The 144,179-nt window shown below is 46.2% G+C and overlaps 2 protein-coding genes across 4 annotated transcripts in view; both read left to right on the forward strand.

The window, feature by feature from the left end:
• Positions 1-2,808, forward strand: part of LOC119958238 (sonic hedgehog protein A-like) — a 63,506-nt gene extending 60,698 nt beyond the window's left edge. Inside the window, exon 3 of the mRNA XM_038786653.1 lies at positions 1-2,808. This exon is cut by the window's left edge and continues 1,279 nt beyond it. The gene's annotated coding sequence lies outside the window, so the exon portion shown is untranslated.
• A 39,196-nt stretch (positions 2,809-42,004) lies between these two features.
• On the forward strand, positions 42,005-91,496 carry LOC119958252 (GTP-binding protein Rheb-like). 3 transcript variants are annotated; one of them, XR_005458989.1, is made up of 9 exons: positions 42,005-42,212; positions 46,746-46,817; positions 55,283-55,350; positions 56,770-56,852; positions 60,270-60,326; positions 64,459-64,521; positions 65,747-65,794; positions 77,379-77,523; positions 89,954-91,496. XR_005458989.1 is itself a non-coding variant. In XM_038786665.1 (9 exons), the coding sequence occupies exons 1-9, from the start codon at positions 42,161-42,163 to the stop codon at positions 90,038-90,040; spliced, it is 612 nt and encodes a 203-aa protein (XP_038642593.1). In that variant the 5' UTR covers positions 42,045-42,160; the 3' UTR covers positions 90,041-91,496. The 3 variants fall into 3 exon arrangements, 2 of the variants coding, with proteins under 2 accessions (XP_038642594.1, XP_038642593.1); XM_038786665.1 differs by having other exon boundaries at positions 42,045-42,212; positions 77,379-77,460; XM_038786666.1 differs by lacking the exon at positions 60,270-60,326 and having other exon boundaries at positions 42,043-42,212; positions 77,379-77,460.
• The last annotated feature ends 52,683 nt before the right edge of the window (positions 91,497-144,179 follow it).

Here is a 144,179-nt window from a genome sequence, read left to right on the forward strand (position 1 = left end):
ATCTATCCATATATTTGACCTTGCGCCCTCTTCCTCTTCTTCCCCCTCTTTCACTCACTTCATTTTTCATTATCTTTATATCTATATAATACTCATATTCATATTCAATATCATTCCCTCTCTATAGCTCCATTTCACTTCCTTTACATCTGTCTTACGTTCTGCATTTGTTGAGTTACTTTTTGCCAATTTCGCTTGTCTTCAGTTTTTTGCTCCCGAAATCTCTCTTACTTGTCCTGTGGAGAATTTAATTAATGTTCAATTGTTTTAATCTGAATCAACTTCAATTAACCTGTAGATTGCACTATAACCCTGCTGTGAACTGGTCCATACATACTTTACATTATTTAATGCATATGGTGTTGTAAACCTTCAAGGCAGGAGTGGAGCAGGAAATCTGGCTTTATATCAGCCTGATCAGAGCCTATTTATATTGCAGATGGTTAAAAATCAACATGAGTTGGGTGCTTTTACAAGAGTTCATGCTGAAATAAATGCGCTTCGTTTTTATTTAAAATAGCTGTAATCACAGAACAAATCTTTCCATATTGTGTGTGTCTCTCTTTGTCTCACTGTTTCTTCCTGTTTTCTCCACACCCCCCTCTTACTGTGTGCCTCTTTCTCTCTCTCCTAAGGTGTGTAGCTGTTTGCTGATGCTTTTAACTGAATTTGTACGTGCTTTACTTCGTTTTTACACTTGTGAAATCAGACTGACCTCCTGGTGCACACCTGCACCTTGACTATGCTGTTTAGATAGGGCACTGATTTTCTTGCAAAACATTAACCAACTACTTGCTGCTGGCAAACAGCATACTGGTTCTTGTGCAGAGAGCAACCAGCCACTCCCAATGCTACCAGCCGGAAAGTTACCACTTATCAATAAAATGCAATCCCTCCAGTTAATGAGTAACCCAAACCTCAGATTTCCTTCTGTTGGTCTCCTTGTATCTTTCTAATGGCTTTATTTGCACGCTGCTGTCTGTATTAAGGCCTGCCTCATCTCCAGAGAGGCTTGTTGTGCCCCCATTACATTTTATTGCATATACAAGACTGAAGCCCCATGCGATGTGCGCATTCCGTATTCCATTTCTCACCATTGCTTCGATTTAACCTTATTATGACTATTGCGCATGGACCAAATCAAGGCCAACTACACTGCTGGGACCATGGTATCATTATCTGCAGAAAGTAACTAAGCAGGTTTGTATCGTGGAGATGGAGATTATGGAATTTTGTTTGCTTACCTTTGGAGAGGAAATTCTAAATAATCTCTCACCCAGTCATCAAATACATTTAGTAGAGGGTCAAGTAGATGATTAATAGATTATACCTGGTCTGTAGCAGGTGCAGATCTTATTCCATGATTTCTTGTGTTTTCCACCCCCACCCCCCTCCTCTCTCTTTATGGCCTGCGAGTACATGTCCCGGGGGGTGGGGGGGGAGGGGGGTATTTCCAAGGATGCCTCCCATTCTCGGATAGCTTGTCGAGGTGACTACTATTCATGGTGAGTTTAGAAAGTGAATGTTGCCAGCCTATTTAAACATCGGGACAACATAGCCAAACCCAATCCTGTCCTTGCCCAACATCCATCAATGTGCACTTAACTGGTAGATAATCAGGCGGAAACCTGACTTAGAGCATAGGAATGGGAGCAGACCATTCAGCCCTTCGAACCTGTTCTGCTATTCAGTTAGATCATGGCTGATCTGTACTTTAACATCATCAACCTGCCTCGATTCCAACTTAATTTGCCACCCTCCCCAGTGTAACGATCCTGTGATCAATTGTAGCTTTTAATATAACCCTGGTGGCGAACGTTCAACTCACTACAAAGGTTGGGGCTCAGAGATGGGACTTCAAGGTCCTTAAAGCTCCATTCTCTTTCCAAAAACCACAAAAACAAAAATATAGAGATCATGACAAAGGGAGCAGTTACTTTGTAATAGTTCATCATTGAACATTAAAAACAATTCTGACCTATAATTGGATCACTTAGAATTTTTTCCTCTCTCTGTTATATTCATAAGCTTCCCTCTTGCTTCCCCATCAGTTCACTTTTCATGTGGGCAGCCATTTTACGTTTTGCCAATCTGGTGCAATCAAGTTAGTTTGCTTCATTTCCTGAGGCAAATGCCGTGGCCATTCTGCCTGACTTGTGCTTTGCTGCTGGTGGATTTGGCAATTGACCAAGCGTTTCCTGGATAGTTGTAGGGCCATCTGCTCCAATGCAAAATTGTCTCCCTCAGTATGCCTTGGCTTTACCTTCAGAAGAGCATTCCCTACTGCGATTCACCTCAATGTCTTCAAGTTTAGGGAAGCAGAAAAAAACAGGCAGGATTCTCCTGGTCATTTTCCTGCTGGAAAATATGCGTGTGGATGTCCGGATCAGGCTAAGAGCTGGATAGCTTGTCAGCATTCATTTTCGGAGCTGACACATGAATAATCACTTGGGTGAACTATGAGGGGGGCCCTTTAAAGGCGACCGCAGAAGAGATGAGAACATTGGGGAAAGATAATGGGCGGGATTCTCTGGTCCCCCATCCGTGTGTTTTGCAGTGGCGCACCGTTTGCTGAGGGTGGGATTCTATCTTCTTGCTGCTTGCCAATGGGAATTCCCATTGAAACCATCCCACGCTGCCAGGAAACCCACGGGCGGGGGGGTGTGGCGGCGGGAAAAGTGAATTGTAAGCGGCTGCGAATTCCAGTCAATGCTACTTCTGGTTTGCAAAAGCATATATAGGAGATACTATATATCAGATTGTGGAATACGATGTTCAGTCCAAGAATAAAGGAGACAATGTCACTCATTAATTGTATACGTCTCTTTCATGAGTGGAATAAACACTGCATCGTTTACTTTGTGTGCAACCTACGCTGTTGGCCTTGCTTTGCGTCGCAAACCAGCTGTCTAGCCAACTGAGCTAAACCGATCCCCAACATTGCAGTGACACTTTGTGCAAAGCAAGGATTTTATGCACTTGATCCTTTTCTCTGCATGAGACTGTGCTCAGTTGGATTACTGAGGGTGGAATCTTACCATCCCCTGCAGAGGCGGCTTTGGTGCCAGGCAGAGGGATATCTTTGAATATGAGACCATAAGAAATAGGAATAGAAGTCGGCCATTTGATTCCTCTCGCCTGCTCCGCCATTCAATAGGACCATGGCTGATCCAACATTCCTCACATCCACTTTCCTGCCCTTTCCCCGTAACCCTGGATTCCCTTACTGATCAAGAATCTATCTGTCTCAACCTTAAATATACACAGCTCTCAATGGCAAGGAGTTCCAAAGACTTCACAACAATCAGAGAGAAGAAATTCCTCCTCATCTCAGGCTTAAATTGGCACCCCTTTTTTCTGGGACTATGCCTTCTGGCCCTAAAGTTTCCCCATCCTCTTAAATATTTACCCTGTCAGGCCCCTTAAGAATCCTATGTGTTTTAATGAGATCACCGCTCATTCTTCCAAATGTGGAGTCCCAGCCTGTTTAGCCTTTGCTCACAAGACAATCCCTCCATACCGGGATCATCCTAGTGAACCTTCTCTGAACCGTCTCCAATGAAATAATGGGCGAGATTCTCCGGTCCTTCAGCCACTTGTTTCTCAGCCGGGCGCTGTTCCCTGCAGCGGGATTCTATCTTCCCGCCAATTGTCAATGGGATTTCCATTGAAATCACTAAAGACGGGAAAAGTGAATCGCAACAACCAGAGAGGTTCGGCCAATATCGTTCCTGAAATAAGGGGACCATACTGCTCACAGTGCTCCAGATATGGTCTCACCAGTACTGTGTACAGTTGCAGCAAGACTTCCCGACTCTTATACTCCAACCCCCTGAAAATAAAGGCCAACATTCCATGAGCCTTCCTGATTGCCTGCTAGACATGTGTGCCAGTTTTCTGGGTTTCGTGCACAGGTACCCTCCCAAGTCCCTTTTTTGTGTTTGCAGCTTTCTGCAGCTTTTCTCCATTTAAATAATACTCTTCTTTTGTTCTCCCTTCCAAAACGAACAACTTCATATTTTCCCACGTTATGCTCCATTTGCCAACCTTTTTGCCCACTTACTTAACCTATCAATATCTCTTTGCAAGATGGTCGTATCTCTCTCGCAACTTGCCTTTCCACCTACTTTTGTGTCATCAGCATATTTGGCTACAGTACATTTGCTTCCTTCCTCCAAATCATTAATATATATTGTGAAGAGTTGTGATCCCAGCACTGATCCCTGTGGAACCCCACTGGTCACAAGTTACCAACCTGAAAAAGAACCCCTTATCCCCACTCACTGTTTCCTGCCCATTAGCCAAATCTCTATCCATGCCAAAATTCTACCTCCAACACCGTGGGCTCTTATCTTATGACTTAACCTTTTGTGAGGTACCTTGTTGAACGCCTTCTGGAAGTCCCAATGCAACACATCTACCGTTTTCTCTCTGTCCATTCTGGTTGGAGACTTCCTGAAAAAACTCCAATAAATTAGTCAGACATGATTTCCCTTTCATGGAACCATACTGACTCTGCTTGATTAGATTATGGGGCGAAATTCTCCGACCCCCCGCAGGGTTGGAGAATCGCCCGGGACCGGCGAAAATCCCGCCCCCGCCGTGGCCGGAATTCTCCGCCACCCGGGAATTGGCGGGGGCGGGAATCACGCCCCGCCGATCGGTGTGCCCTCCACGCCAATCGGCGAGCCCCCTGCGGTGATTCTCTGGCCCGCGATGGGCCAAAGTCCCGCCGCTGAGAGGCCTCTCCCGCCGCTGTGGTTTCAACCACCTCTGGTGGTGGCAGGATCGGCGGCGCGCGGGGTGATCGGACCCCGGGGGGGGGGGGGGGGGTGCCCCCACGGTGGCCAGGCCCGCAATCGGGGCCCACCGATCGGCGGGCAGGCCAGTGCCGTGGGGGCACTCTTTTTCTTCCGCCGCTGCCACGGCCTCCACCATGGCGGAGGCGGAAGAGAGCCCCCTACCGCGCATGCGCCGGTGGTGACGCCAGCTCCAGCTGACGCACCGGCGCACGCGCGAACTGGCGAAGGCCTTTCGGCCAGCCCCGATGCCGGGGGGCGGGCGTCAAAGGCCATTGGCGCCAGTTTTGGCGCCAGTCGGCGTGGCGCCAACCGCTCCGGCGCGGGCCTAGCCCCTCAATGTGAGGTCTTAGCCCCTAAAGGTGCAGAGAATTTGGGGAGGCCCGATGCCAGAGTGGTTGGCGCCACTCCGCTACGCCGGGACCCCCCGCCCCGCCGGGTAGGGGAGAATCCCGGCAATGATTTTCCAAATGTGCTGCACTTATTTCTTTAATAATTGATTCCAACATTTTTCCAACAATAGATATTGGGCTAATCGTCCTTTAGTTATCTGTTTTTTGCCTCCCTCACTTTTTGAATAGGGGTGTCACATTAGCACTTTCCCAATCCTCCGGTACTTCTGCAGAATCCAAGGAGTTCGGGAAAATTACAACCAATGCATCCACTATCTCTGGAGCTACTTATTTTAGGATCCTGGGATGTAAGCCATCGGGACCAGGGACCTATCTGCCTTAAACCCCATTAGTTTGTCTAATACTCATTCTCTAGTGATGGTGATGGTATTTTATTCCTCTCCCATATTCTATAATAATAATACTATTAATACTATTCTTTAGCATTATGCTCTTCACAACCATCTCCCCAGATTCATTTTCTAAGGGGCCCATGTTGACTTTGGGCAGCACGGTAGCAGTGGTTAGCACAGTTACTTCACAGTCCAAAGATTACAATCTCTTGTTAGTAAGTGATACAAATTTGGATTCGGATAACCCAATAATCTACTTTGTCAGCAACTTCACAAGTTTTCTGTTCCCGAATCAGTCAAATCTCTCGGGAGCGACAGACGTGATACCTGACGTATGACCCAAACAAAATCCAAATGTGAACAACAGTTTTGCACAAATTAAAATATCTTACTGATTTACATTACAACATTTCACAGTCTCAAAAGAACAGTCCAATAAAAGGAGATTCCGTCCCCCTGCCGTGTTTATCTCGGCCGCACACCGTTCACTGGGGGCATGATTCTATCTTCCCACCACTTGTCATCCCACGCCAATGGGTAACCTGCGGGTGGGGGTACGATGCCAGTGAGAAAAGAGAATCCCAGCACCCAGAAAATTCCGGCCAACCATATTTGCATCAATTCCTATCAAAGTGTGCTGTCAGATAATCTATAACCACGTTCTCCAGCTTCCTAAGTGTGAATGTTGCCTTCCAGTGTGTGTCTCAGTCACAGGTACTCAAATCGTACCTCAGCCACTGTTCAATTATCAACTCCATTGTGTCCAGCTGATATCCAATGAGAGCATCAGGCTTCAAACAAACCGTCATTATACTCTCACATGTGTCTGTTTTATTTTTATACTTGAATGTTGAAACATCTAGTAATAGGTTAATCAGCCAGTACAATATAGTCCTTCTGGTCCTGAAACATCAATTGTTTTCCCAGTGGTTATCAATCGGAAGCTATAGGAATAGATGGTCAGCCCATTAAACGATGCTCAGGATGGCTGGTATTCATTGGAATCCATCATTGCTTATACATGCCAAGAAATCTTCAGACACATAACTGAAAGACACCAAAATAGTTTGATGAGAGTGATACAGAAATAAGGCATTTATTGTAAAGGGACAGGATTCCAAACCTGGCAACAGGATCCGAACTCCACAGGAAAAAAGCTCATTCAACCCAGACAGCCAAAGCTGAAGGACAGAGAAGATAGCAGTGGAAGGGTATTTTTCCGAATGGAGGCCTGTAACTAGTGGTATTCCCAGGGATCAGTGCTGGGACCTCTGCTCTTTGTAATATATATAAATGACTTGGAAGAAAACGTAGCGGGTCTGATTAGCAAGTTTGCAGATGATACTAAGATTGCAGGAGTTGCGGGTAGTTATGAAGATTGTCATAGAATACAACAGTATATAGATAGGCTGCAAAATTGGGCAGAGAAATGGCAGATGGAATTTAACCCGGACAAATGCGAGGTGATGCAGATAGGTGGGAGCTATAAAATAAATGGCAGAACCATCAGGAGCATCGAGACTCCGAGAGATCTGGGCGTGCAGGTCCACAGATCCTTAAAAGTGGCAGCACAGGTGGAAATGGTGGTAAAGAAAACATATGGCATGCTTGCCTTCATAGGACGGGGTGTTGAGTATAAACGCTTGAAAATTATGTTACAATTATATAGAATGTTGGTTAGGCCACATTTGGAATACTGTGTCCAATTCTGGTCACCGCACTACCAGAAGGATGTGGAGGCTTTGGAGAGAGTACAGAAAAGGTTGACCAGGATGTTGCCTGCTATGGGGGTATTGGCTATTGAGGAGAGATTGAATAAACTGGGATTGTTCTCCCTAGAGAGACGGAGGCTGAGGGGCGACCTGATAGAAGTTTATAAAATTATTAGGGGTATAGAAAGGGTGAACAGTTGGAGGCTTTTCCCCTAGGCGGAAATGACAAGTGGGCACAAGTTCAAGGTGAGGGGGGAAAAGGTTCAGTGGAGATGTGCCGGGGGAAGTTTTTTTTTACATAGAGGGTGGTGGTGGCCTGGAATGTACTGCCGAGTGAGGTGGTTGAGGCAGATATGTTCGCAACCTTTCAGACTTAGCTGGATAGGCACATGAACAGATGGGGTATAGAAGGATACAGGCGGTTGGTCTAGATAGGACATGTGATCGACGTAGGCTTGGAGGGCCGAAGGGCCTGTTGCAGAGCTGTATTGTTCTTTGTTCTAGTCTGGTGTAGTTAAAGAGCTTAAGAGGATATTTGGCAGGACCATAGAATTTGATCCTTTATTCCTAATTCTGGGTCTTCCAGATAGGAGAATTATTGACGTTAGTGAAAAAAGGCTGTATAACATCCAAACGTTTGCAGCTCGGAAAAATATCCTCTGCTCCTGAATTACTGACAAGTATCATTCAATTCAAAATTAGCCTGAAATAGTTATGGATTGCATTCCTATGGAATTCCTGACATCTGTACTGCATTCTAAGTCAGATAAATTTTGTAAAGTGTGGGATCTCTATTCGCTCTGTCTGACCTGCTCCTACAAGGTTTTTCGTGAGGCATATTGCAAGTCTTGATCAGGCGATACATAAAGGTGTGCATCTTGATATGTCAGTCCACCATCTTTGTCTGGCTTTATCTTCTTTCCCCCCACTCTCTGATTGATCCGTTGTGTAATTAGAGGCACTAGTTCATCAGGACCATAGTTCTGAAATTATCCTGTCTTTCTCTGTTCTTATGTTTGCAAAAATAATTCTGTACTGTACCAGTTTGTGTTTTGAAATTTGTTGCGTTATCTATAAGTTATAAATCTCTAATAAAAATATATAAAATATATATACTCTCATTATTATTTTTTAAAACGGAATCTGTGTCTGTCTGTAACCCACAAACAAAAGAAGCTACCCGACTATCAGAGAAACGTGCACCTCGTTATCCCCAAAGAGACACCAATGACCCACCCCCTTGGTGCTGCACAGTCCAAATTCAAAGAGAGTTACACAAAGGCCATCTGCATTTCATAACCCAGACTGGCCAACCGGAGTCTACTTGTTTTCTCACCAATCTCCATGAAGACGTACCTCATTGGACTTTGATTCTGGACTCTGGAACCCACGTGAATGAACATTCCTTTCCTCTGTGATCTCTGCACTGGAAATCTTTCTTTTTGCTATCCTTTTTTTACTCTGACTGCAAAGGAGGCAACATTGTGACCCTCCTCCTGTGATTTGAGTGTGTGAAAATAAACTAACCCTTTGAGTTCATCCTATGTCGAGTTTGCCGTGGGGTCAGTAATAGAAATCGTATCACACCAAAACTGAGGGGTTGGGAAATATGCCGCTGCTTAGAAAGGGGGAAGTAAATCAAAACACCTTTTTGTTTACAAACACGTGGTGAGAGGAGAAATTGGTGGCCTTTAAATCATCCCCCCCTCCTGTCCGTAACAGAAATTGAACACTATTCTTCATGCTGCAGTTTGCTACCCCAATGTGGTAAGGTATCATCACACAGATGGTAAACCTTCAATCTCAGCAGACTGAAGGCCACAACTAAGCCAACAACCACTTCTGTAATCAAACTACAACATGCTCATTATGCACAAATTAGTGCTCACTCTGAAAAAAAACTACATCAGATAGTTGACATACTCAGCAAACTGATGAGAATATGGGACTTGCCCTGAACATCAGGAAGTCCTGTACCAATCCAAATCAGATGCATCAAATTCAACATCTTCAATGGTGAAGTGTTGAAAAAAGACCCTCTCTTTCCATTTCTTGGAAGCGATGTGTGTTTATCCTTTTTGAATCACATTCATAAGAGGAATTTCTTCTCTCAGAGGGTCCTTTGTGTTTGGAATTCTCTCCCCCATTGAGCAATGGAGGCTGGGTCATTGAATATATTCAAGACTGCGTTCGGCTGACTTTTCATTGACAAGGGAGTCGAGGGTTATGGGGGAGAGACAGGATAGTGGAGTCAAGGCAGGGTTTTTCAAACTCAGGGTCGTGACGCGCAGGTGGGTCGCGGGCAGGGGTTCGGAGGGTCACGTAGTGGTCGGTCGCGAGCACGGTCGTGGATAGGGGCTGACAGGTCTCCGCGTGGATGCGTGATGCTAACAGTGGTGGCCCCAGCTTGGAGCTCCGCTTTGGTGCTCGCCCTCTGCGTGATGCTCGGCTCGTCCCCAGCCACAGGTTGGCAGTATGTGACCTACGGCTCCGCAGTCAAGCTGTTCAACGGATGGCACAACGTCCGCTTGACTCCCATGATGTGAAGCATTGATTGGGAAGTGGTCAGAAGTCTGTGACTGGAGTAGATGCAGCCACTGGACAGTGAGAGGGAAGTCAGGCCAGGTTTTCAGTCAGGAATACCGATCAAACAGGCCAGTCAATAGGCTGACACATGTCAACACTGGAAGAAATCTACACTGTCATCACTTTGTGTCTCCACTCTCTGGAAACCAGGAAGTCAGAGCTTTTGGTGAGAATGGGATGACTTGGATAGCGCAAAGCACTGGAACCAGTAAGAAATATTGTTTTAATTTTCAGGAGTAAAAATTCATAAACGTGGAAAAATCAGGTAGGGAAAATCAGCTATTGGAAATAAAGTTTCAAAGTTAACAAAAAGAAGAATGCCGGCCGTGACCGGCCTTTAAATAGGAACGATGGAGTCTTTCCGCCAGAGGCAGCAGCAGAGAGAAGGCCACACGACCGACACGTGCCCTGTGCTTTGGCCGCAAAATCATGGAGGAGAGATTCCTCCATTTTGTAGCTGCCCGCAAGCAACAGGACTGTGTGAAGAACTGAAGATGGGTCATTTAGTAATAATGAAGAGAGGGCCAGAGACACAAATAGGCCAGGATCTCACAATTGAATCTGTTGGAGAGAGCTTCTCAGGAGAGTCCATGGCAGGACAAAACAGCGCTGGTGTGAGCTGCACCAGAGTTTCAGAGCCTCTAGTAAATGAACAATTATTAAGAAACTGAAATCGGGAACAAAACAGTATAAAGATGATTCCTCGAGGTGTGGCTTTAATTGCGCCAAACAAACCAGGATGCAAAGCCCATGTGTGTTAGATGCAGGGTAGAACTGGCAAATGAAAGTTTAAAACCCTCGGACTGGATTCTCTGATTCTGGGGCTATGTCCCCACACTGGCGTGGGAACGGTGCCGTTTTACCAGAAAACATGGTGTAAAACGGCCCACCGATTGCCCGTTTTGCTGGGGGTAGCATGCCGGCAGCGTAGAGCACCCGGCTCTAGCTGCCGCTATGCCATGGAGAATTGCCAGGTCCATGGCCGCGCATGTGCACGGCGGAAGCCTGCAGCGGCCGCGCCGTGGTGCATGACTGAGGCCGCTCACGAACTTGGCCCGCAAAATAGCCCCCCCCCTTTGGCTGGCTCGCGCAGCCCAGACCACCCCCCCCCCCCCCACAGTGCCCCCAGCCCTTAATAAAGTCCCTCCTATCCGCGGATCGGCCCTCCCCTGACTGCGGCGCTGCTGGACTGAGTCCGCAGCCACCATGCCAAGTTCCTGACGGATCAGGCCACACGTGACCATGCCGTCGGGATCTCGGCCGGTCGGGGGCGGAGCATTGGGGGGCGGGCCTCAGGCAAATTTCTGATGAACACTGAGTTAAGTTCAGAATCAAATCAAACCTTATTGACTGGCAGAGCAGGCTAGAGGAGTGTGGTAAACACCACTAGTGGTATATTGTATGCAATACGGCACTGCCCGTACATTACAGGTATGACGGTAAATCCCAGCCTGCTGGCTCCGCCCAGCAGGCGGTGTATAAAAGTGTGTGCTCTCCCACACTGCAGCCATTCTGGTTCCAGCTACAGGAGGTACAACATCTTGTTCAATAAAGCCTCGATTGTTCCACCATTCTCATCTCGTGGTAATTGACGGTACGTCAAGGAGTTGACTGGCCTACTCCTGCTCCTAATTCGTATGTTCTTATAAAATCATAGAACCCCGACAGGAGGCCATTTGGCCCATTGCATCTGCACCGACTCTCTGAAAGAACATTCTCTGAGGCCCACTCCTCCACATTATCCCTGTAACCCTACCTAACCTGTACATCCTTGGACACTAAGGGGCAATTTAACATGGCCAATCCACCTAACCTGCACATCTTTGGGCACTAAGGGATAATTTAGCATGGCCAATCCACCTAACCTGCACATCTTTGGACACTAAGGGACAATTTAACATGGCCAATCCACCTAACCTGCACATCTTTGGGCACTAAGGGATAATTTAGCATGGCCAATCCACCTAACCTGTACATCTTTGGGCACTAAGGGATAATTTAACATGGCCAATCCACCTAACCTGCACATCTTTGGGCACTAAGGGATAATTTAGCATGGCCAATCCACCTAACCTGTACATCTATGGACTGTGGGAGGAAACCGGAGCACCCGGAGGAAACCCAAGCAGGCACAGGGAGAACATGCAAACTCCACAGAGCCGGAATCGAACCAGGTCCCTGGCGCTGTGAGGCAGCAGTGCTAACCACTGTGCCACCGTGCCGGCAAGATGTTGCTTTCCAAGATTCCTATCAGAACATAAATAATCAACTCTTTTTTCTGCCTCGGGCGGTGCAGTGGGTTAGCACTGCTGCCTCATGGCGCCGAGGTCCCAGGTTCGATCCTGGCTCTGGGTCACTGTCTGTGTGGAGTTTGCACATTCTCCCCGTGTCTGCGTGGGTTTCCTCCCCACAACCCAAAGATGTGCAGGGTAGGTGGATTGACCACGCTAAATTGCCCCTTAATTGGAACTTTTTTTTAAACTGTTTTTTCTGCCTCATGGCAAGCTGTTCTGCCCAGTATAATACAAGCAATCTGTTTTGAGGAACTAACAGTTGCAATGGATTAAGCACTGTCCTCCCATCTCTGGGTCCACAATGATGGGATGAAAAGCTTTTTTGTCTGCTGGCATGAAATGAGTATGGATAGCCTGATATGCTTATTAAAATGAAGGAATTGGAAGAACACAGTTTTGGGACACATTCATTTTTATGCACCCTTGGTATGTGCCATTGGTGAAAAAGCTGAAAACTCTTTATCTCTTCATCAGTCAAGATCCACAGAATTGTCCCAAATTAAGCCATTGGTGTGAGAAATGAAAATGTCACATTGTTCATCGCAGGTTGAGGACTAAGACACAACATTGGCACCAAATAGACGGAGGTTTATTGTGTATCTGCTTTATCTAACCTGGGAATGGAAAAAGTTCTGTTCCTCAGCACCACTATCCCTCATCTTGATAAGCACACAGTTCATTTGATTAAAATTAATCTGATTTGGACAAAATAATAGGCTTTTTGGGATAATATTATGTGGCCTTTAATGTTAAAATGATTGGAAGTCATTCCTGATAAAATGGTTTGACAAGTGTTTTTCCATCTGTTCTTTCGAACGGGTGTGCTCTTAATGTGACCATCATAAAAGAGTGATTTGTTCCTTTCCTTTAGATTGGTCTGAATTGAATTACTGCCTTATTGCAAGGCATGCTGGTCTGAGAATTGGTTTTATCAATATTACAGTCCACTCCTCTCCTGACTGTAGCTTCATCACTGGGAGCATTCTTTTGCTACATTTACTCTTCCATTCCAACGAAGCTCCAGTTTATCCTCAGGGTCCCAGGTTCGATTCCTGGCTTGGGTCACTGTCTGTGCGGAGTCTGCACGTTCTCCCCGTGTCTGGGTGGGTTTCCTCCGGGTGCTCCGGTTTCCTCCCACAAGTCCCGAAAGACGTGCTGTTAGGTGAATTGGACATTCTGAATTCTCCCTCTGTGTACCCGAACAGGGGCCGGAATGTGGCGACGAGGGGATTTTCACAGTAACTTAATTGTAGTGTTAATGTAAGCCTACTTGTGACACTAATAAAGATTATTATTATTATTATTCAATCAGAATTTTCTCCCTGGGTGTTTTCCATGGATCTGAGTGCGTGGTGTGTGGCGTCTTTTACCAAATCTTGCGATGTTTTTAAGTGCTATCTTAGTACCAGGAGAAAGTGTGGTGATCGTTTGCTCCTCCTCAGCGGAAAGTCATTTTGACACAGCTGTGTTCATGGGTCACTTTGAGCTGGGCCATGAGATGCTCCTCTATCTATTCCAGTGTAGACGTAAGGAACCCACCGCCACGTTTCTTCCAAGCTGGGCTCACTAGCCAGAAGTGACAGCCTCCTGGACATTAAAGGCCGACATTTCAATAGTATTTAGAAACTAAAAACAGAAAATTCTCAAAATGAGAGTCGTTGAGTTTGCAACAATGTTTGGCTTCTCTTGGGTGCAACGTGTTTAGTGGATGCGCTGGCAATGCCATTAGGCCATCCAAGACCAGCTAAGTGCTTTAATAAACTGCAAAGGGTTCCACTCCATTCACGTTCCAATTGTGTGATCACAACAGAAGGATCATGTAAATCTGTGCCCAATTCCCAGGCAACCTGAAAACGTCAAATGTTTTGACTGTGAAGGGCTATCTCCTTCTAGCGTGCCTGATAACATCACTTTGCTACGCCACCACACTCGGAGCAGCTCAGATATAACCAGAGCAATCGCATCACAAAAAATATCACTGAAATCACTCAAAGGCATTTGGAGCTTGAATGTCTAAATAGATCTAGTCGTTCCCTTCAATATGCTCCAGAGAAAGTCTTCTGCATCTTGTGCAATGTCGGCAGACAGAAGTGATTGCAGCTGAAGGAGCCAAATCTGGAGTAAGACACATCATCTAATTAGGATTAGGTGGGGAAAGAAACAGAAGAATGGCACTCACCACAATGCCTTGAAGGCAGAATGTAAAGGATGAATGAATAGCTCAATCCCCTCCTCTGAAAATAGAAACCCAGCTCTGCATTGACAGTCCTGTAACCTCAGTCACCACTCCCGTAACTGTGCATGATATAACACTGAAACCATTCAAGCAAATTTTATATCAATGTCTCACTGAAAAGGCAAACTAATAAGCTGCTCTACAAACACGGCGCAGACCAAAGTGCCAAGTGATCAAGGTTTTAATGTGCATCCAAACACAATCATTTGCTTCAAACCATTGAACACTCAAGTGTCAAGTCAAAGTGCTTTGTTTTAAAAGAAGGTTCGCTCATTCTGCTACTTCTACGAAATGCTGCCCTTGTGGCTTCTTGAGGGCGAGTGACAGACTGATGGGGATCGTGTTGGGATCTTTGAGGTGCTGGTGGCTGATGATTTCTGGGAGAACGAGCCCGTGAGGTGCAGACTACAGGCTCTAGCTCCTTGGCTGTTGCCAGAGCAGTCTGACCCAGCTGGCTAACAGCCACACCCACCAATCATATTGTAACTGATGTTAGCTAAAATCGACTGATTGCTAAATGCCACCCACCATTCTATCGATCCAGTTCTCTGTTAAAATTCCCTCCAATATTTTAGCACCAAACCTTAGTCACGCAGTTCTGAATTCTTTTTTCAAATAAATTTAGAAACCCAATTCTTTTTTTCCAATTAAGGGGCAATTTCTTGTGACCAATCCGCCTACCCAGGGCAGCACGGTAGCACAAGTGGATAGCACTGTGGCTTCACAGCTCCAGGGTTTGATTCCCGGCTTGTGTCACTGTCTGTGCGGAGTCTGCACGTTCTCCCCGTGTCTGCGTGGGTTTCCTCCGGGTGCTCCGGTTTCCTCCCACAGTCCAAAGATGTGCAGGTTAGGTGGATTGGCCATGCTAAATTGCCCCTTAGTGTCCTAAAATGGTTAGGAGGGGTTATTGGGTTACGGGGATAGGGTGGAAGTGAGGGCTTAAATGGGTCGGTGCAAACTCGAAGGGCCGAATGGCCTCCTTCTGCACTGTATGTTCTATGTTCTACCCTGCACATCTTTGGGTTGTGGGGGTGAGCCCACGCAGACATGGGGAGAATTTGCAAACTCCACACGGACAGTGACCCGGGGCCAGGATTGAACCTGGGACCTCGGCGCTGAGAGGCAGCAGTGCTAACCACTGCGCTACTGTGCCGCCTGCACTTCTGAATTCTAACCTTCCTTGCTGCACATCACCTACCCGCTGAAACAGCAGATGTCAGCAAACACTTAAATAAATCATGAATTACATCCAAATATGTGGGTCAGACTACATTATTTAAGAGGTCATGCTCTGATTTCTGTTGACAGGAACTGAAGTTATATATTAGTACCAAGTGATGCAAGCGGAAAGTGTGAATATGGATCTGAGATCACCATTGGCAGTAGATGTGTCGTTTTTTTCCCCTGCATTTGAGGTCTTCCGCAATTTAGGAAAAATGGTGGCAAATTTTTGTCTTGAGTGTTATTGAGCTGAATAAACTGTAGGTGCTGGTTGCCCTGCTCTACAAGGGACGGTGGTGCATCAGTAACGTAACTGGCTGAATTGCCCATCCCTAATTGCCCTTGAGAACGTGGTGGCGAGCCACTGTCTTGAACCGCTGTCGTCCATGTGGTGTAGCTACAGTGCTGTTCGGAAGGCAGCCCCAAGATTATGCGTCATAGATAAGGAAGAAATTGTCAATATATCGAACGTACAAGTTAGGAGCAGGTCATTGGGCCTCTTGAACGTGCGCCACCATTCAATGAGATCATGGCTGATCGAATTATGGCCTCAACTCCACATTCTCCACATGGGGCCTCACGGTAGCATGGTGGTTAGCATCAATGCTTCACAGCTCCAGGGTCCCAGGTTCGATTCCCGGCTGGGTCACTGTCTGTGCGGAGTCTGCACGTCCTCCCCGTGTGCGCGTGGGTTTCCTCCGGGTGCTCCGGTTTCCTCCCACAGTCCAAAGATGTGCGGGTTAGGTGGATTGGCCATGCTAAATTGCCCGTAGTGTAAGGTTAATGGGGGGTTTGTTGGGTTACGGGTATACCGGTTACGTGGGTTAAGTAGGGTGATCATTGCTCGGCACAACATCGAGGGCCGAAGGGCCTGTTCTGTGCTGTACTGTTCTATGTTCTATGTTCTGCCACCCCAATAACCTTTGACCTCCCTGTTATTCAAGAATCTATCTAGCTCGACCTTAAAAATATTCATTGACTCTGCCCTTACTGCTCTCTGGGGAAGAGAGTTCCAAAGATTCACCACCATCTGGGAGAGAAAAAATTCTTCTCATCCCTGTTTTTAACGGGAGGCCCCCATATTTTTAACCTGTCCCCTAATTTGAGTCTCTCCCACACGGGGAGCATCCACCCTGTCAAGCCCCCTCGGGATCTTATATGTATCCAAGTCAGGATGGTAACGGGAAATGAATTGGCGGTGGTGTTCCTGATGCTCATGTTGTTCTGGGTGGTAGAGGTTATTGGTTTGGGAAATGCTGTCAATGAGGCCTTGGTGAGTTGCTGCAGTACACCTTCTAGATGATGCGCACTGCTGCCACTGTGCGCCGGTGGTGGAGGGAGGGATGAAGGGGATGAACGAGCTGCTGATCCCTTTAACAATTGCTGGAAATGGCCACCTCCTGACTTGTACAGCCCATGGATGGTGAAGAGGGGTACACACTGCCTCATTTGACCCCCGATTTGGATGTTTCCACCAGAATGGAGGTTCGCTCAAAAATTGGGATGGATGGTAACTTGGCGATACATTTTTTGTAAAAATTTAGAGTGCCCAATCATTTTTCCAATTAAAGGGCAATTTAGTGTGGCCAATCCACCTAGCCTGCACATCTTTGGGTTGTGGGGGTGAGACCCACGCAGACACGGGGAGAATGTGCAAACTCCACACGGACAGTGACCCGGGACTGGGATTGAACCTGGGACCTCGGCACCGTGAGACAGCAGTGCTAACCACTGCGCCACCATGCCGCCCTAACTTGGCGATAAGTTGGCGCTCCCTTCAATCGTGTAATTCTGGTCCTTTTAGTTCAGCGAGGGGGGGAAGCATTTGCTTTTATATTTTTCATTGGTTATCTTTTGGTTATCAAAACGTAAAATGGTTTTTACTTTTGTAGCCACATATACCCAGTTGCTTTTCTCTACCAAATGTTGCAATAATACAGTATATGGGTGTTAACTAAATTTGCAGTGACTTTGTGAACTGCCTTCAGCAAAGAATTTACATTTACCACATGGTAGTAAATGTCTCTCTCTGCTGGTCTTAGATTAAACTGCTCCCGCCTCACAATTGCAGCATTTGCAGCAGTAACATCTTCAACCAATGCAAAGGCTTCCCCCTGCTGGCTGGAGTCTGAAGTTCCATGTACATTGGTGACGATTTGATTTTTGGTACCAGTTTATCCTCCGTTTTTTTCCCCATTTACAGCTCCTCGTCTCCTTGGCCCACCTCAAGATCTGTTCATTATCCAGGAACCGGTGCAATCGTACCACCATCGCCCTCGGCCGCTCATTCATCCGCGGCTTCCTCTCAAGCGCTCTATGCGCTTGTCAAGTTCCAAGGGTCAAGCAAACGCACCTTCTCCCATCAGCTTCTCAAACATACGTACCACATATGCCCCTGCGCCCGATCCCTTAATGCCCTCCGGGAGGCCGACGATGCTCAAATTCTGCCTGCGCGACCTGTTCTCCAAATCCTCCACATTCTCCTGCAGCCTTTTCTTTTTTTTTATAAATTTAGATTAGCCAATTATTTTTTCCAATTAAGGGGCAATTTAGCCTGGCCAATCCACCTACTCTGCACATTTCTTTTTGGGTTGTGGGGGCGAAACCCACGCAGACACGGGGAGAATGTGCAAACTCCACACGGACAGTGACCCAGGGCTGGGATCGAACCTGGGACCTCAGCGCCGTGAGGCGGTTGTGCTAACCACTAGGCCACCGTGCTGCCCTCTGCAGCCGTTTCTGATGGTCCCTCATCAGTCCCATCTCCGCCGCCATCGCGGTTAGCTGGTCCTCGTACTCAGCCACCGCCTCTTCCACCTTCTGGATCGCCTGTCCTTGTGCTTCCTATCTTTGCTCCACCCGATCAATCCCCATCTTAATCGGGTCCAGGTACTCCTGTCTCTGCTTGGCGAAGCTCTCCTGAAGGAATTCGACCAGCTGCTCCATTGACCACTGGGCCGGCAATCCCAGTCCCTCAGCCTCCGCCATGTTTTTCTGTGCTGCAGACTCCACTCTCTGCCCAACAATCTCTCCTTTGCAGACCACTTCTGGTCCACGACTCCATAAACTGGTGGGGGATTCCTCTCCTCTACCTGACCAGTCTCCAATTCTTCCAATCAAATCCCCCATAAGTCAGGGGGAAGGAACCAAAAGTCCACCACGAGCGGGAGTTACCAAATAAGCGACCTCTCGCTCCATGGCCGCCACCAGAAGTTGGTACCAGTTTATCAGCAATCAGGAATTTAATCAAGGGCAGAATCTCCCCTGCCCCCACCGGCAGGTTCAACAGCGGGCAAGAAGGGGGGAGAATTCGGCAGGAGGCCCAAAAATCAGTTTTACGTCAGTGTGAATTTTGCAATATCTTCTACTGGTGTCGGCATGGTGGGTCAGGAAACCCACCGGAAGTTGGCATGAAACTGATGTGCATCCCACTAATGGAGTGCAGGTAAAGTCCCGACTGGAATTTTCCACCCATGTCCGATTTTCTGCTGCAACAGTGGGAAAACACGCCAGTGCAAAACACGCCAGTGCAAAACACGCCAGTGCAAAACACGCCAGTGCAAAACACGCCAGTGCAAAACACGCCAGTGCAAAACACGCCAGTGCAAAACACGGCTGGAACGAGGCATATAGATGTCAGGACTCATCTGAACAATGCTTGGGGCTGACTCCGGAGTTTTGGATGGAAGTTGCCATTATCCCTGGACCCTCGGAACACCACAGTAGTGGGCCGGGAGAGCATCTCCAGGTGAACCTTCCAGATTTGGTGTCCTGGAGGGGGGGTCTATCTTCCAGCCTCAGAGTGTTCCTGGCTATCTAATTTCATTTTGGGGAGGTCCATCTTTTGTCTTCAATAGTGGGTCATTGATGTTAGGTACCTTTTCAATATGGTGCCTGGACATGATGGTGGACTACACGTCATCAGGCCTGCCCCACCAAAGAATATAGCACGAGACACCTGCATGCATAGTTAATGAGGCCCGAAGGTATGGGGTTGGATTCTCTGTCAGTGGGATCCTCCATGTCGCCGGCACCGCACTCACACCCGCGGATTTACCGATGGCGCAGTGGCACCCACAATGGGAAACCCCATTGGCCAACTGCTGTAACGGAGGATCCCGCGGCCAATCCATCTAACCTGCACATCTTTAGACTGTGGGACTCCTCTGTACAGTAAATTCTATGATTCTGGCTGTTCTATGTGGTTTAGTAAAGACTGGCCAGTGTGCTTGTCAGCAGAGTCAGCAGATTATTATATGCTATTCAAAGATTTCTCTTTTTTCTACATTTCTTCTGGACTTTCCAATGTAATTTGGAACCTTTTCAAAAGTTCTCATTTGCTGCTTTGTAATTATCCTGTTAATTTTCCAGCATTTAATTTTCTTCTCTACACTGAGGGCTCTTTATCATATCCTTTTATCTCCTCTATCTTTCTTCTTGTACATATTCTAATTCTGATATATTACAGGTACAGCAGTGATTAACCCAGAGAAGCAGACTGGAAACCCAGTGAGATGTGGTTATTTGAAGTGAAATTGTAATTTTAGCAGCTTTAAGATGATCTTGTGGTCAGTGGTACAGCATTGTGCCACAGACGAGTAGGTCCCAGGTTCTAGGTCTGTGTCATGCAGTTTAGTAGATCTGGCAGTACAATATCCATAATGGTGTCAGTGCCCATAGAATAGTGAGGGGGGAAATCAGCCAAGGTTTCTATTATAGAGTCTTATTATTATGCATCTTCTTATTTAAATCCATTGCTGATGTCATCAGTAAGTGCTGTGATGTCATTAGTTACCCGTTAGTTCTACTTCTATTCTGTCCCTGTTACTTTGATTTTAAACCATGATGTGGAGATGTCGGCGTTGGACTGGGGTGAGCACAGTAAGAAATTTGGGGCTTTTCACAGTAACTTCACTGAAGCCTACTTGTGACAATAAGCAATTATTATTATTAAGTCTTACAACACCAGGTTAAAGTCCAACAGGTTTGTTTCAATCACTAGCATTCGGAGCACTGCTCCTTCCTCAGGTGAATGAAGAGGTGGGTTCCAGAAACATATATATAGACAAAGTCAAAGATGCAGTACAATACTTTGAATGCGAGTCTTTGCAGGTAATTAAGTCTTTACAGGTCCAGACGGAGCAACTGGAGAGAGGGATAATCACAGGTTAAAGAGGTGTGAATTGTCTCAAGCCAGGACGTTCTCCAAGGCGGCCTTCAGGACGCGCGACAACGCAGAATCGGTGAGCAGAAACTTATAGCCAAGTTCCGCACACATGAGTCCGGCCTCAACCGGGACCTGGGATTCATGTCGCATTACATTCAGCCCCCACCATCTGGCCTGGGCTTGCTAAATCCTACCAACTGTCCTGGCTTGGCGAGGGTTTTCAATGAGGCAAGGGACAGAGGGACCCTGCCGCCGACAATGTCACAAGCCACCATATCTCTGATATTGAAGCGGGGTAAAGACCCGGAGGCGTGCGGGTCCTACAGGCCAATCTCCCTGATTAATGTAGACGCCAAGCTCCTGGCAAAGGTACTGGCGGGTAGAATGGAGGACTGTGTACCGGAGGTGATTGGGGAGGATCAAACTGGGTTCGTGAAAGGTCGGCAGCTGACGGCCAATCTGAGGAGATTGCTCAATGTGATAATGATGCCCCCGGCGGGTAGAGAGGTGGAGGTAGTGGTGGCAATGGACGCCGAGAAGGCCTTTGACCGGGTGGAGTGGGACTATCTATGGGAGGTGCTCGGACGGTTTGGGTTCGGGGAGGGATTGGTGGATTGGATCAAATTATTATATCAGGCCCCGAGGGCCAGCGTCAGGACCAACAGAGAAGTGTCGGAGTACTTTAGGTTGTACCGAGGGACCAGACAGGGCTGCCCGCTCTCCCCACTGCTGTTTGCGCTGGCGATTGCGCTGAGAGCCGCAGAGGGTTGGAAGGGGATGGTGAGGGGCGGGGTTGAACACAGGGTTTCTCTTTATGCAGACGACCTGCTCCTGTATGTGTCGGACCCAGTGGCCGGGATGGGAACTATACTGGGAATGCTGAGGGAGTTCGGCCAGTTCTCAGGATACAAATTAAATACGGTCAAGAGTGAAATGTTTGTGGTACAGGCAAGGGGCCAGGAGGACAGATTGAGAGGGCTACCATTTAGGCTGGTTGAGGAAAATTTCCGGTACTTGGGGATCCAGGTGGCGCGAGACTGGGGCAGGCTGCACAAGTTAAATTTGGCCAGGGTGGTGGAGCAAATGAAGGGAGGGTTTCGGAGATGGGATGCACTCCCGCTGTCGCTGGCAGGGAGGGTGCAGACTGTAAAGATGACAATCCTCCCTCGATTTCTGTTTATTTTTCAGTGCCTCCCGATCTTTATCCCACAGTCCTTCTTTAAAAGGGTTAACAAGGTGATCATGAGCTTTGTCTGGGCGGGAAATTCCCCGCGGGTGAAGAAGGCGATGTTGGAGAGGAACCGCAGCGAGGGAGGGCTGGCTTTGCCGAGTCTGATTAACTATTACTGAGTGGCTAATATCGCTATAATAAGGAAGTGGATGGTGGGTACGGGGTCTATCTGGGAGCGGGTGGAGGCGGCTTCGTGCAGGGGCTCCAGCTTGGCAGTCCTGGTCACGGCTCCTCTACCGCTGTCGCCGGCCAAGTACATCACCAGCTCGGTAGTGGTGGCGACCCTGCGGATATGGGGCCAGTGGAGGAGGCATGTAGGGGAGATGGGGGCGTCTGTCTGGGCGCCAATCTGCAACAACCATCGGTTTGCCCCCGGCAGTATGGATGGGGGGTTTCGAGCATGGCGGCGGGTGGGGGTGGGGAGGGAGGGCGATATGTTCCTGGAAGGGAGCTTTGCAAGTTTGAGGAGCTTGGAGGAGAAATTTGGTCTGGTAAGGGGAAATGATTTTAGGTACCTACAGTTGCGGAACTTTGTCTGTAGACAGGTCCCATCCTTCCCACGCCTCCCGCCAATGGGGATCCAGGACAGAATAGTCTCTAGGGGGGAAGGAAGGGAGGGTAGAGTCTCTGATATTTATAAGGTGCTCATGAAGGAGGAAGGGTCCAAGACGGAGGAACTGAAACTTAAATGGGAGGAGGAGCTAGGCGGGGAAATGGAGGATGGGCTGTGGGCAGAGGCCCTGAGTAGGGTAAACTCGACCGCGACATGTGCTAGGCTCGGGCTGATTCAATTTAAGGTCGTTCACCGGGCCCACATGGTGGTGGCTCGGATGAGCAAATTTTTCGGGATAGAGGACAAATGCGCTAGGTGCGCGGGAGGATCGGCGAACCATGTTCACATGTTTTGGGCATGCCCTGAGCTGAGGGGGTACTGGGAGGGATTTGCGGGGGTCATGTCCCAGGTGCTAAAAACAAGGGTGGTGATGAGTCCAGGGGTGGCAATTTTTGGGGTTTCGGAAGACCCGGGGGTCCAGGGGGAGAAAGAGGCCGATGTGCTGGCTGATAGCCCGGCGACGAATATTATTGGCGTGGAGGGACTCAAAGCCCCCGAAGACTGAGTGGTGGCTTGCGGACATGTCGAGTTTCCTGGGGATGGAAAAAATTAAGTTCGCCTTGAGGGGATCTGTGCAGGGGTTCACCCGGAGGTGGCAACCATTTATTGACTTCTTTGCGGGAGAGTGAGCATCAGCAGGGGGGTCCCCCACCAGGGGGGTGGGGGGTAGAGTAGAGTAGGAGGGAAAATATGGCGGGTAGTACCGGTGGGAGGGGAGCGGGCTTGTGCAATATGTTACGATGGAAGTATTGAAAGTACGTGGATGTTTGCACATTTTTGCCTTTTTTGCTTTCTTTCTGATGATGTCTGTAACTGTTTATGAAGCCAAAAACTACCTCAATAAAATTGTTTATTAAAAAAAAAAGCAGACAGAATTGGACTCACCTCTGATGCTTTCCATCGACAGGTAGGTCACTGACCCTCTTGCGGGTGCAGTGCTGTCACAGTAATCAGGAGGCTTTCAGGAACACAGACCACCACCTCGCCACCTAGTTTTGTTGCCACCATCAAGGAGCAATGCTGGAGCCAGGGCTGCCATATTATTCTGCTTATGCCTGAGATGGTCCATGCAGAATTCTGGTCTTTACAAAGCTGAATAGCATGTGGTTACACAGCACAAATGATAATAATAACCTTTATTGTCACAAGTAGGCTTACATTAACACTGCAATGAAGTTACTGTGACAATCCCCTAGTTGCCACATTCCGGCGCCTGTTCGGGTCACAGAGGGAGAATTCAGAATGTCCAATTCACCTGACAGCACGTCTTTCGGGGCTTGTGGGAGGAAACCGGAGCACCCGGAGGGAACCCACGCAGACACGGGGAGAGCGTGCAGACTCCACACAGACAGTGACCCAAGCCAGGAATCGAACCTGGCACCCTGGAGCTGTGAAGCAACAGTGCTAACCACCGTGCCGCCCAAATAGCAGTCATCAGTTGTGATCGAATTAGTAGTACCTTGACTCACAAGGTTGGGGGTTCAAGGCCCACTACAAACACCTCTGCACAGTGGAGTTCTGAAACATTAAACTGTGGGCCTCATCCTCCCTCTCATGTGTCTGTAAAAGAACCCTGCATAATCATTTGAAGAAGACCAGAGGAGTTCCCCCCAGTGTCCTGGCTAATATTTATCCCTCAGTTAATATCATTGAGACGGATTGTCCATTCATTATCTTCGTGGGAGCTTGCGTACAAATTGGCTGAAAATTTCCTGCACTTCAAAAATGTACTTTGGCCTATCATGAGGTCGTGAAGGTGATAAGAAAATGGAAGTTTTTCTTCTTTTAATATGCAGCTTGCAACAACAGTGTAAGGTCAAGTGAAGTGCATTTACGTCATGAACTCAAGTGCTCTGGGAGTGACCACAAATCTGACAATGGGGAAGATGTAGATGTCAGCATGTGACCCTCTTAGAGGGCCTGTGGTTTTGCCATGGTAAACGCCGATGGTAATTTGCAGCACGAGCATTGGCTTCAGCATCCCTGGGCTTGGGTTGCTCCACCCGATCGTTCTCCAGCGATCCTGTCGGACGTCGGGTGAAAAACAGTTGACATGTGGTGGTGATGAAAATGCTGCCTCTGGAGACAAGAGAGTGCCGATTGTTTCCTGGCCATTCACAGGCTCGGTATTGGTTCCCACCAGTGTGGCTCTCCCCCAGTTGCCAGGGAAGGCTGGTAAGCAGTAAATAAAGTTGAGAGCTCTAACTCTTAACAATTGTTTGCCTGTTGTTCTGGAATTTGCCCTGTAATGTAAACAGGGCAAATTCCCCAGCACTGGGACCCCCGGGGTGTATTACAGTAATATAAAAGCAGCATTAGGAACAGTGACCTTGTCCTGACCTCAACCTCACCCCATCATTTTTGATTATGGTATTACTAAAGTTGCTACTTTCATGTTTTGAGAATGATTTTCATGGAAAAGTTGTTACATTTCACAGAAATAATGCATCATTTATAAATTGTAAAAGTGAATTTTCCGATACTTTCAATGACATTGTGAAACACGTCCTGCTCCCCCATAAGCACAGAGAATGATTGCGACTTGCCTCTCTTGATTTAGTTTCCCATGAAGTCTGTCTCGTTTGATTAACATGAAAATATTCATGTTTTGATGGTTGTTGTGCTGATCACATTATTGGGAGGAACTGGTTTGCGAGAGTTACTGTACCTGAAAGTGTGATGGAGCTCAGTTCACTTATATTGAGCCACTGTGGTCCATGTGCTGTCGGTACAGTGCTGTTAGGGAGGGAGTTCCAGGATGGGGTGTAGGTACACCCACAGTGCTGTTAGGGAGGGAGTTCCAGGATTCTGACCCAGTGACAGTGAAGGAACGGCCGATATATTTCCAAGTCAGGATGGTGCGTGGCTTGGAGGAGAACTCTTAAGGTATTCCAATGTGTCTATGGCCGTGTTCTTCTGGGTAGCAGAGGTCATGGGTTTGGAAGGTGCTGTCTAAGGAGCCTTGGTGACTTGCTGCCGTGCATTTTATAGATGGTATACACAGCTGCCACTGTGTGTCGGTGGTGGAGGGAGTGAATGTTTGTGGAAGGGGAGCAATCAAGCGGGGCTGCTTTGTCCTGGATGGTGTCGAGCTTCTCGAGTGTTGTTGGAGCTGCACTCATCCAGGCAAGTGGAGAGTATTCCATCTCACTCCTGACTTGTGCCTTGTAGATGGTGGACAGGCTTTGGGGGGTCAGGAGGTGAGTTACTCACTGCAGGATTCCCAGCCTTTATAGCTCTAGCATTTGCCTGGCTAGTTCAGTGGAGTTTCCAGTCAATGGTCACCCTCAGGATGTTGGGAATTCATTCCAAGTGTGGTAGCGAGTGGGAAAAGCCAGGTGTTTCCCATGGCCGCCCGGTGAGGCCGTCACCGGTATCAAACCTAAATTAGGCCACAATGATGCCCCACAGACATCACGCTGTAAATGACGGTCCCGCCAGCTGATTCGCCGAGACCGTATCTGGCAGTTCCCCGCTAACGAGGGGGAGCAGCTCTGAAACCAATCCCGCAGAGCAAACCCCAGAGAGTAAGCAGCCATGCCACCGCACAGACCCGTTACCCGATTCGGGGATGCCGACCTGGCCAGATTGATGGATGCAGGGAGTCCAGATGGGATACCCTGTTCCCCCGAGGGGGTCAGAGGGTCAGCCACAGGGCAGCCAGTGCCGCCTAGGAGGCATAGCAGCCGTCAGCGCAGGGAGAGTGGCAAGGAGGATGGCCACACAATGCCGTAAGAAACTCAATGATCTCCAGGCATGAGTTGGCATCAACTCCTGGCACTGGTCCCGCCTGCCACCCCCAACGGACCTGTGCCTGCTGCTGCCACCTCCTCCCCCCAGTACAATGCTGTGATGTGCCCCAGCACACCCACGAGCACACCCCACCCATGCCTAGCAGTGGTGCCCACACCTATCCCCCACCATAGCCGTCTGCCCCCCGACCCCCAATGCTTGAAGTGGCAGCTCACAATGCTCCATCCATGTCCCCGCAGGAGACGTTGGCCCGCAACAGACGGGAAAGGACCCAGACGTGCAGTGGGGTGTCAGAACTCAGGATCCTCACCCTCCCCCCTCCCGAGGAACGAGCCCTGGAGAAGGGAGTATGGAGGCCAACCCAAAGCCTCCCTTCGAGGTGATGACGGCAGTCACCAGCTCTCCTGAGACAATGGCGCGTCTCAGAGTCAGCGTGCTAAACAGGGTGGCACGGTGAGGCATGTGTCACCACCAAGTCAGAAGGCCCTCCAGCCCCAAGACCCCCAGAGGACGTCTGCCAGGGGCATCAAAGGCCACAGGATGCGGTAAGCAGCAGGCTGCCCCCACCCTTGATGTGCATCCTGGGGACACGCCTAGACATAGCGGTGGAGCATGGAGGGCTAAGCAGATAGAGGATCACTGAGGGGGTATTTGGGGGGAGGGAAGGCAGTACAATCGGGGTGAGGGATGGCTGGGGTCACGACTGTACACCATTAAAAATTGTCACATAATAGTTTTTATTACTGTCCCAAGTAGGCTTACATTAACACTGCAATGAAGTTACTGTGAAAAGCCCCTAGTCGCCACATTCCGGCGCCTGTTCGGGTCACAGAGGGAGAATTCAGAATGTCCAATTCACCTAACGGCACGTCTTTCAGGACTTGTGGGAGGAAACCGGAGCACCCGGAGGAAACCCACATAGGAGATGTGAAGCCTCTGTCATGTTATTCCGCAATAAGGGCCGGCATGCATCCCCCTCCCCCAGTAGTCCTTTGCACCCTTCCCCAGCCCCTGGGCTCCCAGCTACCAACCTGCACGCCCCCTCAATCCCAAGGCATACGATGTGCAGGTGATGGGTGTGAGCGCACACTCAGCAGACAGACTGGAGTCACGCTATGGCATAGATTGGAGAGCACCAGAGCTCAACTCACAGCGGGTTATCATCACTCTTCTGCCTTGTATATTGACCCACTGACAGTGCTGACACAGACCCATCACCCTGGAGTGATGTAACACAGACTCTGGGAGGGTGGGACAGGGCGATTCAGGGAGGGGGTGGTGTGAGATGGCAGGTAATGGGTGGGTGGGGGGGGGAATGATCTGGAGGGAGAAAAGGGAAGGGGTAATGTGAGGTGTGGGGGCAGGAGTGGGAATGTTGGGTTGTAAGGGGGGAGGGGGAGAGATGACGGACAAACCAACGTCCTATGACAATCGGGCGAGGATGAGGGCCTCCCTGGTCCTATGGATGTGTCCGTCCTTGGCCTGCTGCAATGTTCCAGTGAAGCCCAGCTCAAACTGGAGGAACAGCACCTCATCTTCCAATTCGGCACGTTACAGCCTTCCGGACTTAACATTGAGTTCAACAACTTCAGACTGTGTACTCTCACCTTCACCCCATTTTTATTTCTATCCATTTATTTTCATTTCTTCCATTGATCTATTTTTTCCTCACCATTCTCCCCCCCTCCCCTCCCCCCCCCCCCCCCCCCCACTCCACTTGGACCGTCTGTCCCTAGTTGCCCTTTGACCCACTGCTCACCTTTGTTCTGCCATTCACACATTCTAATCTCTTTCTGTGCCACTATCAGCCGCTTCTCAGCCTTAATCACCTCCATTTACATCCCCTTTGTCTTTCTGTCCACATCTTTGTCAATCTTCACCTATTGCTGGCCCCCTATCCGGCTCCCCTATCCAGCCCCCCCCCCCCCCCCCCCCCCAACAACAGTATAAATCTGACCGCATTTTCAGTTCTCTCCAGGTTTTACAAAGGGTCACCCAGACTGGAAACGTCAGCTCCCTTCTCTCTCCACAGATGCTGTCAGACCTGCTGAGATTGTCCAGCATTGTCTGTGTTTGTTTCACATTCCAGCATCCACAGTAATTTGCTTTTACCAATATACCATTAGCCTTCTTTACTGCCTGCTGTACCTGCGCGCTTACTTTCAGTGACTGGTATACAAAGACACCCAGGTCTCATTGCCCATCCCCTCTCTCAGTCTATAGCCATACAGATTATAATCTGCCTTCCTGTTGTTATTATTTTTATTTTTTTTTTAAATTTAGATTACCCAATTATTTTTTCTATTAAGGGGCAATTTAGCGTGGCCAATCCACCTACTCTGCACATTTTTGGGTTGTGGGGGCGAAACCCACGCAGACACGGGGAGAATGTGCAAACTCCACACGGACAGTGACCCAGAGCCGGGATTCTGTTGTTATTATTACCAAAGTGGATAAACTGGGATCCCAGCACCGATTCCTGCAGTACCCCACCAGTTACTGCCTGCCATTTGGAAAAAGGCCAGTTTATTCTGACTCGTTTCCTGTCTTCCAAACAAGTTTTCTATCCATCTCAATACACTACCCCCAATCCCATGTGCTTTCATTTTACACGCAGGTGCAATTTGGCACTGCCAGAGTGCCCGGGTAACAATGCCAGCTGGCAGTTCCAAGGTGCCACGTTGGCACTGCCAGGGATCAGCCCGGGGTGCCCTTAGAGGTGGAGTGAGGGGGTCTCGGGGGCTCCCTAAGAGCTAAACTGTGGCATGGGGAGGGGGGGGGGGAAGGTCAGAGGCCCTGGTGGGGAGGCATTGAGAGATCAGGGCAGAACTTTAATATGGCCCCTGATCTCTTCCTGCATCAACTTCTTAGTGCAGGAAAGTGAGGTAAGTGTGGCCTTGGCGGGCAATCCTCGCAGAGGTAAAAAAAATAGAATCCCGTTTGATAGCGGGGTTGTTCTCGGTGCCAACATCCCGCTATTCGCACATGGGCGTTAAATCGCACCAAATGTCACTCTTCATCTTGATGAAGAATTCTATCATATTATGGTCGCTCATCCCCAAGAGCCCTCACACAATTAGATTCCCAATTATTCCTTTCTCATTACACAATACCCAGTCTAGGATAGTCTGCTGATTCCTCAACGTATTGGTCTAGAAAGTCATCCATGTACACTACAGGAATTCCTCCTCTAGGGTATTGTTACTAATTTGATGTGCCCAATGCATATGCAAATGAAAGTAACTTGGGTGGCACGGTAGTTCAGTGGTTAGCACTGTTGCTTCACAGCTCCAGGGTCCCAGGTTCGATTCCCCGCTTGGGTCACTGTCTGTGCAGAGTCTGCACGTTCTCCCCGTGTGTGCGTGGGTTTCCTCCGGGTGCTCCGGTTTCCTCCCACAGTCCAAAGACATGCAGGTTAGGTGGACTGACCATGATAAATTGCCCTTAGTGTCCAAAAAGGTTAGGGGGGATAGGGGAGAAGTGAGGGCTTAAGTGGGTTGGTGCAAACTCGAAGGGCTGAATGGCCTCCTTCTGCATTGTATGTTCTACGTACTCCACTGACCATGTGGAGTTTGCACATTCTTCCCGTGTCTGTGTGGGTCTCACCCTCACAACCCAAAGATGTACAGGGTGGATGGATTGGCCATGCTAAAACTGCCCCTTAATAATTGGGTACGTCAAATTTTTTTTTAATCATGAAGGAATGGGATAATGTAGAAGGAATAGACTGTTTCTACTAGTTGACATGATGTGGAGATGCCGGTGATGGACTGGGGTGAGCACAGTAAGAAGCCTTACAACACCAGGTTAAAGTCCAACAGATTTGTTTCAAACACGAGCTTTCGGAGCACTGCTCCTTCCTCACCTGAGGAGCTGTGTTCTGAAAGCTAGTGATTCAAATCAAACCTGTTGGACTTTAACCTGGTGTAAGACTTCTTACTGTGGTTGAGACATAGATATAATATTAAATGTAGAATTAAATTAACAGATTTAGAGCAGAAGAAATATTTTACGTGGAAGGTTGACAGGCTGCAGGATGTAGTACCAGAATTTAGTTCGGTGGTTGATGGAAAGGGGAATAAAGGGGAGTAGGGTGATTAAGACTATTGCTTGCGCAGAGGATGAACACCAACATAGATTTGGTTAAAGCAATTAGAGGCTTAATAGCACAGTGGGTTAAACAGCTGGCTTGTAATGCAGAACAAGGCCAGCAACGTGGGTTCAATTCCTGTATCAGCCTCGCTGAACAGGTGCCAGAATGTGGCAACTAGGGGCTTTTCACAGTAACTTCATTGAAACCTACTTGTCACAATAAGCTATTATTAATACATTGAAGCAAGGCGTGTTATACGTTTGAGAATTGTCCTTGGGATCTCAGTAAATATTTTTAAAATCCTGGTTTCAATACGCACTGAGTTGTACTCCACTTCTCTGGTTTTACACTGACTGGCCTGCATACTCCACCAAAAAATAAGACTGAAATTGTCTGTGTGTCAACAGTAACTTTAGAGCAGTCATTTTCAAACCCGGGTGTCGGGAGGGTCGCGGGCACGAGTGGCGGCGTTCCCCCTCATGGGGCCATGCGCCACGGCATTCCCGATTGCAGAAAGTAGTGCCCAACCGCACGACCGGCTTTTAAAAATGCCGGCAAGAATCGGCTCTCAGTATTCCGGCTATCCCGCGTATGCGTACCCCCTCAGCAGTGCGCTGGCCCGGAGCCCAGCTGGGCAAAACGCCTCCTCCTGACGTCAGCACACTGACCCAGGAGCAGATTTATTTCTAAATCGCTGGAGTCTTCCTGCCTGGAGCGGCAGCAGAGAGCAGGTCACATGCCCCATACGCTGACACCACGTGTTCTGGGCGCGAGAGAGAGATTCCTCCATTTTGTAGCTGCTGGAGCGGCAGCAGACAGCAGGTCACATGTCCCATACGCTGACACCACGTGTTCTGGGCGAGAGAGATTCCTCCATTTTGTAGCTGCTGGAGCGGCAGCAGACAGCAGGTCACATGCCCCATACGCTGACACCACGTGTTCTGGGCGCCAGAGAGATTCCTCCATTTTGTAGCTGCTGGAGTGGCAGCAGACAGCAGGTCACATGTCCCATACGCTGACACCACGTGTTCTGGGCACGCGAGAGAGAGATTCCTCCATTTTGTAGCTGCTGGAGCGGCAGCAGACAGCAGGTCACATGCCCCATACGCTGACACCACGTGTTCTGGGCACGAGAGACATTCCTCCATTTTGTAGCTGCTGGAGCGGCAGACAGCAGGTCACATGTCCCATACGCTGACACCACGTGTTCTGGGCACGCGAGAGAGATTCCTCCATTTTGTAGCTGCTGGAGTGGCAGACAGCAGGTCACATGCCCCATACGCTGACACCACGTGTTCTGGGCGTGAGAGAGATTCCTCCATTTTGTAGCTGCTGGAGCGGCAGAGAGCAGGTCACATGCCCCATACGCTGACACCACGTGTTCTGGGCGCGAGAGAGATTCCTCCATTTTGTAGCTGCTGGAGCGGCAGCAGACAGCAGGTCACATGTCCCATACGCTGACACCACGTGTTCTGGGCACGCAAGAGAGATTCCTCCATTTTGTAGCTGCTGGAGCGGCAGACAGCAGGTCACATGCCCCATACGCTGACACCACGTGTTCTGGGCACGCGAGAGAGAGATTCCTCCATTTTGTAGCTGCTGGAGCGGCGACAGACAGCAGGTCACATGTCCCATACGCTGACACCACGTGTTCTGGGCGCGAGAGAGAGATTCCTCCATTTTGTAGCTGCTGGAGCGGCAGCAGAGAGCAGGTCACATGCCCCATACGCTGACACCACGTGTTCTGGGCGCAAGAGAGAGATTCCTCCATTTTGTAGCTGCTGGAGCTGCAGCAGACAGCAGGTCACATGCCCCATACGCTGACACCACGTGTTCTGGGCACGAGAGAGATTCCTCCATTTTGTAGCTGCTGGAGCGGCAGCAGAGAGCAGGTCACATGTCCCATACGCTGACACCACGTGTTCTGGGCGCGAGAGAGAGATTCCTCCATTTTGTAGCTGCTGGAGCGGCAGACAGCTGGTCACATGCCCCATACGCTGACACCACGTGTTCTGGGCACGCGAGAGAGATTCCTCCATTTTGTAGCTGCTGGAGCGGCAGACAGCTGGTCACATGCCCCATACGCTGACACCACGTGTTCTGGGTACTCGAGAGAGATTCCTCCATTTTGTAGCTGCTGGAGTGGCAGCAGACAGCAGGTCACATGTCCCATACGCTGACACCACGTGTTCTGGGCGAGAGAGATTCCTCCATTTTGTAGCTGCTGGAGCAGCAGCAGAGAGCAGGTCACATGCCCCATACGCTGACACCACGTGTTCTGGGCGTGAGAGAGAGATTCCTCCATTTTGTAGCTGCTGGAGCGGCAGCAGAGAGCAGGTCACATGCCCCATACGCTGACACCACGTGTTCTGGGTGAGAGAGAGAGATTCCTCCATTTTGTAGCTGCTGGAGCGGCAGACAGCTGGTCACATGCCCCATACGCTGACACCACGTGTTCTGGGCGCGAGAGAGATTCCTCCATTTTGTAGCTGCTGGAGCGGCAGCAGAGAGCAGGTCACATGCCCCATACGCTGACACCACGTGTTCTGGGCGCGAGAGAGATTCCTCCATTTTGTAGCTGCTGCAGCGGCAGCAGAGAGCAGGTCACATGCCCCATACGCTGACGCCACGTGTTCTGGGCGCCAGAGAGAGATTCCTCCATTTTGTAGCTGCTGGAGCGGCAGACAGCTGGTCACATGCCCCATACGCTGACACCACGTGTTCTGGGCGCGAGAGAGATTCCTCCATTTTGTAGCTGCTGGAGCGGCAGCAGACAGCAGGTCACATGCCCCATACGCTGACACCACGTGTTCTGGGCACGCGAGAGAGAGATTCCTCCATTTTGTAGCTGCTGGAGCGGCAGAGAGCAGGTCACATGCCCCATACACTGACACCACGTGTTCTGGGCACGCGAGAGAGATTCCTCCATTTTGTAGCTGCTGGAGCGGCAGCAGACAGCAGGTCACATGCCCCATACGCTGACACCACGTGTTCTGGGCACGCAAGAGAGATTCCTCCATTTTGTAGCTGCTGGAGCGGCAGCAGACAGCCGGTCACATGCCCCATACGCTGACACCACGTGTTCTGGGCGAGAGAGAGATTCCTCCATTTTGTAGCTGCTGGAGCGGCAGACAGCAGGTCACATGCCCCATACGCTGACACCACGTGCTATGGGCACGCGAGAGAGATTCCTCCATTTTGTAGCTGCTGGAGCGGCAGACAGCAGGTCACATGCCCCATACGCTGACACCACGTGTTCTGGGCGCGAGAGAGATTCCTCCATTTTGTAGCTGCTGGAGCGGCAGACAGCAGGTCACATGCCCCATACGCTGACACCACGTGTTCTGGGCACGCGAGAGAGATTCCTCCATTTTGTAGCTGCTGGAGTGGCAGCAGAGAGCTGGTCACATGCCCCATACGCTGACACCACGTGTTCTGGGCGCGAGAGAGAGATTCCTCCATTTTGTAGCTGCTGGAGCGGCAGAGAGCAGGTCACATGCCCCATACGCTGACACCACGTGTTCTGGGCACGAGAGAGATTCCTCCATTTTGTAGCTGCTGGAGCGGCAGACAGCAGGTCACATGCCCCATACGCTGACACCACGTGTTCTGGGCGAGAGAGAGATTCCTCCATTTGTAGCTGCTGGAGCGGCAGACAGCAGGTCACATGTCCCATACGCTGACACCACGTGTTCTGGGCGAGAGAGAGATTCCTCCATTTTGTAGCTGCTGGAGCGGCAGCAGACAGCAGGTCACATGCCCCATACGCTGACACCACGTGTTCTGGGCACGCGAGAGAGATTCCTCCATTTTGTAGCTGCTGGAGCGGCAGCAGACAGCAGGTCACATGTCCCATACACTGACACCACGTGTTCTGGGCGCGAGAGAGATTCCTCCATTTTGTAGCTGCTGGAGCGGCAGCAGACAGCAGGTCACATGCCCCATACGCTGACACCACGTGTTCTGGGCGCGAGAGAGAGAGATTCCTCCATTTTGTAGCTGCTGGAGCGGCAGACAGCTGGTCACATGTCCCATACGCTGACACCACGTGTTCTGGGCACGCGAGAGAGAGATTCCTCCATTTTGTAGCTGCTGGAGCGGCAGAGAGCAGGTCACATGCCCCATACGCTGACACCACGTGTTCTGGGCGCGAGAGAGATTCCTCCATTTTGTAGCTGCTGGAGCGGCAGAGAAGCAGGTCCATGCCCCATACCTTGTTCTGGCGCGAAGAGATCTCCATTTTGGCCCTCAGACGCTGGCACATACGCTGACACAGTGTTCTGGGCACGAGAGAGAATTCCTCCATTTTGTAGCTGCTGGAGCGGCAGAGAGCAGGTCACATGCCCCATACGCTGACACCACTGTTTGGCGCGAGAGAGAGATCCTCCATTTGTACTGCTGGAGCGGCGCAGAGCGGTCCATGTCCCTACGCTGACACCACGTGTTCTGGGCGAGAGAGAGATTCCTCCATTTTGTAGCTGCTGGGCGGCAGCAGACAGCAGGTCACATGTCCCATACGCTGACACCACGTGTTCTGGGCGCGAGAGAGATTCCTCCATTTTGTAGCTGCTGGAGCGGCAGACAGCAGGTCACGTGCCCCATACGCTGACACCACGTGTTCTGGGCACGAGAGAGATTCCTCCATTTTGTAGCTGCTGGAGCGGCAGACAGCTGGTCACATGCCCCATACGCTAACACCACGTGTTCTGGGCGAGAGAGATTCCTCCATTTTGTAGCTGCTGGAGCGGCAGCAGACAGCAGGTCACATGCCCCATACGCTGACACCACGTGTTCTGGGCGCGAGAGAGATTCCTCCATTTTGTAGCTGCTGGAGCGGCGGCAGACAGCAGGTCACATGCCCCATACGCTGACACCACGTGTTCTGGGCACGCGAGAGATTCCTCCATTTTGTAGCTGCTTGAGCGGCAGCAGAGAGCAGGTCACATGCCCCATACGCTGACACCACGTGTTCTGGGCGCGAGAGAGAGATTCCTCCATTTTGTAGCTGCTGGAGCGGCAGGCAGCAGGTCACATGCCCCATACGCTGACACCACGTGTTCTGGGCACGAGAAAGATTCCTCCATTTTTTAGCTGCTGGAGCAGCAGACAGCAGGTCACATGCCCCATACGCTGACACCACGTGTTCTGGGCGCGAGAGAGATTCCTCCATTTTGTAGCTGCTGGAGCGGCAGCAGACAGCAGGTCACATGCCCCATACGCTGACACCACGTGTTCTGGGCGCGAGAGAGATTCCTCCATTTTGTAGCTGCTGGAGCGGCGGCAGAGAGCTGGTCACATGCCCCATACGCTGACACCACGTGTTCTGGGCGTGAGAGAGATTCCTCCATTTTATAGCTGCTGGAGCGGCAGACAGCAGGTCACATGTCCCATACGCTGACACCACGTGTTCTGGGCACGCGAGAGATTCCTCCATTTTGTAGCTGCTGGAGCGGCAGCAGAGAGCAGGTCACATGCCCCATACGCTGACACCACGTGTTCTGGGCGTGAGAGAGAGATTCCTCCATTTTGTAGCTGCTGGAGCGGCAGCAGACAGCAGGTCACATGTCCCATACGCTGACACCACGTGTTCTGGGCGCGAGAGAGATTCCTCCATTTTGTAGCTGCTGGAGCGGCAGCAGAGAGCAGGTCACATGCCCCATACGCTGACACCACGTGTTCTGGGCGCGAGAGAGATTCCTCCATTTTGTAGCTGCTGGAGTGGCAGCAGAGAGCTGGTCACATGCCCCATACGTTGACACCACGTGTTCTGGGCACGCGAGAGAGATTCCTCCATTTTGTAGCTGCTGGAGTGGCAGCAGACAGCAGGTCACATGCCCCATACGCTGACACCACGTGTTCTGGGCGCGAGAGAGAGATTCCTCCATTTTGTAGCTGCTGGAGCGGCGGCAGACAGCAGGTCACATGCCCCATACGCTAACACCACGTGTTCTGGGTGCGAGAGAGATTCCTCCATTTTGTAGCTGCTGGAGCGGCAGCAGAGAGCAGGTCACATGCCCCATACGCTGACACCACGTGTTCTGGGCGCGAGAGAGATTCCTCCATTTTGTAGCTGCTGGAGCGGCAGACAGCAGGTCACATGCCCCATACGCTGACACCACGTGTTCTGGGCGCGAGAGAGATTCCTCCATTTTGTAGCTGCTGGAGCGGCAGACAGCAGGTCACATGCCCCATACGCTAACACCACGTGTTCTGGGCGCGAGAGAGATTCCTCCATTTTGTAGCTGCTGGAGCGGCAGCAGAGAGCAGGTCACATGCCCCATACGCTGACACCACGTGTTCTGGGCGCGAGAGAGAGATTCCTCCATTTTGTAGCTGCCAGCAATGCTGGTGTGAGCTCCTCTGGGTGAACAACCCATGGAGAAGATGCTGAAAACAGGAACAAAGCAGCATAAAGATGATTATGTGAGGTGTGGGTTATTAATTGTGCCAATGCAAATCAGGATTCAAAGTTCATGTGTGTTATATACAGGGAAGTACTGGCAAGTGAAAGATTAAAACCCTCAAATCTTCAAAGACATTCATGGCGAGATCGAGGACAAACCTCTATTTCAATGGATGCAGTGAGATCTTAAATCAGCTGAAATCATTATCAGAAATGTAACATTGAATAACAAAGTAAGTGAGATCGTGGGGACAAAGCAGGCTCACCTATCACATTAAAGGTAAGAGAAAATGGTGGGTCGCGAAGGTTGGCCGGCGTGGGTCACAAAGGTTGGCCAACATGGTTCACGAAGATCGGTCGGTGTGGATCACAAAGGTCGGCCAACATGGTTCACGAAGATTGGCCGTCGTGGATCACGAAGGTCGGCCAACATGGTTCACGAAGATTGGCCGTCGTGGATCACGAAGATCGGCCGGTGTGGATCACGAAGGTCGGCCGGTGTGGATCACGAAGGTCGGCCGGTGTGGATCACGAAGATCGGCCAACATGGTTCACGAAGATCGGCCAACATGGTTCACGATGGTCGGCCGGTGTGGATCACGAAGGACGGCCGGTGTAGATCACGATGGTCAGTCGGTGTGGATCACGAAGGTCGGCCAACATGGTTCACGAAGATCGGTCGGTGTGGATCACGAAGATCGGCCAACATGGTTCACGAAGATCGGCCAACATGGTTCACGATGGTCGGCCGGTGTGGATCACGAAGGACGGCCGGTGTAGATCACGATGGTCGGTCGGTGTGGATCACGATGGTCGGCCGGTGTGGATCACGAAGGTCGGCCGTCGTGGATCACGAAGGTCGGCCAACATGGTTCACGAAGATCGGTCGGTGTGGATCACGAAGGTCGGCCAACATGGTTCACGAAGATCGGTCGGTGTGGATCACGAAGATCGGCCAACATGGTTCACGAAGGTCGGCCGGTGTGGATCACGAAGTTCGGCCGGTGTGGATCACGAAGGTCGGCCAACATGGTTCACGAAGATCGGTCGGTGTGGATCACGAAGATCGGTCGGTGTGGATCACGAAGGTCGGCCAACATGGTTCACGAAGGTCGGCCAACATGGTTCACGATGGTCGGCCAACATGGTTCACGAAGGTCGGCCAACATGGTTCACGATGGTCGGCCAACATGGTTCACGAAGGTCGGCCGGTGTGGATCACGAAGGACGGCCGGTGTAGATCACGATGGTCGGTCGGTGTGGATCACGATGGTCGGCCGGTGTGGATCACGATGGTCGGCCGGTGTGGATCACGAAGGTCGGCCGTCGTGGATCACGAAGGTCGGCCAACATGGTTCACGAAGATCGGTCGGTGTGGATCACGAAGGTCGGCCAACATGGTTCACGAAGATCGGTCGGTGTGGATCACGAAGATCGGCCAACATGGTTCACGAAGGTCGGCCGGTGTGGATCACGAAGTTCGGCCGGTGTGGATCACGAAGGTCGGCCAACATGGTTCACGAAGATCGGTCGGTGTGGATCACGAAGATCGGTCGGTGTGGATCACGAAGGTCGGCCAACATGGTTCACGAAGGTCGGCCAACATGGTTCACGATGGTCGGCCAACATGGTTCACGAAGGTCGGCCAACATGGTTCACAATGGTCGGCCAACATGGTTCACGAACGTCGGCCAACATGGTTCACGATGGTCGGCCAACATGGTTCACGAAGATCGGTCGGTGTGGATCACGATGGTCGGCCAACATGGTTCACGAAGATCGGTCGGTGTGGATCACGATGGTCGGCCAACATGGTTCACGAAGATCGGTCGGTGTGGATCACGAAGATCGGTTGGTGTGGATCACGAAGATCGGCCAACATGGTTCACGATGGTCGGCCGGTGTGGATCACGAAGGTCGGCCAACATGGTTCACGATGGTCGGCCAACATGGTTCACGAAGATCGGTCGGTGTGGATCACGATGGTCGGCCAACATGGTTCACGAAGGTCGGCCGGTGTGGATCACGATGGTCGGTCGGTGTGGATCACGAAGATCGGTCCGTGTGGATCACGATGGTCGGCCAACATGGTTCACGAAGGTCGGCCAACATGGTTCACGAAGGTCGGCCGGTGTGGATCACGATGGTCGGTCGGTGTGGATCACGAAGGTCGGCCAACATGGTTCACGAAGGTCGGTCGGTGTGGATCACGAAGGTCGGCCAACAAGGTTCACGAAGGTCGGCCGGTGTGGATCACGAAGGTCGGCCAACATGGTTCACGAAGGTCGGCCAACATGGTTCACGAAGGTCGGCCGGTGTGGATCACGAAGGTCGGCCAACATGGTTCACGAAGGTCGGCCAACATGGTTCACGATGGTCGGCCGGTGTGGATCACGAAGGTCGGCCAACATGGTTCACGAAGATCGGTCGGTGTGGATCACGAAGGTCGGCCAACATGGTTCACGATGGTCGGCCAACATGGTTCACGAAGATCGGTCGGTGTGGATCATGAAGGTCGGCCAACATGGTTCACGAAGATCGGCCGGTGTGGATCACGAAGGTCGGCCAACATGGTTCACGATGGTCGGCCAACATGGTTCACGAAGATCGGCCGGTGTGGATCACGAAGATCGGTCGGTGTGGATCACGAAGATCGGTCGGTGTGGATCACGATGGTCGGCCAACATGGTTCACGAAGGTCGGCCGGTGTGGTTCACGAAGGTCGGCCGGTGTGGATCACGAAGGTCGGCCAACATGGTTCACAAAGGTCGGCCGGTGTGGTTCACGAAGGTCGGCGAACATGGTTCACGATGGTCGGCCAACATGGTTCACGATGGTCGGCGAACATGGTTCACGATGGTCGGCCAACATGGTTCACGATGGTCGGCCAACATGGTTCACGATGGTCGGCCAACATGGTTCACGATGGTCGGCCGGTGTGGATCACGAAGATCAGCCGTCGTGGATCACGAAGATCGGCCGGTGTGGATCACGAAGATCGGCCGTCGTGGATCACGAAGATCGGCAGGTGTGGGTCACGAAGGATGGCCGATGTGGGTCACGAAGATCGGCCGGTGTGGGTCACGAAGGATGGCCGGTGTGGGTCACAAAGGATGGCTGGTGTGGGTCACGAAGATCGGCAGGTGTGGGTCACGATGATCGGCCGGTGTGGGTCACGAAGGATGGCAGGTGTGGGTCACGAAGATCGGCCGGTGTGGGTCACGAAGGATGGCAGGTGTGGGTCACGAAGATCGGCCGGTGTGGGTCACGAAGGATGGCCGGTGTGGGTTACAAAGATCGGCCGGTGTGGATTATGAAGGATAGCCGGTGTGGGTTACAAAGATCGGCCGTCGTGGATCACGAAGATCGGCAGGTGTGGGTCACAAAGGATGGCCGATGTGGGTCACGAAGATCAGCCGGTGTGGGTCACGAAGGATGGCCGGTGTGGGTCACAAAGGATGGCTGGTGTGGGTCAAGAAGATCGGCAGGTGTGGGTCACGAAGATCGGCCGGTGTGGGTCACGAAGGATGGCAGGTGTGGGTCACGAAGATCGGCCGGTGTGGGTCACGAAGGATGGCCGGTGTGGGTTACAAAGATCGGCCGGTGTGGATTATGAAGGATAGCCGGTGTGGGTTACAAAGATCGGCCGGTGTGGGTCACGAAGGATGGCCGGTGTGGGTTACAAAGATCGGCCGGTGTGGATTATGAAGGATAGCCGGTGTGGGTTACAAAGATCGGCCGGTGTGGGTTACAAAGATCGGCCGGTGTGGATTATGAATGATAGCCGATGTGGGTTACAAAGATCGGCCGGTGTGGGTCACGAAGGATGGCCGGTGTGGGTTACAAAGATCGGCCGGTGTGGGTCACGAAGGATGGCCGGTGTGGGTTACAAAGATCGGCCAGTGTGGATTATGAAGGATGGCCGGTGTGGGTCACGAAGGATGGCTGGTGTGGGTTACAAAGATCGGCCGGTGTGGGTTATGAAGGATGGCAGGTGTGGGTTACAAAGATCGGCCGGTGTGGGTTATGAAGGATGGCAGGTGTGGGTTACGAAGATCGGCTGGTGTGGATTATGAAGGATGGCTGGTGTGGGTCATGACGGATGGTCGGTGTGAGCTATGAAGGATGGCCGGTGTGGGTCACGAAGGATGGCTGGCGTGGATCATGACGGATGGTCGGTGTGAGCTATGAAGGATGGCCGGTGTGGGTCACGAAGGATGGCCGGTGTGGGTCACGAAGGATGGCTGGTGTGGGTCATGACGGATGGCCGGTGTGGGTCACGAAGGATGGCTGGTGTGGGTCATGACGGAAGGTCGGTGTGAGCTATGAAGGATGGCTGGTGTGGGTTACAAAGGATGGCTGGCGTGGATCATGAACATTGGCTGGTGTGGGTTGCGAAGATCGGTAGGTGTGGGTCACCCGTCGTGGATCCGGCATGTTGTCCGGTGTGGGTCACGAAGGCTGGCCGGATGGTAAAAATGGGTCCCAGGCAAAAAAAAGTTTAAAAGACATTGTTTTAGAGCAGTGCTTCTCAAAGTGTGGTACAGTCATCGTTTGCCGGTACTTGGAGTGTTTCCAGAAAAGAAAGAGACAGTAATCTTGGATTGGCTTGTTTCGCTTACCGGTCCCTGGCACATTGGAAAAAAAACCTGCCGGTACACCACATCAGATAGTTTGAGATGCATTGCTTTAGAGCATGGTGAGAAGACTTTCAATAAAGACAAGAGGGTTCTTCACACTTGCCAAGCACATGTCCAAAGATGTGCGGGTTAGGTGGATTGGCCATGCTAAATTGCCCGTAGTGTCCTAAAAAGTAAGGTTAGGGGGGATTGTTGGGTTACGGGTATAGGGTGGTTACGTGGGTTTAAGTAGGGTGATCATGGCTCGGCACAACATTGAGGGCCGAAGGGCCTGTTCTGTGCTGTACTGTTCTATGTTCTATGCCTGCTGTGCGAGATCTCCCCAGGAGGTGGCGCACTAAGAGGGAGGTGGCTCGGGGGAAGACGACACATAGTTTACGACAGTACCGTAAAGTGTATGACGGGGTTGCATTGGGGAGATTTCTATTTTTTTTTAAAAAGAGAGGTTGCTGTGAGTGAAATAGTGGGTTAGTTATCGCAAAGCGGGGAGGGAAGCGTTCAGAATCGTGCGGAAAGCTGATTAAAATCACCTGAGAGGGTGTGTGACGCGCTGTCCCGAGGAGGGGGCGGGGCGGAGGGTGGGCACGTGACTGACGCAAGCCCGGGTAATTCAAAGCAAACAAAAAAAGAGAGAATAAAAAATATAAATCCAAGTAATCCTCGATAAATGGCCCCTTTGAAGTTTCGGAAGATTGCAGTGTTGGGGTATAGATCAGTCGGTGAGTAGTTTTGATTTTTCTATGAGGGGGGGTCTCGAGGGGATTCGACGTCCCCATGGAGACGCCGCGCGGTTCCACAACTATTATTTTATTCTAAATATTATTTATTTTAAATGCTGCCGACTATAAATGAGCACTTTCCAGTCGTGTTATTTTTAAAATCCCATCATTTACCACGGGTGTTTTGATGTGATTAAATCCATTGGCTTTTAATATTGTGTAAAATATATCTAATTTCTGGCAGAGGACGAAATGTATTTCTTTTTATTTTTTGCAAATGGAGAAGTTTGGTGGTCTTCCCCCTTTGCCTTGTCTCCAAGTTGCACTCCACCCTTCCCCATTGCTAAAACTCAGTGCCACTGCATTACCCCCTCCAAAAAGGAGCTTCTTCTCTGACCCCAATGCAAAGTTAGCCTGGGGGGGGGGAGAGAATTCCAGCCCCATTACTGGTTTGAAATGATGTGGAGATGCCGGTGTTGGACTGGGGTGGTCACAGTAAGAAGTCTTACAACACCAGGTTAAAGTCCAACAGGTTTGTTTCAAACACGAGCTTTCGGAGCACTGCTCCTTCCTCAGGTGAATTGTTTGAAATGGTTCAGAGGTGCATGAGAACATGTCCTTTCCTGCCCGCTCCCTGAATCCCATCCCGTCCCCATGTTGCCCAGTTCCAGTTTTGGGTGAATTGTAATGAGTCCCATTTACTAGGCGACTGTTTATCTCCCCACCAATCCATCTCTTTTTAGCCGCAGTGATTTTTTTAAAGGGAGTCCATTTTAATCTATTGTGCTGGAAGTCGTTAGATACATAGAATTCCCTTGACCAGTGAAAGGGAAAAGCACTCCTTCGCTTTATTGGGTGGGGGTGTAGGAAGATGGGGTTTTTGGGGGGGGTGCAGGAAGATGCGGTTTTTTGGGGGGGGGGTGAATGTGGTGAATGTAACTCCGTAATTCACACTGTATTGTATATACATGAGACCATGCATTTGTAAGCGCAGTTGCGTTGCCCGACTACTAGGAGTAGCGCTGGGAATGCGTAGGAATTTGTACAGGGCTCCATCCTTGGCTCCGCCCATGACTCCTCCCCTGGACTGCTGTATAAATACCAATGCTCAGAGCCAGTCGTTCAGTTCATCGAGAGTTCAACGCGGAACAGGCTGGCTCTGTTGTAAGTAGATTAAAACCACTGTTCATATCTTAAAGCACGTGTCTAGTGAATTGATGGTTCCATCAGGGTGTAGGAAGATGGGGGTTTTTGCGGGGGTGTACGAAGATGGGGGTTTTTGGGGGCGTGCAGGAAGATGGGTTTTTTGGGGGGGTGCAGGAAGATGGGGTTTTTGGGGGGTGCAGGAAGATGGGGTTTTTTTGGGGGTGTAGGAAGATGGGGTTTTTGGGGAGTGTAGGAAGATGGGGTTTTTGGGGAGTGTAGGAAGATTGGGTTTTTTTTTGGGATGTAGGAAGATGGGGTTTTGGGGGGAGTGTAGGAAGATGGGGTTTTGGGGGTGTAGGAAGATGGGGTTTTTGGGGGGGTGTAGGAAGATGGGGTTTTGGGGGGAGTGTAGGAAGATGGGGTTTTGGGGGGTGTAGGAAGATGGGGTTTTGGGGGGTGTAGGAAGATGGGGTTTTGGGGGGTGTAGGAAGATGGGGTTTTGGGGGGGTGTAGGAAGATGGGGTTTTGGGGGGGTGTAGGAAGATGGGGTTTTTTGGGGGGGATGTAGGAAGATGGGGTTTTGGGGGGGTGTAGGAAGATGGGGTTTTGGGGGTGTGTAGGAAGATGGGGTTTTGGGGGTGTGTAGGAAGATGGGGTTTTGGGGGTGTGTAGGAAGATGGGGTTTTGGGGGGGTGTAGGAAGATGGGGTTTTGGGGGGGTGTAGGAAGATGGGGTTTTGGGGGGGTGTAGGAAGATGGGGTTTTGGGGGTGTGTAGGAAGATGGGGTTTTGGGGGTGTGTAGGAAGATGGGGTTTTGGGGGGTGTAGGAAGATGGGGTTTTAGGGGGTGTAGGAAGATGGGGTTTTGGGGGGTGTAGGAAGATGGGGTTTTGGGGGGGATGTAGGAAGATGGGGTTTTGGGGGGTGTAGGAAGATGGGGTTTTGGGGGGTGTAGGAAGATGGGGTTTTGGGGGGGTGTAGGAAGATGGGGTTTTGGGGGGGGTGTAGGAAGATGGGATTTTGGGGGTGTGTAGGAAGATGGGGTTTTGGGGGAGTGTAGGAAGATGGGGTTTTGGGGGGGGTGTAGGAAGATGGGGTTTTGGGGGGTGTAGGAAGATGGGGTTTTGGGGGAGTGTAGGAAGATGGGGTTTTGGGGGGTGTAGGAAGATGGGGTTTTGGGGGGTGTAGGAAGATGGGGTTTTGGGGGGTGTAGGAAGATGGGGTTTTGGGGGTGTAGGAAGATGGGGTTTTGGGGGGGTGTAGGAAGATGGGGTTTTGGGGGGGTGCAGGAAGATGGGGTTTTGGGGGGTGTAGGAAGATGGGGTTTTGGGGGGGTGTAGGAAGATGGGGTTTTGGGGGAGTGTAGGAAGATGGGGTTTTGGGGGTGTAGGAAGATGGGGTTTTGGGGGGAGTGTAGGAAGATGGGGTTTTGGGGGGTGTAGGAAGATGGGGTTTTGGGGGTGTAGGAAGATGGGGTTTTGGGGGGGTGTAGGAAGATGGGGTTTTGGGGGGGTGCAGGAAGATGGGGTTTTGGGGGGTGTAGGAAGATGGGGTTTTGGGGGAGTGTAGGAAGATGGGGTTTTGGGCGAGTGTAGGAAGATGGGGTTTTGGGGGAGTGTAGGAAGATGGGGTTTTGGGGGAGTGTAGGAAGATGGGGTTTTGGGGGAGTGTAGGAAGATGGGGTTTTGGGGGAGTGTAGGAAGATGGGGTTTTGGGGGGTGCAGGAAGATGGGGTTTTGGGGGGTGTAGGAAGATGGGGTTTTGGGGGGGGTGTAGGAAGATGGGGTTTTGGGGGAGTGTAGGAAGATGGGGTTTTGGGGGGTGTAGGACGATGGGGTTTTTGGGGGGGATGTAGGAAGATGTGATTTTGGGGGGGGGGCAGGAAGAGTTTTGAGAGGTGTAGGATGAAAGTTTTTTGGGGGGGGGGATTGTCATAGTGGTTCATGATGAGGACAAAAATTGTTGACCTGACTTAACATAGTTTTAAGATGATTGGCACACGCCCGGTTGCCTTTTAAATGAAAACTTTGACTTCATGGTGATTCGTCAGAAATGACTCCGAGCAGGGGAAGCATGCTGGTGCAGTGGTTAGCATTTCTACCTCACGGCGCCGAGGTCCCAGGTTCGATCCCGGCTCTGGGTCACTGTCCGTGTGGAGTTTGCACATTCTCCCTGTGTTTGTGTGGGTTTCGCCCCCACAACACAAAGATGTGCAGGGTCGGTGGATTGGCCACGCTAATTGGAAATAAATAATTGGGTACTCTAAATTATTTTTAAAAATAAATGACTCCGAGTTTTGCAAATTCTCCCTGTGTCTGCGTGGATTTTGTCCCCTCAACCCAAAGATGTGCAGGTGGATTGGCCATGCTAAATTGCCCCTTAATTGGGGGAAAAAAATGATTGGATTAAAAAAAAAGAAATGACTTGGAGTTGCTTTGTAATGTTGTGCTTGTTATGTAGGTAAGCACTGTAGCCAATTTGCACATCTGAGATCTCACAGATAGAAATGAGATGAATTCCCACTGTTTGGTCAGGAGGGAAATGTTGGTCAGAACTCTGGGGGAAGCTCCTCCACGTCTCCTTACAATCATGCAATGTCTAACACCTTTCTGAAGCGGTGGAAGAGTCAGATATTTGGAACCTTGGATCTGATTTGAAGGACGGTGCCTTCCAACAGTGTAGTGCTTCTACAGTACCGCAGCATCAGTCTGGTGATATGCCTCCATTCTGGAAAAAGGCATGAATGCACAACCGTCTGACCCAGCGATGAGAATGCTACCAAGCGGGTACTCACTTTTTACCACGCGTATACCATTGAAAAGGTAATTCTGGCTTGCTCAACATGGGAACTTGGTGTAAAATTGAGTTTAAATTGATCCTGCCCTTCAGTTCATTTTGGTTAGTGGTTTTCAGCCTATTCTGTTTGGGGGCTGTCTGCTAATACTCACGTGCTCTGCTTGATCTCCTATTTCAGTAAGTTAACAAATAAGAGAATTGTTGAGCCCCCCCCCCCCCCGTTTTTAAAAACTTGTGGTTAATGTGCCAGATGACCAGTTATCCTTTTTTTTAAAAAAATAAATAAATTGCACTATCCATTAAATTCTGAATGTATAAAAGCTACACATTTTAGTTTCTCAAACCTTATTTAAATGTGAGTGATTCAAAATATTGCTCCTCTAAATGTGATGGTTAGGGGAACTTGAAACACACTCCCCTTGTATAGTAATCGTTCTGGATTTACATCTATTTAGATTTGAACTGAAATGTTTGTGGTATTCTGACTTCAATGTTCTGGCAGAAAAGAAGTACAGTTAGCTTGTGCTTTAATGTTACCCTTTGTAACAAATGTCATTCTAAAATGTGTTACTTTGTAAACTCCTTGTTGTAGGAAAGTCATCGCTGACAATCCAATTTGTAGAAGGACAATTCATCGATTGCTATGACCCTACAATTGAGAATAGTAAGTATGGTCTTGGTCAGGGTGTTGCAAAGGTCACTGAACATAGAGACAATGACTGAGCAAGCCTGGAGATAGCTTTGATTTGGAGTTTCTTGGGTGTAGCATTGGTTCTGGCCTCTCTCTGGTATGTTGTCCATGTGATCCTCATTCGTATGTGGACCTAGACTGTGAGTATTGGCAGGCAATTTGACGATGGGGATGTCCATGCCAAGCCAAGCCAGAACCTATCCTGCATCAGTGTTCCTGCAAACACATACCTGTGTCACAGGGATTTTCTTTTCTTCCCCTTCTCTGTGGGAACAGATTGTCACGGACTGGTCTCGGTAATACCGATTCTGCAACCTTTGTGACTCGAAGGATGTTTGTGGGATTTAACTGCTTTTGTAGGATTGATTGAACTGCTTCCGTAAATGTAAAAAACTCAGTGCCCTTTAGGCAAGAGGATACAGAAGTAATGAAACAATGATTTTGCCAGGAAGCAGACGTAGTTTTAAGTGATCTATGTTGTATTGTTGGATATAAATCAGGTATAGATTTGTGAATTTAATTTAGTGTTTCTGTGTAAGAAAGGGTTAAAACTCTAGATCAATGATAAACTAGTTAGATTCATGTTAAGCAAAGGGTATGCCTGTATGGGGATTTTGGTTTAATTTCAGATTGCATTGCGCTTTGAGAGTTTAAGACATTAAAAGCAAACAGGGCTTGGAGATGGATTGAGCTGTTGCTCAGCAACCAGGGGCCATCTTTAAGCTAAAAAAACCTTTTTGAGTTTTGTATTAATTGCATTCAAGGATCTTAATAAATGGAGAGGAAACTGCTTTCACAGCTCTACCAGAAGCAGGACCATGAAGTAATGGGAAGAAAGTAAGTTCCAGAAACTAAAGAACAGCTTGTTTCAGAAACCAGGGACTGAAAAGAGAGATCCAAGGAAGATTGAAGTCAGAGGGGGAAAAGGAACTGGAATTTGAACAAGGTACTGTTCAGTGGAATTCAAGTAAAAGGCAGAGAAAATGCTCTGAGTTAGAGAGTCAGCTGCGAGAACCAGATTTTACAGTGTGGAACCAGATATTGGAGGTAAATCAAAAGTTTGGTGACATCTTACTACAGCCTGTAAAGCAGTACTATTCTATTGGCGTGACTAGATACCCGAGAGATTGTGTAGAAGCTTGAATGCATGTGGCAATTCAAGGCAGAGGAATACTGAAAGGAGAGTAGGAAATTCTCAAAGTGGATCGATGTTGGAAACAGCTGAGGAAAGCATTGTTTGGATGAGTATTCGGAGTAAAGTGGAACGATAGAACAATGGAACATTACAGCGCAGTACAGGCCCTTCGGCCCTCGATGTTGCGCCGACCTGTGAAACCAATCTAAAGCCCATCTACACTATTCCATTATCATCCATATGTTTATCCAATGACCATTTAAATGCCCTTAATGTTGGCGAGTCCACTACTGTTGCAGGCAGGGCATTCCACGCCCTTACTACTCTCTGAGTAAAGAACCTACCTCTGACATCTGTCCTATATCTATCTCCCCTCAATTTAAAGCTATGTCCCCTCGTGCTAGCCATCATGTTTGGGAAACACTCATGTGAAAGCCAGAGTCCAGTGAGGCCAGTTGGCCCACAGTGTGATGATAATCTGGGGGGATTTGAAGAGAAATCCACAGAAGTTTGATTGGATGGCACCTGCCACTTCATTTCAAGAGTGGGGTGTGTCTGACTACCGACATCCCGTTGGTTTACAGGGACTGTGAATTTACTGAGAACATTGTAGCATAAAATATATTTTGTAACTGGTGTTATACTTAAATCTGTGTGCATTTGTGAAGAATTGGGAGTGTTATAGTCAAACTTTTCTTGTTTAAAGATTCTTTTTCTGTTATTAAAAGCTAATTGGCGGTCCTATGTCTCTTTCAGCTTTGTTTCCTAAAAAAGTAAAAGTTATGGTATTTTGAGCTAGGGTTTCATTCTGGGACCTCCCCATCCAGTAGTAACATCAACTGGGATCGTAACAAGTTAGGGATGTAGTATTTGGGAGCAGAAGCAGGCCATTCGGCCGTTCGTGTATGCTCTATCATCTGATAAGATCATGGCTGATCTGGTTGTGGTCAACTCCACTTTCCTCATATCCCTCGACTCCCTTGTCTATCAAAAATATGTCTCTCAAACTCAGCCTCTAATTCAATGACTCAGCCTCCACTGCTTTCTGGTGAAGAGAATTCCACTGACTGATGACCCTCTGAGAAACATTTCTCCTCATCTCTGTTTGATTCTTAAATTGTGTGCCCTGGTTCTACTCTTTCCCCCACAAGAGGAAACATCCTCCCGGTATCCACCCTATCAAGTAATATCAGGATCTTCTATGTTTCAATAAGATCGCCTCTCGTTCTTCTAAACTCCAGTGAGTAGAGGCCCAACTTTTTTGTAATGTATTCTTCTCCCTGACTGGGTCCATTCTTAATTGCCCTTGAACTGAGTGGCTTTCAGAGGGCAGTTACGACTGAACCACATTGCTGTGTGTCTGAAGTCACATCTAGGCCTGACCAGGTAAGGACGGCAGATTTCCTCCCCTAACAGACATTAATGAACTAGATGGTTTTTTACCACAATCGACAATGGTTTTATGGTCAGCATTACTGAGGTCAGCTTTCCAATTCCAGATTATTACTTGAATTCAAATTCCTCCAGCTGGCGTGGTGGGATTTGAACCCCAGAATGTTAACCTGCGTCTCTGAATTGCTTGTCTAGTGACATTGCCACTACACTACTCTCTTCCCCTGTTCAGCTTTTCTTCATAACCCATGGCTGGGATGAAGGGCTTGACTTAAGTGAACCTTTTCTGAACTGCTAAAGCAATTCTATCCTTTTTCAAATGAGACCAAAACTGTACACAGTACTCCAGATGTGCTCTCACCTATAGTAAAACCTTTATAGTCCATTCTCCTAGCAATAAACATTCCATTTGTCTTCCTAATTACTTGCTCTTGCATACTAAATATGTGACATTTATTTAGATGGAAAATAAAATTGCTTTTATTTAAATCATATTATAAAATCCGAAAGGGGCACTACAACATTCATGCATGCATTACAATTCTTTTTCTTTAAAACACGGGAACCTCTAACTATCTTTCTCGAAACTATCTTCAGGCTGTTTAGCCAATAAAAAGAATTTACAAACAGTATAAAACTATACAATAGCAGCATTACATTTTTCTGTATCTTGGCGGTCAAGTACAGAAAATTCACATCCTTTCTTTATTAGAACAAAACAAAAAATTAAGCGATGCACTTTATTTATTTAGAGAGAGTCAGGGTTTGCTGGAGTCTGAAAATAGGGTGCGAGGCTGCTCGCACTGTGAAGGAGGCTCTCCGTCACCATTTTCCAAGTCTCAGTGTCTGCATGACACTGAAGAGTATTGCTATCACTAATAGGGCTTCCACGATATATAAAAGGCAACCATTTTATGAGATTGTCGCACCAGGTTGGTGTGTCAGTGGCTGTTTCTGGGTGTGGTGTATGGCACTGATACATTCACGGTCTGTGTGGTAGGGGTCGGGGGGTTCGCTTCTGTGCGCAACTGTAGTGATCCCACGATGATCCAAATGTAGGTCATTATGTCTGTCTTCATTTTTCTCTTGGTCTTCCTCTGTCTTCTGGAGTTCCTGTGGACACGAGCATAATATTTGTTATTACCTTGTTTAATATCTTGTCTGTCTGTCCTTTTATCATCAATTGCCCATTAGAATCGTCACCATATGTGACTCCCTCATTTTTTTTAAACCAAATATTTTTGGGGACAAGACATCCGAAAAAGAAAATACTGTCACAGTGCGAGCAGCCTGTGTGGTTGATGCGCCGAGTGGGCGGACAATTTCTCTGTCCAGCAGCCAATTGTTTCACCCAAGTGGTTGAGGCTGTAAATAGCATGTGGGGATAGCGACCGAAGGGTCGCCGGAAAGCAAAAAAACTTGTGGCAAGGAGCATTCTTTAAACCACATCCTAAGAAACAGTAAAAGAGTTTTGACCCAAAAGCGCCGAATGGGGTGCGTGTGGGTCGCGGCTAGGCAAGAATGGGTGGAGTCCCCAGGTAGGGCGGTGACCAGTGCCGTAGGTGCACTACCCGAGCTTAGCTGACTAGATGGGGGTCCTCAGGCAGGGCGGGAACCAGTGACATGAGTAGGAGATCTCGCCAGTGTCCCTCTGTACAACTGAGTTCTGCAATCTCTCCCCATTTAAGTAATACACGGCTTTTCTAGTCTTCCTGCCACTGGAGAAGATCACATATTCCCATATTCGATACCAGCTGCCAATTTGTTCCCCACTCACTTGAGCTGTCTGTATCCCTTTGTCAGTTCTTTACCTTCTGCTGACAGCTTACTTTCCTACCTATCTTGGTGTCATGAATAAACCTTGCTACCATCCATTTGGTCACTCCATCCAAGCCATTGACGTAGAGTAAATAGTTGAGGCCTCAGCACTGATCCTTGTGCCACTCCATTAGTTACAGTTTGCCAACCAGAAAAATACTAATTTCTCTGTACTCTTTGCTTTTTGTTAGATAACCAATTCTTTATCCATGCTAATATGTTACTTCCTACACCATGAGCTCTTATTTTCTATATTAACCTTTGATGTCACATCTTATCAAATGTCTTGTGGAAATTCAAGGATACCACATCTACAGGTTCCTCTTTATCTATCTTCCTTTTGCTTGGTACTTCCACAATCCCCTTTATCCATGTTGCTTGTTATTTTCTCAGAACTCTAATAAATTAGTTTAAACACTATTTCCCTTTCACAAAGCCATGTTGTCTCTGCCTGACCCTATTACGATTTTGCAAGTATCCTGCTATAAACTCCTCAATAATATATTCTAGCAATTTCCCTCTGACAGATGTTAGGCTAACTGATCTATAGTTTCCTGCTTTCTGTCATCTTCCTTGAATAAAAGTGTTGCATTTGTTATTTTCCAATTTGTTGGGCCCTTTAAGGAATCTAAGGAATTTTGGAAGATTATAACCAATGCCTCTACTATCTCTGCAGCCACTTCTTGAAGACCCGAGGATGCAGGCTCTTTGGACCTGGAGACTTGTCAGCATTCGGGCCTCATAGTTTTCCCAGAGCCTTTTCCCTGGTGATGGCGATTGATTTTAAGTTTTGGCAGAGCAGACTCAAATGGGCCAAATGGTCTAATTCTGCTCCTATATCTTATGAAGTTCCTCCCTCCCTTTCTCCTCTAGATTTTCAAGATTCTTAGGGAGATTTTCCAAGTCTTCTGTCTTTACAAAGTACCTGTTCCACCTCTGCCATTTCCTTGTTTGTCATTAACAACTCCCTAGACTGGCTCTCTGGAGTTCCAATACTAGCTTTTCCTATTTAAATAATTGTAGAAACTCTTGTTGTCTGATTTTTCTATTACTAGTTGGCTTTCTCTCGTATTCTACTTTCTCCTACTTTATTTATATTTAGTCATTCTTTGCTGGTTCTCCCAAACTTCTGACCTACCGCATCTTTGCAGATTTGTACAGTGTTTCTTTGATGCTATCCTTAAACTTTCTTATTTATTCACTAACTCTCTTTGCTGAGAGTTCTGAAATATCTTCTTGAAGGTCTGTCATCTCTACAGTCCTACCCTTCAATCGTTGCTCTAATATCTGAATTCTCCCTCTGTATACCCAAACAGGGGCCGGAATGTGGCGATTAGGGTATTGTCACAGTAATTTCATTGCAGTGTTAGTGTAAGCCTACTTGTGACAATAAAGATTATTATTATTATTAATTCACTTTAGTGCACTTTCAGCCTTTATATCCTTTTATAATTGTCTTTATTTTTTTTATTTAGAATACTCAATTCATTTTTTTCTTCTAGTTGAGGGGCAATTTAGTGTGGCCAATCCGATTTAGCGTGGGGAGAATGTGCAAACTCCACACGGACAGTGACCAGGGGCCGGAATTGAACCCGGCTCCTCGGCGCCCTGAGGCGACAGTGCTAACCACTGCACCACCGTGCTGCCCCTTAATTGCCTTAATTTAGACGGAGAACATTCCGAGGCACGAGTAGGAGATTTCACCAGTGCTTGGCCAATATTTATTCCTCAAGCAACACCTAAAATGAATTAAAACGGAAACTGCTGGATAAACTCAGCAGGTTTGGCAGCATCTCTGGAGGGAAAAAAAAAGTTAATATTGTTATGGGAGAGGTGTTTTCAGAACCCCAAAATGTATCATGGAGTTCAACCAACTCCCACCTTTAATGGATTGTTGCTTTTGAAGCACACGGCTTGTTCCCCAGGTGTAGTATTACAATTATGGGCACGTGGTTTTTAAAACAAATTCCATGAAGCTTATTCCATGAACCCAAATAAACATTGGCTCTCTTAACACCCCTTACTTCAAAGATAACCCTGACAATAATACAACACTACCCAATCCTGCGAACTGTTCCTTTACACATCCAAAAGACTTAACAAATCCTTCAAACAGAAACACATTAGATTTATATTCAATACTGAGACCTTTTTACAATTCCAATTTCACCAAAGGATTAAGAGATAGTCCTTCATGGCAGAGATCACCAGCAGTGCAGCTCACAGCCACACCCAAGCTTTCTTCAAACTGAAACTAAAACTCCCAAAAAGCAGAAGTGAGCTCTGCTCCTCCTCCCCCCCCCCCCCCTCCCCCCCCCCCCCTCCCCCCCCCCCCCCCCGTGACATCACTTCAGTAATATGATCAGCTTTATTTCTTAAAGGTACATTTCTTAACCATCCATTTCTTAAAGGTACTCTCATGACAATATTTTTGATCTAAATGATCCTTCATTCAGAATTTGCCAGTAGCTCTCTTAAGGTCGGACTTCCTCCCGAGTGAGGGGTGTGAGTCCCAAGTGCAGCCACCTAATGCTCATTTGAGCGTGACATGGCTGTGGGGCGATTGGGAAGCAAGACCCCACAGGCCTGAATTCTTCTGAATATGTCTCTAGTATGGCTTTCAGCTCGTACATATTTATATCTGTCTGTGTCAACAATTGATCCATTTTGTTATGAATGCTGAACATATTCAGATGCAGAGCCTTTAACTCTGTCTTTTAACTCTATTTTTGCACTCTTGGCTATATCTGCTAGTGCCCCCTTAAATTTGTACCTTCTGTCCCTTCCTGCCGCACTTTGGTTATCATTACCCAAATTGCTACTTTGCTCTATTACCTTGTTGTTTCCATTTGATTTATCACATCTCCTCTCCCATGATTCTTTTCCCTCCACTATTTAGTTTGAAGACCCCTCTATGCATTAGTTACATGACTCACCAGAACACATGTACAGCACAGTTCAGGCGAAGACCTCCCCAATGGTACAACTCTCACTTTTCCCACTACTGGTGCTAGTACACCCTGAATCAAAATCTATTTCTCCCACACCATCCAACATTTCCAAGCATGTGAATCAATAAATAACTTGCAATTAGGTGGTATGCTGGCTCAGTGGTTAGCACTGCCACCTCAGGGCGCTGAGGACCCAGGTTGGATCCCGGCTCTGGGTCACTGTCCATGTGAAGTTTGCACATTCGCCCCGTGTTTGCGTGGGTTTCACCCCCACAAAGATGTGCAGGTTAGCTGGATTGACCCCGCTAAATTGACCCTCAATTGAAAAAAAATGAATTGGGTCCTCTAAATTTATTTTTTAAAAAGAACTTGCAATTATTCAGCACCTTTCACAACTGCGTGACATCCCAAGCACTTTACAACCAATGAAGACCTTTTGAAATGTAGTCACTGTTGTAAGAAATGTGGCAGCCAATTGCACACACCACTGTGATGTTGACCAAATCATTCAATTTAAGTGTTGCTTGAGGGCTAAAGGGCTAAATATTGGCCAGGACACTGGTGTGATCTCCTAAGCTAATGAGAAAGCAACACATGGCTTAACATCTCATTTGAAAGACTGCATCTTTGACAGTGCAAGCACTCCATCAGTACTGCACTGGACTGTCAGCCTGGATTATGTGCTCCAGTCTCTTGGGGTGGGTCTTGAACTTGATTCTGGTGACATGGCTGACAGATTGGAGGTGCTGTTCATAACTGCTGCTTTTGTAGTTCACTTTGATAAAAACATATGGATGTGACAAAAAAATCCCAGCACTATCCACAAATTTAGTGTTCCAATTTAATTTTGAACAGTCTCCTGCAATTTTAAAACTGACCAGATACATGTGCTCCTTATAGTACAACCTCTGGCACCTTTTCAGTGTCAGTTGATACCTTGTGTTACTCCAGAGACTAAACTACCGCAGTGTTATTTCTGTTATCTGAATTTGACTGATCTGAGTCCCATCATGTTGAAATACCATACAGCAGCTTTATTGGTAGAACAAAGTGTAGCTATCAAGCATACTTTTTAACCTATCTTTAAAATATATGCCTACTTTCTCACTTTCGTATGATTTTCGTTTACAACTCTTTTGCAGCTTTTAATAAAACCATAAGCTTTGATGGACAAGACTTCTATCTACAGCTGGTGGATACTGCTGGGCAGGTGAGAGTTAGAATCAGAGAATTTTACAGCGCGGAAGGAGGCTATTTGGCCCACTGTGTGCGCTGGCCGGCAAGTAGCCATCCAGCCTAATCCCACTTTACTTGGTCTGTAGCTTTATGCATATCCAAGTACTTCTTCAAATTTAATGAGGGTTTCTGCCTCTACCGTGCTTTCAGTTAGTGAGTTCTGGGTCCCCACCATCTTCTGGGTGAAAACATTTCCCTTTTGAATCCCCTCAGAACCTTTTGCCTTAAATTTCTGGCCCCTGGTTATGGGCCCCTCAACCAAGGGGAATAGATCCTTCCTCTTTCTAGACCCCTCATTATTGTATACACCAATTAAAACACCCCTCAGCCTCCTCTGTTCTAAAGAAAACAACCCCAGCCTCTCCAATCTTTCCTCATAACTAAAATTCTCCAGCCCGGGCAACATCCTCGTAAATCTCCTCTGTACACTCTCCAGTGTAATTACATCTTTCCTGTACTGCGGTGACCAGAACTGCACCCAGTACTCCAGCCATAGCCTAACTAGTGTTTCATACTGTTCCAGCATCACCTCCCAGCTACTATATTCTATACCTAGGATAATAAAGGTCATCTAATGCCTTCTTACTCCCCCTACCTGACCTGGCACCTTCAGGGTGCATGCACACCAAGGTCCCCCTGTTCTTCCACACTTCTCGGTATCTTACCATTTATTGTGTATTACCTTGCCTTGTAAATCTACCCCAAAAGCACCATCTCTCACTTCCCCAGATTGAACACCATTTGCCACTGTTCCACCCACCTGACTAGTCCATTGATATTTCCCTGCAGTCTAAAGCTTTCTTCCTCACTATCAACCCAACATGCCCAATTTGTATATAGTCTGCAAAAGTCTGAATCATACCTGTTAGGCTAAATCATTGATACATACCACAAAAACAACCTTCCAATCACACAGCTCCAGCTAGTGACACTTTCTGTGGATGTGGCACCCAAGGCCACAGGATGCATCCAGGATTTCCCACATGGCACAGGATGTGTAGTCCTTGGGGCTGAGGTTCCCTGCCATGTCTTGTAGACGATTAGAAACACTTAAAAGTTACTCACCAGGCCTTGCTGTCTCCTGCTTCCTCATCGTTAAAGACCTGAACAGCACTTATTACTTCATCAAATTCTCTGCAGGAAGTACTTTGTGGAACTCCATTGAGCTGGACACTGTGCAATCTGATGTGCGGGCTAGCACCAGGTTTGGAAACTGGAATGTGATGGATTTTCCTGTGTATTTAGCACATTGTAGGAATGTATCTCCCACCCTGAAAAGGTTTACCTGTTTTCAGTCTTTAAGTAGCTGGTTTTAACCATGTTTCACTCACTTGACAACCTAACTGAAGTTTAATTTCCTTCTCTTGTATTTTTTTTCTGTTTCTGCTTTCAGGACGAATATTCTATATTTAGCCGGTCCCACACTGTGGATGTTCACGGCTATGTTTTGGTTTACTCTGTAACATCAATGAAGAGGTGAATAATACATGTTAAATGACTCGGAACTAAATGCAAGTAATTTAAATTTTTAACAAATTGGTTAATTTTAGATTTAAGCACTTGATTTGAGGAGCCAAAGAAACCTTGAATTGATGGAAGTTAATACTTATTGGACTGATTTCAGTATATATGGGCAATTACGGCATAGGTCAGATGCAATATCTTTTGAAATATAAGGACACCTGGCTTCATCGGTTAAACCTCTAAACACACTGAATGGGATTTTCCGCGTGCTCCTGCCGTGTGTTTCGCGGAGGCAGCCTGCCATTGGCTGGCAGCGGGATCTCCTGGTTCCGCCGCTGTCAATGTGGTTTCCTATTTTATGCACGTCCTGTGGCCAGGAAACCCGCTGCGGGGGTTTGCCATCCATGGGACGGAAGATCCCGCTGGTGGAGCGGCCAGACAATTCCAGCCATTGGGTTGCTTTTTTTTTGAAATGGTTAGGTGCCCCGGTGGCTCGAGTACCACCAAACGCTATTCTTAGATTGTATTGATCTACTGTCAACTGGACTAGCAGCTATAACACAACGTGAAATAGGAGCAGGAGAAAACCATGGCTGGAAGTTTCTTTTTGTTCACACAAGTGGGATTCTCCGCACCCGCTGCAGTGACTGTAGCTTTGGCCGAGTGCCAAATCTCCGTTTTCACTAGCAGCGATGGCAGGGTGAACTCTGATTGGAGAATCCTGGCCCATTAAGTCTGCTACAGTAGGCAGCGTGATGGCACTGCAGCCTCACGCCGAGGTCCCAGGTTCGATCCCGGCTCTGGGTCACTGTCCGTGTGGAGTTTGCACATTCTCCCCATGTCTACGTGGGTCTCATCCCCACAACCCAAATATGTGCTGGGTAGGTGGATTGCCCCTGAATTGGAAAAAAATAATTGGGTACTCTTTTTAAAAAAAAAAAAAAAAAAAAATGTTTTAAAGTCTGCTCCGGCATTCAATATGATCACGGCTGATCTTGGGTTTCAAATTTTCCCGCCTGCTCCGCATATGCTTTAATTCCCTGAGACAGAAAAAATCTGTTCACCTCAGCCTTGAGAGAATGGAGTCTAGACTCCGGAACTGGCAGAAACAATCTCTCGGCATCTACCCTGTCAAGCCCCCTCAGAACCTTGTATGTATCAATGGGATCGCCTCTTGTACTTCTAAACTCCAGAGAATATCGACCCAGTTTACTCAGCCTCTCATCACAGGACAACCCCCTCATCGCAGACATCAATCGACTGAACCTTTGCTGTACCGCCTCCAATGCAAGGTCTTTCTAAAATATGGAGACCAAAACTGCTCACAGTACTCCAGATGTAACCTCACCAAAATCCTGAGTAACTGCAGCAACAGTTCTTTATTCCCGTACTCCAATCCCCTTGTAATAAAGGCAAACATGCCATTTGCCTTCCTGTTTGCTTGCTGCACCTGCATGCTAACTTTCTGTGTTCCTTGTACAAGCACACCCAGGTCTATTTGAACATCAACACTGACCAGTTTAACATTCTTTTCTTTACAAGCAAAGTTCACACTTCCCTCTGTTATACTCCATGCCATCTAGAGTTGCGCTGAAGCATGCAAGTGTGGTCAGGACAAGTTTAGGCTATGATGCCCTTCATCATGGAAAAACTGGCTGTTGAGCTGCTAAGTTACATATATGAAAGCACGCGTGTTAATTTGTGTTCATAAAAGGAGGGTAACTTTGTAAAATTCTAGCCACTAACTGTTATGATAATGTGACTTCTCCCAGTCTATCAATTGATGGGATACAGAAGCTAAGCGAACAAGAATGCCAGAACAGTATGGCTCATGATTTAAATATTTTAATCTCCCTCTTTTTCAGTTGTCTTGTGTAATTTTGTGTAACTCACAAATGTATGAACTGAATATGAATTATGTGCTAAAATTGTTCAAAATGTCAGAACTTGAAATCTTCTACAGTGGGCTGGTTTATAAATAAACCTAACCCATGGCATCTTTTAATTCTCCTCTGATACCCGTAGCCATGTGTCCATTCTTAATCCAAAGTCTCAATCGTGAGTTGGTAGACTATTTGACTTTGGGATCTATTGTGGTTGAGCTTGCTATGAGCATTGGGTAACACGGCAGCACAGTGGTTAGCACAGTTGCTTCACAGCTCCAGGGTACCAGGTTCGATTCCCGGCTTGGGTCACTGTCTGTGCGGAGTCTGCACATTCTCCCCGTGTCTGCGTGGGTTTCCTCCGGGTGCTCCGGTTTCCTACCACAGACCAAAGATGTGCAGGTTAGGTGGATTGGCCATGATAAATTGCCATTGGTGTCAAAAAGGTTAGGTGGGGTTACTGAGTTATGGGGATAGGGTGGAGGCGTGGGCTTAAGTGGGGTACTCTTTCCTAAGGGCCGGTGCAGACTTGATGGACCAAATGGCCTCCTTCCGCACTGCAAATTCTATAATCTCCCAAAATGCATTCTCGGTTGAGTCACTGAACCGGATAGGGATTAGGAACTTTTTCCCTCCCCTCCTCAGTCTGGCTGCCATTGGCAAACTTGGCCCAGGTTGATGATGAAACCTTGGGTGGAATTCTCCGACGTAAATCCCGCCCCCGCCGTGTCCAGAATTCCCCCCCGCGGGAATCGTGCTGCGCCGGTCGGCAGGCCCCCCAAGGTGATTCTCCGGCCCACGATGGGCCGAAGTCCTGCCGTTGACGGGCCTTTCCCACCTACCGGATTGGCTTCGGGGTCCTGGGGGGGGGGGGGGGGCGCGCGCGGGGGCGATCTGACCCCGGGGGGTGCCGCCACGGTGGCCTGGCCCGCGATCGGGGCCCACCGATCGGCGGGCGGGTCTGTGCCGTGGGGGCATTCTATTTCTTCTGCCTCCGCCATGGGCCTTCACCATGGCGGAGGCGGAAGAGACCCCCCTCCCCTGCGCATGCGCCGGTATGATATCAGCTGACGCTCCTGCGCATGCGCGGATTTACGGCAGCCGGCGAAGTCCTTTCGGCCCCGGCTGGCGGGGAGCCAAAGGCCGTTTACGCCAGCCGGCGGAGCGGGAACCACTCCGGCGCGGGCCTAGCCCCTCAATGTGAAGGCTTGGCCCCTAAAGGAGCGGAGGATTCCGCACCTTTGTGGTGTCCCGACGCCGGAGTGGTTCACACCACTCCGACATGCCGGGACCCCCCGCCCTGCCGGGTAGGGGAGAATCCCGCCCCTTGTGTTTACTTGCTGTGGAGGAGAAGGGGAACTTGAACGACTAAAGTGAAGTATTGCGTCATTTTTCAATCTGAAAGGATTATTGCTCCTAATCCATTGCAGGTGGGAAATGATGGAGAGGATTTTATGCACTGATTACTCATGGATAACAGAAGATGCAGCTTTCAAATCTGTAACCTTTTTGTTGCTGATGTCTGTCTTTGGATTTTTTGTTGCAGTTTTGAAGTGATTAAGGCAATTCGCAGTAAACTGCTGGATATGGTGGGGAAAATCCAGTGAGTATTGGTGACTTTTGTAGCCTTTTTCTCGCTGATGTTGAGTGGTCCTGCATAAACCTGACTGTGCCCAGCACACTACTTTCCGTAATGGGTCACTGCAGCTACTGTAGTGGCGGATGTAGAGTGAGTGCACTTGGCCATGGGTATAACTGCTAAATTACACTTCTGTTCCATCACCTGTGTTAATAAATATGGTGAATAGTGGATCAACGTGGATCCTTATGGACACCACCAGATCTACCCTGCCCATTAGCCCTACTCCCTGGTCTCCTGTTGCTCAGCAAATTTCCTAACCAGTTTGTTTACCTATTCCAACAGCTTCAACTTTAGGTAAGTCTCAAACGAGGGACTTTATTGAATGCCTTCTGGAAGTCTGCATAAACAACATTTCCAGACATTTCCCTGTCCACTAATTTAGTTACTTCAAAACATTCAACAAGGTTTGTCACTTAGTATATTTTATCACTTTGCTTAGTATAAAATGCGTATGTATCATTAAAGCTCTTCTTCAAACAAACCGCATTTGCAAACTGGTACTAAATCTGGAAGGCAATAGAAGATGTTCCCTCTTAACTCTGACTTTTGACTTTATTGTCCTGGGGTGCATGCTTAACTAGGCTGTTAACTTTGCCTCCATTTAAGGTCTTAAACTACAGGCCACATGACTTTGGCAGGTACATTTTCCCAAAGGAAAGAAAACCTTTTCGGTAAACCAGTGAGCTGATAAAGGCCTTCTATCTAACTGAAGGAATGAATCTTTCCTTATCAACTGTTACATTCTTTCCACAGATGTTGACCTTGTAAGTTTGTTTTTGCAGCAAACAATTCTGCATTCTATCCTTTTCCCACCATTAAATGCTGTGCTTCAGGAACTAATTGGAGCTGTAAAACGAATAGTTAAATCATCGATGTTTACACAAAGAATTCTTCCTGTGAAGGGAATACCAATCAGTCACTGCACCTTGACATAGTAGCCGGCTATCATAGAGATGTCACACATCTTTGAAATCCTGTGAATTGATAGTGTGGCTTCTCCCAGTCTATCACAATGGTTAGTGGCTGGAATTTTACAAAATTCTTGCTTATTTATCAGAGGGTTATCAACACCAAAAGGGTAATTAAACTCCTGATGCTGTAAGCTTCTATTCAAAAGTTCAGTTTATCTGATATTTTGATTCTGAATGTAATAGCTTCTGTCCTAGGCCTATATATAATTTTAAAAAAACAGACTTGTCCTGTGTCTAAGGTTTCACTTTACAGACTTCTGAGTAACGATAGAATTGACAAAAGCATTGATGAGGATTTCAGTTGAGTCAGGGAGGAATGTGGAGGCTTAATAATTTGCAGTGAATTAAATTTGTGATTGAACTTTAGCTCAGAGTGAAACAGTAAACCAAGCTCGTATGAAATTTATTTCATCTTAAATGAGAGTAGCCAAGACAATGATTGAGTTGGTAGCAGACTTGCAGAGTTTTTGATACATTGAAATCCTGGCTTAAGTTGTCTTCTGACTCATTCACGGTGTTGGTCAGGCAGCATGGAGAGGATTGAGAAGCGGGGTGGGAGAAGTAGAGTTGGGTGTCGGATCAGTGTGGAAGCTGACTTTGTGTCTATAGATGATAGTGCAGGGTATTGAAGAGGGAAGCAAGGCTGGATCTTTGGAAACTCCTAGAGGCAACCATGTAAGAAATCTTAAAGGAGCCATTCCCGGAGATGTACTAGTCGCATTGTGATGCGCAGGAATGAACCACCCGAGGCGGTACCACTGAGTGAACCATGGAGGAGGCTGGTATGATTGCTGATGTTAAATGTTTGAGAGACTAAGAAGCACTGAAACTTCAGAGGATATTGTTGATTATTTTGACCAGTCTTGGTGCTATCGACAGGGTGGAAGCCATTTGAAGTTTTGAGAGAAGTGAGCATGCAGCTGGAAGGTGATGATCCATTAAGGAATCTTGTACAAGGAGGACGAAGTGATAAACTAGGTGGTAGTTGATAGATGGATCGAGGGTGTTTTTCTTTGAGTAAGGGTTGATGATGACTGTTTTGAAAGGAAGACAGCGCCTGAGCCATGGTGGTGTGGGATTGAACCATACAGACTAGAATGTTCCTGGTTTCAGCTTAGGCGACAATGGAGGAGAAAATAAGGATTCTCATTTCTCTTGGCTATCCAATAATCTCTGCTCGAATGTGCATCACATATTGGATCTGGCTTGATTGTGATTCGCCTACAGCTGACAGGCTTACCATCTCTCATTTTCTAAGCTTGCACATGGAAGAACATCCACTTGGGCAAGATACTGGAAGGTGACTGGTACCCATGGAACATTTGGCAGAGCAATTTAGCACCTTCAGGAGAGATGGGTGGGGAAACATTTAATTCAATCATTACTATTATCTTTGTATATAGAGTGCCTAATAAATACTAGGATTTGAGTCCTTCTGTATTTCAACTATGATCTTTTAAATGATTGTACTGTTTAAATAAATCTCCCTACAGTTTCTGATGTGCTCTCCACACTCACTCCAGCACATGTCATTGTGGCTTCCATCTGTAATAGTAACGGTCAGGAGTGATTTGAGTGGGCTACACTCGCTGATAATCGCCTGTTGGCTCATATTATTGTGAACACAATTCACTATATAATTACAGAACAAAACCCCTGGCACACATTATCCCCAGAGCATAGTCTGAGGACCAATTAACCCTCATTTACAGACCCTCTCTTGAACTCAAATGATTCTAAGTATCGTGGCATTCAGAACATTTCATTCGATTTCATTTCTTGGGCAGTGTAAAATGTTGCCATGCTCCTTAAAGGATTATCCATCACTTTAATCAAACATTGACAAAGTGAGCCAAGAGAGGAAAATGCAACCTCTTTTGTAGTGGGTGACCATGACTGTAGATTGAAACGTCTTGCTTTAAATGTGGCCACAACCGGCATCTGAACCCTAAAAGACAGTTATTCTGGTTCAGAGACTTGATTGCTTTTTAAATAGCTTAAATGAACAGTTATGCATGAGAGAATGTGTGCAGAATCCATTTGACTGTTCTTTAACATCACTTTATTAGATGAGGGCATGAAAAATGCATGTAAGTGTTTTTAATGGTGCCAATAAATGCATGCTATTCATGCAGTTTAGACAGATGGAAGGGACAAATGCAACACACTGTTCATCTGTACAGTGCATGCCATTTTCCCTTCTACCTGGTGAGAGTGATACCTGATTTAGTACTGATTTGTCATCAGGGTGGCACGGTGTGGGTGGGGGCCAGCGAATCATGTGCACATGTTTTGGGGTTGTGAAAAATTGGGAAGATTCTGGGCGGGAGTGTTCGGGGTCTTAGCCAGGATAGTGGAGGAGGAGGTGGACCCGGACCCTTTGGTGGCGATATTTGGGGTTTCAGAGAAGCCGGAGCTCATGGAGAGGAGGAAGGCCGATGTCTTGGCCTTCGCCTCTCTGATTGCACGGCGATGAATTTTGCTGGAGTGGCGGTCGGCATCGCCACCGGGGGTAGCAGCATGGTTGGGTGACCTGTATGACTTCCTGCGGTTAGAGAAGATAAAGTCTGAGTTAAGGGGCTCAGCAGGGGAGTTTGAGAAAAGGTGGGGGATGTTTGTGACCGTGTTTGAGGAGCTGTTCGTCGCAGGGGGGGGTGAAAAAGGGGAAAACTTTGTACAGGCTATATAGTTGACTGCTGGGAAGTATGTTTCCCAGGGTGTTTATTTGCTGTAACCTACTTTGATACAAGTTTGCAATAAAAGACACTATTTAAAAAAAAAAAGCACTGAGGAGCCGAGTTCGATTCCAGCCCCGGGTCACTGCCATGTGGAGTTTGCACATTCTCCCCATGTTTGCGTGGGTCTCGCCCAAAGATGTGCAGGCTAAGTGAATTGGCCATGCTAAATTGCCCTTAATTAGGAAAAAAAAAATTGGGTACTCTAAATTTAAAAAAGAAGTAATGATTTGTCAGTGCGAGATGATATCTGTTTTGGACAGGACGTTGGCCTACTCTCAGCATCAGCTACCGTCATTGTCGCCAGGAAGGAATGTTAGAAGACAGGAATGTTCTAAGAGTTAGTAATAACTACCTGTTCATAATTATAATTTATTCAACCCTCAGCCGGCCATCATCTCCACATTATGCTCCACCTCTTGAACCTCCGTGTTTTTGCCAGATGTGCAGGTGAGTAGTCAGGATATGCATGTAAGTAGGTACTTTCTTGTGTTCTTTTACGAGTGTCTTCATGCTCAAAGATTTGAGATGCTTTGAGCAAATGTCAGGCCAAATAGGAGTACATACGATTGAAAAATATTATAGACTACCTCTGTTTTATTTTGAATTATCTCTCAAATGTAAATCTGGATTTGTTTATTGTCATGTGTACCAAGGTGCAGTGAAAAGTATTGTTCTGCGTACAGTCCAGATTATTCTGACTATTACCTACCATTGAACATTGAATCTTGGGGTTGGTGAAGGGGAAATCGAACTTGGTTAACTTTAGTTAATGGATTGCCATTATGACCTGAAATCAAAAGCTTCAACATCTCGTATGTTGAATTGACTTAACAGTTCTTTTTGGCAATTATATTGTTGCAGTCTGTTCTTTATTTTACTTTGGGACTTTGACTAGATTCTTGAACTCGGATCAGAGACTCAAACCTAGGAAATGTAGAATCCTTGGATTTCTCAATGGCTGTTTTAAACGTATATTACTGTGCAATCTGCTCATAATTTTAATGGGTGACTTTTGTAACACCAGGAGCCAATATTACTGAAGCATTTCTTTAAGGGGTTCGTGATATTAATACAGAATTGAGTGGTACTACAGCTTGGAATGCTGTCCGATATTGTTGAAGTGCTAGATTGCTGCATGCTAATCTCAATGGAAGTGTGGTATGGACATCACAAACACCACAATCTATTTATACTTAATTTCAACTTGACATGAATTGAACAGAGTTGTTCATTAGCTGGTACTAAGAGGTTTCTGTTATCCCAAGTTTTCGCAAAAGAAAATATAGGGTTCTGGCAAATGAGGAAAGGTGGGAATTAGTTATTTTAATAAATTTAGAGTACCCAATTATTTTTTTACAAGTTAAGGGGCAATTTAGCATGGCCAATCCACCTAACCTGCACATCTTTGGGTTGTGGGGGTGAGACCCACGCAGACACGGAGAATGTGCAAATTCTACACTGACAGTGACCCAGGGCCGGGATTGAACCCAGGTCCTCCATGCCGGAAGCAGCAGTGCTAAACACTCCGCCACGTGCCACCCTCAAATGTGGGAATTAATATGTGATATTGCAGACTTGGATACACTGGTTAGAAGAAAATTACTATTCTGATGCTCCATTTGGTTTTTCATATTGCAGACAAAACTACTGTTCTTTTCTCTCCATCCTTTAGAATACCAACTGTGCTTGTTGCAAATAAGAGAGATCTTTCTAAACAAAGGTACACAGTTCAATTTGCTTAGTAGCCCTGTTTTCTATGTGAAGCCTATGCTAATGTGACTTTGCTTTTGTTCCAGTCTATCTTGGGATAATTGATGTGAGTGGCAAAGAAGAGAATAATTTGTTTCAAACACATTTTTTAGTCTATCAACAAAAAGGACTGTTTGATCTCGTTCTAGAGAATGAAGTGAGGGATGTAGGTAATGGAAAGTTAGGCAAGTATGTTGGAAAAATCAAAGTGGTGAGGGGGAGAATAGTGAAAGATAATGAAACCAGACTGAGGGAGAACTGTAAAATAAACCAAATTGAATATAGAGGAAACAAAATTGATTAGAAAAGCAAAGTGATATGAAAAACATATAGGGAACGTAATAATGGATTTTGTAAGCATGAAGGGGTAGGTCATCTCATTCTGGTGGTTACCATTAATCAGATACTAAACTGAACTAACCACTTAAATGACTGAGATCAGAAACTGATATTTTGCAGGAAGTGACTCGCCTCCTGACTCCCTCAAATCCCCCCTCTATCTACAAGACACAATGTGGAGATGCCACATTGGATTGGGGTGGGCGGAGTAAGAAGTCTCTTACACCAGATAAAGTCCAACAGGTTTGTTTGGAATCCCGAGCTTTTGGAGCACTGCTCCTTCATCAGGTGAGTGATGAAGGAGCTGTGGTCCGAAAGGTCATGATTCCAAACAAACCTGTTGGACTTTAACCTGGTGTTAGACCATAAGACATAGGAGCAGAATTAGGCCACTCGGCCCATCGAGTGCTCAGCCATTCAATCATGGCTGATATTTTCTCATCCCCATTCTCCTGCAGTCTTCCCATAACCCCTGATCCCCTTATTAATCAAGAACCTATCTATCTCTATCTTAAAGACACTCAGTGAATTGGCCTCCACAGCCTTGTGCGGCAAAGAGTTCCACAGATTCACCACCCACTGGCTGAAGAAATTCCTCCTCATCTCTGTTTTAAAGGATTGTCCCTTTAGTCTGAGATGGTGTCCTCTGCTTCTCGTTTTTCCTACGTGGAAACATCCACTCTATCCAGGTCTCGCAGTATCCTGTAAGTTTCAATAAGACCTCCCCCCCCCCCCCCCCCCCCCCCCCCTCATCCTTCTAAACTCCAACGGGTACAGACCCAGAGTCCTCAACCGTTCTTCATACGACAAGCTGTTCATTCCAGGGATCATTCTTGTGAACCTCCTCTGGACCCTTTCCATGGCCAGCACATCCTTCCTTAGATACGGGGCCCAAAACTGCTCACAATACTCCAAATGGGGTCTGACCAGAGCCTTGTATAGCCTCAGAAGCACATCCCTGGTCTCGTATTCTAGCCCTCTCGACATGAATGCTAACATTGCATTTCCCTTTCAAACTGCCGACTGAACCTGCAGATTAACCTTAAGAGAATCATGAACAAGGACTCCCAAGTCCTTTTGTGCATCTGATTTCCTAAACATCTTCCCATTTAGAAAATAGTCTATGCCTCCATTTCTCCTTCCAAAGTGCACAACCTTACACTTTTCCACATTGTATTCCATTTACCACTTCATTGCCCACTCTCCTAGCCTGTCCAAGTCCTTCTGCAGCCCTCCTGCTTCCTCAATACTACCTGCCCCTCTGCAGATCTTTGTGTCATCTGCAAACTTAGCAACAGTGCCTTCAGTTCCTTCCTCCAGATCATTAATGTCTATTGTGAAAAGCTGTGGTCCCAGCACAGACCCCTGAGGCACACCACTAGTCACCGGCTGCCATCCTGAAAAAGACCCCTTTATCCCCCACTCTGCCTTCTGCCAGTCAGCCAATCCTCTATCCATGCCAGGATGTTACTGTGAACACAATGGGCTCTTAACTTATTGAACAGTCTCCTATGCGGCACCTTGTCAAAGGCCTTCTGGAAATCTAAATAAATCACGTCCACTGATTCTCCTTTGTCTAACTTCCTTGTTACCTCCTCAAAGAACTCTAACAGATTTGTTAGACACAACCTCCCTTTGACAAAGCCATCCTGACTCAGTCCTATTTTACCATGCACTTCCAAGTACTTTGCGATCTCATCTTTAATAACAGACTCTAAAATCTAATCTTACCAAAGTCCGGCTAACCGGCCTATGATTTCCCGTCTTCTGCCTCCCTCCCTTCTTAAACAGTGGTGTTACATTAGCCACTTTCCAGTCCTCTGGGACCCTTCCTGCCTCCAGTGATTCCTGAAAGATCATCGCTAATGCCTCCACAATCTCCTCAGCTATCTCTTTTAGAACCCTGGGGTGTAGTCCATCCGGTCCAGGTGACTTATCCACCTTCAGACCTTTCAGTTTCCCCAGAACCTTCTCCTTAGTAATGGTCACTGCATTCACCTCTGCCCCCTGATTCTCCTGGAGCTCTGGTATCCCACTGGTGTCTTCCACCGTGAAGACTGATGAAAAGTAACTATTCCGTTCGTCTGCCATTTCTTTGTTTCCTATTATTCCTTCTCCAGCCACATTTGCCAGTGGTCCAATGTCTATTTTTGCCTCTCCCTTACCTTTTTATATATTGAAAAAAAACTCTTCCTGTCTTCCTTTCTATTACTAGCTAGCTTGCACTCGTACTTCATCTTCTCCCCCCTTATTGCTTTTTTAGTTGTCCTCTGCTCGCTTTTAAAGGCTTCCCAATCCTCTGGTTTCCCACTAATCCTCACCACTTTGTATGCTTTTTCCTTAGCCTTTATGCTGTCCTTGACTTCCCTCGTCAGCCATGGATGCCTTGTCCTCCCCTTTGTTTCCTCCTCCTTGGGATGAATTTCTGTTGTGCCTCCCTAATAACCCCCAAAAACTCCTGCCATTGCTGTTCCACTGTCTTGCCTGCTAGGCTCCTTCTCCAATCAACTCTGGCCAGCTCCTCCCTCATATCTTTGTAGTTACCCTTATTTAATTGTAATACCATTACATCTGATTGCAGCTTCACAAGTCTCAGTTGTGAGACTTCTTACAAGACACAAGTCAGGAGTTTGATTAAATACTTTCCACTTGCCTGAATGAGTGCAGCTGCATAACACTTGAAGCTTGACACCAACCAGGACAAAGCAGTCCTCTTGACTGCCTCCCTATCCACCACCATACAATTCACTCCTTCCAGCACCGACGTGTATTGGTAGCCGTGTATACCATATACAAGATGCACAGCAGCACCTCACCAAGCCTCCGTCAATGGCACCTTGCAAACCGGTGACCTCTACCATCTAGAAGGACAAGGGCAGCAGACGCATAGGAACCTCCACCATCTTCAAGTTCAAGCCACACACTATCTTCACTTGGAACTATATAATTGTTGCTTCGCTGTCGCTGGGTTAAGGTCCTGGAGCTTCCTTCCCAACAGCACTGTTGGAGTACCTTTATATGGACTGCAGTCATTCAAGACAGTCTTCTTGAAGGTAAGATGGGTGATAAATGCTGGCCTTGCTAATAACATCCAGAGCCTGCAAATGAATTGAAAAAAATAGAAACAGGAAATCTTGCGGAGTATGAAGGAATGGCAGCAATGTTAAATGAGTATTCCAACTCTTTTTTTTTAATATAAACAAAGAGGAAATGATCAGGTACAAGATGGAATGGCACACAATCAGATACAATGAGATAGTTACACTTTAAAAAGAAAATTTACTGAAGCTCCAAACAAAATAAACATCAGACATTGAAGCAAATGGATTCTGAAATACTGAGGGAAGTCAGAGTTGAAATAGCAGAGGATCTGACCACAATCTTTCAAATGTCCTTTGATCTGGAAGTTGTGCTACTGGACTGAAGGTTTGCCAGTCTTGCCCTCTATCAAAAAGTTGTAGACCTTTCAGCTTACCCTTGATGGACAAGCTTGTAGAGGCCCCAATAAAGGATGAAACTAATGTTAGTCTTCCAAGAGGTGGGTTAATTGTGGACAACAACCAACATTATTATTATAGATTTGTTATCGGCCAGACATGACAAGTTTGAGTTATTTGAAGAAATGAGACTGTATTGTGAAAGGAAGAGCTGGATGTTGTGTGGGTTTTCAAAAGGTATTAAATATGATGGAACATAAAAAGCTTGTCCAAATTGAGGTACACAGCATGAAAGGGAATGTGATGGCATGAGTAGGAAATTGGTTTTGAAGAATAGAAAATGGAAAGCCGTAGTTATTGAATGCAAAAGGAAAATAGTGCAAATGTTGCAAAAGGAAATAAAGACAGAAAATGCGCTAAATACTCAGCACGGCCTCTGTGGAGGAACAGAGATGATGGGCTGGATTCTCCGATTTTGGGGCGATGTCCGGAGGATTTGTGACTTTTACATGGGGAAAAATTCGCCCGGCCCCAGCACCAATCCTCGATCCTCCAACCGGTGAGGGGCCAGCAGCCATGCCATGTAAAACGCACGTACTTTCCGATATAAACGACTGGAGAATTGCCGGGTCCGTGGCTGCGCATGTGCACAGCAACGACCAGCAGTGGTCGCGCCGTACAACATGGCACCGGCCGCACGCGGACCCGACCTGCCAGATAGTGCCCTCGGGCCACTCCGAAGCCCCTGTCCCGGCCAGCAGATCGACTCCAGCACAACAGTCTATAGCCGCCACGCCGGGTTCCCAACTGCTGAAACCACACGTGCCCCGTGCGATCGGGAACTCTGCTCATCGGAGGGGGTGCATGGGGGAGGGCCTTTAGGTAACGTCCTGAGGCCATCCCAACGGTGTGCGCTGTGCTCATCATTGACGCCATTTTGGCGGGGGCGGAGCATCCGAAAATAGACGCCACCCCCGATTCGGTCGTAAAAAGGGATTCTCCGCCTGATCGCCGATTTAAGATATTGGTGTCGGGGGGGAAAAAGAGAATACTCCCCAATGTTTCACGTCAACTTTTTGATGAAGGATACAGTGAGAAGATTGCAGGCAGTTCTGTATGCCTTATTTCAGAAAAGATGTAAAGACCATGGTGCATGCAAATGAGATTTGTTAGCCAATCCGGAAAACTATTTCCTCTCGGCACTCTTATCAATAGGTGGGGGCTCCTTTATTACAACAAAGAAGGTTAAGTTTAGCCTCGAGAGGAGATCTGCTGGGTGCTGATAAAATGTACTATGTAAGGTTACATTGGTGGGTACTAGGAGTAGAAATGTAAGATAATCGCCAAAAAGAACAAACGTAGAACATTACAGCGCAGTACAGGCCCTTCGGCCCTCGATGTTGCGCCGACCTGTGAAAGCCCATCTACACTATTCCCTTATCGTCCATATACCTATCCAATGACCATTTGTATGCGTTTAGTGTTGGCGAGTCCACTACTGTTGCAGGCAGGGCATTCCACGCCCTTGCTACTCTCTGAGTAAAGAACCTACCTCTGACATCTGTGCTATATCTATCTCCCCTCAATTTAAAGCTATGTCCCCTCGTGCTAGACATCACCATCTGAGGAAAAAGGCTCTCACTGTCCACCCTATCTAATCCTCTGATCATCTTGCATGCCTCAATTAAGTCACCTCTTATCCTTCTCTCTAACGAAAACAGCCTCAAGTCCCTCTGCCTTTCCTCATAAGATCTTCCCTCCATACCAGGCAACATCCTGGTAAATCTCCTCTGCACCCTTTCCAATGCTTCCACATCCTTCCTATAATGTGCAGACCAGAACTGCACGCAATACTCCAAATGCGGCCGCACCAGAGTTTTGTACAGCTGCAACATGACCTCATGGCTCCGAAACTCAATCCCTCTACCAATAAAAGCTAACACACCGTACGGCTTCTTAACAACCCTCTCAACTTGGGTGGCAACTTTCAGGGATCTATGGACATGGACACCGAGATCTCTCTGCTCTTCCACACTACCAGGAATCTTACCATTAGCCCAGTACTCTGTCTTCCTGTTACTCTTTCCAAAATGAATCACCTCACACTTTTCTGCATTTAACTCCATTTGCCACCTGTCAGCCCAGCACTGCAGCTTATCTATGTCCCTCTGTAACCTGCAACATCCTTCCGCACTGTCCACAACTCTGCCGACTTTCGTGTCATCTGCAAATTTACTCACCCATCCTTCTACGCCCTCCTCCAGGTCATTTATAAAAATGACAAACAGCAGTAGCCCAAAAACAGATCCATGTGGTACACCACTAGTAACTGAACTACAGGCTGAACATTTCCCATCAACCACCACCCTCTATCTTCTATAAGCTAGCCAATTTCTGATCCAAACTGCTAAATCACCCTGAATCCCATGCCTCCGTATTTTCTGCAATGACCTACCGTGGGGAACCTTGTCAAATGCTTTACTGAAATCCATATACATCACATCAACTGCTTTACTCTCATCCACCTGTTTGGTCACTTTCTCAGAGAACTCAATAAGGTTTGTGAGGCATGACCTACCCTTCACAAAACCGTGTTGACTATCACAAATCAAATTATTCCTTTCTAGATGATTATAAATCCTATCTCTTATACACCTTTCCAAGACTTTGCCCACAACAGAAGTAAGGCTCACTGGTCTATAGTTATCGGCGTTGTCTCTACTCCCCTTCTTGAACAAGGGGACAACATTTGCTATCCTCCAGCCTTCTGGCACTATTCCTGTAGACAATGACGACATAAAGATCAAAGCCAAAGGCTCAGCAATCTCCTCCCTAGCTTCCCAGAGAATCCTAGGATAAATCCCATCCGGCCCAGGGGACTTATCTATTTTCACACTTTCCAGAATTGCTAACACCTCCTCCTTATGAACCTCAAGCCCTTCTAGTCTAGTAGCTTGTATCTCAGTATTCTCCTCGACAACATTGTCTTTTTCCTCCGTGAATACTGACGAAAAATATTCATTTTAGCACCTTGCCTATCTCCTTGGATTCCACGCACAACTTCCCACTACTGTCCTTGACTGGCCCTACTCTTACCCTAGTCATTCTTTTTTTCCTGACGTACCTATAGAAAGCTTTAGGGTTATCCTTGATCCTACCTGCCAAAGACTTCTCCTGTCCCCTCCTGGCTCTTCTTAGCTCTCTCTTTAGGTCCTTCCTAGCTAACTTGTAACTCTTGAGTGCCCTAACTTAACCTGCACGTCTCATCTTTACATAAGCCTGGGCAGCACGGTGGCCTAGTGGTTAGCACAACTGCCTCACGGCGCCGAGGTCCCAGGTTCGATCCCGGCTCTGGGTCACTGTCCGTGTGGAGTTTGCACATTCTCCCCGTGTCTGCGTGGGTTTCACCCCCACAACCCAAAAATGTGTAGAGTAGGTGGATTGGCCACGCTAAATTGCCCCTTAATTGGAAAAAATAATTGGGTAATCTAAATTTAAAAAAAAAAAAAAATCTTTACATAAGCCTCCTTCTTCCTCTTGACAAGTGATTCAACTACTTTACTAAACCACGGTTCCCTCGCTCAACCACTTCCTCCCTGCCTGACAGGTACATACTTATCAAGGACACTCAGTAGCTGTTCCTTGAACATGCTCCACATTTCCACTGTGCCCATCCCCTGCAGTTTCCTTCCCCATCCTATGCATCCTAAGTCTTGCCTCATCGCATCATATTTGCCTTTCCCCCCAGCTATAACTCTTGCCCTGTGGTATATACCTATCCCTTTCCATCGCTCAAGTAAACATAACCGAATTGTGGTCACTATCACCAAAATGCTCACCTACCTCCAAATCTAGCACCTGTCCTGGTTAATTACCCAGTACCAAATCCAATGTGGCATCGCCCCTTGTTGGCCTATCTACATACTGTCAGGAAACCCTCCTGCACACATTGGACAAAACGGACCCATCTAAAGTACTCGAACTATATTATTTCCAGTCAATATTTGGAAAGTTAAAGTCCCCCATAACAACTATCCTGTTACTTTTGCTCCTATCCAGAATCATCTTTGCAATCCTTTCCTCTACATCTCTGGAACTTTTCGGAGGCCTATAGAAAACCCCCAACAGGGTGACCTCTCCTTTCCTGTTACTAAACTCAGCCCATACTACCTCAGTAGACGAGTCCTCATCAGACGTCCTTTCTGCCACCGTAATACTGTCCTTGACTAACAATGCCACCCCTCCCCCTCTCTTACCACCTTTCCTGAGCTTACTGAAATATCTAAACCCCGGCACCTGCAACAACCATTCCTCTCCCTGCTCTAGCAATATCTCCGAAATGGCCACAACATCGAAGTCCCAGGTACCAACCCATGCTGCAAGTTCACCCACCTTATTCCGGATGCTCCTGGCATTGAAGTAGACACACTTTAAACCACCTTCCTGCCTGCCGGTACACTCGTGCAACCTTGAAACCTTACTCATGACCTCACTACTCTCAACCTCCTGTGTACTGGAGCTACAATTCAGGTTCCCAACCCCATACTAAATTAGGTTAAACCCTCCCTAAGAGCATTAGCAAATCCCCCCCCCCCCCCCCCCCCAAGGATATTGCTACCCCTCTCGTCCAGGTGTAAATCATCCCGTTTGTAGAGGTCCCACCTACGCCAGAATGAGCCCCAATTATCCAGGTTTCTGAAACCCTCCCTCCTGCACCATCCCTGTAGCCACCTGTTCAAATGCTCTCTCTCCCCATTCCTTGTCTCGCTAGCACGTGGCACGGGTAACAACCCAGAGATAATAACTCTGTTTGTTCTAGCTCTAAGTTTCCACCCGAGCTCCCTGAATTCCTGCCTTGCATCCCTATCCCTTTTCCTACCTATGTCATTGGTACCTATGTGGACCACAACTTGGGGCTGCTCCCCCTCCCCCTTAAGGATCCCGAAAACACGATCCGAGACATCGCGGACCCTGGCACCTGGGAGGCAACACACCAACCGCGAGTCTCTCTCGTTCCCACAGAATCTCCCATCTATCCCTCTAACTATGGAGTCTCCAATGACTCATGCTCTACTCCTCTTTCCCCCCCTTCCCTTCTGAGCAACAGGGACAGACTCTGTGCCAGAGACCTGTACCCCATGGCTTACTCCTGGTAAGTCGTCGTCCCCACCAGTATCCAAAGGAAGAGATTAGATGTTAAGATAAAATGCCCAATCAGAAACAATGCCGGAATCATAATCCAGAATAGCTTTTTTAAAAATGTGTAAATATTTTAAAAGAAAAAATGTAAAAGCATATGGGGAGTATAGCAGGTAATGGGACTATAGAGATGAGCACAATGGACGATTTTTGTATCTCAAATGCCCAATTTACGTCTGTTAGTGGGGTCAAAATCTGGAGCAGAATTGGAGTGTCAGCCCATTTGACTTTTAGACAGTTCTTAGTCACGAGCTCCTGTGCAAAATGGGCAGAGTCCTTTTTAATAAATGTAAATTGGGTTCCGATGGCGCCTGTACAGCCCCACTCTCTCAATGCTTGTGTTTATTTCTACCATCCATTCCTAATTCCTAAATTGGAAAAAAAATAATAATTGGGTACTCTAAATTTAAAAAAAAAAAGATTTGAGGTCCAGTGTGTTCACGTTGATGGACAAAATTTGGTCCGCCGTGTCATCAGTGTCCATTGTATGATGGTCTTGATTAACAATGCACTTTATGTTGTCATTGTTGCCGATCAGTTTTGCTAACACTTCAATCCACTGTGATACTGGACTCTTGTGCAGGAAGTCACCAGAAATAGTCAATGGATGATATCAATAACCTGCTTGATGAAGGCTATAGTTGACGCATGGACCAAACGATAGTGCGTTTTGACTGACGAGCATGGGTAATGATGAGAAGCTACTAGCCAAGTCTACAAGGAATAGCTTGGAAACATAGCGGTTACAAGTCGCGAAGCAGCCATTTCCACTGATATATTTAAATTAAGGGATCTGTGCTGGGGTAAAACTACAGAAATTTTGTTTGCATTCGATAGCCTGTTTTCTATTTCTTGCACAATTTCAAAGTGCTTGTCGCTTTTATAATGTTCTGAACTCCTAAGGGGTTTATGGCATTGCACTTATGGGGTAACCCTTCTGGGAATTTCACTCCCGTGTCAGAAGCAAGCAGCTGCAGGTGGAGAGAGAGCAAAATTGATGGAGGCACGCTTGCAGAGAACTTATGGTCCCTGAACAACATAGTTGCAGCTCTGAGGAGCAGTCCATTTGAAGGCTTCAGTACTCTATTGTTGCTTTGCAACAAAACCTGCGACTATTACTCCGGGTAGAACATTGCTTATTGCAGTCAAAGTCACTGTAGCTCTGAACATCTTTGTCCCTGGTGACTACCAGAGGCGATGTCGGTTGCCAGTCTATCTGTAGCTCATGCTTCAATTTAGCAGGTGATTGATACCATGGAGCAAACACTTTCACTTGCCTCATTTAACTTCCAGAAACAGCGGGATGGATCTGGGATTTGCATAGAATACAAGATTCCCCAAATTCAGGGTGTCATTGGCTGCACCCATGTGGGCTGCTCCATTGCAAACTCCTGCTTTCACAAACCACTCCATTAACGTGCATCTGATATTTGATCACCAGAAGCAAGTTATGCTGCTCTGTGTCCACTTTCCGAGCAGCTTTAATCTTGCACTAATTTTTCCCCATGCCTTGGGACAGGTTGTGACGAAAGCTATTCCTTGTAGACTTGGCTGGTAAAATCATGGTGGATTGATGTTTACTGCAAAACTGATTGGCAACAATGACAACATAAAGTGCATTGTTAATCAAGACCATCATGGAATGGACACTGATGACACGGCGGACCAAATTTTGTCCGTCAACGTGAACACACTGGACATCAAATCTTTTTTTTTTAAATTTTGAGTACCCAATTATTTTTTTTTGTTGCAATTTTTAGCGTGGCCAATCCACCTAATCTGCACATCTTTGGGTTGTGGGGGTGAAACCCACACAGACATGGGGAGAATGTGCAAACTCCACACGGACAGTGACCCAGAGCCGACCCTCAGCGCTGCAATCCCCGTGCTAACCACTGCGCCACAAGCTGCCCTCCACTGGACCTCAAATCTTGACTGTTTGCAGATTATTGGCTTATATGGACACTAAACCTACTAACATCCATCGGCCAGGGCTATTGATGAGATATGATGGCTATCTATAACTGTAAGTTTCCAGAGAACCATGTAGTCATATAATGTTGTGCTGACTTGTATAGATTGGGAAGTTCTCTGGTTTTAGCATTGGTCTTTATTGAGTTAGCTGGGAAAGGGGGAAAGGTGGTTACAGCTGGCCTTTTATGATTCCAAGGTTAGGAAAAAGGCAGAATCAGCCAGAGATCCAGCTCCTGACACTACCGAGTAAGTCTTGTTTCTAAGTGTGCATGCACGGGCTCAGGATGGTTTGCTTGTGTGCTCGTTTCCTCTTCCCAAGCATAGATTCCTAACATTTGTTTGAGTCCATGTGTGAATTGCCAGTTATGTTGTTTTGAACTTGTAGAACTGTACACTAACAGTAATCTGTCTTTGGGAAAAGAGAGATGATTTTATGGGGGTGAAGAAAGTAAATGCTTCCAACTTTTAAGATCTAACAAACTCAAACATGTATTTTTTTTGCATAAATTGGATCTGTTTTTTTCTTTTTTTTAAAAATATTGAAAAAATTATTTATCAAAGAAGAATTGCATAGATGAATGTTGGCACTTACTCTTGCTTCCATAGGGTGGTGCAGACTGAAGAAGGGAAAAAACTTGCAGATTCCTGGGGGGCTGCATTCTTGGAATCCTCAGCAAAACAGAATGATGTAAGTGACTAGGAGAGCCTGCACATTCCCACTCCCCAAAGGAGGCAACATAGTACCTGATTGGTAAGGGTGTTTAGATCTAAAACTACTTTTATGCAGGTGCTGTTTTAGTTTGGATTTGTAAATTCCAAACCAGTGTCCATGGGATTGTTCCCCATGTTTATACTTTAAATCTATGTGGCCCTGAGGCAGAATCATAGACCCACAAAAGTGTTCCAGAATCCAAACCTAACAACAGTTGTGGCTTTAGTTTAGCTGGCTAAATCTCTTGCAATAGTCATTGTGTGTGAGTCTGCTTTTAAAATGACTGGTTAATCCCCAAGTGGCGCTGTGACCATGTTACCATGTGTTCCATATATGCCCCCCTCCAGGTCATTTATAAAAATGACAAACAGCAGCGGCCCCAAAACAGATGTTACCATTGAGACCATGTTACACAAAGCACTTCTTATTACAGTGTTACTGCAACAGCGCACACAAAATTAAATTCAATGGGAAGAGAGTGGTGGACTAAACGTGGTAAATTTCTGCACGTATTTATTACATGTCTCCAACCCCCCCTCCCTGCCTTGATTTTAATTTTGAGAAGAATTTTGTTTATTCATCTTGAGATGTCTACTCCTCCTCAATGCGTCATTAATAGGGCCTTTTCTGAGTACAGAACTGATAATCTTTATTATTGTCACAAGTAGGCTTACATTAACACTACAATGAAGTTACTGTGAAAATCCCCTCGTCGCCACATTCCGGCGCCTGTTTGGGTCACAGAGGGAGAATTCAGAATGTCCAATTCACCCAACAGCACGTCTTTCGGGACTTGTGGGAGGAAACCGGAGCACCCGGAGGAAACCCACACCGACACGGGGAGAACATGTAGACTCCGCACAGACGGTGACCCAAGCCGGGAATCTAACCTGGAACCCTGGTGCTGTGAAGCAACAGTGCTAACCACTGTACTACTGTGCCACTAATGCACTTGTGTTGACGAAATCTGAATTGAGACCATTGTCTGCTAAAGGGAGCTGAACAAGTGCTGCACGTAAAAAAAGATGAATTTAGCAGTTGGCTGCTGATATTGCAGTAAAATGTGACATTGCTTACACAGCCAAGTAGTGGTGGGTTTCCGTAGTTTCCTGGCAGAACTACTGTGGTAGAGATGGGTGTGAAGTGGTCCAATCCAGTATCTGTTCTTTTATTGTAACCTGTAGGTTACACTGATGTGCAATTCAAAACTTGCACTTTGGAGGTGGACCAGTGGCACAATACGAAGAGCTACAGAACTAACTTTTAAATCAAAGGGTGGGGTGGGGCAGTAGTTTGGCATCTATGCCACAGGATTTAAACACTGTTACCCTCGAGAGTACATAGAACATTACAGCGCAGTACAGGCCCTTCGGCCCTCGATGTTGCGCCGACCTGTGAAACCCCTCTAAAGCCCATCTACACTATTCCCTTATCGTCCATATGCCTATCCAATGACCATTTGAATGCGTTTAGTGTTGGCGAGTCCACTACTGTTGCAGGCAGGGCATTCCACGCCCTTACTACTCTCCGAGTAAAGAACCTACCTCTGACATCTGTCCTATATCTATCTCCCCTCAATTTATAGCTATGTCCCCTCGTGCTAGACATCACCATCTGAGGAAAAAGGCTCTCACTGTCCACCCTATCTAATCCTCTGATTATCTTGCATGCCTCAATTAAGTCCCCTCTTAACCTTCTCTCTAACGAAAACAGCCTCAAGTCCTTCAGCCTTTCCTCATAAGATCTTCCCTCCATACCAGGCAACATCCTGGTAAATCTCCTCTGCACCCTTTCCAATGCTTCCACATCCTTCCTATAATGTGGCGACCAGAACTGCACGCAATACTCCAAATGTGGCCGTACCAGAGTTTTGTACAGCTGCAACATGACCTCGTGGCTCCGAAACTCAATTCCTCTACCACCTGTCAGCCCAGCTCTGCAGCTTATCTATGTCCCTCTGTAACTTGTAACATCCTTCTGCACTGTCCACAACTCCACCGACTTTAGTGTCATCTGCAAATTTACTCACCCATCCTTCTACGCCCTCCTCCAGGTCATTTATAAAAATGACAAACAGCAGCGGCCCCAAAACAGATCCTTGTGGTACACCACTAGTAACTGGATACCAGTCTGAACATTTCCCATCAACCACCACCCTTTTGTCTTCTTCCAGCTAGCCAATTTCTGATCCAAACTGCTAAATCACCCTGAATCCCATGCCTCTGTATTTTCTGCAATAGCCTACCGTGGGGAACCTTATCAAACGCTTTACTGAAATCCATATACACCACATCAACTGCTTTACTCTCATCCACCTGTTTGGTCACCTTCTCAAAGAACTCAATAAGGTTTGTGAGGCACGACCTACCCTTCACAAAACCATGTTGACTATCTCTAATCAAATTATTCCTTTCCAGATCATTATACATCCTATCTCTTATAAACCTTTCCAAGACTTTGCCCACAACAGCAGTAAGGCTCACTGGTCTATAGTTACCGGGGTTGTCTCTACTCCCCTTCTTGAATAAAGGGACAACATTTGCTATCCTCCAGCCTTCTGGCACTATTCCTGTAGACAATGACGACATAAAGTGCGGGAAGTGCACCCCAGCTCCAGCTCCTCAAGAACTGCGTTAGGGACCTGGAGCTGGATGAACTTCGGATGATTCGGGAGGCGGAGGGGGTTATTGAGAGGAGTTATAGGGAGGTAGTTACACCTCAGGTAAAAGAAGAAGGTAGATGGGTTACCGTCAGGGGAACGAGAGGGAACCGGCAGGCAGTGCAGGGATCCCCTGTGGTCGTTCCCCTCAATAACAAGTATACCGTTTTGGATACTGTCGGGGGGGACGACTTACCAGGGGTAAGCAATGGGGCACAGGTCTCTGGCACAGAGTCTGTCCCTGTTGCTCAGAAGGGAAGGGAGAAGAGGAACAGAGCACATGTCATTGGGGACTCCATAGTTAGAGGAACAGACAGGAGGTTCTGTGGGAACGAAAGCGACTCACGGTTGGTGTGTTGCCTCCCAGGTGCCAGGGTTCGTGATGTCTGATCGTGTTTTTGGGATCCTTAAGGGGGAGGGAGAGCAGCCCCAAGTCGTGATCCACATAGGTACCAATGACATAGGTAGGAAGAGAGATGGGGATTTGAGACAGAAATTCAGGGAGCTAGGGTGGAAGCTGAGAGCTCGAACAAACAGAGTTGTTATCTCTGGGTGGTTACCCGTGCCACGTGCTAGTGAAGTGAGAAATACGGAGAGAGAGGAGTTGAACACGTGGCTACAGGGATGGTGCAGGAGAGAGGGTTTTGGTTTCCTGGATAATTGGGGCTCATTCTGGGGTAGGTGGGACCTCTACAAACAGGATGGTCTTCACCTGAACCAGAGGGGTACCAATATCCTGGGGGGGAGATTTGCTAGTGCTCTTTGGGGGGGTTTAAACTAATTCAGCAGGGGGATGGGAACCTAAATTGTACTCCCAATGTACAGGATGTTGAGAGTAGTGAGGTCAGGGATAGGGTTAAAAGTTCGAAAGAGGGCACCGGCAAGCAAGACGCTGGTTTGAAGTGTGTCTACTTCAACTCCAGGAGCATACGGAATAAGGTGGGTGAGCTTGCAGCATGGGTTGGTACCTCGGATCTCGATGTTGTGGCGATTTTGGAGACGTGGGTACAGCAGGGACAGGAATGGTTGTTGCAGGTTCCAGGATTTAGATGTTTCTGTAAGAACAGAGAAGATGGTAAAAGAGGGGGGGGGGGGGAGTGTGGCATTGTTAATCAAGAAAAGTATTACGGCGGCAGAAAGGACGTTTGAGGGCTCGTCTACTGAGGTAGTATGGGCCGAGGTTAGGAACAGGAGAGGAGAGGTCACCCTGTTGGGAGTTGTCTATAGACCTCCGAATAGTTCCAGAGATGTAGAGGAAAGGATTGCAAAGATGATTCTCGACAGGAGCGAGAGTAACAGGGTAGTTGTTATGGGGGACTTTAACTTTCCAAATATTGACTGGAAATACTATAGTTCGAGTACTATAGATGGGTCAGTTTTTGTGCAGTGTGTGCAGGAGGGTTTTCTGACACAGTATGTAGATAGGCCAACAAGGAGCGAGGCCACATTGGATTTGGTACTGGGTAATGAACCCGGCCAGGTGTTAGATTTAGATGTAGGTGAGCACTTTGGTGATAGTGATCACAATTCGGTTATGTTTACTTTAGCAATGGGCAGGGATAGGTATATACCGCAAGGCAAGAATTATAGCTGGGGGAAAGGCAATTATGATGCTATTCAGCAAGATTTAGGATGTATAGGATGGGGAAGGAAACTGCAGGGGATGGGTACAATCGAAATGTGGAGCATGTTCAAGGAACAGCTACTGCGTGTCCTTGATAAGTATGTACCTGTCAGGCAGGGAGGAAGTTGTTGAGCAAGGGAACCATGGTTTACTAAGGAAGTTGAAGCACTTATCAAGAGGAAGACTTATGTTAGGATGAGACATGAAGGCTCAGTTAGGGCACTTGAGAGTTACAGGTTAGCCAGGAAGGACCTAAAGGGAGAGTTAAGAAGAGCGAGGAGAGGACACGAAAAGTCGTTGGCGGATAGGATCAAGGAAAACCCTAAGGCTTTCTATAGGTACATCAGGAACAAAAGAATGACTAGAGTAAGATTAGGGCCAATCAAGGATAGTAGTGGAAAGTTGTGTGTGGAATCGGAGGAGATAGGGGAAGTGTTAAATGGATATTTTTCGTCAGTGTTTACACTGGAGAAAGACAATGTTGTCGAGGAGAATACTCTGGTACAGTCGACCAGGCTAGATGGGATTGAGGTTCACAAGGAGGAGGTGTTAGCAATTTTGGAAAGTGTAAAAATAGAAAGTCCCCTGGGCCAGATGGGATTTATCCTAGGATTCTCTGGGAAGCCAGGGAGGAGATTGCAGAGCCTTTGTCCTTGATCTTTATGTCGTCTTTGTCGACAGGAATAGTGCCGGAAGACTGGAGGATAGCAAATGTTGTCCCCTTGTTCAAGAAGGGGAGTAGAGACAACCCTGGTAATTATAGACCTGTGAGCCTTACTTCGGTTGTGGGTAAAATGTTGGAAAAGGTTATAAGAGATAGGGTTTATAATCATCTTGAAAAGAACAAGTTGATTAGCGATACTCAACACGGTTTTGTGAAGGGTAGGTCATGCCTCACAAACCTTATTGAGTTTTTTGAGAAGGTGATCAAACAGGTGGATGAGGGTAAAGCAGTTGATGTGGTGTATATGGATTTCAGTAAGGCATTTGATAAGGTTCCCCACAGTAGGCTATTGCAGAAAATAAGGAAGTCTGGGATTGAAGGTGATTTAGCGGTTTGGATCAGTAATTGGCTAGCTGAAAGAAGACAGAGGGTGGTGGTTGATGGCAAATGTTCATCCTGGAGTTCAGTTACTAGTGGTGTACCGCAAGGATCTGTTTTGGGGCCACTGCTGTTTGTCATTTTTATAAATTACCTGGAAGAGGGTGTAGAAGGATGGGTTAGTAAATTTGCAGATGACACGAAGGTCGGTGGAGTTGTGGATAGTGCGGAAGGATGTTATAGGTTACAGAGGGACATAGATAAGCTGCAGAGCTGGGCTGAGAGGTGGCAGATGGAGTTTAATGTGGAAAAGTGTGAGGTGGTTCACTTTGGAAGGAGTAACAGGAATGCAGAGTACTGGGCTAATGGCAAGATTCTTGGTAGTGTAGATGAACAGAGAGATCTCGGCATCCAGGTACATAAATCCCTGAAAGTTGCCAGCCAGGTTAATAGGGCTGTTAAGAAGGCATATGGTGTGCTAGCCTTGATCAGCAGGGGGATTGAGCCACGTTGCGGAGCCACGAGGTCATGCTGCAGCTGTACATAACTCTGGTGCGGCCGCTCCTGGAGTACTGCGTGCAGTTCTGGTCACCACATTATAGGAAGGATGTGGAAGCTTTGGAAAGGGTTCAGAGGAGATTTACTAGGATGTTGCCTGGTATGGAGGGAAGGTCTTACGAGGAAAGGCTCAGGGACTTGGGGTTGTTTTCGTTAGAGAGGAGAAGGCTGAGAGGTGACTTAATAGAGACATATAAGATAGTAAGAGGGTTAGATAGGGTGGACAGTGAGAGTCTTTTTCCTCGGATGGTGATGACCAACACGAGGGGACATAGCTTTAAATTGAGGGGTGGTAGATATTGGACAGATGTCAGAGGCAGTTTCTTTACTCAGAGAGTAGTAGGGGTGTGGCACGCCCTGCCTGCAACAGTAGTAGACTCGCCAAATTTAAGGGCATTTAAGTGGTCACTGGATAGACATATGGATGAAAATTGAATAGTGTAGGTTGGATAGGCTTCAGATGGTTTCATGGGTCGGCGCAACATCGAGGGCCGAAGGGCCCGTACTGCGCTGTAATGTTCTAAAGATCAAAGCCAAAGGCTCAGAAATCTCCTCCCTAGCTTCCCAGAGAATCTTATGTACCTCAAGCCCTTCTAGTCTAGTAGCCTGTATCTCAGTATTCTCCTCGACAACATTGTCCTTTTTCCTCTGTGAATACAGACGAAAAATACTCATTTAGCGCCTCTCCTAACTCCCCGGACTCCACGCACAACTTCCCACTACTGTCCTTGACTGGCCCTACTCTTACCTTAGTCATTCTTTTATTCCTGACATATCTATAGAAAGCTTTAGGGTTATCCTTCATCCTACCTGCCAAAGACTTCTCATGTCCCCTCCTTAGCTCTCTCTTCAGATCCTTCCGAGCTAACTTGTAACTCTCAAGCGCCCTAACTGAACCATCACGTCTCATCGTTACATAAGCCTCCTTCTTCCTCTTGACAAGTGTTTCAACTGCTTTAGTAAACCACGGTACCCTCGCTCGACCACTTCCTCCCTGCCTAACAGGTACATACTTATCAAGGACACGCAGTAGCTGTTCCTTGAACATGCTCCACATTTCCATTGTGCCCATCCCCTGCAGTTTTCCTCTCCAGCCGGTGCATCCTCAGTCTTGCCTCATCGCATCATAATTGCCTTTCCCCCCAGATATGACTCTTCTCTTGCGGTATATACCTATCCCTTTCCATCACTAAAGTAAAAGGGAGGGATTCAAATTCCTGGGGCATTGGGACTGGTTCTGGGGGAGGTGGGACCAGTACAAACCGGACAGTCTGCACCTGGGCAGGAGTGGAACCGATGTCCTAGAGTTTGCTAGAGCTGTTGGGGAGGGTTTAAACTAATGTGGCAGGGGGATGGGAACCGTTGCAGGAAGTTGGAAGGTAGCAAAACAGGAACAGAAGCAAAAGGAAGTAAGGGGGAAAGTGCAAGACAGAGAAGACATAGTCAAAAATCAAAAAGGGCGACAGTACAAGGTACAGTGACTGAGGGGAGCTCCGTGAATAGGCCCAGTAATAACAAAAGGAATAAAACTGGAGGTGTTAAGATTCAAAACAGAGGTAAAAAAACCAACATAAGTGTCCTTCACCTGAATGCTCGTAGTATTCTAAATAAAGTAAGTGAGTTGATGTCGCAAATCATCGTGAATGACTATGATTTAGTGGCCATTACTGAAACATGGTTAAAGGATTGTCACGACTGGGAGTTAAATATCCGAGGGTATCAAACTATTCGGAAGGACAGAGTGGATGATAAGGGAGATGGTGTAGCTCTGTTATTTAAGGATGACATCCGGACAATAGTTGGGGATGATATCGGTGCTATGGAGGATAAGGTTGAATCCATTTGGGTGGAAATCAGGAATAGTAAGGCGAAAAAGTCACTGATCGGAGTAGTCTATCGGCCACCAAATAGTAACGTTATGGTGGGGCAGGCAATAAACAAAGAGATAACTGATGCATGTAGAAATGGTACAGCAGTTATCATGGGGGATTTTAATCTACATGTCGATTGGTTTAACCAGGTCGGTCAAGGCAACCTTGAGGAGGAGTTTATAGAATGTATCTGCGATAGTTTCCTAGAACAGTATGTAATGGAACCTACGAGGGAACAAGCGGTCCTAGATCTTGTCCTGTGTAATGAGACAGGATTGATTCATGATCTCATAGTTAGGGATCCTCTCGGAAGGAGCGATCACAATATGGTGGAATTTAAAATACAGATGGAGGGTGAGAAGGTAAAATCAAATACTAGTATTTTGTGTTTAAACAAAAGAGATTACAATGGGATGAGAGAAGAACTAGCTAAGGTAGACTGGGAGCAAAGACTTTATGGTGGAACAGTGGAGAACCTTCCAAGCAATTTTTCACAGTGCTCAGCAAAGGTTTATACCAACAAAAAGAAAGGACGGTAGAAAGAGGGAAAATCGACCGTGGATATCTAAGGAAATAAGGGAGAGTATCAAATTGAAGGAAAGAGCATACAAAGTGGCAAAGATTGGTGGGAGACTAGAGGACTGGGAAATATTTAAGGGGCAACAGAAAGCTACTAAAAAAGCTATAAAGAAGAGTAAGATAGAGTATGAGAGTAAACTTGCTCAGAATATAAAAACAGACCGCAAAAGTTTTTACAAATGTATAAAACAAAAAAGTGGCTAAGGTAAATATTGGTCCTTTAGAGGATGAGAAGGTCGTTTTAATAATGGGAGATGAGGAAATGGCTGAGGAACTAAACAGGTTTTTTGGGTCGGTCTTCACAGTGGAAGACACAAATAACATGCTAGTGACTGATAGAAATGAGGTTATGACAGGTGATGACCTTGAGAGGATTGTTATCACTAAGGAGGTAGTGATGGGCAAGCTAATGGGGCTAAAGGTAGACAAGTCTCCTGGCCCTGATGGAATGCATCCCAGAGTTCTAAAAGAGATGGCTAGGGAAATTGCAGATGCACTAGTGATGATTTACCAAAATTCACTAGACTCTGGGGTGGTCCCGGTGGATTGGAAATTAGCAAACGTGACACCACTGTTTAAAAAAGGAGGTAGGCAGAGAGCAGGAAATTATGGGCCAGTGAGCTTAACGTCGGTAATAGGGAAGATGCTGGAATCTATCATCAAGGATGAAATAGCGAGGCATCTGGATAGAAATTGGCCCATTGGGCAGACGCAGCATGGGTTCATAAAGGGCAGGTCGTGCCTAACTAATTTAGTGGAATTTTTTGAGAACATTACCAGTGCAGTGGATACCGGGGAGCCAATGGATGTGGTATATCTGGATTTCCAGAAAGCTTTTGACAAGGTGCCACACAAAAGGCTGCTGCATAAGATAAAGATGCATGGCATTAAGGGTAAAGTAGTAGCATGGATAGAGGATTGGTTAATTAATAGAAAGCAAAGAGTGGGGATTAATGGGTGTTTCTCTGGTTGGCGATCAGTAGCTAGTGGTGTCCCTCAGGGATCCGTGTTGGGCCCACAATTGTTCACAATCTACATAGATGATTTGTAGTTGGGGACCAAGGGCAATGTGTCCAAGTTTGCAGATGACACTAAGATAAGTGATAAAGCGAAAAGTGCAGAGGATACTGGAAGTCTGCAGAGGGATTTGGATAGGTTAAGTGAATGGGCTAGTGTCTGGCAAATGGAATACAATGTTGACAAATGTGAGGTTATCCATTTTGGTAGGAATAACAGCAAACAGGATTGTTATTTAAACAATAAAATATTAAAGCATGCTGCTGTGCAGAGAGACCTGGGTGTGCTAGTGCATGAGTCACAGAAAGTTGGTTTACAGGTGCAAGAGATGATTAAGAAGGCAAATGGAATTTTGTCCTTCATTGCTAGAGGGATGGAGTTTAAGACTAGGGAGGTTATGTTGCAATTGTATAAGGTATTAGTGAGGCCACACCTGGAGTATTGTGTTCAGTTTTGGTCTCCTTACTTGAGAAAGGACGTACTGGCACTTGAGGGTGTGCAGAGGAGATTCACGAGGTTAATCCCAGAGCTGAAAGGGTTGGATTACGAGGAGAGGTTGAGTAGACTGGGACTGTACTCGTTGGAATTTAGAAGGATGAGGGGGGATCTTATCGAAACATTTTAAATTATGAAGGGAATAGATAGGATAGATGCGGGCAGGTTGTTTCCACTGGCGGGTGACAGCAGAACTAGGGGACATATCCTCAAAATAAGGGGAAGTAGATTTAGGAATGGGTTTAGGAGAAACTTCTTCACCCAAAGGGTTGTGAATCTATGGAATTCCTTGCCCAGTGAAGCAGTTGAGGCTCCTTCATTAAATGTTTTTAAGGTAAAGATATAGTTTTTTTGAAGAAAAAAGGGATTAAGGGTTATGGTGTTCGGGCCGGAAAGTGGAGCTGAGTCCACAAAAGATCAGCCATGATCTCATTGAATGGCGGAGCAGGCTCGAGGGGCCAGATGACCTACTCCTGCTCCTAGTTTTTATGTTCTAATCGAATTGTGGTCACTATCACCAAAGTGCTCACCTACCTCCAAATCTAACACTTGTTCTGGTTCATTACCCAGTACCAAATCCAATACGGCCTCTCCTCTCGTAGGTCTATCTACATGCGTCAGGAAACCCTCCTGCACACATTGGACAAAAACGGACCCATCTAAAGTACTCGAACTATAGTGTTTCCAGTCAATATTTGGAAAGTTAAAGTCCTCCATAACAACTATCCTGTTACTTTCGTTCCTATCCAGAATCATCTTTGCAATCCTTTCCTCTACATCTCTGGAACTATTCGGAGGTCTATAGAAAACTCCCAACAGGGTGACCTCTCCTTTCCTGTTTCTAAACTCAGCCCATACTACCTCAGTAGTCGAGTCCTCATCAAACGTCCTCTCAGCCACCGTATTACTGTCCTTGACTAACAATGCCACCCCGGGCAGCACGGTGGCCTAGTGGTTAGCACAACCGCCTCACGGCGCTGAGGTCCCAGGTTCGATCCCGGCTCTGGGTCACTGTCCGTGTGGAGTTTGCACATTCTCCCCGTGTCTGCGTGGGTTTCGCCCCCACAACCCAAAAATGTGCAGAGTAGGTGGATTGGCCACGCTAAATTGCCCCTTAATTGGAAAAAATAATTGGGTAATCTAAATTTATAAAAAAAAAACAATGCCACCCCTCCCCCTCTCTTACCACCTTCCCTGAGCTTACTGAAATATCTAAACCCCGGCACCTGCAACAACCATTCCTCTCCCTGCTCTAGCCATGTCTCCGAAATGGCCACAACATCCAAGTCCCAGGTACCAACCCATGCCGCAAGCTCACCCACCTTATTCCGGATGCTCCTGGCATTGAAGTACTCTCACTTTAAACCACCTTCCTTCCTGTGGTACACTCCTGCAACTCTCAAACCTTACTCATGACCTCACTACTCTCAACCTCTTGTGTACTGGAGCTACAATTCAGGTTCCCAATCCCCTGCTGAACTAGTTTAAACCCTCCCGAAGAGCATTAGCAAACTCCCCCCCCCCCCCCCCCCCCCCCCCAAAAGGATATTAGTACCCTTCTGGTCCAGGTGTAGACTATCCCGTTTGTAGAGGTCCCACCTACCCCAGAATAAGCCCCAATTGCCCAGGAATCTGAACCCCTCCCTCCTGCACCATCCCTGCAGCCACGTGTTCAACTGCTCTCTTTCCCTATTCTGCGATTCGCTAGCACGTGGCATGGGTAACAACCCAGAGATAATAACTCTATATGTTCTAGCTTCCACCCTAGCTCCCTGAATTCCTGCCTTACATCCCTATCCCTTTTCCTACCTATGTCGTTGGTACCTATGTGGACCACGACTTGGGGCTGCTCCCCCTCCCCCTTAAGGATCCCGAAAACACGATCTGAGACATCGCGGACCCTGGCACCTGGGAGGCAACACACCAACCGCGAGTCTCTCTTGTTCCCACAGAATCTCCTATCTATCCCCCTAACTATGGAGTCTCCAATGACTAATGTTCTTCTCCTCTCCCCCCTTCCCTTCTGAGCAACAGGGACAGACTCTGTGCCAGAGACCTGTACCCCATGGCTGACCCCTGGTAAGTCCCCCCCCCCCACCAGTATCCAAAGCGGTATACTGGTTACTAAGGGGAACGACCACAGGGGATCCCTGTACTGACTGCTTCCCCCCAGCCCCTCTCACCGGCACCCATCTATCTTTATTCTTTGGCGTAACTACCTCCCTGAAGCTTCTATCTATGACCACCTCTTCCTCCCGAATGATCCGAAGTTCCTCCAGCTCCAGTTCCCTAACACGGTTTCTGAGGAGCTGGAGATGGGAGCACTTCCCACAGATTAAATCAGCAGGGACACTGACGGCGTCCCTCACCTCAAACATTCTGCAGGAGGAGCATTGTACTGCCTTCCCTGACATCACCTCTAGATAAAAACAAGAAATAGAAAGGAAGAGCTTACCTGATATTCCCTCAACCCCTTAGGTTAGAGGAGGTGGAAGGGTGGGGGACACTCAAGTGTAGTGTCTCGGGTTTAGCAACCGCCCAACTTATATACAGGTACTCGCCTTCCCGACAGCCCCCTGCCCCCGCAGGGGCCTGTACATTACTGATTTGCTTTTCTCTTTCAGACTACAGTGGAAATCTTCAAAATGATGATCCAAGAAATTGAAAAAGCAGACGGGTATACACAGGACAGGAGATGTGACATGATGTAACGTCGTTTGTGGAAATTGCATTCCTATGGATAACGAAGAAGGGAGGCACCTACGAGTCTGTTTTCAAACCCAATCGTTTTGGTGAATGGTTGCGTATAACCCAAGTGACAGCACAGAGGTCCATGACGACAGTTTTGCACTTATCTCAAATCGGCTTGATTTGCTAGATCACTCGAGTTGTTACATAGTGTTGGTCGTTTGTGTCATTCTTTACAGTTTGTGATGTGCTAGTTTTGGCAGAGACTGGTAGTTTTCCAGAACATTGTGAAAGGTATTCTGTACTGAGAGGAGGGAAACTTGCCAGTTTTACACTGCAGAGTTAATTCTGAAGTAGTTTTATTGAGGCATGCTTTACATTAATGAACTACCTATTCCAAGCTGTCACATTTGGTGCCTGATGGGGCTGCCACTCTCTTGTGGTCTTATTAGTTTGATAAAGATTATATTCCCATAGAAGGAACGAGGCACTCTTATAAGAAGTGAATTCATAATCGTGATGGACTTTTACATGTTTGTTGCGTCTTGTAATGCCTGTATGTAGCAACATTTGTGATTGGATAAAGTTGAGATTGTAGGCGGAGTCTTGGACTGCTGGAATACCTGTCTACACGTTTTGGAATGGTGTAGTTTGTTGGCTATTTAAGTTGAATAGCTGGGTTTATAATTAAAGAAAGTACATTTCGGAATTTGTTTGTTGCTAATGTTGCTGGTCTAATGTATCCAGTTATAGTTTTACTTTGGTTTAGAATAATGCTGAAGCCTCTTTTATGGCATGGCTCTTTATCTACTGACTGATCTTTGGGAAGAAGCCCATGCCTTGAAGACCCTTTCTCATCCTTCCTGCTGACGTTTGAAGTTTTGGTTGCATTTGAACAGAAACAACATCAAGAAAATGCAATTAATATAGAGACAGTAAACTGCTTTGAGCTGAGTTATGCTGCGACATTAACTTTATTTGTAAGGGACAGATAAGTTATTGCAAAAATATTTTTGTGTATAATATTAAGATCAACTATAAAGTTTAGGGCGTGTTTTTCTTTTTTGTTAACTTAAGTAACTCTGCTTTATAGTTATTTATTTAAACATGTAAATAGTGAACTCTGTCACAAGGATGTCCATGCTAAACGAAGAGCCATGATCCTGTAACAGTATGCAAGAGCAATTGTAATTCCTGACGAATGAATTTCTATATTTGTATTTAAGACATACTTGAAATGAATTGGGCATGTTTTTGATATTACTTTACTCGCAATTAGTTGAATTGTTGCATGTAATGGTATATTTTGTCTGTTATGTAATAACTTTGAGTGTCACAGTGCAGCTTTCCCAGTACAACTAGAGAGACATGTCTCTGATAACCTATTATTTATCTGTTAGGTGGCCCTCCTGTTGTTTGTATGATTTATACAATCTTCTTTTGAGATAGAGATTCTCCAATAAATTTACATAATCAAAACTGCCTTTTGTTAAATTTCATCTTTCCATTGCTGCTATTTGGTTAGAAGCAACTCTATCTGAACCATGTGCTGTTAACTGGCACAAACGACTTGATGTTGAATTTCAGCGTGTGCTGAGTAGGTGAGTTGAATTTTCTTCGATGTTTTTCTTTTTTTTTTCTTTTTAAAAAAAAATAATAAATTTAGAGTACCCAATTTTTTCCAATTAAGGGGTAATTTAGCGTGGCCAATCCACCTATCCTGCACATCTTTCGGGTTGTGGGGGAGAAACCCACGCAGACACTGGGAGAATGTGCAAACTCCACACAGTGACCCAGGGCCGGGATTCAAACCCGGGTCCTCAGCGCCGTAGGCAGCAATGCTAACCACTGTGCCACCGTGCTGCTCCTTCGATATTTTTCTGACTATTGATGCGGTATTCTGGTAAAGTTTATCTGTTCAATAACTTGCCCAGTGAAATTCAAATCGTGGAGGAAAGTGTTTTATTTTCTTAAACGGAAGCCAACTATACCTTGATGTATTGGCTCACTTTGCAATTGAGACAGTGCCTTCAATTATTCTTTTGCTTAAGCTGACCCCAATGACCCCGCAGATGTCATTGGGTCTTGAAATGTTGGCAGAGTAAGTGTCAACCACGCTCCTATTGTAGTCAGTATTCTTCAGGGGCTGGTTTATCTCACTCAGCTAAATCGCTGGCTTTTAAAGCAGACCAAGCAGGCCAGCAGCACGGTTCGATTCCCGTACCAGCCTCCCCGGACAGGCGCCGGAATGTGGCGACTAGGGGCTTTTCACAGTAACTTCATTGAAGCCTACTCGTGACAATAAGCGATTTTCATTTCATTTTCATTTCTTGTCTGCTTTTGTGTTGAATTGACTGCTTTTGTTAAATTTGGAGTAAAGAGCACTTTTGTGTATTATGTAGAACTGATTTGTAGAACTTGCTTTTTGAGTTATTAAAATATTCTGGAATCATGCATTGTGTCGACTTTTTAAACCATATTTATTCCTGGTACGTGGCTAGGTCAGCATTATTGTCCATCTCTAGTTGCCCTCAAGAAGATAGTGGTGAGCTGCCCTCTTGAACCTCTGCAGTCAAGTTGTCCGAACGCCCACAGTGCTGTTAGGAAGGGAATTCTGGGATTTTGACCCAGTGATAAAGTTCCAAGTCAGGATACTGTGTGACTTGTACGGGAACATGGTGTTCCCATGCATCAGCTGCCGTTGTCTTTTTTGGTGGGAGAGATTGCAGGTTTGGAAGGTGGTGTGGAAGGAAGCTTGGTGAGTTGCCGCCGTGCATCTTGTAGATGGTAAACGCCGCTGCCACTGAGGGAGTGAATGTTGATGGCGGTGGATGAGGTACCTGCCATTCAAGACGGCTGCTTTGTCCTGGATGATGTCGAACTGTTGTAGTTGAGCTGCACTCATCCAGGCAAATGGAGATTATTCCATCCCTCCTGACTTGTGTCTTGTTTTTTGCCAAACAGCAATGCTTGTCATCAACATATTTAAAACAAGGCAATTGTTTGAAATGCCTGCAATTCTAAGTGCTCAAGTATCAAATTTTACAACAAAATTGTTAAGATTGACCATTTTGTACTGAAATGCCAACACATGCTGTTACCCCACCCTGCAATGAGTGTTTTTCTACGGGAATGCTTACTTGGTAGGCAGTTTTTTTTCAGCTGTAAATTTTGCGAAGTGCCTCTTCAATTCTAGTTCCGTTTTCCTTCCCGATGGGTGTTGACAGGTAATGTGTGCACTTCATCTTTTTTTTGGAGATGTAGTCTGTATTCTTGTGTGCATAATATGCTTTTGTGGATGATTTTCTGTTTGGTCATCATGTATTACATCAGGATAAACAAACTTGAACCTACAGCATGTTGGTGTGCAAGTGAAATGATTTTTAAACCAAGTACGTTTTAAATTTTGGGGAATTGTTGTAATTCTAAAGCACTATTGTCGCAAGAATAGAAAAGGAGGAAGAGAATGACTGTGTCCTTTCAAACAAGTTGGTTGCAGACAACGGACTCTGGGTCCCTTTCTAAAACAAAAGGGACATATGTGAAAATAATTGCAGCTAAATTCTTTGTTTTAGACTGTATTCTTTGGAATTTGCAACGCCTTCCACCTGTGCATTCTCTGATTTAGGTTGCACCAAATACTGATTTATGCAGAAATGTAAGTTTATAATGTGCACATGACCAATTTGCCCTTTTTTTGTGTGTTTGCATTCTGTACTTCAGTCTCCATGCATCTATCGAAAATAAGAATAGAAAATGTTGGCATACCCTTGGGTCAGGTGGTATCTGTGAAGAGAAAAACTGAGTTAACATTTCAGGTTGATAGTTGAAATATTGCTGTCTTTGCTGGATTCCAGTAACTTCCCTAAAATTTGATAATCTCGGGCAGCATGGTGGCACAGTGGTTAGCATTGTTGCTACGGCACTGAGGACCCGGGTTCGAATCCTGGCTCTGGGTCACTGTCCGTGTGGAGTTGGCACATTCTCCCCGAAGGGTAGGTGGATTGGGCACGCTTAATTGGAACAAATAATTGGGTACTCTAAATTTATTTTTAAAAAATTGATAATCTCTAAGCTAACAGGTCTATAATTCCCCCCCCCCCCTCTCATAATGGGATAATATTTGCAATTTTTGAATCTGAAACCACAAATCTCTTAATCTAAGGAGCGTTGAAAAATTCTGAATCATGCACGTGTAATTTCCACTCATTTCATACTCTCTAGGGAGAAAGCCACCAGGTCTTTATGAGATTTATTTTTTGAGTTTTCACTTTTTTTACCAAACCCTCTGGTTGGTCATTCGGTTCCGGGCAGTTGGGGATGGGTTCTGGCTTTTGTCAGTAATGTCCATGTATCATAAAGAATTTTTTAAAAAGCAGGGGGGCTTTGGTGTATATAACCTCTCGTAGGTGACAATCCTAGGCTTTCATAAAAGAGGCATAGAGCAAGGAGGTTTTGTTAAACTTGTATAGCATAGTGGTTCAGCCACAACTGGAGTCTTGTGTCCAGCTCTGGGAGCCACACTTTAGGGAACTTGTGAAGGTATTTGAGAATGGTCCCAGGAATGAGGAACTTCAGTTACGTAGAGTTGGGACTGGTTGCCTTGTGAAGAGAAGTTGAGAGGACATTGGTCCGAGTGCAAATAGAAGTACCCACAAATAGTGGCATTACGTCAGTAGACTGTTTCCATACATAACCAACAAAATATTCCTACAAACTAGGTATTTTTAAACTACATTTTTTTTTAAAGCATACTCCTCATGGCTTTTATTTTGAAGGTGTTGGGAAAGAGAAACAGGAACTTGTGGCTGATGAACTGAGAAGTGACTGTTCATACATTGTATTAATTACTTGTTTCTCATCCCTCTTCCAAGGTGTATATTGTTCTATTGGGCGTTGGAGAATCGCCGGGGGGCGGTGTGAATCCCGCCCATGTCGGCTGCTAAATTCTCCGTCACTAGGGATTTGGTGGGGGTGGGAATCGCGCCGCGCTGGTCGGCGCCCCCCCCCCCCGGCGATTCTCTGGCCCGCGATGGGCCGATCTCCCGCCCTGTGTGTGTGTGTGTGTGTGTGCGTGCGTGCGTGTACATGATCTAATAATTTATCTCATTGCTGTTTGTGAGAAGGGACATATGGAAGAAGTTTGTGAGGGCTAATATTCTTAATACCCTGCCAAGCCACATACCCATGTCAAAAGGCGTGTGGGGAGGGGAAATTGGTGTCCAACAGCTCTCACTTATGACTCTTATCTGTAGCTGATTGTGCACAACAGCGGCCATACCCCGAGATCGCAACTGGGCAGTTGTGCAAGCGAGGGGCTCACCAGCTTCGGCTCTGAAAGAGAGATCATTAATAAGATCGAAAGAAAGCCTTTTTATCTGGTGGCCATACAAGTTTATGCCCCAACACAAGGTCACAGTGAGTGGGAAATTGAGGCTTTTTAAAAAAGTTTTTTATTGAGTTTTCATATTTTATATCCACCAAATTACAAATTATTAGAAAACAAACACGCAAAAATTAACATGTATATTTACAGGTAAGCATCTTCATAATAACAACTGTGGCCGCCCCCTTTAACCGGCATACATATTTTACATTCCCCAATATGGCCGAGGCACATGTTTATAGGCATTTATTTACAATTTGGTTTTGGGCCTTAGCTTGCCATCAAACCCCCATATCGAACCCGTAGCCCTGCGGCCCCCCCCCCCCCCCCCCCCCCCCCCGGCTACCTTCCCCCGATTCCCGTCCATTTTCCCCCTGATTCTTGGCCACCCGACTATTCGTCCTCTTGTACGTTGGCCACAAACAGGTCCCGGAACAATTGCATGAATGGCTCCCACGTTCTGTGGAAGCCGTCGTCCGACCCTCGGATGGCGAATTTGATTTTCTCCATTTGGAGAGATTCCGAGAGGTCGGACAGCCAGTCTGCTGCTCTGGGCGGTGCTGCTGACCGCCAGCCAAACAGGATTCTACGGCGGGCGATCAGGGAGGCAAAGGCAAGGGCGTTCGCCCCAGGAATATATCTGGCTGGTCTAAAACCCCGAAGACCGCCACTATCGGGCATGGCTCCACCCTCACCCCCACCACTTTGGACATAGCTTCGAAGAAGGCTGTCCGGTACTCCACAAGTCTGGGGCAAGACCAGAACATGTGGGCGTGGTTGGCCGGGCCTCTTTGGCACCGTTCACATCTGTCCTCCACCTCTGGGAAGAACCTACTCATACGGTTTCTTGTTAAGTGGGCTCTATGTACCACTTTTAGTTGCGTCAGGCTGAGCCTTGTGGAGGTGGAGTTGACCCTATGCAGTGCTTTGCTCCAGAGTCCCCACCCTATCTCAATCCCCAGGTCATCCTCCCATTTATTTCTTGTTGCGTCCAGTACGGTGTCGTCCCTTTCTACCAGTCGGTCATACATGTCGCTACAGTTCCCTTTCTCTAGGATACTTGCGTCCAGTAGGTCTTCCAGTAGTGTCTGTCGTGGTGGTTGTGGGTATGTCTCCTTTCGTAAGAAGTTTTTGAGCTGCAGGTACCGTAGCTTGTTCCCCCTGGCTAGCCGAGATTTCTCTGTCAGTTCGTCCAGTGTTGCAATCCTGCCGTCCGTGTGTAGGTCCCTGACTGTCAGTGCCCCCCGTCCTGCCTCCACCTTTTGAAGGTGGCGTCAGTCAGTGCTGGTGTGAACCTATGGTTGGTGCAGATGGGAGCCTTGTCCGACATTTTGGTCAGGCCAAATTGCTGCCGCAGTTGGTTCCAGGATTGGAGAGTGGCTGTCACCACTGGGCTGCTGGAGTGTTTTTTGGGTGGGGATGGGAGTGCTGCCGTGGCGAGGGCCCAGAGGGCCCATGCAGGAGGCCTCCTCCGCACGCACCCACTCTGCTTCTGGCTCCTGGCTGTTGCCGCCCAGTGGTAGAATTGTAGGTTTGGGAGGGCTAGCCCCCCCCTGGATTTTGTTTTTTGTAGGACCTTCTTTGGGATCCTAGCATTTTTACCCCCCCATACGAACGCCATGATAAGTTTGTCCAGCGCTTTGAAAAAGGCCTTGGGGATGTAGATCGGAATGGATCTAAACAGGAAGAGGAACCTGGACAGTAGGTTCATTTTGATCGTCTGGACTCTCCCCGCGAGGGAGAGTGGGAGTGTGTTCCATCTTTGCAGGTCCTTTTTTACTTCCTCCGTCAGGCTGGTGAGGTTCCATTTGTAGATCCCTTTCCAGTCATGGGCTATTTGGATCCCCAGGTAGCGGAATTTGTGTCGGGCTTGTTTGAACGGCAGCTCCTTTAGTGCGGCCCCCCCCCCCCCCCCCCCCCCCCCTTGCAGGTGTACTGGGAAGATCTCGCTTTTGCTCATGTTGAGTTTGTAGCCCGAGAAGGCTCCAAACTCTTTCAGGAGCGCGATGATTCCGTCCATGCTGCTTTGTGGGTCCGAGATGTAGAGGAGCAGGTCATCTGCATAGAGTGAGACTCTGTGCTCTCTGCCTCCCCTTCGGATCCCCCTCCAATTTTTTGCTGCTCTGAGTGCGATTGCTAGCGGTCCGATCGCTAGGGCGAACAGCAGCGGGGACAGTGGGCATCCTTGTCTGGTGCCCCTGTGCAGTTGGAAGTATTGGGAGTTGGTATTGTTGGTCCGTACGCTCGCCATGGGAGCGTTGTATAGGAGCTTTACCCAGGAGGTGAACCCTGTTCCAAGCCCGAACCGCTCCAGTACCTCTGAGGTATTTCCATTCGACTCTGTCGAAGGCCTTTTCTGCGTCCAGGGAGACGATCACCTCTTGTGTTCTCTCCCCGGAGGGGGTCATTATCACGTTCAGCAGGCGCCTGATGTTCGAGGTAAGCTGTCTACCTTTGACGAAGCCCATCTGGTCCTCTGCGACCACCTCGGGTACAGTCTTCTAGCCTTTTGGCTAGGATTTTGGCCAGTATTTTGGTGTCTGCGTTCAGCAGTGAGATGGGTCTGTATGACCCACATTCCGTTGGGTCTTTGTCTTTCTTAGGTATCGGTGAGATTGAGGCCTGTGCTAACATGGGTGACAGTATGCCCCTAGCTAGCGAGTCTGTGAACATCTCCCGCAGGGGCCAGCGATGTCGCAAATTTTTTGTAGAAGTCCGCCGGGAATCTGTCTGGTCCCGGCGCCTTCCCCGTCTGCATGGAGCTAATGCTGTGCATGATCTCTCCCAGTGCTAGTGGTGCTTCCAGGTCCCGATTTCTGCCCTCTCCCACGACTGGTATGTCCAGTCCATCAAGGAACCGGTTCATCCCAGCCTTCCCCGTTGGGGGCTCTGAGGTGTACAGCTTTTGGTAGAAGGCCTTGAAGGTTTTGTTAATCCTCTCTGGTTCTGTTTCCAACGTGCCTCCGGTACCCCTGATTTGCGCAATTTCTCTGGTGGCTGCCTGCTTTCTCAGCTGGTGTGCCAACAGGCGGCTGGCTTTGTCTCCGTGTTCGTACAGGGTCCCGCGCGCCTGGCGGAGTTGGTGCACTGCTTTCCTGGTGGAGAGCAGATCAAAGTTCCTTTGTAGCTCTTTCCTCTCCGCCAGGAGCTCTACGGTCGGGGCCTCGGAGTATTTACGGTCTACCTCCGGTATGGAGTCGACCAGCTTCTGCCTAGCCACCCTTTCCTCCCTATCTCTTTGCGCTTTGAAAGCGATGATTTCCCCTCTTATTACGGCCTTTAGTGCTTCCCAGAACGTGGAGGATGATACCTCCCCGTTTTGGTTGTTCTCCGTGTATTCCGCTATGGCCCGCGCTATCCTTTCGCTGAAGGCCTTGTCAGCTAGTAAGGCACCGTCCAACCTCCATGTGGGGCGCTGGGCCCTTCCCGTCTCCAGCCACACGTCCATGTAGTGTGGAGCGTGGTCTGATATCACAATTGCGGAGTATTCCACTTTGTCTATCCCTGGAAGCACCGTTTTCCCCACCACAAAGAAGTCAATTCGGGTGTATACGTTGTGTACTGGGGAGAAGAAGGAGAATTCTTTCTCCCCCGGGTGGGCGAACCTCCAGGGGTCCACTGCTCCCATCTGCTCCATAAAGTGACTGAGTTCCCTTGCCATGCTTGAGGTTTTCCCCATTTTGGGGTTTGATCTGTCCGTCTTTGGATCCTGTACACAGTTGAAGTCCCCCCCCCCCCCCCCCCCCCCCCCCCCCCCATGATTAGTCGATGCGTCGCTATGTCCGGGATTTCTGCCATGGTCTTCTTGAAACTCGTGTCGTCCCAGTTGGGCGCGTACGCGTTGACTAGAACTACCGGTGCCCCATCCAGGGCCCCGCTGACCATGACATACCGCCCCCCTGGGTCTGTAACCGTCTTTGTCGCCCTAAACATTGTCCTCTTGCCGATCAGGATCGCCACCCCCCTGGCCCTTAAAATTGAGGCATTTTATGGTGACATACTGAAAGTGTTATGATCAACTGATAATTGTAGTGGGCGTCTCACAACGCTAAATTCAGTGAAAGAACATCAGGAACACATGGCAGTCAATATGGCCTTGGAGCAAGAAATGAAAGAGGAGAGAGACCGATACAAGTTTAAGAAAATGACCCAATGGTGGCAGATGCATTTTTAAATAACTGAAGAGAAGACTGTACTCTTGGAGAAGTGTATGTAAATCAAACAGATTATACGATGGTGAAGCAATATTTTAGAAACAGTAGAAATAACAGGATAAATATTCATACATATCCAGGCATGAATAGAAATTCAGTTCATTGTCTTGTGGCAAAAATCAAGATGAAACTGAAAATGTGCGACCATTTAAACCTTGACGTGTTGAAGGATGAGAACATCAGAGAGGCATAAAAGCAAGTACGAATATCTTGGGATGGTGGAAACGGAATATGAAAGCAAATGGGGAAATTAAAGTGTATACAGCATGCTGCATGGGAATTATTACCAAAACGGCAAAGAAAAAGAGACCAGGAATGAATGACTAAACAATGATGATTGAATGAGGAAAGAAAAGAAACACACCGGAGTTTCATTTTCTTAAATTTAATCAGTGTCTCCTCTTCCATTTCTTGCTCCAAGGCCAGCATTTGTTGCCCATCCCTAATGGCCTTTAACTCAGTGCCTTGTTAGGCCATTTCTAAGTTGACCATGTTGTGGTTGGTCTGGAGTCGCATGTAGGCAAGACCAGGTAAGGACAGTAGGTTTTCGTCCCTAAATGACATTAGCGAATAGATCGGTTTTTACTCGATAACTTTCATGGTGACCATGATTGAGGCTAGCTTTCAATTACAGATTCATTTAGTTGAGTTTAAATTACTGCCATGGTGGAAAACATAAGAGCAGGAGTCTGCCATTTTGCCCACCGAGCTTGCTCCATTATTCAGTGAGATTTGAACCCATGGCCTCTGAGCATTGGCCTGGGTCTCTGGATTACTAGTCCTGCGACATTACCGCTTCACCACAGATTATTATTTGAATGGTGGCAGTTTAGGAAAATGGAAAGTGCAACGAGACCTGGGTGTCATGGTGGAACAGTCGCTGAAGGTTGGCATGCAGGTACAGCACGCGATGAGGAAAGCTAATGGCATACTGGCCTTCATAGCAAGAGGATTTGAGTATAAGAGTTGGGATGTCTTGCTGCATTTATACCGGGCCTTGGTAAGGCCACACCTTGAGTATTGTGTGCAGTTTTGGTCTCCTAGCTTGAGGAAGGACATTCTTGCTATAGAAGGTTCACCAGACTAATTCACGGGATGGCAGGACTGTTGTATGAAGAAAGACTGGATCGATTAGCCTTGTACTCACGAGTTTAGAATGAGAGGGCATCTCCTAGAAACGTATAAAATCCTGATGGGACTGGACAGGCTAGATGTGGGACGAATGTTCCTGATGTTGGGGACGTCGAGAACTAGGGGTCACAGCCTAAGAATAAGAGGTAAGCCATTCAGGACTGAGATGAAGAGGAATTTCTTCTTTCGGAGAGTTGTCGACTTGTGGCATTCTCTATCACAGAAAGCTGTTGGGGCCAGTTGGTTGGATATATTCAAGAGGGAGCTGGATGTGGCCCTTGCGGCTAAGAGGATCAAGGGGTATGGAGAGGAAGTGGGATACTGAATTTGCACGATCAGCCATAATCATATTGAATGGTGATGCAGGCTTGAAGGGCCGAACGGCCTACTCCTGCACCTATTTTCTATGCTTCTATCTACCCTGATGGTGAAACTGAAAAGAAAATAAAGAATGCATGTTGGCATGCTGAAGAGAAATTGTATAAGATGTGATGAAGCATTAGAGCTGGAAAGAGATCACAAAATGAGAGTTACGCACCAGTAAATGAGATCTTTGACTGCTAGAAAGAAAGGGTGCATTAAAGACAAAGGCGATAAAATATTGTTTGAAAGGGATGCAGTAGCAAATCGTTGGACAGAATTCTATGATGATCCAAATCGAGGGAGTCCTCCAAGGTATAAAGGCAAATATTGTATTAAACATTATGATACCATTGAGGTAATGAATGCTTTGAAATTGAGCACAGGAAAGATCCAGTCATAGATGGAGTGACAGCAGAACCGTGGAAAGGCCGTGGAAAAATCAAATTGGAAGTGATAACAAGAAATGTGAGATCAATTCCAAGTGACTTGAGATATTCATTATTTGTTAACTCACCTGAGAAACATGAATCAATGGAGTGCAATCAGTTTAGAACTATAAACTTAATGAATCATTTCATTAAACTGATCTTGAAAATCATAATAGAAAAAATATATATGTATTTGAAGCAGAAATTGGTGAAATGCAGTCTGGATTCAGAAACAAAGAGGGAATATTTAACCCAAGCACAATCTTTGATCGATATCCAGAAATAGACTATGAAAAAGCATTCGATCATGTTTGTCATCAAAACCTAACACACATGTTGCTGAAATGTGACATTGACAGTAAAGGAGAGATTTATCCAGAGCCTATATTCAAACCAAATAGCAAGCATCAGACTCTAAGATGGACAATCCGATGTGTTTCAAGTGGAAAGAGGAGTTCAACAAGGCTGTGTATTGCTGCTAAAGTTGTTCCATCTGTACACAATAATATTTAGAGGGGTAAAAATTGGAGGCAAGAACATAACAAACTTTGTTATGCCACAGTGCTACTTGAAGAATCTGAAGAGATTCCACAAAATATCGTTGATAGAGTACAGAATGTGAACACCAAAAAGACAAAAACAATGTCAGAGGAATACATTGGAAGAAACTAGAGTGAAGATTGAAGTGGATGGTCTCATGCTGGACACGTAGATATGTTTGTCTCATTAAAACAAATGATGGCCGATGTGATGCTGAAATGAGGAAGGTAGAGAGAGCCAAAAGTAATTTTGTGAAGACAAGGATGTGTTTTTCTATAAATTTAGAGTACCAATGTTTTTTTCCAATTAAGGGGCAATTTAACGTGGCCAATTTACCTAACCTGCACACCTTTGGGTTTCTGGGGGTGAGACCCACGCAGACATGGGGAGAATGTGCAAACTCCACGCAGACATGGGGAGAATGTGCAAACTCCACGCAGACAGTGACCTGGGGCCAGGATTGAACCCGGGTGCTCGGTGCTGTGAGGCAGCAGTGCTAACCACTGCGCCACCATGCGGCCTAGACGAAGGATGTGTAAACAAGAAAACTCCAGGGGAAAAAATGTATTTATCCACTTGCTGTATGCCTCCAGAACCTGGACAATTTTGTGAAAGAAAGGTGAGGCATTTGAAATGTGGATGCCAAGACGTGCTAAAAATTCCATATTCCAGACCATAAGACCAATAAGAGGTGCTTGAGATTGCAACAACCAAAAGAACTCTTGAAAGTGTGAGACAAGGCCATTCTCTTTTTTTTTTGTTGAAAATATGATTTTTCAACTTTGCAACTGACTGGACATTTTGTAATTTGATGCGAGAGCAAACTACTTAATGCAAGGCCACAGTCCAAGGTGAGAAACCAACAAATCACCCATGAGACAGTGCGGAGACACTTTCTATAATCCAGGCACCCATAAAATCCCATAACTGTCTAACAAAGAGACAACAAAAGTACTGGATATTGAAACAATGGCTGATGCAGACAGACACACCCAAAACCTCTTGGAAATGCACAATGGGTGAAGTATTTCAAGGCAAGGTTGCTAGCTGCTCCAAAGACATTGCAAGTAATGCAGGTGGTGTCCCGAAAGTCTTCAGCAGTGGAAACGAGCTTGAGGGCTGCTCCCTCTTGGAATAAGAATGTTTGTGTTTTTTAAACATATAAATTGAGTACCCAATAATTTTTTTCCAATTAAGGGGCAATTTTAATGTGGCCAATCCAACTATCCTGCACATCTTAGACATTGGGAAAATGTGCAAACTCCACACAGACACTGACCCAGGATCAAACCCGGGTCCATAGCGCCATCATTGAAATAAGAATTTTGCCTGGTTTGAGAAGCCAACTCTACCAGAAAACTACCAGCAAACTCTGATCTTGTAACAATTGCAACATCTACGTCTGACTGCATCCAAGAAACTAGCTAACCTAAATCAGCCACAATATTTAAAATCTATGCCTTGTAGACAATCTAAGGCAGGGGTGGGCAAACGTTTCCGTGCAAGGGCCACATTCAGAAATTCACAATTTTAAAGGGCCGCATAGTATATTAAGTAAAATAATTAATATTTTAAATAGCCAAAATAAAAGGCCTTTAAAGAAAAAAAAAAGCACATTTATTTGAAAAACAAAGTAACTCAGTAAGTAACAACAATGTCAATGAGAATGATGCATCTGACTGCAGTCATTTACCAGTTTGTTGAAATCAGGTGTCAAGTTGCTTGTGCTGATCCTTAACACTGACAGAAGCACAGCCCGGCCGAGTCAACGATAAAAACGCGCGTAGTGGGGTGGATGAGTGGGGCTGCCTTATTGGTCGGTTTAGTTGGGTGTGCGACCAATAGGAGTCCAGGTTACAAACAATAATAAGGCTTTTTGTTTGTAACCTGGACTCCTATTGGTCGCACACCCAACTAAACCGACCAATGAGACAGCCCCACTCATCCACCCCACTACGCGCGTTTTTATGCGGCCCGCCAATGAGGTGCCCGGAATCATTACCGGCATTTTTGAAAAGCCGCCGGGGAAAAGCCGCTGAAGTAAATGCGCTTATTGAATAAGCGCATTTACTTCAGCGGCTTTTCCCCGGCGACTTTTCAAAAATGCCGGTAATGATTCCGGGCAGCTCATTGGCGGGCCGCATAAAAACCTTTGTCGGGCCGCATGCGGCCCGCGGGCCGTAGTTTGTCCACCCCTGATCTAAGGTAACTTAACTTTTTTTTTAACCTTGTTTTATTGGTCTGTCTCTCCCCTTATTTCTGATGCGTGTGTTGTGCGTCCTAATGACTGCATGAGAGACAAATGTTTGACGTCCCATTTTATTTTTCCCTGGTTCAGTGGTTGTTAAATGTGCTTGCCCTTTGACTCCGAAAACCTTGTTTAGTTGACTCCTTGTTGCTCACAGCTTAAACAGTTAAATACATTCTGATTTGGAAAAGGAATATCCTCCTGAAAAAGAAACGTAAACCTTTGTTGTGACCAACCGAGGAAGTTGAATTGGAGGGAGCCAGTTCACCCTTTCTCATTTGCTCATAATGAAAATGAAATGAAAATCCCTTATTGTCACGAGTAGGCTTCAATGAAGTTACTGTGAAAAGCCCCTAGTCGCCACATTCCGGCGCCTGTTCGGGGAGGCTGTTACGGGAATTGAACCGTGCTGTTGGTCTGCTTTCAAAGCCAGAGATTTAGCTGAGTGAGCTAAACCAGCCCCTGTGCAAGTGACATCCAGAAAAGCGATCAGTATTCAGCCTTTTGATCAGAGCTGAAAAGCTACAGAGATCTCTTCAAGAGGACAAAATGAAGGGCAGCAAAAGAGGTGTAGTTGGATGATGGACATCACTCGAGTTGTCACAGCCAAGCTACAGTGGATGTGAGAGGTTGGTGCAAGACAGATGATCATGGCTTATCGTGAAGCGGATGATCTGGTAGGATCAGCTACAAGCAGCAGCAGTTTGTGGGATCTTACTGTGTGCTACTTGACTACTGTGTTTCCTACATTAAAACTGTGACTACGCTGCAATGTATTTAATTCACTGTAAAGTGCTTCAGGTAGTGAAAGGCATTATATAAATGTGAGCTCTTTCCCTTTCACTGAGAATTTTACCATTTGGGTTATATTTCCATTCTCGGTTCTTTTTCAAAGAGTAAATTTACTCTGCATTGTACAGGCCCCCATTCCCCCAACCAGCCCGTGACGTGCATTTTGCTTTGTCTCCCTAATTTGGCAATGTTAGTAAAGATTGTGCCCAAATCATATGCATTTGGATAACAAGGTCCCAACACGTTCCTGGGGTGTATCAACTGCTACGTTTTGCCAATTTGAGCAATCTCCATTACTGTAGCTAAATGGCCAGCTGAAACCAATGTGTGATGGTCAGTGTCAGAAAGCTGTTCTGATTGTGGCATTTGGACACTGGGTGCATCGCAGCTGATCCAAATTGTGTCCTCATCTGGCATCCAAATGAACGCTTCCAACAGGGATTGCTGCATAGCTGTCTAAAGCAAAAAAATGTTGCTTATGTTGTTTCTCCACCCCCACCCACCCCAAAGGGAAAGGTATTTATTTTATCTGACTTCCCTATTCATTGGATAAACCTGTCATACCATTGAAACAGCTTTGTAAGATGATTGGCAAAGGTATTTGTTCCCAATTAAACTTGACATGGTCGAACGAATGAGGTATGAAATATTGCTCAACTGTATAATTCAGAACTTTATTGATTTGTTTTTAATCTTATTTATTCCTGTCATCTTTTGACCAAGAAATTTAGGTAATTTTCTTGTGGTGGTCAGAAAGCCCAAACCCCGGGCAGCACGGTGGCGCAGTGGGTTAGCCCTGCTGCCTCATGGCGCCGAGGTCCCAGGTTTGATCCCGGCTCTGGGTCACTGTTCGTGTGGAGTTTGTACATTCTCCCAGTGTTTGTGTGGGTTTCACCCCCACAACCCAAAGATGTGCAGGGTAGGTGGATTGGCCATGCTAAATTGTCCCTTAATTGGAAAAAAATTAATTGGGTATTCTAAATTTAAAAAGAAGCCCAAACCCCAACTTTAAAAAAAAATAAATTTGGAGTACTCAATTCATTATTTCCAATTAAGGGGTAATTTAGCATGTCAATCCACCTACCTTTCACATCTTTTGGGTTGTGGGGGTGAAACCCACGCAGACACAGGGAGAATGTGCAAACTCTATACGGTCAGTGACCCAGGGCCGGGATTGAACCTGGGACCTCAGGGCTGTGAGACTGCAGTGCTAACCACTGTGCCACCGTGCTGCCCCAAACCCCAACTTGATGCAATTTATTAAGACATTTTACCTAATTTAAGTTAACTTGTACCACATCTCCCCTTGTACTGACAAATATACATAAAGTTGATTGTTTCGTCCTTTTGAGTTGACATCTGCACAGTGGAATTCTTCTCTCTGACTAGTTAAAAGCTGTAGCTGAATTTGGCAGCCATGAAAATCAACAGAAAATAGCTACTGCAGCATATCTGGTGATCAGACCCAATTTGAGCAATTTGCATGGTCTTCAAGCATAAATATGTGTGAAAGCAATTTGCCCAATTTGAATAGTGTCTTCACATTTTCTGGCCAATAGGGGTGGGAGAACAAATGGCTTGTATGTTTAAGTACAGGGGACTGAATAACTTTCTCTACTGCATGCAAAAGAAAGGGCACTGCTTGCATTTCGTTATCTTTGTGCCCTCTTCCTTCTCCCCCCCCCCCCCCTGCTTATTCCCCTGTAAGCAACTGACCACACTGGGATTGTTGTCATTTCTTTAAGAAACTGCAGCCATAAGCCTACATCCTCCCATCCTGCTACCATTTTTTCCCCTTATTCTTTCATGGGATGTGGGGGTCGCTGGAAAGGCCATTAAACTTAGTGGCTTGCTAGGTCATTTCAGAGGGCAGTTAAGAATCAACCACGTTGCTGTTGGTCTGGAGTTGCATGTAGGCCAGACCAGGCAAGGACGGTAGATTTCCTTCCCTAAAGAACATTAGTGAACCAGATGGGTTTTTACAACAATTGATGATGGGTGTCTTCGTCACCGTTACTGACACTAGCTTTGTATTCCAGATTCAAACCTGATACCTTCAAAATTAAAGGAATAGTAGTTTCTCTCTGTTGTGGGAAGACCGATTTATTAGGATTTATTGACGATCTATTGAGACAATTAGAACTTAAGGGATTTTGAATCTGTGTAGTGCAATATACTAAAGCATATTTCATAAAGATATCAGCTAAAAGCTGACACGGTACTACTGTATCTACAGCAGTTAGAATACGGGTCAAGCAACATGTTCCAGTTAAACAGATTTCAGTGACCTGAAACCATACGTTCTTGAGACACAATCTACAGCAGTCAGCATAAAGATTAACAAACATGTTTTTCTAACTCGACCCAAGGACCAGACACATCTATTGGATCTGGCACCAAGTAGGGAGGTTGGGGAGGGACCCGTGGCAGGGAAGGTTAGATAACACTCTCACTCTCTGTCTCTCTCTCTCTCTCTCTCTCTCTCTCTACATATGTAACTTGATTCATGTAAAATTTAAAACAGACATGATCCAATGTAAACAATATTCTTACCTATGTAACCACAAGTAACATGCGTAACCACAATCTGTATAAATATCACCTGATTCTTTACACTGGCAGAGTCAGCTTTGGGGGTCTACCTCTGAACGTTGGTCAATAAGCGATTGTTCTGTACCTGAGACTCCTCTGGTTATTTTGTGAGAAAAAGAAAACCACAACACACTTGCCCCTCAGTTGGGTCGTAGTTACTGCCTTGATTCAGAAATATCCAGACCAGCCAGGTCCCGCATTCCATGCCTGGTCTCTGTTGGCTAATCATCTCATCCAAGGCAAGTGTGGAAATAATACAATTGGTGCAGGCATATTTGGGCTAGAGGAAAAAAAATCAGCCAGCAACCCCAGATTGCTATCAAGTGCCACCTGCTGGAAATTGTGGATGCATTAATGGCAGCTGAGGACAGGATAGTGCTTTGTTCATGCATGACAAATGGCGGTTTTGGTGAGATATCGGGAGGCTGCTGGTGCATGTGGAAGCAAAAATGGAAATGTTGCCACAGTCCCAGAGGACCATAGGTTGCTCTATCCTTTTGAGCTGACTGGTGGTTGTTTAACCTGAGCATCACTACCCTCGGGTGAGGAACAAGGCTGAGAAGACGGGACCTTCGTGAATAACTTAGCCAGTACGGAAATTGAACCCACCGTGTTGGCTTTGCTCCATATCACAAACCAGCCGTCCAGCAAACTAAGCAGCCTGGCCTCCACTGTGCAAGCCTTTCCTAATTTGAGGAAGTGCCTTCAGAGAGGTGGGTGTTGGGGGTGTAAGATGTGACCAAGATGGCTTATTTTTGGAAGGGGAAGGGGTCAGCCAGCTATGTGCAGAGAACCATCCCATCTGTGATTTGCTAAATGAAACTGCTAAGTTTTCCTAACATGGAGCAGACCCTCTTTCCCATCGAAGAACACGCCTTACTTAGGCCCAAAGAATTTAGGCTTGGACCCTGGACTGGAGATAGATAGAGAAATACAGCACAGAACAGGCCCTTCGGCCCACGATGTTGCGCCGAACTTTTGTCCTAGGTTAATCATAGAATTTTGGACAATTTTTCATGGCCAATCCACCCAACCTGCACATCTTTGGACTGTGGGAGGAAACCGGAGTACCCGGAGGAAACCCACGCAGTCACGGGGAGGATGTGCAGACTCCACACCGACAGCGACCCAAGTCGAAATCGAACTTGGGACCCTGGAGCTGTGAAGCAATTGTGCTATCCACAATGCTACCGTGCTGCCCTTAAGAAGTTAACTTACACTCCATTATTCTACCCTAATCCATGTACCTATCCAATAGCTGCTTGAAGGTCCCTAACTTTTCCGACTCAACTACTTCCACAGGCAGTGCATTCCATGCCCCCACTACTCTCTGGGTAAAGAACCTACCTCTGACATCCCCTCTATATCTTCCACCATTTATCTTAAATTTATGTCCCCTTGTAATGGGGTGTTCCACCCGGGGAAAAAGTCTCTGACTGTCTACTCTAGGGGTATTACCCAGTAGGGATATTACTGGGTAATATCCTAGGAATACTATTCCAAGTGCCACTTAACATAAAAGGAGTGCCTAGTACTTTGTGCAGTCTGTTGGAAGGATGAAATATATGCGGAAATGTTTATATTTACAAAGAAAATGGCTGGGGCATCATATGAATTGTCGTGATGGAGAACGTGTATCTTGCATTAAGTGAATCGCATGTCGAGTTAATTTTTGAAATACGTTTGTGTAATATCACCATGTACAGCGAACTCATGAAAGTGACTATGTATTTACCAAATGTTTTATATTGATGCTAGAGAGCTAAGAAGTGCCGTCTTTATAATTCTCCATTTTAACTTGTTGGTGGAGATTGTGGGTTGTCTATTAGAGGGCAATATAAAGGAGTTGCTTGTTTTTCAACTGCCTCGAACTGGCTCTTTATTGGAACCCAGGTAAAGTTAGACCGTGGATACCGTTGAAGGTGGTTTGTTTGGCATCATTAACACATTTTAATGTGGGTCTCCTGAAATTTATGACGCTATAAAGCTGGTGATCTATTGGTCGTGAATAGCCATGCAAATTTATATTTTCACAGCCATTGTTTTCCACCCCCTTTTCCTGAAATCTTTCTCCATGAGTCAAGAACCAGGATCATAAGTAGAAGTTGGAAGTGTGCAGCACAAATCGCATGTTCCTAAACCTGTTCATACTATGAAAATGTTAGTATTGTCATGATAACACCAATAAAATGATTCACCGGGGCAACATCTTTGGTTTTGTCACACATAAATACTATAATTGGGCGAACTGCGGGTTATTCATTATTTACATTTGAAGTTCCAGAATTCTATGATTTGGACTGTTTAGAATTATATAAAGGAGTGTTTATCTTCCCACTAGTTAGTTTTATTGGTCAAACAATACTGCTGCAAGTCAAGACACTTATTTATTTATTTAAAAAATAATAAATTTAGAGTACCTAATTCATTTTTCCAATTAAGGGGCAATTTAGCATGGCCAATCCACCTACCCTGCACATCTTTGGGTTGTGGGGGTGAGACCCACACAGACACGGGGAGAATGTGCAACCTCCACACGGACAGTGACCGGGAGCAAACCTGGGACCTCAGCGCCGTGAGTCAAGACATGTATTGATGCAAAAAGGAAAACGGAAAATTTAAATTTTCGTACTTCGAAAAAAGAGGATTGACGGCCACTAAATTTGTATTTGAATAAATGTAGAACTCGGGAGTTTCTTGTTAGAGGGTAACAACTCCACAATTCACTGATACATTTGCAGGTAACTACTCTGGGTTAGAGTGCAATTGGCCAGGATGTAGTCTTTCAGGGTTATGTTAAACGAATGAAGGGAAGTTTTGTATTCCTTCAATGAAAGTTCCAATCTAGTTTAAGCTTTTAGTGTATAAAGCTGCTTTCATATGGCATTGAGATTATTCATGCCTCTGGGTCTTTGACTGATTCAGAAAGGCTTGTGGTTGAGAATTCCTTTTTAAGCAGGGTCTTTCTGCCATGGCTAGGCTTAGAAAATTGTCATGAGAGGGGGATATTCGGAACTTGGGTCCAGAAATGGGTTCTAATATGTGGTAGGCAATTGGGGTTCAATATGTAGCAGGCAATTTAGGGGTTAAACAGATGAAAAGATTGCTAGCAGCAGACTTGGATGGATACACCAACAGCCTGAGTTACCTTGCCCCATTGACTTTTAGTGGGAATACACAGGATGATCCACTCAAAATCCATTGTCGTTCAGGACAACCTGGTTTGACCAGCTGACATTCCATCCCAGAGTCTGATGACCTATTTGTCCGTCAATGGAAGATAATTTCGTATAGCATCAGCCAAGAACGATAAGGGGTTCAAGTCTAGCCACCTCGGGAGAACCTTTTGAAGGAGTGGGTGGAGCTTATAGAGAGAGGATTTTTTTTTTTTTGGAATGGTTACAGCAGAAGGCTGTGGAGGTCACCCAGATAGGTCCTGAAGGAAGCTGCTCCAGATTACAGACTTTTGAAAGGAACTTGACTTACAGCAGAGAATTGCTTTGTAAATACAAGAATCATCTTTGCCTGTCATGTTATTTAGTGATGTTATTTGTTATTGGTAGAGTTGAAGTTTTAAGAGTTTATTAAAAGAAAATAAAGCAATATTTAAAGTTTGTGTATAAACTAGCCAAGCCCTATTTCTTTAATTTTTAAAAAATAAATTTAGAGTACCCAATTCATTTTTTACAATTAAGGGGCAATTTAATGTGGTCAATCCACCTATCTTGCACATCTTTGGGTTGTGGGGGTGAAACCCAGGCAACCACGGTGAGAATGTGCAACCTCCACAAAGACAGTGACCCAGAGCTGGGATCGAATATGGGACTTTGGTGCCGTGAGACTGCAGTGCTAACCACTGCACCACCGTGCTGCCCCACCAAGCCCTATTTCTTATGACCACTCCCGGAACAAATCGATCTTTCTGCACCGTCCTAAAACTTTAAAAAAGTTTTGTGTCTGCCATTGTTGAGGGCTGACCCGTAACAAAATGGATCAAATCTGGAGTGGTACTTTATAACAACATCAGCACAGCAGTATGATGATTTTAAAAAATGTTTTAAGTATTTTAAGAATGTGCAAACTACACGGGGACAGTGACCCAGGATCAAACCCGGGTCTTCAGTGCCATGAGGCAGCAGTGCTAACCACTATGCCACCATGCCGCCCCTCCGTAACATAATATAAAACACAACTCAAGCAGTCCAAATTGTGCTCCTTCATGGGCCTGAACTATTCCACATTGCAGAAGGGCTTCCTCTAGTTCATGTGACAAGATCCAGGACCAAGCTGTGAGATGGATTTGTGGTCAAAAGGACAAACGGTTGTACAGAGGGATTGCTCTAGCTTCTACCAATCTGTTGCTGAATATCTTGGGGTGAGGAAGTCTGCCTCATGGCAGGCACATCTGTGCTAAATCTGTCTATCATATGAGGACCTGGTTTTAAGCAATTTATAATAGGAAGCGTGGTCTATAGCACTATACATTGACATAGAGATGACTACATGTCATATTTGTTCTGCATCTGACCTGCCACCATCTGGATTTGGCAGTTACCTCATGAGGAAGTCCTCTGACTTGGGATACGTATTTCCTGGAGGCCGGGTATGAAAGTGTGTGTGTAACCAAGATTTGGTGTTCACCATGATTGGGTTGCAAGGCAGCAAACATCAAAAGATGTTACACACCTCAATCTGGTAGAACCAACATTCAATGGATGGGGTGTGCTCATCCTGTGGTTAGGAAAATGGTGGCAATACATTCTCATTCTTTGGTGCTGTCTATGAGCTTCTTGTATCTGCTGTCTAATTCTCAGAGATTGGAGCTGATTCTAGGCTGATTGAGAGAGTGGTGGAAATGAAATACACAGAATTATCATTAGACTACAATTCTTCCTCCAATCAGTCATGCAAGTGAATGTCCTCAACTAAGCAAGCAGTAGGAATCTTCTTATACACAAGTTCTTTGGATTCCCAGGTCTGAGACTCTGAGTAGTTGAGTTGGATAACTCCAGGATGAGAGTTAGAACTGATACCAATACACTGGGCAATTAGTCCGCTCACTTATGGAGAGTATGTACCTACTTTAATATAATCAAATGAACTTGATTGATGTAGTATGGGTTGCAGGCTCTTAAATATGGTAATGGTTTTCTGCATCTGCCCACCCGAACAAAACTGGGCACTCGGAAAATGACTGGGGTGGTTTGTACTCCTAATATTGTCCCCAGCCTGGGAAACAGGAAAAATATAGCTAGGGTTCCTGTTTTGTGGTCAGTATCTTGTGATGTTGTTGGAAACTGTGTGGAGAGCTATGCTACAACGAGAATATCATATCTAGGTTCAGGACCCCACTTCAGAAAGGATGCAAAGTCATGGGAAGATTTACTAAAATCAGATCAGAGAGGCTTTAGGTGAGGAGAAAAGCTGGGACTCTTACTCAAAGGTAAAGAACACAACTTGTGATCTGATTTCCCCCTTTGATGCATCAATAATAGGGTGACATAAATGTAAGGTCATGAGAACAAAGGGAAAAGTACAACACAAATGTTTTACAGTGCAGACCATTAGGTAATGGCATACTGACCTTAAATAAGTGGCAGAAGAATTGATGATACAGCTCTGTTAAAAGGGAAGTGGGCAAACATTTATGGGGAGGGAGAGTTATGGGTGGCACGGTAGCACAGTGGTTCGCCCTGTTGCTTCACAGTGCAGGATTCCAGGTTCGAATCCCAGCTTGGGTCACTGTCTGGGCAGAGTCTGCACCTTATCCCCGTGTCTGCGTGGGTTTCCTCCCACAAGTCCTGAAAGATGTGCTTGTTAGGTGAATTGGACATTCTGAATTATCCCTCGGTTTACCCGATCAGGTGCCAGAATGTGACGACGAGGGGCTTTTCACAGTAACTTCACTGCAGTGTTAATGTAAGCCTACTTGTGACAATAATAAAGATTATTAGTAACCTTTTGCACCATGCATGTTGTAAAATTATATCCAACAAGATTAACTGTCTGGGCAAAGTGCAGAAGGTTGGCACTTGTGGAACTGTATCAGAGTACATGCCTCAGGAGAGCCAAGAGGAGGGGGATGGGGGATAAGGCCGGTTTCTTATGATTAAGTGGATTGGTACCCTTCTTTTTTTTTAATAAGAGTACCCAATTTATTTTTCCAATTAAGGGGCAATTTGGCTTTTCCAATCCACCTACCCTGCACATCTTTGGGTTGTGGGGGTGAGACCCACGCAGACACGGGGAGAATGTGCGAACTCCACACAGTGACCCAGAGCTGGGATCGAACCTGGGACCTCGGTGCCGTGAGGCAGCAGGGCTAATCCACTGTGCCTCCGTGCTGCCCTGTATTTACCCATTTTCTAATCACAAACACACCTACTACTTCACCCCATGTTGATGATGCAAGCAAACATCAGATTACAGACTGAGAGCAAAGCATGCAAATCGTCCAGCACATTCCACAGTTGGGGGGGCGGGTGCGCATGTTTTAAACCCCTTTAAAATCCAAACAATCATTTCTTCCTCCGCTTCTGTACAAGTAACCCTCAAAGTTTAGGTTTGCTGTGCTCCAAAATTCGCTTCAGACGAGAGATTTGAAACTCTGCGGATGACTACAGGTCGAAACGCTCAGCCTGCTCACCGCCCAAAATAATATCCCTCCGCCCACTCCATACTTATTTATTGTGGGAGGGAGGGGGGATTTAAAAAAAATACCCTCAAACCAACCTTTTTAAAAAAAATATAGGACATGAACAAAATAACCAAAGGTGGTCAACATTTGCGTGTTGGGATCAAACCCCGGAAGAGGGCGGCAGCCGAGTGCACGGGATTATTTTCCTTTCTCAGGCTTTCCAAGATGGCCGTTCGCTTCAAGTATTTCTGTTTCCCGACAGGGATTTTATAGATTTTTTAAAAATTAAAAATTACATTAGAAATTCAACCTCCCCACCAAAAAAAAACTCCTGAGAAAAAAAAAAGCAAGTGAATTCCCAATAAACTCACCGAATATTAAAGTGGAGCGAGCCAGGATGGAGTGAGTGAAAGTGAGTGAATATACAGTTAACTGGACGCTTGTGTGTTTTTAAAAAATCTATTTTTTTTTCTTCATAAAACGTTGCTAAGAAGGAAGTGAATGGAAAGGTGGGGGTTATTAGTGTTATTGAGGGTGAAATGAAAGTGCCGAGATAGAGGTGTGTTTGTGGGTGGGGGTTTGGGGGGGGGGGGGGGGGGGGGCGCTTTCCATGGATTTGAGATGTGTGCAAATAAATCATTTTTTGTCTTCCTGTTCGGCTTTGCAGCCGGTTGGAGAGCCTATTGTTAGGGCGCTCTCAAGGAATCCGTTAATTTAAAATGTTCTAAACCCCCCATCCCCAGGAGTTAGCTGTCGAAGCAGACATGTTTGAAAAGCCGCTGCACCGTTCTGGGGGTGCAATTTGCCTTTCGAAAAATTGTAATCCTTTTTTAGAGGTGAGTTTAGCTCCGAGAATTGAGTCCTTCCTGTAAATCATTTAGGGGGAAAATTGTGGGTTTGGATGTGCTTTAAAACGTCGAGCTGCACCGTTTAAATCCTGGCTGGGAACATTTGTCCGTTTTATTTCCCTCTCTCCTTCTGCATCGTTCTGTGGGTTTCAATGGGACAGGTTTTTTTTCTTTTTTTTTAAAAAAGGAATAAAAATCCAGTTAAATTGTCGCACACAATCTCTTAAAAATGTGGGGACAACATTTGGATCCGTTCTCCCAGGGATTATTGTTGTCTTGGATGCATTTTTAACCACATTTCCGAACCTTCGTGGACACATCTACAACAGCATTTAATGCTTAGAAGTCGTGGCATTTAAAACAAAAAACTTCGTGGACAAATCTACAACAGTATTTAATAGTCGTGGCATTTAAAAAAATAAGCTGCCATCCAGCATTCATCGCTTTTGCAAAATATCTGGTGAGGAGACTAGATTTTAGGGAAGTGAATTTGAATCGAACGCCTGAGTTACTGACTTTGTTTTATTATTGTAATTATCTTTAAAATAAAAAGGTTTGCCATTTTTTTTGGCGCAGCACGACCAGGTTTTGCAAAGTGGAAAACGATGACACTTAAATTCTGACGCTCTGTGCCTCATATTTAATTTAAATAATTCCCTGCCACGCCGTAGGTTTTTTTTAGAACATTTGAGTTGCTTTGGGACGACTTTCCGTTGGAGGGGAGAATGATAAAGTTGACTGGTGGATGGATCGGTTGAAAGGTTGTGATTTGGGAAAGTGCTGAAAGTTTGCAGTTGAGTATTTTGTTTGCAAGTCGGAAGTGGGGGTGGGGGTGTGTCTTTCTTGGCCCTGATTTTGGAGAGAGGCGCTACGTGGTTCACAACTGGAGAACGAACAAAAGGTTCACTTGAATACTGTAATTGAATCCATTCGGATAATCATGAAAGTTGTCGATTTAAACAGTTTGATTTTACACATTTCATTTCACACGACAATCAAATAGTCCAGAGGATCAATATATTCATTTTTGGCGAAAACTAGGAACTGTATTTGAATAAAAGGACTGGGTTTATTAAATCACTAACGGGCTCAATTTAATTAAAACATGTACAACCCCATTCCCTGACCGACATCACCCCCCCCCCCCCCCCCCCTCCAGTTTATATAGAAAATCCCCTCATTTCACAGTCTTAAAGCAAAGTGAATTCCCGTGAGATTTTTCAAACTTTTATTGTATGCTTGGATTTATGGGCCCATTTCTAACCGCTTTTTGAAAAATTAATGGAAGAGACCATTTTACATTCAGATATCCCTTAGGCTTGTGAGACATTCAAGTCAATAACGTGAAAGCACTTGCGTCTATGAGAAATTCTGATTTTGTTGAAGGCCAGCATTTTGATACAATCTATCTGTATATTGGTTTGAAAAAAATGGCCCGTGGCACCCATGGGTTAAAGCATTTTACTAATTGAAAATGCTTTGACAAATAAGCTTGCAGAAAAATGATGTACACAAATATGATTGCTAAATTCCATTGTTGTGGATTCCGTGTTATTGAAATGGGTTGGGTTATCTATGAGTTAAATGCAATAGTTTAATAACTGTGAATTAGTTTCTGAACCTGCCAACCTCCCCCATCTTGTAGTAGAACACTGTCTGTCATCTACTGCCCTGTACTTTAAAATTGAATTTCTGTTGTGTTACCAGCATTAAGTGCAGCTGAAGTGCCTGCTGCATAATGGTAAGAAAAATACAAAATGTATTTTCAATATCGATTAATTGTGTGTAGATAATGAATGGCACTCTTGTTAAAAGCTGTTCAGCCTGGTGAAGAGAAATTCTGCTGCTATCCGTAAGCACTTTTGAGCTGTACTTTTGGGCTTTATTAACTTTGAATCGTAGTCTAGTAATTCACTGCCAGATATTGTTTAGGTCCTTTAATATTGGCATTTGGTAGTTACAGATCTCGGGGGAGTAAATGTCTGTATACTGACTCCCCTGTATTTTCATCCTTGCAACAAACTTTCTTATCACAAAGGCAGGATCATAGACCTGCATTTTCATTGGTCTATGATATTATCTGGATAAAGGAGCTGGTGCATGGATGTCAGTCTCCTGCAATTCACACTAAACAAGTACCAATGTTTTTTTTAAATTTAGAGTACCCAATTCATTTATTTCCAATTAAGGGTGGCCAATCCACCTAGCTTGCCCATTTTTGGGTTGTGGGGGCGAAACCCACGCAAACACGTGGAGAATGTGCAAACTCCACACAGACAGTGACCCAGAGCCGGGATCGAACCTGGGACCTCGGCGCTGTGAGGCCGCAGTGCTAACAAGTACCAATGTTAAAGGATTTTCATTAATCTAGTGGGACGAGTGCTCATGTCTTAGAGCCTGAGAACTAGACTTTTGTTTGCGTCATAAACATTTAATGAATTATAAGTATATGCCTGCTCCCCTCTCTTTTTCAATGTTGCTGTAGCAGCATTTTGAGTCATGCACCCCCTCCCAGAAGGGTCCCTTCTTTCCAAAATACGTTATGCTAGGATATGGTTCCATCAAAGACAGCAGCCCCCTTGTCTTGCCGAAGTGATAGCTCTTTACGTGCGCCTGGACATTACCCAATCTTGGCCTTGTCTAACAACCACATACTCATCACTGGATAGCAAATAATATTCTTATCCAGGGAAAAAGCTCAATTGTTGTGCTGTCATGGCTGATAATCACTGACCAGGGTCCCAAATAATCCTTTCTGGTCTAGATCACTCCGTACTGCAACACCTGTTACATCTACCCACTGAGTCTCTTCTGTCTTTCATTGCTTCTTTCAAATTTTCTTAAGTTTACTTTGCCCACCTTTCTCTCCCCTTTTTCCCCTCAAGTTATTGCTTTCTTGCCAAGATATGCCATGGATGCTGATTATCCTCTGCTACCTCAGCCAAGAGGTTAATTCATGTAACCATCTTGACTGAGTGTTCGCAAGCTGTTCTATGATTAAGGCATCATAATTGAACAAAGATTTTGTCTCGTCCAATGCTCAGACACACAGATTTCCTGTAACGGTTACTGCATTGCTAACCTGGAGGAGTATTTTTCAAACTTTTTTTCTCCGGGACCCACTTTTGCCAACCACCTGATGTCACATGCCACTTTTGCTTATCCTTTTAATGCAAAAGGGGAGCCTAGTTGGTCCTCACAATCTCACTTTAATCGGGTTCAAAGGAGGAGAGGACAATGCACATATCAGGTGCAGACCTCCGCCAGTTCCTTTGTGCCGTCTTCATTTTATAAAAACAGAAAATCCAACTTTGCACATGTAGGTTGTCATGCAGGGCAATAGCAACAAAATGCATATTTTACTCAGCACTGGATACTTCTGGGAGATGCTACTCCAGAATGTTGACCGTCTCATGGGCTTTTGAAGTGTTTTAATGTGGTATCACAGGTCAGCTACAGCAGTGTAGTCTTTTAATTTGGAGTCAGTTGTAAGTTAATAACTGTCTCTGGGGTCTCAACCTCGAAAGGAATTTTTCACTCGCCACTTCTCTTTCATAATCTGAAACTTCTCCCATTTGCCGGTACTTCCCTGAATATAACACACATGGGCTTTGCATCCTTATTTGCATAGGCACAATTGACAAAACCCTTCCTAAAGAAATCATCTTTATACTGCTTTGTCCCGAGTTAAGTATCTTCTTTATAGGCTGTTAACCAGATGCCCTGGAGCTCTGTACAGTGCTAATACTAGCACTGCTCTGGCCTGCCGTGGACTCTCCTGTGCAGCTCTCTCATCAGATTCAGTTAGAACATAGAACATACAGTTCAGAAGGAGGCCATGCGGTCCATGGCGTCTGCACCGACCCACTTAGGCCCTCACTTCCACCCTATCCCTGTAACCCAATAACCCTATCCCCTTAACCCAATAACCCCTCCTAACCTTTTTGGACACGAAGGGCAATTTAGCATAGCCAATCCACCTAACCTGCACATCTTTGGACTGTGGGAGGAATCCGGAGCACCCGGAGGAAACCCACACAGACACGTGGAGAACGTGCAGACTCCGCACACAGACAGTGACCCAGCGGGGAATCGAACCTGGGACCCTGGCGCTGTGAAGCCACAGTGCTATCATCTTGTGCTACCGTGCTGCCCAAAATTCTGAGGTGAAATCCTGGCCAGTAGGTACACTGCCTACTTGTGTCTCTGGCCATCTTTTACTTGTAAGAAAATGATCCATCTTCACAGTCCTCTTGCCAGCAGCTAAAAAAGGAAGAAGCTGTCCTCCATGATTTGTTGTCAGAAGGGTGCGTAACTGCTGCTGCCTCTGGCTGAAAGACTCCACGCAGCCTAATTTAAAAGCCAGTAGCGGCCGTTGAGCGCTTCTCCTGTGTTCGGGGCCAATGCGGGAACGAGGCAACCGATTTGCTCCATGACCCTCCTGACACCCACCTTTGACCCACCCACTGGTTGCGACCCGCACTTTGAAAAACCCTAATCTAAGCAAGTACACTGTGGTTTTTCTTTTCTCCATCAATTTGTGCTGAGGCTAATTGTAGTACCAAATTATCTGCTTGGAGTTGATCAGAAACCAGGTTTTAAACCTGTAATGTTCCTGATTTATATGGCTCACCTAACTATACATTCATGCATGGGAGTCTTTCATTGGTTGAGTGCTACATATAAAACACAGGATGCAATTTTAAAATGTTACATAGGTATTATTGTCAAAGTCTTGCAATTTGGATCTTAATTTATGTTAGTGACTAACTTGAGGCTATCACCAATGGTAATGGACAGCAGAATAAAATAATCTTGATAAGCTCCTTGGCTCAGTTGCTACAGAATGACTGACTTGTACAGGTGAGAGAGATGCCAGGTGCTCAAATGTTTCCAATCCTTATCCTCCATGTTGATATCCTTTAATGGCCTTGCTTCCTTTTATTTCTGTCACCTGCTCCAGCCCGACATCCTTCCAAGAACTCTGCATTCCTCCAACTCTGGTTTTCGATAATCCACCATTCCATTCCTCCCGGCACTCCATCATTGATGGCTGTGCCTGTAACTGTTGAGGGTATAAACTATGGCAAATAGAGTGCAACGTGAGCATGTGTGGGATTCAAGAAAGATGAATCAGTGTATTTTCTAAATGGTGAGAAACTCGGCACTGTGCTGGAGCATCGAGATTTAGGTGCCTATGTACACAAATCATTGTGCACATAGCTGAAATATTTTCCACAGTTTCTTTACTGCATGAACTCTGCTTTTAATCACTTGAGTTTGAGGAAATCTAATCATGGTATTTAAAATTATACAATTCAGTTTGGTGGACATGGGGAAGCTATTTCCACTCATGGGGGAAATCCAGAACAAGTGGGTGCAATCTTAATGTTAGAGCGAGGCCATTCAGGAGTGAAATTGGGAAGCAATTTTTTTAAACAAAGTACATTTGAAATCTGGCACTCACTTCCCAAAAGGCTGTGAATGCTGGGTCAATTGAAGTTTGAGTTTGTAGGGAACGGTATCAGGGGATATGGAACAACTGGTGGAAAGGATTTTTAAAAACTGGCTTTAAAAAAAAAAAAATCAATCACAGGCAAATTTTGTGCATGCAGCAGTATTGTTTCTGGAAGGGCACCAACGTTTTTACAATAACTGTGGTGCAATCTTCACATACATTTATCAGCATTGGTTTTTTTCCTTTTATAGTTTTGTGCAAGGACCCAATCTTGAAGGGTCTCTAAAAGTACCTAGATACTTTCCCTTGGAGCCTGCGCCATAAGTTAATAGGTCTGGTTTTGGAAAATTCAGGTTAGGAAATTAATTCCTGTTGGTTGTGCGGTTTTATTTTTAAAATATAGCATTACGAATGTGGCTGTTAATGCACAGAAGAATGTATTATTGTGGTTTATTTCTGAGCAGTAACTGTTATTAAATAATGGTGTGCCAAAAGGAATGACCGAGTAATTGTATTAATTGAGGTGCGCTTTCCACTTCTCTTTCCCCTCACCTCCCTTCTCTTCTGAAAGCACTGGTGCGTGTGTGTGTGTGTGTGTTCCAATAAAGTATTAAGTAAATGTCTGTTAGGGGCAGCACAGTTGCACAGGGGTTAACACTGCTGCCTCATGGCACGGTTCCATCCCGGTCCCGGGTCACTGTCCGTGTGGAGTTTGCACATTCTCCCCGTGTTTGCGTGGGTTTCGCCCCACAACCCAAAGATGTGCAGGGAAGATGGATTGGCCACTCTAAATTGCCCCTTAATTAGAAAAAATGAATTGTGTACTCTAAAATTATTTTTTAAAAGAAGTAAATGTCTGCTATGTTACAGGAGATTTTAGTGAATGCCCCTTTGCAACTTTATGCTTCCATCAACACTGCTTACTCTGCCACCCAACTTGGTATCATCAACAAATTGAGAAATATAGTGAAAACCTGAATCCCTGGTGTTGTTCCCTGGGAGACACCAATGTCACACCATGTTTCTGATTTTAAAAAAAACGGTTTAAAGTGATATGGGGAACAGGTGGGGACGTGGCTTTGAGACTAGGAAGCGATCAGCCATGATCCGATTGAATGGTGGAGCAGGCTCGAAGGGCTGAATTGCTTACTCCTAATTCCTATGTTAATTGGGGTAGACCTGCATTATTCTCTTCTCTCTTGCTTTCTAACCAAATCCCTACCCATCCCCATAGCTTGCCTCCAATTCCATGTCCTGCCCTATCATTTTTGCTGTCAGTCCCTTGGAACCTTATCAGGTGACTTCTGGAAGTCTTTATAAATAACATTCATCAACACTTTCTCATCTATCACGTTAGTAACCAGCTCAAAAAATTTTACTCTTAGTTTGATATAACTTATTTGTTATGCTTCTATGTGGCTCCTTCTGATCGGTTTACATTTGTCTCAAGTGTTCAGTCACTCTCTTCTTAATTACAAATTACAAATTCTGGCAACTACGAAGCAATGTTGTGATTCCTGGTGTATTGGGAAGATTAAAAACGTTGATGCCAATATTGTGGGGAAATACAAGAAAAGAACATCAGTAAGCTGGGAAATATTCCTCCGGTTTTGATCTATAGGTGAGCGGAAGTATTTTATGATGAATGTACTGAATCTTTTAGATTTTCCAATTTTGAGACAGTGTCTAATGTGGTTCTAAGCTATACTGACAAGATCTGTTGCTCAATTCCTGGTCAGTGCCTAGGTCTCAGCTGGGCGAGCAATTTGAGGTGTTACAATCTGCCTGCGAACTGAAGGAGGAATAATTAGTCGTGGTTGATCCTCTGGAAAAGCACTGCGTTTGTATATTTAATAATAATCATCATTTATTGTCACAAGTAGGCTTTAATAATGTTACTGTGAAAAGCCCCGAGTTGCCACATTCCGGCGCCTGTTCGGGGAGGCCGGTACGGGAATTGAACCTGCGCTGCTGGCCTGGTTCTGCATTACAAGCCAGCTGTTTAGCCCACTGTGCTAAACCATCCCCTGAGTGTCTGGTAAGTGTAATTGAGTGTCTGGCAAGAACAAGATTGGGCTTGTTTGTGATGAACAGTTAAATAGCCTGCCAACATCAGTTTACCAACAACTTAAAATTTACATTTATGTAGCACCTTTAAAGCATTCCAAGGTGCTTTACAGAAGCATAATCAGATAAAATTCTACAGCGAGCCAAAGGAAGAGATGAAGAGGGGTGACAAAGTTTGATCAAGTTGGATTTTGTGGAGGTTCTTGAAAGAGAAGAGGAGATTATTTTTCATCTCCTTGGATGATGTTGCCAAGGGCCAGCATATAGACAGCGTCATGGATAGATCCTTGGCGGAATCCAGACATGACTTTGGGAGTGGGATAAGAAGCAATTGCTGGAGATAGTTTGGCTAGCATTGCATATTTAAGAGTGCAAACACTGACTAGGACAAACCAGACATGTTGGAGGAGGATGGTGTGGTGACCGTATCAAAGGCTGCAGAGGTCAAGAGAACAGGAGGAAGGATAATATACCACCGGCATGATCACAGTCCTAGAATAAGTTCATTTGTAACTGATTAAGACTATTAAGGAAGAACAAGCGGAGATATAAAGGGGTGCATGGTAGCACATTGGTTAGCACTGTTGCTTCACAGCGCCAGGGACCCAGGTTCGATTCCCGGCTTGGGTCATTGTCTGTGTGGAGTCTGCATGTTCTCCCCGTGTCTGCGTGGGTTTCCTCCGGGTGCTCCGGTTTCCTCCCACAAGTCCTGAAAGACGTGCTATAAGGTGAATTGGACATTCTGAATTCTCCCCGTGTGTAGTCGAACAGTTGCTGGAGTGTGGCGACTAGGGGATTTTCATAGTAACTTTATTGCAGTGTTAATGTAAGCCTACATGTGGCATTAATAACGATTATTATTATTTTAAGAATGGAGTTGTGGAAAGTTGGACATTGATTTGGGAAGTGACAACGCTTTCAAGGACTTCGGAGAGGAATGGGAGATTGGTGATGCAATGGTAGTTTGCAAGGAGAGCTGGGTGGAGAGATGATTTTTGCAGGGTGTGTGATGACGGTGGGCTTAGAAGGGAGGGGAACAATATCTGAGGAGAGGGAAACATTTGAAATAGCTGACAGATGAATTAGGTTCAGGAGGACGACATCCTGTGAGTCTGAGGAGCTACATTTAGGAGATGTAGGGAGATTATTTAAAGATGGGGTCAAAGGAAATGCTTTTGATGACTTACTCCTTTCAGGGTGAAGGAAAAAATTGTTTGTTGCAACTGAGTGGATGTGTAGATTTTACATGTTTGTTCACAATACCTGTTTAAATTTAGAGCTGAAGCAGCAGCCAATTAACAAAGCCATTACAAGCGTCAGGAAACGGTGGTGGCCTTTTTATTTTTCTTCCTGATTTGTGAAACTTCCATGTAGTGCAAAAGGTGTAGTTTCCTGAATTGAGTACATAGCCATAATTTGATCTGGATATCCCAGGGCGACACGGTGGCGCAGTGGTTATCACTGCTGCCTCATGGCGCCAAAGACCCGGGTTTGTTCTGGCCCCAGGTCTTGTCATTGTGGAGTTTGCACATTCTTCCTGTGTCTGCCTGGGTTGCACCCCTACAACTCAAAGATATGGTGGACTGGCCGTGCTAAATTGCCCCTTAATTGGAATAAAAAATTGAAAAAGGAAAAAGAACTGTCTTCCCCAAAAATATATATTTTAAATAAATTTAGTGCCCCCCCAATTAAGGGGAAATTTAGCTTGTTCAGTCCACCTACCCTGCACATCTTTGGGTTGCAGAGGTGAAACCCACGCAGGTACGGGGCAAATGTGCAAACTCCACACGAACAGTGACCCAGAGCCGGGATCGAACCTGGGACCTCAACGCCGTGAGGCAGCAGGGCTAACCCACTGCGCCACCATGCTGCCCTCTCCCAAAAATAATTAATGGATCTTGTGACATCATGAGATCCATCGAAGCGAACAAGTTTGGCAGATGACCGAACTTAATGATATGTAAATACCTAATCTTGCCTGATGTCTTGGTTTATAGTGAGTCCTATATAAAGCTAACAACCTGATCTGCATCTGTCTACAAGGGTGACTAACCAACATTTTATGAGCGCAGACCATGGTTTAATTCTTACAAACTGTTAGAAGACTGGCAAGAAAGGTTATAGTTTTTTTATCATAGAATGTACAGTGCAGAAGGAGGCCATTTGGCCCATCGAGTCTGCACCGGCTCTTGGAAAGAGCACCCTACCCAAGGTCAACACCTCCACCCTATCCCCATAACCCAGGACTACTAACCCAGTACCCAACACTAAGGGCAATTTTGGACACTAAGGGCAATTTATCATGGCCAATCCACCTAACCTGCACATCTTTGGACTGTGGGAGGAAACCGGAATACCCGGAGGAAACCCACGCACACAGGGGGAGGATGTGCAGACTCCGCACAGACAGTGACCCAAGCGGGGAATCGAACCTGGGACCCTGGAGCTGTGAAGCAATTGTGCTATCCACAATGCTACCGTGCTGCCCTTTTTATGTCAAGAGGCATTATAGACTTGCCATAAGATAAATTGTCTGATGTTAAATTTGTGCATCATCTCCTGGATGAGAGTACATAAGGTATATAGTCAACCATCAATCACTCGTCTCGGCTGGAACCCATTTAAGGAGCAAATAAGGGAATTGCCACTGCGAGCCTACAGACACAAACTTTAGTTATAAGTTTCTTCAGGAGAAAAACAAGGGATGATAACTGTACTGGGGATGCTGTTTGTGAATGTTCTAGAGAATTTGCCTTTTACTGCTCTCTGAAGGTGTGACTTGCTGGGGGGGTGATTCCTTACGATCCTGCTTTCCTTTGCTTGAAACTGGAAATTATCATTTGTCTCTGAGAGCCATAGGCTGCTCTCCACTGGTGGTGATTTAACCTGAGGGTCGCCACACCTCCGGGGAGAGGCAAGGTTGAGAAGGTGGGGCCTTCATGGATAACTTCAGCCAGTATGGGAATTAAACCCGCGCTGTTGGCGTCGCTCTGCATCATGAACTAGCCGTCCAGCCAACTGAGCTAACCGACTGCTCAATCTAGCCCACTTACTCATTGGCTAGACAAACATGCTAAATTATTGAGAAAGTAGCTCTTTAACCAGTTTATTAATCTTTAGCCAGAGGCACTGTATTATGCACTACAGGCGAATAAACTGATTGGTTTAATATTAATTTGCAGAGAGCCTGGTCTAAAATGGACATATTAATTCAATATCTGTCCATGGTGAGATGTGCATGGCCTTCTAATCATAAGGGTCTATTTAGTGCAGTTTATTTGTATTGGCTGTTTGCTGCAGGTATTACCCATAGCATCACTACAGTGCAGAAAGAGACTATTCGGCCCATTGAGTCTGCACCGAACACTGAAAGAACACCCTAACTACCCCCCTCTCCCACAGCCTATCCCCGTAACCCAGTCACCCCACCTAACTTGGATACTAAAGGGCAATTTTAGCGTGGCCAATCCACCTAACCTTTACATCTTTGGACTGTAGGAGGAAACTGGAGCACCCGGAGGAAACCCACGCAGACATGGGGTGAACGTGCAAACTCCATACAGACAGTCACCCAAGGCCAGAATTGAATCCGGTCCCTAGCGCTGTGAGGCAACAGTGTGCCACTGTGCCACCCCAAATGTGTATTCCCATACCAGCCTCTCCGAACAGGCGTCGGAATGTGGCGACAAGGGGCTTTTCACAGTAACTTCATTGAAGCCTACTTGTGACAATAAGCAATTATTGTATTAGTATTCCAAGTGAATTGTTTACCATGTGCTGTTGCTCGTTGTGCTCACTTTAAGAATAATCTACATTTGAACGGTAGAGGGTGGACATTGAATGGGAATAGGGCATTGAAAATATTATATCAAGGTGAATCTTTGGGAGCTGCACGAGGTGGGGGAGAAAGGTTTCAGTGGCAAGTGTGGGAATGAATTGCAGATGGTCAGTGTTATGTCTGTAAATTGGCCTCTTCTGGAGTGGATAGCAAGCAGCAATTGGTTTGGTAGCACACAGCTAGTGGAACTTTGCATGGATTTATGTGATGAATGTGTAAATTTTGGTTCAGGAGATGATGTCGATTTGGTGAAGGTGTGGAGGCCAGAGGGAAATTGATTCTCAAGGTGACAGATGTGGATTAGGATTTAATCAATGGTCTTTTTGTACCGAATTTGAGTATTGCTGAACAAAGACATTTTACCGAAGCTTTCTGTCTTGCATTCATCAAGACAATTGCAAGAATGTCAGGGAAAACAACAACTTTACACTGTATGGGAAGACGCTGCTGATCGGTTGACAAGTGGACTCTTGGTTGGTAGAGGCTTTGCCATGGAGAATGCACCAGTTAATGGTGACTGTCAGTTAACTGCTAAGCATTGTTTGAAAATTTAAACCAGGCAGCTTAGTCAAGGCATTGCCCTGAGGAATGAACCAGTGTTGGCCATTACTTATTTTTTTTAAAGTTGAAACAGGCGCAATGGTGTACAGGTTCTTTGTCTGCAAAGAATAGGGCCTTGTGTATTGATATATGTCGCTTCAGTTGCATGCAAATGTGCCACACTGCAGGCCTGGCTGTCAGTCCCACTTTTGTTGTCAACTTAAATTTTAGCACGTTGGACAGCATTTGCTAAATCATACCCCATTGCAGAATCACATCCAATGTTGGACATTGTGGGGCAACACGGTGGCGCAGTGGGTTAGCACTGCGGCCTCATGCCGCCGAGGTCCCAGGTTTGATCCCGGCTCTGGGTCACTGTCCGTGTGGAGTTTGCACATTCTCCCCGTGTCTGCGTGGGTCTCACCCCCACAACCCAAAAACGTGCAAGCTAGGTGGATTGGCCACTCTAAATTGCCCCTTAATTGGAAAAATGATTGGGTACACTAAATTGTTTTTTTTAAATAATAAAAAAATGTTGGACATTGTGTTGTTCAGTTTTGAAAGCACGGGCTGGTTGGGTACGGTCTGCACTTTGCCCATTACGAACAGCGGAAAGGAAATGTTGTTTGATGTGATCCGCTAGTGTTTGGGACGTACGGCCTATGTACCCAGCATCACACTGGCACATATACCACATTACTAATTTATGTGACGGGCAGAAGGCCTATTTGACTTTTTAAAAATTAATTTAGGGGATGTGGGTGTTGCTGATAGGCCAGCGTTCATTGCCCACCCCTAATTGCCCTTGAGAAGGTGGTGGTGAGCTGATTTCTGAACCGCTGCAGTCCCTGTGATGTAGGTACACCCACAGTGCTGTTAGAGAGGGAGTTCCAGGATTCTGACCCAGTGACGGTGCAGAAATAGCGATATATTTTTTAATTAGGATGCTGAGTGAAGAAGGGGAACCTCTAGGTGGTGGTGTGCACATGTGTCTGCTGCCCTGTCCTTTCAGATGATAGCGATCATGGGTTTGGAAGGTGCTGCCTAAGAAGTTCCTGCAGTGCACAGAATAATAATAATCGCTTATTATGACAAACAGGCTTCAGTGAAGTTACTGTGAAAAGCCCCTAGTCGCCACATTCTGGTGCCTGTTTGGGGAGGCCAGTACGGGAATTGAACCCGCGCTACTGGCCTTGTTCTGTCTTACATGCCAGCTGTTTAGCCCACTGTGCTAAACCAGACCCAGCCATCTTGCAGATGGTACACACGGCTGCCACTAGTGTCAGTAGTGGAGGGAGTGAGTGTTTGTGGAAGGGGTGCCAATTAAGTAGCGTGCTTTGTCCTGGATGGTGTCGAGCTTCTAGAGTGTTATTGGAGCTACACTCATCTAGGCATGTGGAGAGTATTCCATCACACCCCTGACATGTGCTTTGAAGACAGTGGAAAGGCTTTGGAGAGTCAGGTGGTGAATTACTGGCTGCAGGATTCCTGGCCTCTGACTTGCTCTTGTAGCCACAGTATTTATGTGGCTAGTCCAGTTCAGTTTCTGGTCAATGGTAACCCCCAGAATGTTTAGTGGGGGATTCAGCGATACCTATGCCATTGTCTGTCACTGGTCGATGGTTGGATTCTTTCTTTCTTTGGAGATGGTCATTGCCTGGCACTTGTGTGCCACGAAAATTACTTGCTATTTGTCAGCCCAGTGTCTGAGGAATCGCAAATGGTGCTGAACATTGTACAGACGCCTGTGAACTGACCTTGCAGAAGGGAGGTCATTGATGAAACAGCTGAAGATGGTTGGGCCTAGTGTGCTACCCTGTGAAACTCAGCATCCTGTTCATGGCGAATATCACTCGTGTTGCTACTGCGTAGTAATAGCTTGAAAGAGCAGGAGTTAGGAGTGCAAAAAGGGTCGCAAAATGTCCTTGGCAGACAGGATTAAGGAGAATCCCAAGGCATTTTATACGTATATTAGGAACAAAAGGGTAGCTAGAGAAAGAGTTGATCCACTCAAGGACAAAGTAAGACAATTATTTGTAGAACCAGAGGAAGTGGGTGAGGCCCTTAATGAGTATTTTGCATCGGTATTCACAAAGGACAGGGATTGGTGATGTCTCAGAGGGATGTGTAAACACTTTAGAACAGGTCGTTATTACGAGGGAGGAAGTGTTAGGCATGTTAAAAAGCACTAAGGTAGACAAATCCCCAGGGCCAGATGGCATCTATCCCAGATTACTGAGGGAGACGACATGAAATCGCTGGGCCTGTGACATAAATCTTTGTGTCCCATTGGCCATAGGTGAGATCCTAGAGGATTGGAGGATAGCCAGTGTTGTACCGTTATTTAAGAAGGTTTCTGGGATTGCGGTGCTGAGGACCTGGGTTCGAATCTTGGCCCTGGATCACTCTGTGTGGAGTTTGCACATTCTCCCCGTGTCTGCATGGGTTTCACCCCCATAACCCAAAGACGTGCAGGTTAGGTGGATTGGCCATGCTAAATTGCCCCTTAATTGGGGAAAAAAATAATTGGGTACTCTAAATTTATATTTTAAAAAATTAAGAAGGGTTGCAATCGTAATCCGGGTAATTATAGGCCAGTGAACTTGACGTCAGTGATCGTGAAATTGTTGGAAAAGATTCTCCGAGATGGCATCTGTGCACATTTGGAAGTGAATGGTCTTATTAGCGACAGACAGCATGGTTTTATACGAGGGAGGTCATGTCTCACTAATTTGATTGAATTGTTTGAGGAGGTGACAAAAATGATTGACGAGGGAAGGGCTGTGGATGTTGTCTACATGGACTTTAGCATTTGATAAGATCCTCCTGGTAGGCTGGTCCAAAAGATTAGATCAGATGTGAACTAACTGGATGGATCCAGAACTGGCTTGGCCACAGAAGGCAGAGGGTAGCAGTGGAAGGGTATTTTTCCAAATGGAGGCCTGTAACTAGTGGTATTCCCAGGGATCAGTGCTGGGACCTCTGCTCTTTGTAATATATATAAATGACTTGGAAGAAAACGTAGCGGGTCTGATTAGCAAGTTTGCAGATGATACTAAGATTGCAGGAGTTGCGGGTAGTTATGAAGATTGTCATAGAATACAACAGTATATAGATAGGCTGCAAAATTGGGCAGAGAAATGGCAGATGGAATTTAACCCGGACAAATGCGAGGTGATGCAGATAGGTGGGAGCTATAAAATAAATGGCAGAACCATCAGGAACATCGAGACTCCGAGAGATCTGGGCATGCAGGTCCACAGATCCTTAAAAGTGGCAGCACAGGTGGAAATGGTGGTAAAGAAAGCATATGGCATGCTTGCCTTCATAGGACGGGGTGTTGAGTATAAACGCTTGAAAATTATGTTACAATTATATAGAATGTTGGTTAGGCCACATTTGGAATACTGTGTCCAATTCTGGTCACCGCACTACCAGAAGGATGTGGAGGCTTTGGAGAGAGTACAGAAAGGGTTTGCCAGGATGTTGCCTGGTATGGAGGGTATTAGCTGTGAGGAGAGATTGAATAAACTGGGATTGTTCTCCCTAGAGAGACGGAGGCTGAGGGGCGACCTGATAGAAGTTTATAAAATTATTAGGGGTATAGATAGGGTGAACAGTTGGAGGCCTTTCCCCTAGGCGGAAATGACAAGTGGGCACAAGTTCAAGGTGAGGGGGGAAAAGGTTCAGTGGAGATGTGCCGGGGGAAGTTTTTTTTACATAGAGGGTGGTGGTGGCCTGGAATGCACTGCCGAGTGAGGTGGTTGAGGCAGATATGTTCGCAACCTTTCAGACTTAGCTGGATAGGCACATGAACAGATGGGGTATAGAAGGATACAGGCGGTTGGTCTAGATAGGCCATGTGATCGACGTAGGTTTGGAGGGCCGAAGGGCCTGTTGCAGAGCTGTATTTTTCTTTGTTCTTTGTTGCTCAAATCTTTTGAGAAATCTTGCCCATCCAGGGTAATCTGAGGTAGACTTGACATTTTTTTTCCAGCACTGAAAGTGATGACATTGGGCCCGTTCATGAGTTTGTGCGATATACAATACAAAATGATCTGATCAAGCCATTATCGTGCAGGATGTCTTTTGTACGCCCTATTTCAGCATCACAGCTTCATGTTGAGCAAATGGCTTGGACTCTATTTACAGGTTTGCTGAAAAAACCAACCTTTAGCATGGAAACATATTGTGCTAGCCTATTCACCAATGTTCCACTTTCAGCCCTGAAAAGCGCTCAGTCGAACTCCAATTACTCTGGCAAGGGATCTCAAAAATTTGGGCAACAGGTGAAGCTTGCTTTTTCACGTTGCTATCATGCAACACCCGTGGTACTCCCCACTAACAAGCTGCTGCTGTCAAGCCAAACAGATGTTCTGCCTATCATACAAATGAGGAGTAATGTGGTATATGAATTTCAGTGCCAGTGTGGTGCTAGATATACGTAGGTTATATGTCCCAAAGATTGAAGGATCGTATCAAACAGCACGTCCCTTTAGTTGTTTGCAATGGGCAAGGTATAGACCATACCCAACCAACCCATGCTTGCAAAACTCAAAACACTGTGTCCAACATTAGATGTGATTCTGTGATTGGACAACATTTGCTCAATGTGCTACAAATTATGCTGACAACCAATTTCAGATTGTCACTCTGGCTCGAAATGTGGCACATTTGCGTGTACTGGAAGCTACATATAATATACAGAGCCCTGTTCTTTGCAGACAAAATTAACATGTACACACATTATGCCTGTCTCAGCTAAACAAAATAAGTGTTGCCTATTCAGCTACCTGGTTTAAACTTTCAAACACTGCTTGACAGTTAACTGTCAGTCACCATTAACTGGTGCATTATCTATGACAACGGCTCTACCAATCTAGAGTCCACTGACCAACCAATCAGCGCACACTTCTCATACAATAGAAAGTTGTTATTTCCCCTGACATTGGTATTCTTGTGATTGTCCTGATGAGTGCAAGACAAAAAGCTTTGACAAGTGTATTATATCAACAATTGAATCAGTGGGGGGTGGGAGTGGGGGGGGGGGGGGGGGGGTGGGGTGGGGAGAGAGAGAGAGAGAGAGTGAGAGAGAGACACTGGCATTGAGGTTAAAGAATACAGTCCTCTTGTGATGGACCCTATTTGGAGTTAAAAGTGGAGCACCATGGTTGAACAAGATATTGACATTGTACACCACCTAGAATCATAAACATTGCAGCACCAAAACAGCTCATTTGACCCATTAAGCCAATTCTAGTGTTTTTCCAAATAAGAACCACTGTGCCCAATTCCATTCTCCTGCTTGCCCCATACTTTTTTTCAATTTATATTTCTCTTTTTCAAACTTGTATCCAATGGCAGATAATACCACACACTCAACTACCCTGTGCTTTCAAATGTCCCATTTAATTATTTTTACAATCATAAATTTGTGCTATCTTTTTTTTTGCCTTGTCGCTACTTCTGTCCCCAACCACTGTGCTAAATCGCTGGCTTTGAAAGCAGACCGAGGCAGGCCAGCAGCACGGTTCAATTCCCGTACCAGCCTCCCCGAACAGGCTCTGGCATGTGGCGACTAGGGGCTTTTCACAGTAACTTCATTTGAAGCCTACTTGTGACAATAAGTGATTTACATTTCATTTTATTGCAAAGCTACAGTTTTTTATCCATCCCGAGCTGCCACAAGATGGAACTTTTTTTCTCAATCTCTGATACCTCAATTAAGTGGCCAGTTTTTATGTTTTAACTCTGCTGAAAGGCTAATTGTACATGGAGGGTAATCTGGATTAGTAACTGATTAAAGGGAAAGCAGCCGATGTGGGTTAAGCTGTAAGGACTAACTGCATCGGACAGGTGTGTCTGAGTCGTGCCCGATGAAACAAATGTTCCTGCAATCTGGCCCTTGAAATTCCAGCAACTCGATCCTATTTGCTCTTCTATTTCTTAATCACTGATTTTGTCCTATTCAATTCGGTAGGTTTTGAAAAGACTATCCTCGACACTGTTGGTTCAATGATGGACAAGACCACCAAGCACCTTTCGTATCAGTAACTTGTAAATTAATGGAAAAATAGATTTAAATGTTATTTGTGGCTGTCCCTGAGCTTTCTTGGTGCACTTTTGTGGTCCAAAAGTCTCACGTGTAGTATTTAAATGCCAACATACATTGACAGAATGGATTTGGACATTTTGTCAATCTTGAAGGCAGATTATTATGTTTGTTATGTTGCTATTGGGAAAGGCTGCAATAACTTGTATATCTTGCACTTTGTGAAATTGCAGTGTTCTGAAATTGCATCTTTCTGCTGTTCAATGATCTGAAGGTTGATTAAATAAATATTGGGGGATGAAAAAGTTACAGCGGTATGTGATTGAAACCTTTGTTTTGGGATAAATGTGACTACCTGGATGAGGGCTTCATATTGGGAGTTTGTTGTGGGACTTTGTCCCATAGTTGTGTGTCAGGGTTGACTGAAATATTGCAGTCCTCTGCCTCAATTGTATTTTGTGTATTGGTAAGAACATAGAACATTACAGCGCAGTACAGGCCCTTCGGCCCTCGATGTTGCGCCGACCTGTGAAACCATCTGAAGCCCATCTACACTATTCCCTTTTCGTCCATATGTCTATCCAATGACCATTTAGTGTTGGTGAGTCCACTATTGTTGCAGGCAGGGCATTCCATGCCCTTACTACTCTCTGAGTAAAGAACCTACCTCTGACATCTGTCCTATATCTATCTCCCCTCAATTTAAAGCTATGTCCCCTCATGCTGGACATCACCATCTGAGGAAAAAGACTCTCACTGTCCACCCTATCTAATCCTCTGATCATCTTGTATGCCTCAATTAAGTCACTCTTAACCTTCTCTCTAACGAAAACAGCCTCACGTCCCTCAGTCTTCCCTCATAAGATCTTCCCTCCATACCAGGCAACATTCTGGTAAATCTCCTCTGCACCCTTTCCAATACTTCCACATCCTTCCTATAATGGTAAGGGGAAATAGTTGAAAAGCAGTTTCCTCTTTTAGGCTGCTCAAAGGTGAATTTAACGAGAGATTTTGGTATTTTCAGTGAGGCAGAGAGCTATTTTGAATAAATGCAAGTAGTTTGGTAATGACCTAGGACTGTACATACACCTTTGGAGACTAGTATTATCATTGAACTGATGAAATTGGGACTTTGCAAGCAGCCTCAAGAATTCTTAATTTCAATGCCCATATATATATATATTTTTTTCCCCAATAAATTTAGAGTACCCAATTCATTTTTTTCCAATTAAGGGGCAATTTAGCGTGGCCAATCCACCTATCCTGCATATCTTTTGGGTTGTGGGGGCGAATCTCACGCAAACACAGGGAGAATGTGCAAACTCCACACAGACAGTGACCTAGAACCGGGATCGAACCTGGGACCTCGGTGCTGTGAGACCGCAATGCTAACCCACTGCGCCACCATGCTGCGCCACCATGCTGCCCCAGCCCAGATATATTTTGGTTAAGGTGGAGGAAACTGAGCTTAATGACTATTCACCCATCAAATGTCTTGAGGCAGCCCTGTTGAAACTGATCTTGGAAGCAGTGTGAATTTCTGAAAGATCAAAAGTTAAATTTTTACATTTATGGCTATCTCAAACAAATGGAGTACTGCAGCCCTCTGGTATGTCCCCCAAATATGCATCCTTCACATGTGAGCCTAGATGATCAATGTTGTTTGGCAATTTATGGAGGGAATTATAGTGAAGCCCAAACCTGCCCTCTCCTGGCTCTAATGGGATGGGGAACCTTGTCTGAAGCCTGAAGGACTGTTATTTTTCTAATTTGCTAACTTTCTCCTCTCCTCTCCTGAAGGCATTGGTTCCTAACTAAGGTGCGATTCCATGGATGTCGCTTCACAGAAAAATGGACAGAATAACAGAATCTGACCCCAACAAACTGGTAAAAATCCAGAAAATGCTTTACTCCCATGGAATGAACATGGGAATTTGATCTTTCCAGTGACATAAGCCATTACTCCAATGGTCAGCTGGCAAAATCTTGTAATGTGATTCCAAAACATCAGTAAAAATCCCAGCATCACAGTTAGTAAAAACAGAATTTAACTTGATCAAGCACCTTAAACTAGTGGCCCTTCTCATTTTGCATGAACCACGATGGTGAGTGTTGGTAGTATCAGGGATAAGTCTAATCTTGTCCTTTGCGGATGTTCATGGATGCACACTTCTAGCAGGGTCAGTGATGGCAATAAGGAATGGAAACCTTGCCCCATTTTCCTCTTTCCAAGCCAGCGATTGTCACTGAAGTCTGAAATCAGATAGCTTAGCATTGACTGGGATTGAATCTGGAACCTTCCTGGTGTCTGTTTTTGGATATTTAGTAAAATTGGTGAGCCGTCAGGGATGCTAGTGTGTTTTGCTAACTTTTTGTTTGAGGAGGCAAACCATGTTCTTAACACTTTCGACTTTGGATGCCTGGTGTTAGCATTAGGCAATCCGAGATAATTTGCTGAATGTAACTTCCTTTGACTCAAACTTCGAAAGAGCCCCCTCTGCAATAATCAGTATGACATTTTTATTCCCCTTTGTAGCATCTCCAAGTAACATATCTGTTTGTGCAATTTATACAGACTAGGTATTGGGCTAAAACTGTCTAAAACGATTTTAGATGGACCCATTAAAGCCAGCAGATAATATTCTTGGGGTGGATCCGTACCCACATCCCGGAGATGAAAAAACATCATGCAAAGCAACTCTGCCACACTTGATTAAATTGCGAAAGCTTTCGGAGAAGATAGAACTATGTTTCAGAAAAAAAATTCTGTTCAACCATGTGCTTTTTCTTTTCTCTAGACTTGTGGTAGTCTTTTTTTCAACTTCAGGTCTTGTACCCCTCTTATTTTAGATGACATTGTACAAGCAGTGCATTGGGTGTACAAGCAGTGCATTGTGTGGGGGAATGATTTATCAATCAGTGAAAGCTATCTTAAATATTACAAAGATCTGTTGCATGAACTTTTGAATAATAATGCAGGCAGTTTCTGTAATGTCAATTTCTTTGCTTAAAGTTTGAATTACTTAGTAATTTGATTTGAACAGCCTCAATGAAAGAGCACGAGGTTTTTAATTGAAAACCATGCAACCAATAAATAATTTAAATTGGGAATATAGAGATAGGAGTAGGCCATTCAGATCCTTGAGCCGTTCCCCCATTCAGTTGGATCAAAATGGATCTGTATAGAACATAGAACGATACAGCGCAGTACAGGCCCTTCGGCCCTCGATGTTGCACCGACATGGAGAAAAAAAAAAACTAAAGGCCATCTAACCTACACTATGCCCTTATCATCCATATGCTTATCCAATAAATTTTTAAATGCCCTCAATGTTGGCGAGTTCACTACTGTTGCAGGTAGGGCATTCCACGGCCTCACCACTCTTTGCGTAAAAAACCCACCTCTGACCTCTGTCCTATATCTATTACCCCTCAATTTAAGGCTATGTCCCCTCGTGCTAGCCACCTCCATCCGCGGGAGAAGGCTCTCGCTGTCCACCCTATCTAACCCTCTGATCATTTTGTATGCCTCTATTAAGTCACCTCTTAACCTTCTTCTCTCTAACGAAAACAACCTCAAGTCCATCAGCCTTTCCTCATAAGATTTTCCCTCCATACCAGGCAACATCCTGGTAAATCTCCTCTGCACCCGTTCCAAAGCTTCCACGTCCTTCCTATAATGAGGCGACCAGAACTGTACGCAATACTCCAAATGCGGCCGTACCAGAGTTTGGTACAGCTGCATCATGACCTCATGGCTCCGGAACTCAATCCCTCTACCAATAAAGGCCAACACACCATAGGCCTTCTTCACAACCCTATCAACCTGGGTGGCAACTTTCAGGGATCTATGTACATGGACACCGAGATCCCTCTGCTCATCCACACTACCAAGAATTTTACCATTAGCCAAATATTCCGCATTCCTGTTATTCTTTCCAAAGTGAATCACCTCACACTTCTCCACATTAAACTCCATTTGCCACCTCTCAGCCCAGCTCTGCAGCTTATCTATGTCCCTCTGTAACCTGCAACATCCTTCCGCACTGTCTACAACTCCACCGACTTTAGTGTCGTCTGCAAATTTACTCACCCATCCTTCTGCGCCCTCCTCTAGGTCATTTATAAAAATGACAAACAGCAACGGCCCCAGAACAGATCCTTGTGGTACACCACTCGTAACTGAACTCCATTCTGAACATTTCCCATCAACTACCACTCTCTGTCTTCTTTCAACTAGCCAATTTCTGATCCACATCTCTAAATCACCCTCAATCCCCAGCCTCCGTATTTTCTGCAATAGCCGACCGTGGGGAACCTTATCAAACGCTTTACTGAAATCCATATACACCACATCAACTGCTCTACCCTCGTCTACCTGTTCAGTCACCTTCTCAAAGAACTCGATAAGGTTTGTGAGGCATGACCTACCCTCCACAAAACCATGCTGACTATCCCTAATCATATTATTCCTATCTAGATGATTATAAATCGTATCTTTTATAATCCTCTCCAAGACTTTACCCACCACAGACGTGAGGCTCACCGGCCTATAGTTACCGGGGTTATCTCTACTCCCCTTCTTGAACAAAGGGACCACATTTGCTATCCTCCAGTCCTCTGGCACTATTCCTGTAGCCAATGATGACCTAAAAATCAAAGCCAAAGGCTCAGCAATCTCTTCCCTGGCTTCCCAGAGAATCCTAGGATAAATCCCATCCGGCCCCGGGGACTTATCTATTTTCACCTTGTCCAGAATTGCCAACACTTCTTCCCTACGCACCTCAATGCCATCTATTCTAATAGCCTGGGTCTCAGCATTCTCCTCCTCAATATTATCTTTTTCTTGAGTGAATACTGACGAAAAGTATTCATTTAGTATCTCGCTTATCTCCTCAGCCTCCACACACAACTTCCCACCACTGTCCTTGACTGGCCCTACTCTTACCCTAGTCATTCTTTTATTCCTGACATACCTATAGAAAGCTTTTGGGTTTTCCTTGATCCTACCTGCCAAAGACTTCTCATGTCCCCTCCTTGCTCGTCTCAGCTCTCTCTTTAGATCCTTCCTCGCTTCCTTGTAACTATCAAGCGCCCCAACTGAAACTTCACGCCTCATCTTCACATAGGCCTCCTTCTTCCTCTTAACAAGAGATTCCACTTCTTTGGTAAACCACGGTTCCCTCGCTCGACCCCTTCCTCCCTGCCTGACTGGTACGTACTTATCAAGAACATGCAATAGCTGTTCCTTGAACAAGCTCCACATATCCAGTGTGCCCAACCCTTGCAGCCTACTTCTCCAACCTACACACCCTAAGTTATGTCTAATGGCATCATAATTGCCCTTCCCCCAGCTATAACTCTTGCCCTGCGGGGTATACTTCTCCCTTTCCATCACTAACGTAAAGGTCACCGAATTGTGGTCACTGTTTCCAAAGTGCTCACCTACCTCCAGATCTAACACCTGGCCTGGTTCATTACCCAAAACCAAATCCAATGTGGCCTCGCCTCTTGTTGGCCTGTCAACATATTGTGTCAGGAAACCCTCCTGCACACATTGTACAAAGAACGACCCATCTAATGTACTCGAACTATATATTTTCCAGTCAATATTTGGAAAGTTAAAGTCTCCCATAACAACTACCCTGTTACTTTCGCTCTTTTCCAGAATCATCTTCGCCATCCTTTCCTCTACATCCCTAGAACTATTAGGTGGCCTATAGAAAACTCCCAACAGGGTGACCTCTCCTTTCCTGTTTCTAACCTCAGCCCATACTACCTCGGAAGAAGAGTCCCCATCTTGCATCCTTTCTACCACCGTAATACTGTCCTTGACTAGCAGCGCCACACCTCCCCCTCTTTTGCCCCCTTCTCTGACCTTACTAAAGCACCTAAACCCCGGAACCTGCAACAACCATTCCTGTCCCTGCTCTATCCATGTCTCTGAAATGGCCACAACATCGAAGTCCCAGGTACCAACCCATGCTGCCAGTTCCCCTACCTTATTTCGTATACTCCTGGCATTGAAATAGACACACTTCAAACCACAGACCTGAACACTGCCGCCCTCCTGCGAAGTCAAAACTGTGCTCCTGACCTCTCTACTCTCAATCTCTCGCACCCCAAAACTACAATACAGGTTCCCATGCCCCTGCTGAATTAGTTTAAACCCCCCCAAAGAGTACTAACAAATCTCCCCCCCAGGATATTGGTGCCCCTCAGGTTCAGATGTAGACCATCCTGTCTATAGAGGTCCCACCTTCCCCAGAAAGAGCCCCAGTTATCCAGAAATCTGAATCCCTCCCTCCTGCACCATCCCTGTAGCCACGTGTTTAATTGCTCTCTCTCCCTATTCCTCATCTCACTATCACGTGGCACGGGCAACAACCCAGAGATAACAACTCTGTTTGTTCTCGCTCTGAGCTTCCATCCTAGCTCCCTAAAGGCCTGCCTGACATCCTTATCCCCTTTCCTACCTATGTCGTTAGTGCCAATGTGGACTACGACTTGGGGCTGCTCCCCCTCCCCCTTAAGGACCCGGAAAACACGATCCGAGACATCACGTACCCTTGCACCTGGGAGGCAACATACCAAACGTGAGTCTCTCTCGCTCCCACAAAATCTCCTATCTGTGCCCCTGACTATTGAGTCCCCAATTACTAATGTTCTACTCCTTTCCCCCCTTCCCTTCTGAGCAACAGGGACAGACTCCGTGCCAGAGGCCCGTACCCCATGGCTTACCCCTGGTAAGTCGTCCCCCCCACAAGTATCCAAAACGGTATACTTGTTACTCAGGGGAATGACCGCAGGGGGTCCCTGCACTGACTGCTTCTTCCCAGTCCCTCTTACAGTTACCCATCTATCTCCAGTCTTTGGTGTAACTACTTCCCTGAAGCTCCTATCTATGACCCCCTCTGCCTCCCGAATGATCCGAAGTTCATCCAGCTCAAGCTCCAGGTCCCTAACACGGTTTTTGAGGAGCTGGAGTTGGGTGCACTTCCCACAGATGAAATCAGCAGGGACACTGACGGCGTCCCTCACCTCAAACATTCTGCAGGAGGAGCATTGTACTGCCTTCCCTGACATCCCCTCTAGATTAAAAAAAAACAAGAAAAGAAAAAGAAAGGAAGAGCTTACCTGATATTACCTCAAACCCTGATCCCGCTGAAAGGTAAGCAAATTTAAAGGCACTCACTCACCTTCACGACAGGCCCCTGCTCCCGCTTCCCAACCACCGTGGGGTGGGGGGGTTGGTTAGAGGAGGAGGTAGGGTGGGAAACACTCACAAAGTGTTTCGGGTTTAACTGTCACTTGCCAACAGCCCCTCCACAAACCACCTTCAACTTAGGCTGACCGCACTGCACGTATGCAAATTTCCCCAGAACAGCTGATCAGTAGCTCTGCTCTGCTGCCCTCTGCTGGTTGCTTGCCTTTACTCAAACTCCTTGGGTCTTCTTCGCAGGTTCACCTTCAACTTAGGCTGACCGCAATGCACGTATGCAAATTTCCCCAGAACAGCTGATCAGTAGCTCTGCTCTGCTGCCCTCTGCTGGTTGCTTGCCTTTACTCAAACTCCTTGGGTCTTCTTCGCAGGTTCACCTTCAACTTAGGCTGACCGCACTGCACGTATGCAAATTTCCCCAGAACAGCTGATCAGTAGCTCTGCTCTGCTGCCCTCTGCTGGTTGCTTGCCTTTACTCAAACTCCTTGGGTCTTCTTCGCAGGTTCACCTTCAACTTAGGCTGACCGCACTGCACGTATGCAAATTTCCCCAGAACAGCTGATCAGTAGCTCTGCTCTGCTGCCCTCTGCTATCTTAGCCACTTCCAATTTAGAAGATGAGACTGGCGTTGAGAGGAGTTGCAAGATTTCGCAACAAATCTGTTGTAACAGTTAAAAGTGAATGAGCTGTAATGGACTTGAGACTTCTATTACAAACAAGTTGGTATAACCCTTAATCCACTTGCATAACAAAAATCTTATCAGTTAGTTTTGAAATTTTCAATTGATCCAGCCTCAGCCCACTTTTAGGAAAGGGGGGAGGGGGGAGGGAGGGGAGAGGCGAGGAGAGAAAGACAAAGGGAAAGAAAGTTCCAGATTTCCACTACCTTTTCTGTAAGTAGTGTTTCCTGATGCCCTTTGAATGGCCCAGCTCCAATTTTAAGGTTGCCTCTTGTTCTCGACTCCTCTGCCAGAGAGAAACTATTTCCTCTATGAACCCTATCAAATCATTTAAACACTTCAGTTAAATCATTTCCTAATCTTATCTACTCAAGGGAATGCAAGCCTAGTCTCTGCAACCTCTCCTCATAAATTTAATCTTTTTAGCCTCTTCAGGTAAGTATGTGATGCATGGCTCCAAGGTCAGCATATCCTTTTGAGGTGTGGTGCCCAGAACAGGACACAGTATTCCAGATGTGGTCTTATTACAGCTCTACACCATAGAACATACGGTGCAGAAGGAGGCCATTTGGCCCATCAAGTCTGCACCGACCCATTTAAGGCCTCACTTCCACCCTATCCCTGTAACCCGTCCTCACCATTTTGGACACTAAGGGCAATTTAGCATGGCCAATCCACCTAACCTGCACATCTTTGGACTGTGGGAGGAAACCGGAGCACCCGGAGGAAACCCACGCAGACACTGGGAGAACGTGCAGACTCCGCACAGACAGTGACCCAACAGGGAATCGACCCTGGTGCTGTGAAGCCATAGTGGTATCCACGTGTGCTACCGTGCTGCCCGTGTCACGTAGCTTCTAGTCCTTGAGATAAATTCTAACATTCTAATAGCCTTTTCTAAAATCTTTTTGTACCGTCCACCAGTTTTTAGCAACTTCTGCACATGGCCCCCTAAATCTGTCTGCTCCACCACAATTCCTAGTTTCCCTCCATTTAGAAAATATTTGAGCCTTTGGCCAAATTGGATGACGTCACACTTGTCCACACTAAACCTAATCTGCTACAGTTTGCCCATTCATTTCATCTATCAATATCCTTTTGCAATTTTCTGCTCCCATCTATACCAATTACTATGTCACCTAATGAAATGAAATGAAAAATGAAAATCGCTTATTGTCACGAGCAGGCTTCAATGAAGTTACTGTGAAAAGCCCCTAGTCGCCACATTCCGGCGCCTGTCCGGGGAGGCTGGTACGGGATTCGCACCGTGCTGCTGGCCTGCTTGGTCTGCTTTAAAAGCCAGCGATTTAGCCCAGTGAGCTAAACCAGCCCCTAATTTAGCACCATCAGCAAACTTGGACATATTTCTATTACATAATGTAAGTCTGATAAATATAGAGAAAAGCTGAGGCCCCAGCATAGATTCCTGATGACACTGCTAGTCACTCCCTAGCAATTTGAATGAATACCCATTATCCCTCCTCTGTCTCCTTCCTCTGAACCAATTTCTGACCCATACGAATAGTGTCTCCAATTTCCATCCCTTTTTATTTTGCTAACTGTCCATTGTGTGGAATTTTATTGAATGCTTTCTGGAAGTCCATATAAATAGCATTCATGGACAGTATGTTACCTCCCACATTAGTGACATCCTCTGGTAATTCTGCTAGGTTAATTAGACATGACTTGCCACTCACAAATCTATGCTGGCTCTCTGCTCAGTTCATATTTGTCCAAGTGTACAGCCACTCTGTCCCTGATGACAGATTCCTGCAACTTTCTCACAACACACATTAGACTAACATATCTGTCATCTTCTGGTTTCTCTCACATTTCTTAAATAATGGAGTGTTTGAAAATGGCGTTGTTTGAAAATATTTGGCATCTGTCCATTACTTGAAGCGAATTGATCTTTGGAGTTCTAGATACGTGGAAACAATCAGTTAGCAAAATTGTAGCCATCTGGGATGGCCACTTTCAAAGGATCCTGGGAAATATGGCCACCTGCAAAGGACCATTGGAAATACGGTCAACCCAGGACTCAGACGCTCAGAGCTTATGTCTATTGGCAACTCAGATAATCGACGCTAACGAAACCCCCAGCTACTTTGCATTCTAATGGCCCATTTCCCCAGAACAAAAGACCTGTACTCGGGTAACAGATACAGAAACAGACTAATCGGCGCCACTCCCTTTGTTCAGGGAGCCCAAAAAGCCAAGGTGAATGACCGCTCAGGACACGCCCTGCCATCAAGGCACCCCGCCCTTTATTGACCAAAATCGAAGCAGTACTCGAAGCCTGCCGAATTGTTGGGTCTAAAGCTAAGGACCGCCCAAAAGAGCGCAAAACCCCAGAAGGATAAAGAGAGGCACTGCCACGTGCTCAGTCTCTCTTGGCCCCGGTGCTCGGTCTCTCTTGGCCCTGACCTATGCCTAAAACCAAGTGCAGCATCACGACCAGAAGACAAGTTCAAGACCAACGATCGCTACCAGACGGATGAGCCCAGCAGAAACAAAGTCACTTCTCCAGACCCAGCCACGCAAGATCCGAACCAAGGCCTTGTTCCTCAGCATAAAGCCGGGTGCCTGAAGTTAAGTACAGGTTGTTGTAGTGTTAGGTGTAATTTAGCTTGTAGTGTTTTACGTTGCATGTCGAAGTAATTCTGATGTGTAAATAAACTATCATTGAACTTTAACTAATTAACTGGTTGTTGATATCCGGTAAAACCTTGTGATGGTATCATTTGATACCTGGCGACTCTGAAAAGCAATATCATCATTAATAACCGTCATATCCGTATCCAGTTAAAAAGAGCAACATTATTGGTGTCTCTGGTGTGAATTGGCAACAAAACTGAAATCATATTTGACTCTCGGCAGCACAAGTGTGCATCTGGTACTTTCTACCATGAACTTCCTTGGCTGCTTTTGCCAGCAGAACCTATGGACATGCACCACTATTGTCTTTTACAGTTCTCTGCTGGGGTTTTAACTGAAAATCCAGTCAGTGAGCAAGATGATTCTTCCACCTCTTAAGATATTGTCTAATTGCTTCCCTGCATTAGCTTCTCTGCTGCTGCAATCATCATGTACATCTTTTGCACACTGGAACATTGATTTCTGTAT

Source organism: Scyliorhinus canicula, chromosome 28, assembly GCF_902713615.1.
Source record: "Scyliorhinus canicula chromosome 28, sScyCan1.1, whole genome shotgun sequence".
NCBI classification, from domain to species: domain Eukaryota; kingdom Metazoa; phylum Chordata; class Chondrichthyes; order Carcharhiniformes; family Scyliorhinidae; genus Scyliorhinus; species Scyliorhinus canicula.

What these genes read in the sequence shown, in the direction of transcription:
- LOC119958252 (XM_038786665.1), top strand. Translation starts at nt 42,161, where the DNA reads ATGGCCCCTTTGAAGTTTCGGAAGATTGCAGTGTTGGGGTATAGATCA. An exon ending in TGACCCTACAATTGAGAATA is followed by an intron (nt 46,818 to 55,282) that starts GTAAGTATGGTC and finishes ACTCTTTTGCAG; the next exon opens with CTTTTAATAAAACCATAAGC. An exon ending in GATATGGTGGGGAAAATCCA is followed by an intron (nt 60,327 to 64,458) that starts GTGAGTATTGGT and finishes TTCAACCCTCAG; the next exon opens with CCGGCCATCATCTCCACATT.